This window comes from Ictidomys tridecemlineatus, chromosome 2, assembly GCF_052094955.1.
Source record: "Ictidomys tridecemlineatus isolate mIctTri1 chromosome 2, mIctTri1.hap1, whole genome shotgun sequence".
Taxonomy (NCBI): Eukaryota; Metazoa; Chordata; class Mammalia; order Rodentia; family Sciuridae; genus Ictidomys; species Ictidomys tridecemlineatus.
This window is the reverse complement of record NC_135478.1, coordinates 54,077,820-54,221,998: the sequence shown is the minus strand read 5'-3', so window position 1 is coordinate 54,221,998 and position 144,179 is coordinate 54,077,820. Positions and strand designations below refer to the sequence as shown.

At 40.4% G+C, this 144,179-nt stretch overlaps 4 protein-coding genes and 1 long non-coding RNA gene across 8 annotated transcripts in view; 3 read left to right on the top strand and 2 right to left on the bottom strand.

Moving 5' to 3' along the window:
- The window catches only part of LOC144375083 (uncharacterized), a 47,379-nt gene extending 17,773 nt beyond the window's left edge, over positions 1–29,606 (bottom strand). For all 3 annotated transcript variants that reach the window (XM_078038597.1, XM_078038598.1, XM_078038596.1), the window contains exon 1: positions 29,250–29,606. In XM_078038597.1, coding sequence (XP_077894723.1) covers positions 29,250–29,606 — 357 coding nt within the window. The remainder of the gene's footprint in view (positions 1–29,249) is intronic.
- LOC144375084 (uncharacterized) lies at positions 14,873–26,481 on the top strand. The gene is made up of 4 exons (XR_013434505.1): positions 14,873–15,451; positions 20,200–22,223; positions 22,864–22,955; positions 24,260–26,481. It is a non-coding gene; the product is annotated as an uncharacterized LOC144375084 (long non-coding RNA).
- Positions 29,482–46,818, top strand: Thoc7 (THO complex subunit 7). Of its 2 annotated transcripts, none has more exons than XM_078038595.1 (8): positions 29,482–29,623; positions 40,572–40,689; positions 41,397–41,524; positions 41,820–41,906; positions 43,872–43,929; positions 45,238–45,304; positions 45,415–45,484; positions 46,494–46,818. In XM_078038595.1, the coding sequence occupies exons 1-8, from the start codon at positions 29,605–29,607 to the stop codon at positions 46,559–46,561; spliced, it is 615 nt and encodes a 204-aa protein (XP_077894721.1). In that variant the 5' UTR covers positions 29,482–29,604; the 3' UTR covers positions 46,562–46,818. The 2 variants fall into 2 exon arrangements, with proteins under 2 accessions (XP_077894721.1, XP_040145532.1); XM_040289598.2 differs by lacking the exon at positions 29,482–29,623 and adding an exon at positions 32,076–32,160.
- A 128-nt stretch (positions 46,819–46,946) lies between these two features.
- On the bottom strand, positions 46,947–62,554 carry C2H3orf49 (chromosome 2 C3orf49 homolog). Its single transcript, XM_078038599.1, has 5 exons — positions 62,298–62,554; positions 57,217–57,539; positions 52,281–52,405; positions 48,488–48,577; positions 46,947–48,083 (listed from the first exon to the last, which is right to left on the bottom strand). The coding sequence occupies exons 1-5, from the start codon at positions 62,417–62,419 to the stop codon at positions 47,889–47,891; spliced, it is 855 nt and encodes a 284-aa protein (XP_077894725.1). The 5' UTR covers positions 62,420–62,554; the 3' UTR covers positions 46,947–47,888.
- Positions 62,555–72,192: 9,638 nt separating this feature from the next.
- Positions 72,193–132,052, top strand: LOC101964417 (cadherin-related family member 3). Its single transcript, XM_078038592.1, has 18 exons — positions 72,193–72,386; positions 77,818–77,989; positions 79,258–79,346; positions 97,235–97,329; positions 100,911–101,018; positions 102,088–102,284; positions 104,056–104,233; positions 105,859–106,021; positions 108,323–108,425; positions 112,652–112,750; positions 116,025–116,257; positions 121,812–121,983; positions 123,389–123,630; positions 125,109–125,308; positions 126,060–126,079; positions 126,182–126,246; positions 127,896–127,944; positions 131,566–132,052. The coding sequence occupies exons 1-18, from the start codon at positions 72,213–72,215 to the stop codon at positions 131,706–131,708; spliced, it is 2,502 nt and encodes an 833-aa protein (XP_077894718.1). The 5' UTR covers positions 72,193–72,212; the 3' UTR covers positions 131,709–132,052.
- Positions 132,053–144,179: the final 12,127 nt, after the last annotated feature.

Sequence of the window (144,179 nt, the reverse complement as noted above, 5' to 3'; positions counted from 1 at the left end):
CCCACAGGGAGCACTACCAAGGTGGTGACTCAATTCTATTTTCTAAATTAGAGCTGGGAAAAAAATTGGAAGCCTTGAAGGACGACCGCAGTCTCTTCCTTCTATATATGAAAGGTCTGAAAGCAAGAGAGGTTTCCCCAAGCTGATTAATTTACTCAATGTTGAGTATGTGCTCCCTGCCCAGTCCAGAGCCTGACACCAAGACCAGCAGGGTCATGCAGCTGAGCCACTTAGTGCCCAAGTGACATGTTTTCTTTCCACCTACAAGCTTAAAATAATCCTTTTTTTTTTTTTCTGGCTATTTTGCCTGGTGACCTTGGGGGGAAAATATGAATTTGTTCCTAATTTTCAAAACCCAGGAAGATTCACATAAAATTCCTAATTTCTAATCTCTCTTGGAAAGTCAAAAATCAGACCTCAGGGGACAGCTCTCTTGCAAGAGGTAACTGGGCTACCTCTTGTCATTTGTGTGTGCTTTCCACAGGAAAGTGATGACCTGGTGTCATCACTTATTTTCCTTCTGGGCCTGTCTCCTGTAGGCAGCCATGATTCTTTCTTTTCCTTTTTTTCCTTCCTTTCTTTTGGTACTGGGGATGAGCCACATTCCCACACCTTTGTTATTTTTCATTTTGAGGCAGGGTCTCACTGAGTTGCTTAGGGCCTTGCTAAATTGCTAAGGCTGGCTTCAAACTTGTGGCCCTCCTGCCTCAGCCTCCTCACTCAGTCTCTGGGATTACAGGTGTGCACCACCACACCCAGCCTGAGCCTATACTGCTTTTTTCTAAGTCTCTTCTCCCCAATGAAAAATTGCAACCAAAAATTCAAAAGCAGTTTATATGTAATCTGTAGGTATATTCTCCAGAAATATGCATTAACAGGGTGCCTAACTCCATTTCTTCTGACCCCACTTACAATTGCTTCCAACCCCGACAGGTTGGTTCTCTTGGGTGAAGCAAATTTAAGAATGAAACTCCACACTCTGTACAACTTGTCTTTTCAATGGAGCTACTGGGTATCCCTCTCTTTGAAGGCCAGCCAGTCATTCTGTACCTACGAAGCTACAGGGACAGCTCTGAGAGTCACCCCACTCAGTACTGAGTGTTTGAGACACCAATGCAGAGGGTGCCATGCCACTCATGAAGAAGGACCCCGGCAACTCAGGCCCTGGCTTCAGGGCCCATTTCAATTTCTGCAGCCAGTCCTAGGGCATTCCCAGCCCTGTGCAGCTCCTCACAATGGAGTCTTAACTTGTTTTTAGTCTCATTTTCTGATTCAACATCCCTACACAATACTCAATCCTTCTTCTCTTTCCAAAAGGGTTCAGCAAAGCAATGTGTGTTAGTGTTGGGGCCAAACTTCTCCCATCTCAAGCCCACTCAGTTCAAGACCTACCTCTCCAAGTTCCACTGAGGTTCACTGAGCTACCTCTCCATTTTGCTGAGTCAATCATTTTTTCCATAATTGTGACTCTACTGCACTATTTCACCAGTAGCCTAAAAGAGAACTAAAAGTATAATAAAAATTCCAGCAGATCTCCAATTTGTCACTTGCAAAGCCTTGGTCAAGTCGGACAATTAGAAGGTCAATTTATAAAAGTACATGACAATAATAATACTGATGGTCACTGGCATTCACTGACACTTACTATGTCTCCAGTATTAGCACTAAGCCCTTTACTTGCATCTTCTCACCTAACCCATCCACTGCCTGATGAAAAAAACTCCACTATACTCTTTTAGCAGGGAGCCCAGGCCTGCAAGCTGAGGCAGTTGCATACTGAAGTTGAGATTAAAACCATTCTCCATTTCCACACATGACAGCAATTCCTACCTGTCCCCTAACACCTGCTTTTCCAACTGCTTGCACTCCTTTCTTTCTACCTTCTAAGTAACTCAGATCGCAGCCTTCAGAGCCTGGCTCAGGGCTGGGGCTGGCTCAGTGGCGGAGCACTTACTTGCCTAGTATGCACAAGACCCTGGGTTTGATCCTGAGCACAACCACACCCAGCTCAAGGGGGAAAAAAAACAAAACACAAATCACTATAGGTGGGCTTCTCAGAGGCAGGATCAGCCACAGTTCATCCCTGTACCCCCAGGGCCTGCTGAATTGAGTAGGATTAGACTGAACAAGGCTCGGACAGGCACTCCTCCACTCAGGTTAATATACGCCTGGTCCATGATGGTCTTGCCTTGCTAAGGACATGCAATTAAGTTAGAGCAATAAGAAGCTGCTCTGGCATTTACCTAGTGCTTCCTTGCCAGACTCACCTACAGACCCTGGGAAAGAGGGGAAGAGGGATGAGAAGGGAAAGTCCAGGGCTCCCAGTGCTCTCCTGACAGACGGAAAGAGTCTAGGGCGTGAACTGCAGGGAGGCAGGCTTAGGCAATAGAAGTTCTCTCCCAGTATTTTGCCAAGGCAACATTAATCTCTTCCTATTTCTGGCCTGGGTTATAGAATTCTAAAATTCATAGAAAGGTCCTCAGTCAAGTCATTCTTTGCTAACTCTAACATAATCCTTTAGGAAAGAAGTTAAATAAACGAGGCACTAGCAAGCATTCTACTCTGAGACCATACTTATTAACACGACCAATAATAACAACTTTCACCCAGTGCTTACCCTGACCAGACCCTGAGTTAAGTTCTTTACATGCACAGTCTTGTTTAGCCATCACCACAGCCCTGTGTAGAACACTTGTAAGAAAATGGAGGTTGATGGCAGATAAATGGCTTGCCCTAGGTCACTATCAAATGGCTTACAGTAAAGGCAGTAGCTACTGGGGTAAAAGTGATTTTTATTAATAATGCATGCAGAAATTTTTACTTTTCCACCCTTGCTCTTTAAATATTCTTTCCAAAAGGCAGGCTGGGCAGCCTATAACAAAAGATCTAAAAGATCTTTAAAAGATGCAGGGCAAATCCTTTCTAAAAAGATCTAAAAGATCCAGGGCAAATCCTTCCTCTCCTAGTAAGCCATTTTAAATATTACTTGTGATAGAGTTTTCCAATATCCACATTCACCTATACCCACATTCTCTCTCCTCGAGCATACCATTTGACTAAATTTCCCAATAATCACTGCAATAAGGCTGGATGCGTGATCAAGTCCTAAAGTGTGAACTGAAGTGCTGGTGCTGCTTCAGGGCTAGCCCCGTAGCCTGGGCTGATCTTCAGTCTCTCATACCCTCTGCTGGTCAAATGCAGAGAGCTCCAAGCACCCAGGGGAAGGAGCCAGAGAATTTCACTCCTGAACAACTGAGGGAAACCAAGAGCCTCTTTGCCAACCCACACTGAGCTGTGACTGGAGCGAGAAACAAACACGTTTTGTTAAGTTGTTGAGGTTTCAGGTAGCTACAGTAGTAGGTCTACACTATATTATTATTATTGGTATTATTATTGTTATTATTACTGTTGTTACAATCTTCATTGCCAACAGCAATAGCTATCATGTATTGAAGGCGTGCCAACTATTAGGAAATATATTTAGCTTTATGTACTTTATCTCGTTCAGTTCTATGAGGTAGGATATTATCTGTATTTGACAGGAGACAAGAAATCCAGAGTCAGAGATCAAGAATTTTCTTTCCTCTAAACATATACAGCATTTGTAATCTAAAAGGTTTATTGTGTAATTAATGCAATACCCATTAAACATTTTGCATTGATGGGTTAGATAGTTTTCACTCCTATAATTGGATGATTTTTCATGAGTCAATAACTTATTTCATGCAGATAAAAAGCTAAGAGAAAGAGGGGTGGGTCTTACAACTGTATATTTCATACCACTACACACACTGCTCCATAAATATATATATATATATATATGATATATGTATATATTAGTTAAGAGATATAAATATGTTCTTTAAATTTTCTAATATATGTGCATACATATTACATGTATATATGGACACATATATACATAAATACTTGGGAAGCAAGAGGCCAGTCACTCTGACCAATAAAAATTTTTGTTGTTGTTGCTGTCTGAAAACTTGCTTTAAATCTTTGGGGGGAATCTATCACTTAATGAACACTATTAATGCAATTTTTCAATATTGTAATTACATTTGCACATGCACATAAATCCTCAGCCCAGTGTTGGCAAATAGTTGATGGTCAGTATGATCATTTCCTGACTACTTCTCAATAACTATTTCAAGTATAATGATGCTGCTTGAAGAAAACACAGGAGATCAAGAGAAAAATGTTGAGCCAGTAAATATATCATGATTTCAATGATAAGGAATAGTTTCCTGCCAGGTGTGTAATCCCAACCACCCAGGAGACTGAGGCAGAAGAATAGCAAGTTCCAGGCCAGCCTGGGCAATTTAGTGAGACCTTGTCTCAAAAAATAAAAAAAGGGTTGGGAGTATAGCTCAGTGGTAGAGTGTTTACCTAGCCTAACATGTAGGAAGCCTGGGTTTAATTTCTGGTATTGACACATATAGACACCCAAATAGTTTCCTAGCTGACAGAAAGACTAAATGTTGGAAGTCACAGCCATTGCCAGTTACAGAACTATCCCATTCATAAAAGTCTGACCTGACAACCTGCAAGAATGTGACTTCTGGACAAGGTGAAGACCAGAGCTTACACTTTCACCTTCACCACTTCTGAGCTGCAGTGGGGCCCCTGGGGACTCAACTTCTACCTGCTTAAGTTCTATCAGTCTGGCCACGTGGTATCATTGTTTGTAAGTGAACACTAATGTGCCATCCTACAGATCCCAGATTATCTTCTGTATTTAGTTAGATGACAGACTGACATGGAAGATCTGTTTCCTCTGAGGAAGTTTGTTCCTGGCTCTCGCCTAACCACGGAATTCATTTCCCACTTAAGACATTCCAAGAATTTTATTAACATGATGAAGACACTGGATTTCACGTGGTGACATTTCACGCTAATCACATAACTGCAATGCTATGACACAGTCTTTATATTATCCAATTAATGTAAGTATTTTAGTCGCTACTCATTTAAAAAATATGTTCCAAAAAGTCTCTCTCCTCTAAAGTTCTTTCAAAATGAAATGGCACAGAAATGTGATCATTTTTCATTTGGTATAATTAAAGTACACATTTGGGTGTTTTATTCCTGCCCATTGATCAATTGTAATATTTACTTTGTTAATGGGAAAGTCTTTTCCTGGGTAATTTTCCATTTAACTTTAGGATACCAACCTTAAGAGTAGAAATAAGGTTAATGCCATAATCAGCTATTTTGCTGGCACATCTGATTTTAGCAGCTGCTCAAATATGTTCATACAGAGTTTAGAACACCTAAGCTAGAAAAATACAGTTTGAAAATTAGTCAACCAAACTCTGGGTGACAATTTTTCAAAAACGAATATGTTTAAAGTGTTTATCATAAACATTCTTTTAAAAATAAAATTGTTTTTTAAAAAATATTTATTTTTTAGGTGTATATGGACACAACACAATGCCTTTATTTTTATGTGGTGCTGAGGATCCAACCCGGGTCCCACCCGTGCTAGGCGTGCACTCCACTGGGGAGCCACAATCCCCGCCCCCAAAATAGAATTCTTTTAAAATGGCTGAGTAAAGGGCTAGGGTTGTGGTTCAACGGAAGAGTGTTCGCCTAGCATGTGCAAGGCCCTGGGTTCGATCCTCAGCACCACATAAAATAAATAAACAAAATAAAGGTATTGTCTAACTACCACTAAAAAAATAAACATGTTTTAAAAATGCTGTGAAAAAAAGGCAATCTCCAATGGTCTCATTTATGTGACATTCCCCGAATGACAAAATTAAAAAGTTGAAGAATAGATTAGTGGATGCCAGGAGGCAGGGATTTGAGGGTAACAGAAATGAGCATAGCTATAAAAAGGTAACACAAGGAACATTTCTTTAGTGATGAAATAGTCTTTTTTTTTTTTTTTTTTTTTTTGGTATCAGGGATTAAACTCAGGGGCACTTGACCCCTGAGCCACATCCCCAGCCCTATTTTGTATTTTATTTTTCACAGAGTTGCTTAGCTGAGGCTGGCTTTGAACTCACGATCCTCCTGACTCAGCCTCCGGAGCCGCTAGGATTACAGGAGTGTACCACCCAGCCTGGCTTAGTTCTGTATCTTGATTGTGGTAGTGGCAACATGAAAATACCCAAGTGATAAAATGCCAGAAATACAAATACATTTTATACCAATGCCAATGTTCTGGTTTCAATACTGTATATAGTCAGATAAGAAAGGAGAAAATAAGTGAAGAGTAACCAGGACCTCTTGAACTATCTTTTGCAACTTTCTACCAATCTATAATTATCTCAAAATAAAAAGAGTACAAATAGCTAAGAGTATGTATACAGAATAATTCATTCAATCTGTAAGATTAAATAATAGCCAAGCCAACTTAAAACATTTTATCATCTGACTTTCCAATTGTTCCTGAATGAACTACAAATTATTTTGATAGAGGTAGGAAGTTTTAGAGTTGATTTGCTCTCAAGATGCTTACTCTTCCTGACAAGGTCAGTAACATGGAACATTCTAGCAGTCAATATCTGGATGTCTTACAAAGGAGCAGGGAGCATATAGTATGTGAAAAAATAAAGACATGAATTTAAAGACTTCTTACATCTTTAAAGTCTATAAGAAAGCATACTTTAAACATGAGTTAAAAAAACATATTTTGTGGTTTCTGTATGCTAATCAAGATGTCACTGGGCATATGATAATATGTAATTTGCAAAATACATTATTAGGCTTATGTGATTACCAAACAGTAGATTTTGTATACATACACATGGCAATAGTTTCTATAATTCAAGCATCTCTCTGGCTAAATTAATATAAATTGCTGTAGTATGTCAATAATAAATAAGAGACAAAAAGAATTACAGAAGCTGGTAGTTGCACATCTAACAAAGCCAGTTTAAGTTATTTTTACTAGGGTTTTAGACAGAGACCTTTTTGTCATGGATTGAAATGTAACATTCCGGGACTATATCACAAACATGATCCTCTGATTCCTGAATCTCACACCTAAGCGGGCTCAACACCGGTTCATTGCCACTGAATCTAAAGCGAGGTTGGCAGCACTTCCTAAATACCTTCCTGTTCGCTCCTCTCTACAGTGATGCAATTTGACCTACATTTGCAGTGCCCATTGAAACTTCATGGGAGGGGGAAGAGGAGAGTTTTTCATTTCTCCTATCCTCTGATTAACTAGGACAGCAAATGCCACTCAAGGGACTGCTACTGGGCAAAAAAGCAAAGGGGGAAAAAGTCATGCCAGTAGGAAATTCCACAGGAGGACATTTAGAAATCCTGCATTCTCTGATTCGGCAAACAAACTCTCACGGCTTTATAAGAAGACAGCAAGGAAGAATTGCCCCACTTTACACAATAATCAGCCCAGAACACCAACAGCTATTTTATTTACTTAGCAAGGTTCTTAGCAAGATGAAAATTAAACTTGAACTATAGACTCTTTTCCTTGTCATATTCTTTTTTAAAAATAAGCCTAATTTTAGGATCATTTTAAATTTATGAAGTTGCAAAGATTATATTGAGGGTTCTATAAACCCCATATCCAATTCCCCTATTATTAACTTATTATATAAGTATACAAACATTTGTCACAGCTAATCAACTATTGCTGACATGTAAATATTTTCCTCCAGCTTTGTTAAGGCTGAAGTGACAAATAAAAATTATATATATATTTATGGTTTAAACATAATGTTTTGATACTTGCATATATTTTGAAATGATTAAAATCAAGCTAATTAACATATCCATCGCCTCACATACTTTTGGTGAGATCATTTAAGATTTACTCTCTTGGCCAGGCGCAGTGGCACATGCCTGTAATCCTAGCAGCTTAGGAGGCTGAGAGAGAAAGATTGCAAGTTCAAAAGCCAACCTCAGCAACTCAGCAAGACCCTGTCTCTAAATAAAATACAAAAATTTTTAAAAAAGGGGCTAAGGATGTTGGGTGCAGTGGCACATACCTGTAATCCCAGCAGCTCGGGAGGCTGAGGCAGAAGGGTTGTGAGTTCAAAGCCAGCCTCAGCAATAGCGAGGCACTAAGCAACTCAGTGAGACCCTGTCTCTAAATAAAATACAAAATAGGGCTGGGGATGTGGCTCAGTGGTCGAGTGGCCCTGAGTTCAATCCCTGGTACAAAACAAAAACAAAAAAAAAAAAAGAATTTTTTCTCTTAGCAATTTTCAAATATATATAATTAATTATAGTCAGTATGCTAGGCAATAGATCCCCCAAACTCATTCATTCTCACTGAAACTTGTACTTTTAAGCCAACACCTCCCCAATTCCTCTTGTCCCTGGAACTGCCATGCCACTGTTTCTATTAGTTAATTTAGATTTCACATACAAATGGGACCATGCAGTATCTGTCTTCCTGTGCATAACTCATTTCATTTATCATAAAGTTCTCTGGGTTCATCCACATCATTATGACAGAATTTCCTACTTTTTAAAGACTATTATTCCACTGTATGCATATACCACATTTTCCCCAATTATTCATTGATTGATATTTAGGTTGATTCCCTAACTGGGCTGTTGTGAATAGTGCTGCAATGAACAGGGCAGTGCAGATGTCCCTGTGACGTATTGATTTCAGTTCCTTTGAGTATACATACACTCAGGAGGTATACTGATGACAGTATTTCTATATCTAATTTCTGGGGGAACTTCCATACCTTTTTTCGTAATGGTTGTACCAATTTACATTCCTACAAAAATGTAAAAGGGTTCCTTCCCTCTTCTGCTTATCCTCATCAACAGTTGTTATTTTTTGCCTTTTTGGTAACAGCCATTCTTACAGATGTGAAGTAATATTTCATTGTGGCTTTAATTTGCATTTCTCTGATGATTAATGACAGTAAGTTGTTTTTTTTTTTTTTAATATAGCTATCAGCCATTTGTATTGTCTATTCAGGCCCTTTCTGTTTTTTTTTTTTTTTTTTACTATTTTGTTGTTGTTTTCTTGAAATTGTGTTGAGTTCCTTATAAGCATTGATATTAATCCCTTACCAGATGTGTGGTTGGCAAATATTTTCTCCCATTCCATAGGATGGCTCTTCATTCTGTTGATTGTGTCTTTTGTTGTGGACAAGCTTTTCAGTTTGATGCAATCTCATTTATCAATATTTTTGCTTTTGGGATTATATTCAAAACATCACTGCCCAGACCAGTGCCAAAAAGCTGCCTCTTTCCACCTTATCCATACTATACTCTTTGGAAGGAAGTCCCTAAGCACCACTCACACTTAAGGGAATGGCAGTTATGTTCCCCTCCCTGAGGGGGATTTGCAGAAATCATTTGGAATTATTCTACATGAAAAATTTATCTATTCTTTCCCACTTGTTAGTTCACTTGATCATTCATTTATATTATATGGATTTGTGGTCATCTGTCTTACATCATTACTTTATTTTATATGTATTACATATTTATGTGTTTCTATTTATGTTAGTCTTTATTTTATACTATAAATGTACACTGTATATTTTATTTATATTTATTTTATATTTTGGGGTTATAATTGAATACTGCTTTTTAGTTGCTCATATGGTTCTAGCTTTGACCATAGTAAGTTTTTTCAATTAGCTCCTATGTCCCTTTGACATATTCCATCATTGTGTAGGGTATGGTGGGGGGACAAGGGGTTTTGTGTGTCATTAGCATTTTCTTGCCTTCTGGCACTGAAAACACCCTGGATTCATCTTCTGTAATCCCTGTCCCATTCATACAACCAAGTCTGTCTGTTACCTTTCATTGGAGAACAGTGCTTGGGCACTGGGTTTTTAATGTTTGACACTTTAAAATTCCAAATGAATCACTTCTATAGTAAATAATACAATTACCTTTAAGTATCTTAATTCTGTGGCATAATCTAATAAATCATGAAGAGAATGCCAGGTAATAAAGCTACCATCTGATTGGCTACCTTTCAGATTTAATCTGGCAAATAAATGCCATATGAAGCTCTCTTAGGGGGGAAAAAAACAGACTTTTTGTTTTCTTTTTCTTTCTTCTTCTTCTTCTTTTTTTTTTTTTAATTGAACCCAGAGATGTGTAACCACTGAGCCACAACCCCAGAGGTTTTTTTGTATTTTATTTATAGACAGGGTCTCACTGAGTTGCTTGGGGACTTGTAAGTTGCTGAGGCTGGCTTTGAACTTGCCATCCTCCTGCCTCAACCTTCCAAGCCACTGGGATTACAGGCCTGCACCAGTGTGCCCGGCCTTGTTTTTAGTTTTCTCCTGCTGGGGAAGAGAGAGGAAATCTCAAATTAAATGGTGCTGGCTTGCTATTCTAGGATATAAGGTAACCTTCTTTCACTGCCTATTACCATTAAATAGCATTATCTTTTTGTCAACACTTAATTACCTGAGGAAAATTTACCTATAGGAAAACCCAAATATTAGTCAGATCTTGCTTTGAAACACATACACCTTCCTATTTAGGTTTGCATACTTTAATGTCAAAAGTAGTTTTTATTGAGAATAAACTAATCAGTCAAATACGCAGACAAGAACCTGAAGCTTCTTAGCTAGTGGGGGCTTCTGCAGGTATCCAGAGATAACTAAATTGTGCAAATTGGAGTTATTACCATGCAACACACACTGAGTACTTCTTCACCTCAAACTCCAACCACTAGTCTATGTTAAATGGTCTATGCTAATAAAATGCTTAGTAACTTTAGATTTCTTTATTTTTTTATTTTTTTAAATAATGGAATAAAAGACTGAGAAGCCAGGATCTAATACTGCTTTTACGTATCTTTTTCTCACACCCAATCTGATTAAGATTTATATCTTCAACAAGTGTTTATTGAGCCTCTACTACGTATCTAGTGACACACTATCTCTGGTGCTTTCAATTAATCCACTAATTAGAAAACGATCAAGGGTTCAGTTCCCATTTTTCCCACGCAACAGAGCTGCTGAGGTTGATAGGAGATGAGTCAAGCCTTTACAATGTGGAGGGCACAAATAGTTTGGAGAAGCATATGGTTGAGAGCTCAGGTCTACAGCTGTCTGCTAATATCGTAGAAGAGACCATGACTTCCTTATCTGTAAAACAGATATGCTTGAACCTACTTCTCAGGGAGAACACATGGAAAGAACAGTCCTTGTGTACACAACATACTCACTTATGTTCACGTTATATATTTCACACGTAGGAAACACTAGCACTGTCCCACCAAGGTACTCTTTGCCTTCTTCACTGCCAGTTTTACTATCTTTATACACCCTAAAATCATGACCTTTAACAAAATGTTAGTTCCTAAGACCCAATTGTTTTCAATACATAAATAATACCTAGTCATTGGAGAGGCATGAGCCGGAATGACAGGTAATATTAACAACAGCAGCTAATCTTCCCTGAAAATTTATTTTGTAACCAGATATTGTGTAGATGTTGCCACTAATAAACCGACAAGGTAGATCTTTTATCATTCCTAATTTCCAGATGAGAAGCTATTGGGATAAGTGACTTTTACAAGGTTGCCATCCACTTGAGCTAGGCAACCTACTCCTACAGAAAAACAACAAATTATACTAAACAACACAATGTTGGCTTCTTTTCAAAGGCTGTCTCACTGGATGCTACAGTGGAAGGAAACCATCAGGTAAAATGTGTCCTTTGCTAGGGATACAAAACTATGAGATGGGTTTTGGACACTTCAGTCCCCAGAAATACTCTTGGGACTTCTTGCTTCAAAAATATTTTCAACATAAAAAATCTATCAGTTTCCTCACACCATTTCACAAAAGTAGTGACTCCCTGAGCCAGGCTGCAAGGCTTCTCACTCTCTGGCTCACAGCTTAAACTTCTTAGCCTTGAGTGGTGCTCCAACTGCAAGAGCGAGGTCATTTCTCAGCAAATTCATATGTTCTCTTGACTCAGAATATTTGCACCATAGGCTGCCTCTGGACCCAGCAAATTTCTTAGAGGTCACCTACCTCTTCAAGTAGGTGGAGTTAACCTCATATTCTGATTGCCTAAAACTCTTTAGAGTTCTCCATCCTGCATTCACATTCCTAGGCATCCATACCACCCTGCATTAAAGACCTCCTTCCTTATCAGTTTTAAACCCAGGACATTCACAAAAAGGCATGAGGAAAAGCAATCTGGTTTTGGATTTAAAAGATCAGAGTTTAAATCCTGTTTTCTACTTACGAGCTGTGTGACCTCAAGCCAGTTTTTTCACCTCTCTGATGAAGTTTAATTGAGAAGCTAATTCAAGTAAAGCATGGTGCCCAGCACACACTAAGCACTCAATAACTGGAAAGTTAGCATCATTATCCCTGTTCTACAGAACATAAATGGAGACTCCAAGAAGTGACCTACTAAAGGTCACAGAACTGGTGAGTGGTAAGGGTCAGGACTTGAAACCAGTTCTTTTTCTTTCCTCCTGCAATTCTCTATTGAGCATAATGCTTGCCACTGAGGAGACAGATGTCAAACAAAGACACATGAATCCTGCTCCCTTCCTGTTGACATTCTAGTAGGAAAGGCAGCCATCAACCCTTTAAATAAATTGAAAAGGTGCTTCGAAGGAGACAGGCAGGGTGCCTGAATACACATGGATTTTAGAGCAAGTAATAAGACCACTGGATTTTGTCTGGAAGGTCAAGGAAGGCTTTTGTGAAGCGATGGCATTTAAAGCAGGACCAGGAAGCAGAAGAGGTGCAACAAGCACTCCAGACAAAAGAAATCTCAAGAGAAAAGACTGGCAAGCCCAAAGACCTAAGAGCCCAGTGCATGGCTGAGGCTGAAGATGCAGGGCCAGACACCACACAGGATGCTGACAGTGCAGGGTGTCATCCATCTTCGTCCTGGGAGCAACGGAAGGCACCAAAAGCCTGGCTGCCTTTGATGACACAGCAGGGAGGGGCTGTGACCCCAACTCCCCAGGTCAGGGCCAGTAGGTATCTTGTTATCAGCTCCACTTCTAGGACATGGCAGCTGCAGACTTTTGATAATATTTGGGAGACATGTGAAAGAATCTCTGGGAAAGACAAATTAAACCACTCCCCCCTCATTTTAAATTCCACAGCTGATGATTTTATTAAAGTACCTATTATCCCTGATTATTAAGAGTTGGGTAAGGGCGTCTTTTCATTAATTTCTAGAGAACAGAGTAAATACCTTATTTATCTTTCCATCTCTCAAAGCCCAATACTAATCAAAGATATGGATTAAAAAAGACCCTCTTGGGCTGGGGATGTGGCTCAAGCGGTATCGAGATCGCCTGGCATATGCGGGGCGCTGGGTTCAATCCTCAGCACCACAAAAAATAAAGATGTTGTGTTCACCGAAAACTAAAAAATTAATATTAAAAAAATTTCTCTCTCTTTAAAAAAAAAAGAGATCCTCTTATGATAAGCTAAAAATCTCTTATATTTCCAAACTGGCCAAGTAAAAATCTTTTTGCAAGACCCTTCCACTTTAAATAGATGTGAAGAAATAATATGCAAAACCTTTCAACTAAAAAAATAGTTCCACTTCCTTTTGCACCTTAACCTTAATGATGAAACCCATTTCATCAATGTGTCATAAAAAAATCCAAGTGTAGGATAAATTAGGATAAATCACTTGTATAGTTAATATGCATTCTTTTTTGGGGAAAAAATGTTAGTTTGATTTTAACCAAGAACAAAATGGCCCAGTAGTTCTTTCAGTGATTTTCTAATTCTTCTGAGAACTATTCAGATTCTCTTTGACTATTTAATTATGCTGATGAAAGTAAGGTAACTATTTGGGTGACTTAAAAGGTAACTTATTAAAAGATGGAATTGAGAGGTCACATGCTTTAAGGTTTATTTTGGAATTTTGGGAGATAAGGATGTTGAATGATGAGAGAGAGATTATAATTATGTTCCTGGGATGTAATTTTGATTCCCTTTCTAGCTTCAGACTAATTCTCTACTGTTCTGGGTTCTGCTCTGTGCCCCAAGAGGCTGACCTCCGTGCACAATATTACTGGGTCACTTGCAGACACGTTTCCAGGTGAATCTGGTCAGTAGGAGGCAGTAAATACAATCTGAGGAGGAGGAAAGGAAGTCCGTGAGGGGAGTGCTGCCTTCCTTGTTTCCTCCCATCCTGGGCTGCTTGTTGGCAGAGGCTCCTCCAGTCCTAGAGCAGTTGTCTGACAGCCCCACCCCTCGGCTCCAGCTCTTCTCACTCAACCCCAGTAACACCACTTCTTATCTTTGCTCCTTTAAACCTAGCAATGATAATAATGGCTTCCCATTGCTGTTAGTTTCTGGGTGACAAACCCCATGTTGCCAGCACCTCTGCCCAACCCTGACAATAACAACTTCATCAAAGTCTCTTGAACCATCTGAGATAGACTGTTGCCTGCCAAACTTAAGAATTCTAAACAGACTTGTAAAGTCAGCAGTCTCCCCTCTTTGCAGGTGAGCAGTTACTACAATGGTTATTCATCTTCTAAAGCAATTCCTTTGCTCCAAGTGCTACAATTAAGCTCTAAATTTCTCAGGCAGAAATGACACCTTTTAAACTGGCCAGCGCAGAGAACACTGGCGGCACTCCTAAAAGCTGGCAGAATGGACGGACTGCCACAATTCTCCAGGCAGGAGTCTGTTACATGTCAAGAATAAAACGCTTACAAAGAGATGCCACTTCCTCCTACTCCTCCTGGGTTTCCTCTCACTAAGGACAAGGAATCAAAGCAAGCATTGTATTTTCACACCGAACACTGAGAAGTTGTATCGCAGCCTGGTGAAGCTGCCCTGTGGGCCACTTTGCTAGTTTCTCAGACCTGAGGATCTGCTTACCAACAGTGAAGGAAGACAGAAAGCAAGCCAACCATCTTGTATTACCAGCCACCTGGCCCACCAGCCTTCCTTCTATCTCCCTTTTAATCCCAGGGTAAATCTTCCTTCCACACTAGGCAAAAAATGAGCAGGATGAGAAAATTCTGCTCTTCAGAGCCTTGCCTGTCTCTTTAACAGTTCTGACCAGATTAGCACTTTTCTTTTCCACAGGAGAGGACAGGCATATGCTTATACCATAATCTGCTCTGAGCTCCTTCTCTGGATTTTTCTCTTACCAAGGCGTATGGATTTGAGGTTAGATGTTAATTGAAATCACCTGGGAGTCTCTAAACACTCTCTCTTGCTATCACTTGGAACAAGTAACCTGAATATTGGGACATCCCTTTGAACAAGAACTGACTTCCAGGGGGTTGATAAGAACTGATGAGGCTTATGTCTATGAGCTGCTCCAAGGACTCCAAATGTTTCCTTCTGCAACCAGCAGGCATTCAGAGCTGACAGAGTCGCTAGGATAAAGATGTAGGCAGATGCAGACCACAGTCTACAGAAAGGAGGCTCCACTCTGTGTCAGCCAAAGCTGGCCAAAGGGTCAGAAAGGTCTCTTCTTCCCATCCTGCTGGGGAAGCCAGTTCACGGACCAGAAGGCAAGTCCGGTAGGTAGTCCGGGGCAGTAGGATTAACAAAATTTGTTCACATTATATATAATTTCTGCCACTCCTTTTCCTTACTTTTAAGTTTTGTTTTTTTTTTTTAAGGATATTTTACTGAGGAACTCTGTAAACAGCTGGGTGGATATCAATCAATGTTAACAGTGGTGGTCTTCTCTGGCTAGTAGAAGTGTAACTTTTACGTCTCAGAATCTCTGAATTTTCTGTGAATACAGAGGATTTTTATAATCAGAAAAAAACGAAGCAAAAACCTCTATAAGCATTTAGGAATTTCAGTTTTCCACAAGAACCCAATTTATACAATTCTTGAGATCTCAAAATCCAATTTCCCTTTTTTACCATTTGTATATCTTAAGATTTTTTCCCCAGTAGCATCACCATGGCCACGGTTATTTAAGAAACCATTCAGGGGCTGGGAATGTGGCTCGGTAGTAAAACCCTTGCCTAGCATGCCTGAATTCCTTGGGTTCCATCCCCAGAACTACAATAAATAAATACATAAATAAGTTCACCAACTGGGAAGTTTTTAAAAAAAGAAAAAAAGAAGAAAGAAGAAAACCATTCAAAATGTGAAAAGTGAGAATGCTATATTGGCTATAAGGTCAATGTTTTCTGGTGTACCTTAATTGAGATAAATTTTTAAAAAATCTTCAAGGTCCAAGTTCACTATTTTTGCATTCTGAAGTACTCCTAAAACAAAAGAACCAGAATGCAAATGTTTCTTTTTGTAAGAGCATGAGGGATCAGATCTTATGCAGTTATACAGAGGAGAGAGCACAGAGAAAATAGGCTGGTGTTCCACTACGAATGCCAGCCAATAAGAACTTTCCAGTTTGACACCAGAGCTATGGGAAAGAAAGCGGATGGTTGCTGGCCATTAGCTAAAGGAGCAGGCACACCAAGAGACCTGCTTCCCACCAGGCTGCTGTTCACGATGACACCTGATTTCTCAATTTTGCACCATTTATACTACTGAAATGTCTTTTCTAGGAGCTAGCTTTTCTCATAATCTAGGGTAGCTGAACGTGTGCTATTTTCACTGTCTTGCAGTGTTGAGATATGTTAACAGGGAATCTTGGAAGCCATAAACATCTTTACTAGCTTTAGGAAGCTAGTAAATTTAAACAAGTGATTCTTTAAAGTATCCCAATGTAATGGCAAATGGTCTCTCTTCTAACTTCGATCTGCAAGTGCTTTATAGTTATAACTACCAGAGTAATAATAATCAACAGAGTGGGGAGCAGAGGGCACAGTGAATGGATCCTTAAATATCTCCTCTTGGAAGGGCGGTGAGCTAGGACACTGAAATGCCCTCGTGTTCAGTATACCAAAACGTAAAAAAAAAAAAAAAAAAAAAAACCACCAGTGAATAAAGTATAAAGAAACAAAAAGTATATATTTTTCACTGTAGGACTTTACAAGCATTCTTTTCAAGATTAAGTTCAAGGTTCAAGACATTTGCAAAAACCATGAGACCAAACTAAAAATGGAAGGGGGAAAAACAAAAGATAGGTTTTTGACAAGTTCTGAACTGAACATACCTAGAGGCTATATAATACAAATTAGAAAAAGATTATTTAAAAACTAGTGTTATGTGTTTGAATGAGGTGTCTCTGTTTATAAAAGACCTGGCCAAACAAGAGCCACCATACATACTACCATCACAGACAAGTTTATGGTTCAGATTACAATGAAATTTTGAAAGTATAGGGGAAAGGTGACCTAATACACAACCTTAATGTTAACAGAACAGTGTCTGGCGACCTTAATTAAACAAAAGTGTCAAGTATTCCTCTTAAGACCTCTTGTAGTAGTAGACCTCAATAGCAGAAAAAAGAAAACAGTGAGGATCGTTTAAAAGAAGATTCCAGGGGCCGGAGGACAAGTGACTACACCTTAAGGTGGTAATTACAACATGAGTAAGTAAAATCAGGCCAGACTGAAAGGCTCCAGGAGGTACTTCAAAACCAGCTTATAACCATGCAAGTGAGGGGGTAATCCAGCTCCTTGACTGGCTATCTGTAGGGATAAAAAGAAGCTGGGCCTCCCAGGCAAGAATAAACAAAAAGTCCATTACCAAGGTGACTACTAGATACCATCATTGCACACCTTACACACCACCACAAATGTTTATGTTCCCTCCAAATTCATTTGCTAAAATCCTAACCCCCAGGTGCTGACATTAGAAGACGGAATATTTTGGGAGGTCATTAGTCTATGAGGACTGACTCCTCAGGAATGGGATGCATGCTCTTCTTACACAGAATCTGCTAGACTCTTTAGCTTGAACTTCCCAGCCTCCAGAACTGTGGTGTGCAAACTATCCAATTTATGGTACAGGGCAGCCTGAATAGATTTAGACAATTGGGAACATTGTCCAAAGGAGGTCTGGCTTATCCATCTCAAATTCAGCTTAAAACCTTGAGAATCCAGAAAACAGGCTTCTGCCATAAATCAAAATTCTAGAACCACCTCAAGAAGGCATAGGAAATCAGAACACTGGAGTTCTACTGCCCACACTCCTGTGCTGCAGATGATCACTTACCCTTTCTAAACCATCCTCAGCTAAAAACCAGAGAAAACATCTGCTCTTTCCTGACTTTACAGAATTAGAGTATAAAACAAAACAGAAAAAAATTCATGAAAATGCTCTGGTTAAAATCACACTGCATGTGCATGGCATTTTACTATTTGAAATGTGGGTTTACCTTACTTTTATAAAAGCTATATAAATGTAGGTTTTCCCTTCAGGTGATGAGTTATACTCAAGTTTTTTTTTTTTTTTAATATTAGTAAGGTTACAATGAAGGCAGCTAGAAACCAGGAGAAGACAAACGCAAGGCAGTGTGGGGAAATTGAGTGCAGGGACCAATTATTACGTTTATCTCACTAGTTCCTAAAGGGTTGCTGTGCAATAATGGGTAAAAACATTAACTATCACTCTCTTACTAATAAATGGCTGAATCAGAAATCAAAGACTTAAAAAAAAATCAGTCTTCATTTAGTATGTACAAGGTCCTGTGTTTGATATTCAACACATGCCCCCCCACCCGAAGAAAAATAAGTGAATAAATAAAAATCAGGGAAATGTGTGTTTCAGAAAAGATAATTATGTAAAAAACAGATGCATTATCGGACTTAAAGTAGTAAGCACTAATAAAGCTGAAGTGAAAATATATGGTGGATAGCCACAAGAATGCTTCTCAAACTGGAGTTTAAGAATCTTGGAGGCATATGGAGTTGGAAGAAGGGTGAATCAAGGGTCATTGATTTTGGCAAATATTAAATGTGATAGATGATGCACAAAGCAACTCATTCACAGTGGTCCACAAAATGTTCAGCTAGCGGACATCTGTCTGTTGGTTTTACCTACTCTGCATCCATTCCTCTTGCTGGGGAGTAACTCCCTGGGGGTACCCATCTTAGTGAGGCAATAACCAAGGCAACTACCAGCATCCAGTCTAGGCCTGAAAGACATACTCTCAGTAGACTGGGAACTGCCTGAGAGCAGTTCTCCAACCTCCTGAGAAGATTCATCAAGTGCCAATACCTGGGTGCCCGAAGCCGCTCCATCTTAAGCCTAATTTTCAGCCAATTTTGGGAACTACACCACATCTGTACAGTAACCTCTCTTTTTGTTTAAAGTAGTCAAATTTCCAAAGACCTCTAGCTGATTAGCTTTTACTTTGATTCTAAAAAAATTCATTTTCTTAAAAAGGATAAAATTTAATTTGATGGGTAATTAAACTTAATTTTATGGTAAGACAAAGAGGTATAATATGTGGTCAAATATAAAACTTATGTCAAATATTGGACTGTTTTTTTCAAGATTCTAAAAGAAATACTTCCTCCTGACGGGTGCATATAGTGGCACATGTCTGCAACCCCTGAGACTTGAGAGGCTGAGGCAAGAGGATCTCAGGTTTGAGGCCAGCCTCAGTAACTTGGAGAGACTGTCTCCTAATTTAAAAAAAAAAAAAAAAAAAAAAAAAAGGAGGTTGGGGATGTGGCTCAGTGGTTAAGCACCCCTTTCAACTCTCAATACCAAAAAAGAAAAAAAGAAATACTTCCTCCCACTTCTCACTCACCTCTCTCCCATGTGAATTCCTTATTGGTGAGCTTAAGAAGCACTGGTATATGGATAAGCTGTCCTTAATTTATACGATTCCCCTAACTTGACAAAAGCTCTAGAGCAAGTTTTATAAGCTCTCTAAGGCCCACGGGATAATAGTACCTATCTCACAGAGCTCTCATCTCACCATATGACCAGAGAAGTATGTAGCATTTTTCCGTAAAGCAGAGTTTTTTTGTTTTTTTTTTTAACCAGATATTGAACCCAGAGGTGCTTAACCACTGAGCCACAACCCCAGCCTTTTTATATTTTATTTAAAGACAAGGCCTTGCTAAGTTGATAAAGCTAGCTTTGGACTTTCAATCCTCCTGCCTCAGCCTCCTGAGCTGCTGGGATTACAGGCATGAGCCACTGCACTAGTTTTGAAGTAGAGTTTAACAGTCATGGTAAAAAAAAAAAAAAAAGGAGTTTGGTTAACATTACAAAAGCAAGCAGGCAGTAGACTGTTCTCCAAACTGGCTATAATCCCCCATGCTCATACAGTCCTGTGCAGTTTCCATCAAAAGGTGGGATCTGCTTCCAATCCCTGGAATCTGTCTGGGCTTGTAACTTGCTTTGGTCACCAGACTTGGCTTTAAGACTTTTAATTCTTGTCCTCAAGAAGCCCTGCAACTCTCATCCTCTGGGAACATGGTGCCTCCAAGAAAGGAAGATTGGTCTAACTGCTGGAAGAGGAGACTAGGTGAAGCTCAAAGGTGACCCAGCTCCAGGCCTCTAGACCAATTAGCTCCAGTTCAAGTCTTCAGATGACAGAAGTCACATGAGTACCCTCAGGCCAGGCAATACCAGTGGAAGAACTGCCCTGCCTTAATTGTAAGCAAATAAAAATGGTGGTTTCGAGCCAAAAAGCTCAGGAGTAGATTACTTCTCAGTAATACATACTTGATAGACATGCTTCATGAATTATCATATTTCCATATTTTATATTCCATGCATTTCCTAAAATGTCCTATAACAAACTCTTCAGTCCTACTGTCTCAATCAAAAAGTAAATATATCACAGCCAGATATAGTTAGTTATTCTTCATGACTACGTCAATATTTCTAATTCCACATAACAGTGAATTATATTTCAAAAAAGAACTTGGGATTTAGGGATCTAAATCATAATCCAAAACTTAAATTATCCCAAAGTGAAAATTTACTAAAATTATCATAGTTAAACCACAAAAGAGGCAGGTGACGGATGAGTTGTAATTGAAGATATCAAGCTAAGAATAAAAAAAAGTAACAAAATTGCTATAATTTATTTAAAAACTAAAAATCAAAATAGTTTCCCTTCATTAGCAGTTTTTGTTCTGGTGTTTTTGCCCATATACTTTAATGACCAAAATCCCTGTCAAAGTCCACCACAGTCTGTCAAGAAGAAATGGTTTCTTTAGGTCACCATTCATTCAGGAAATACTTAAGCAACACCAATTCAATGCTAGTGAGTTGTCAGTCCCTGAATACTTTTTTGGGGTTTGAGGAGTGTTGTATAAACAGAAATGGGGGGGGGAATGACAAGGTGAAATTAAAGTACAAGCCTGTCTTGGTCAAGGTGCCTGCTCTTGTTAGAGTTCAGGTTTGGTGAATGGGGAGGGGGGTGAATCTGCCCTTATGAAGGTCTGCATCTGGAAGGGATGTTAGCATTTCAAACTATTATATTACAAACCAGTGTTATTGCCATCATCACTATTATTATTATTACTATGCTTATTACTGTACCCTTATCTCTTCCACCCTTTTGCCCCTTTCATTTGCTGCCACATGTCTAGTGCTCAGCTAAGCGCTTGCTTCATTTAATCTTCACAACAATTTAGTAAAGTATTGCCCCATTTTACAGATGAGGAAAGTGAGGCCCTACCTGGATCAAACTAACTCAGACGATAAACCGGAGACCTCCATACCACTTCCAAACAGAATTCTTTATGACTTTTTTTTAAAAAATTGTTTACACTTTTATAGGAACTTCAAGAGATGAAAATCATCTCACACTGTAAAAATGAGACAACGTGTGTTTTCATTTAATTTTTTTTTTGAAAATCCACTTAATTCTGTATGGATTTTTCTTTCCTGTTGGTAGAGTCTAGAAAACATTCTTGTTTATTAAATATAGAAAACACTTTTAAAGTTACATGAGGAAGTATATTTCATTTCTCATTGAATACAACATGAACCATGAAGGAAATTAAGCATCCCAGGGAGTGAGGGCTCATTTAGCAACAAATAAGAGGTGTTTTCAATTATGCCTATTTTTAAAATAGCTTTATCATTTTTTTTCCAATTATAAAAGAAGCACAAGCTAACTGGAAAAAAAATTTTCAAGAAAAGTAAAAAATTACATACAATTTTATTACCTAGAAATAAGTTCCCATTATTTGGTGTATCTCCTTTCAGGTCATTTTCTTTAGCTATTTATAAGGCTTTTGTCCATCTTAGAAAATGCCCACTATAATACTCTTCTTTGTTCTCTCTTTTATTTTTTATTTTTGAGATACTGGGGACTGAACCCAGCTACACTCCTTCCCTTTTATTATTTTGAGACAGGGTCTCTCTAAGTTGCCCAGGCTGGCCTCAAACTTGTGATCCTCCTGCCTCAGCCTCCAGAATCACTGGATTATAGGAGTATGCCAACACACTCAGGTATTCTCTTTTTTTCTAAACATCATCCAATACAATAAATATTAACCTGCATCATCCTTTTCATAGACTGCACAGTATTTCACTTGAAGACAGGCCACAATTGGCCTAATTAAGCCTTTATTAATAGGTATTTAGATTGCTTCATTATAAAAAACGAGGCAATGAGTAGTCTGGCATATACACCAATGCCCACTTGATCAACTGTTTTATTTCTTATATATAAACTCAACATTTTTTTTAATGACATAGGTTTTTTGTTGCTGTTGTTGATAGACCTTTATTTTATTTATTTATATGCATGCTGAGAATCGAACCCAGTACCTTACACATGCCAGGCAAGTGCGCTACCACTGAGCCCCAGCCCCAGCCCTAATGACATAGGATTTTTATTGCCCAAATTGTCATCTGGAAAAAAAAAAAAGTACCAAACTTAGCTTAAAAAAAATACTTAGGTGCTAAGAGCAATAACATATTTTGCAGCTCTAATATCTAGATAAAATAACAAAAAAAATTTAAATTGTATTTTATCTCTAAGTATCTAAACTATTAACTCATGCTTCTGATACTTCATTAGGTTTATGCTTGGAAAAAGAAAAAAAATCCTAAAGTACCCAATAACTTCTAGCGGTTTTATTTTCAGCATGATGACATTTTGAATAGTTGAAACTCCAAGAAGAACTCACTTGCTGCCCAAGAAGCCGATCGGTAGAGAATGCTGAAAGGGAGGAAGAGGCAAGTAAACAAGTCAACCCATCCCAGCAGTTGCCAGGTCTCCTAATGTGCACCCTACACAATGACCAGGAGGCAAGGGTCAAGGGAGCAAGGAAAAGCAAAACTAAAAGAAGTGGCCCTCGGAGCCTCCAGGTAGCCAGATGAAATTACACACAGACATATATATCCACATGCTCCGCACACACCAATCCTGCAGCTAATCTCCAGGGGATAGGACACAAGAGGAATCTTTGTGTGCTTTATTTAACCAAACACAGCAGCAGAAAGAGGATGGGGGAGGCCAGGAGGCAAGTCTCCTTCAGGTAAGAGTGTCCAGTTAGCAGCCTGAGGGGCCAGTATTGATGGCGTCCCCTTCAGGGCAAAGGATGATCACAGGAGCAGGAAGCACCAGACAGCTGGAAATGCACCCATTCCCTTCAAAACCATCATCCACGAGTGTCCCACCAGGGAGCTCTGTGGAAAACCAGGCAAGGCGAGAACATTTTTAGCAATAAATATAATTAACTGGTGACACACTCTAATACACACTAAGAAGGGAAGGCCACTCACTATGACTGATAACAACGTGCTGGAGTGAGAAGGAAGCATTACATCAGGCTGCCATACCTAAAGCACAGACTACATGAAGGGAAAAGTAGCAGGATGTGTGCGTTTATATGGGGGAACTGGAGGGGTGTGTTGCTTGGCGATGTCACAAATCCGTGGATCTAATATTCCTCTAGGCATGAAGTGAGCTAATGAGGGCCCACAGGCCAAATCAGTTATTGTCTACACAAGTCATGAACTAAGAATGTTTTTAAAATATTTTTAAATAATTGAAAATAAGAGGAAAAAAGTATTCTATGGCATTTTAAAAATGACAGGAAATTCAGATATCAGTGTCCATAAGTTATATTAGAGCCCAAGCACAGCCATTCACTGCTGGACATAGTGGCAGAGCTGAGTAGGTACACCAGACCTGGACGGCTGGAAAAGTTAGAAATACTTAATAGGTCCTTTACAGAAAATTTGCTGACCTTTGCTCTAGGCTATAAAATCCTATCGTTTTTAAATGGGTCATGGTTCCAAACCTGGGCAGGCTGGATGGTTTGGCCCTTGACTTGCCCACGATTTTGACATAACCAGTCACTGTCATCAGAAGATATCATCCATTGCTAAGAACAATGGACAGGTCTGATTGTCCGACAGGCTGGGGTACTTGCCTGTGGTAAGCAGGTGTGAAAGGATTTCTTGAGTTGAAGGTAGGATGGTTCCAGAATGCTTATGTGTGAATGAACCTGACTAAATGTTATCTCCTTTTAAAGATGAGATCAAAACTATCTTCAAAATGGCTACCACTTTCAGAGCACTTCCTAGGGTCCCAGGACTGAGTAAAGTTTTGTGCATTTATTATTCCATTTAATGATCACCTTCTTCAAACTCAGAGAAGCTTACTGGACCAAGTTGAAGAAAACCAGAGAACTTGTAAAAAGAAGAGTCAAATCCAGATTCCAGGCTAAAGTCCAAGTTCATAACCATCAGTCCAAATCAGCAGGCAGAAATGCTCATCAGGAACAGATGAGAGGAAGGGGGAAAGACCCCAGAAATAGAAGAAACAACTTTATTTTTAAGGCCATGAGCATTCTAAGTATTTTACTCATACAACTTACACCTTTTCAACATATAATGCCCTCTTTTAACATTTAAAGGAAAATATGATTCAGTTCTACAAGACGACTCCTTTTCCTGTTGAGAAAAATGGACACAGATACCCAGTCAGTCGTGTAGGTTTCTTAATGATGGCAGAATAAGCAGGGAACAGGGCACACACCTGTAATCTCAGGTACTCAGGAGGATCTCAAGTTCAAGGCCAACCTGGACAGCATCCTGAGATCCTTTCTCAAAACAGAATTTCAAAAAGGGCTGGGGATGTGGCTCAGTAGCAGAGCGCTTGCCTAGCATATGCAAAGCCTTGGGTTTGATCCCTGGTGTGTGTGTGTGTGTGTGTGTGTGTGTGTGTGTGTGTGTGTGTGTGTGTAAATAGAAATAAATTAAAAATAAGAAGAAATTAGGCAAAGTTATAGGTGTATCTTCCACCCACTTAGTCCATGAGGTACTGTAAGGATCCCCAAAAGGAGGGAATTATGAAGCATTTCTAGGGGTAACAGACTAGAAAATACATGTAAAGTTTTTTTAAAATTTATTTTTTCAATTGTACACAATACCTTTATTTTTATTTTTATGTGGTGCTGAGGATCGAACCCAGGGCCTCACACGTGCTAGGCAAGCACTCTACCACTGAGCCACAACTCCAACCCTTTTTTTTTTAAATAGCAATCAAACCCAGTGCCTCTCACAGGCTAAACAGAGTTCTACCACTGAGCTATATCCCAAGCCCTGAACTTCAATTTCTGAATTTAAATTACAAATACAGAGGAAATGTTCGAAGGACTCTTGCCCACAGAGAGAACTCTGGTGCTGGAGGGTGGCCACTGTTTGTTCCTGGGGAGCATGCATGTCTTCAGCTATGCCAAATGTACCTCCAAATGTCTTTAGCCTGGAGACCACTCAGTTCTACCACACTATTGAAAACCTGGTTTTAAAAAGTTTTATAGGTTAATAGCTACATTATTTGAAAATAATGTACACTAGCATACGATTATGCATGTTTACTACAATGTTTATGGCTACCTAAATCTGGCTTTTAAGTCCTTCCTTCCTCTAGGACAAAGGAGGGCTTTTAATTTTATACAAGAAGCTTCTAGGCAGTAGATTGAATTGGACAGAACTTTCCTATGCTCGTGTAAGACTACAGGACCAGGGAAACTCCACATAATATACAAATACAAGAATGAGAAGTTAGACTCCATGTATATATGATAAGTCAAAATGCACTCTACTGCCATGGATATCTAAAAAGAAAAAAAAATTAAATACACACACACACACACACACACACACACACAGACTTCTAGCCAGCCTCTGAACAACTCTGCTAGACAGCCGCTGTCCACATGAGTAACTAGAAGGTCAGGCAGGTTAAGTAGCCACAGTGCATGAGAGAACCTAGGCTTGAACCTAGGTCTGTTTTGACACAGAAACTCTTTTCCCATCGTGTTCCCTTCAAGGCACAAACACATTTTCCTGGAGTGACTGCTTGCCTCCTAGTCAGATTTCACATTTGCTGGGGAGAAATAAGAGCGTGAAGCTGTGAACCACTTACTCTAAGGGACGGCATAGGACTCGAGTCCCTGCTTATTCAATCTATCCTGAACTTTTAGATACAATGACTAGGTCGCAAGGCACCCAGGGCGAGCATGGCAGGCCAGCCTGCCCTTTGTGTATGTGCATGGCTCATCAACTGACAGGCAAGATCTGCTGTGGGAACAAAATGGAAGTGCTTCTGCAGCTCTGAGGCCCACGGGACGAGGCTGAAGACATATTTAAAGTACTGAGCTCAAAACTCTACTTTTGACAACTTTTTTCCTCCTGGACATGAATATTCTCACCCCCCATTTTATTTAATAAAAAGATGAATCTCTAACCACTCCTGGAGGTCCACAGAGCCCAGCATAACCTTTACTCTAAAAGCATACTTCAGAAATATCCACAAAGGCCCACATAATTTCATAGCCCTCAGATAAAGACCCAACATGAGCTCTCATATATTTTCAGAAGGAAAACTCAATTTTTTTTGAATGTTTGTTTGTTGTTTACTTTGCAGGACTGGGAGTTGAACCCAGGGCCTGCACACATGCTGGGCAAGCACTCTACCCCTGAGACCACAGGCCCCATTTTTTATCTATTTTCCTCAACTAGTCTCTAATATTCTCAAAGAAACCAGGAATCTAAAGACTTGTATAAATCACAAAATCTAAGGTTACAGAAGCTCAAAGTGCAAATCGGCTTTCTAACAGCTTAAAACTGTCTATTTCCAATTATGTTTCTACCTAAAGTTCTCTCTAAATTGGAAAGAACTGTCAATATGGCACAGGACTTGAGTCCATCCTACATTAACAATGACAAAATGGTTAGTATTTGAAAAAAAGGCCACTTCTAAAATTCAATAGGATATTCTCTTGCTACATATTATATGACAAAAAGAAAGTGAATTCTTTTTTTTCTTTTTGTACCAGGGATTGAACCCCAGGGTGCTTAATCACTGAGCCACATCCCCATTCCTTTTTATCTGTTTTTAAATTTTGAGACAGGTTCTCGCTAAGTTGCTCAAGGCCACACTAAATTGCTGAGGCTGACTTTTAACTTGTGATCCTCCTGTCTCAGCCTCCCAGGCCACTGGGAGTAAAATGAATTCTTAAATGTTCAACCCATAGATCTGTGTCAATGCAGTTGTGAGGTAAATTATGTGGCTGACAATGCAGATTTTGAAGAGTTCATGAAAGTTCAAACCACGTGTTGCCCACCACATGAGTCAAGAAGTTTCAGGAATGTTCATTTTCAGGTACACCTCAAACTTCAAAGTCTTTCAATCCCCTGTGGCCTTATTACTTTTATAAAACTTCTCATTAACAAAATTGTGAGTTTACCAAAAGAACTTATATGTTTGGTCAGGACTCCATCTATGAGTAACTGATAAAATGTTTCTTGGAAATTTAACAGTTACAAGGATCAGCAATACTTTCCTTTAAAAAATTAAAAGATTCTTTGAACTCACTAGATACTGTTTCAAAATCAATAAAATGATAAGATCAGGTGACAGGCAGCTTTTAAAAATATCTTTTCACTACTTGACAATTATTTTTCAAATAAGAAATACCCCCACCAAAATGCCTCTTGGTCGATAGACAACCAATTAATATGTTCAATATACTATTTGTACTACTTAAGATTTAAAGACATTCTTTGGTTAGTTTTCTCTATCCAAAACCAAGGAAATGAACAGGGTCTGAAACCCAAGGACCACTGGCCTGCCCCTTAGGCCAATATTTTTTCAAACTCAGGAGGAAGGGGAAGGAAAGTTATACACCGGTTAATTTTTGCCTTTGAACCAAAAAGCTAATTCTTGAGCTTTAATTTTTAATATATTTATTTATTTTTTACCAGGGATTGAGCCCAGGGGCACTTTACCACTGAGCCACATCCCCAGTCCTTTACAAGACTGGGTTCTCCCTAAATTGATGAGGCTGGCCTCAAACTTTCCATCCTCCTGCCTCAGCCTTCAGAGCAGTTGGGATTACAGGCATGTACCCCTACATCCAATTTGAGCATGAATTCTTAAGAATACTGCAAGGGTATTACTGAAGTTATGAGCTTCCCTTAATATGAATAAAAATTTACATATACCGATTTTTTTTGTAGAGGTTAACTACACTTCCTTAGCATACATTTGCATTTACAACTCTTCCTCTTTGAAAGAACTGGGGAAACCCTGGAGAAGGGACCCAACTTCAGTAAGAAAACTGAAACCATCAAATTCACCTTAGGCAAGTAACTGCTTTATACAGGATATGAAGATGCAAGAAGGTCATGAAAACTGGAAAAGAAGGACACGTCTCCATCAAATACCAAACCTGGGTTCAAAACTCTGCCAGGCTTCTGGTGCTAACTGCATAAATTCTGGTTGGAGGTCAAATCAACCGTTGTGGTGTCTGTTTCCTCAACTGGCACCTAAGTGGTGCCATTTATGAGAAAGTCATCGAAATCCAATCAAAGTGACTTTGGGGGCAGAGATGCCCTGGGATCTGCTCGGGGAAGGTCTCACTCCACGCATGGGCGACGCTTCTCCTGGAGCACCACCACCTCCCCCTCCGCTCCCAACTTCCCCTTACGACGGGGACGGTCACACAGACGGTTTCTGAAAACCAAAGACAAAATGAAACGAAAGCCCCCCAGTCCACACCCCCGACGGGACCCCGGCTCGGGGATGGGCAGGCCCGCGGGCACCGCGCTCGGGGCCGCCCCGCGAACTCCTCCAGGAGGTCGCCAAGTTTCTTTCGCCCTTTTTCCCGCACCCGCCGGAGCCCAGGCAGCCAGGGGGCGGACGCGGCGGCCGGAACCGCGCGACCTGGAACCCGGGGCCTTTTCCTCCTTGGCCGGCCGCTCCCGCCGCCCGCGCCCGCGCCCGCGCCCGAGACGCGCCCCGGCGCGCGCGGGCGCCAACTTTGCCGGGACCCGCGCCGCGGCCCGCGGCCCCACTCCAGGCGCCCCGCCGCGCCGCGCGCCCCACCCCCGGCTGCGCCCCCTCCCCAGCTGCGGCGGCCCGGGCGCGGCGGGGGCCGCGGCCACCTTTCCCGGAGGCCGCGGGGGCCCAGACCCCGCGCTCCCGCAGCCGCGGCGGCGCCCGGGAGAGCTCACCTGGCGGCTGGCGGCGGCCTCCGGGGCGGCCTCTGGGCGTGGGCCGGGCGGGGGCGGCAGGGGGGCGGCGGGGCCGGGGCTGCAGCCCGAGCCGCCGCCGCCGGCCGCCTGGCCTCGCCCCCTCACGCGCCGGCCGCGGCCGTCCCCCGGGAGTGCGGGGAGCGCGGGGCGCGCGGGTCCCGCGGCGGCGGCGGCGGCGGCGGCGGCGCAGCGCGACTCAGGCGTCGGAGCGGGCGGCCGCGGGCGCCGCCGCCTCCTCCTCCATGGCTGTTTACCCGGCTGCATTGTGGGAGTTTGACCTCCGCCGCCGCCAACCGCCGCTCCAGCCTGCGCCGCCGCCGCCGCCGCGCACGCCATGGGAGCCGTGACTGACGGTGAGGCCCGCCGCCGGCCCGCGCGGCCTGGCGCCGCTCCCGGGGTCCCGCCAGCCGCCCCGCCGCGTCCCCCAGTCCCCCGGCCGCCGCGCCCAGCCTCCGCTGCCCTCGGAGCCACGCCGACTCCCGGGCCGGCCTTCCCAGGGGCCGCGCGGGGCTCCGGGAGCGGGTGCTGGGCCGGCCGTCGGGCGCCGCGGGCACACGTGGGGTCCCGAGAGCTAGGAGCCGAGCGCGGGCGCGTGGTTCCGGGGGCCGTGGAGGGAGGTCCCGGGAGCGGCGCGGGCTAGGGAGCGTGGAGGCCGGGGTCCGGGGTGCCGCAGGGCCTGTGGGGTGGCTGCTTACAGGGACTGGGCAGGAGTTCCGGGACCTGGGGGTGGCTGCTCACAGGGGTGACACCTGGAGGGGTCCCTCAGACAATAGGCTGGATCGCCAGGAGGCCTTGGGATGTGGCTGGGGACAGGGGACTGCAGCCTGGGTCCCAGAGGAATGGCTGTGAATGAGTGGAGCGGCTGGAGGGCAATCGGAAGTGCACCTGGGAGGTTCACTCGTGTGCCACCCTTATAGGATGAGGCCACCAGGGCCATGGGGACAGTGTGTATGTGTATGTGTGGGAGAGAGAATGTGTGTGTTGGGGCGGGTGGTTTGTCAGCTGGAATGGATTGGGGAGGGCTGGTTTTGTGAGCATTTGTAAGTCTAGGGACTGATCAGTAAGGGGACATTTTGGGGAATGGTGAACAGGCATGATGGGCAACTGGAGGAAGAATCTGGAAGGCTTCCTGTTAGGAAGGGAGGTCCTGGGGCACCTAGGAAGGGAAAGGCTGTTGGTTTTGATGTTATTTGTGAAGAGGCTGCTTCTGGACCCTGGACGGAGAGGGTCCCAACATTAAGGAGCTAGGCAATGGGAAGAACCGGGATAGGCCAAATGTGGGGACCCATAAGAAGTAGTGTGTGTATGGGGGCGGGGGGGGGGCAGTTAAAAGCCAGGGACTTTCATGGGGAATTTATCTCTCTCTCACTCTCTCTCTCATTTTTTGTTTTTTGGTACCAGGAATTAAACCAGGGGTGCTTGACCACTTACTGAGCCACATCCCCAGCCGTTTTCAGTATTTTATTTAGAGACAAGAATCTCATTGAGACTTAGGGCCTTGCTAAGTTGCTGAGGCTTTGAACTCGCAGTCCTCCTGCCACAGCCTCCTGAACTGCTGGAATTATAAGTCTGCACTACCCCAGCTGGCTTCCAGTTTTGGTTATTCAGTAGATATTTATAATGCCTGGGCTAGCTAGGCCTTGCTGGGGTTTACAGCCTAGAACCAACAAGCAAGATCTTTTCCTCAGAGGTTACAGACTGGTGAGAAAGACACATTAAGTAATGAGTTGTAAGGGTTACCCATGTTACCACGAGGGAAGAGCAAACCTGGGAGCTTTTGGAATAGGTTGTACACTGAATTAATTACTCTAATCCCTTTTTCCCCCCTAAGGATAAATAGGTGTAGTTGGACTTGGTTTCCAGTTGGGAAACCACTTGTGCAAGAGCCCAAAATATTGGAAGGAGTAAAAAATGAGAAGTATTGGCTACAATTTAGAAAGTTGAGCCGAAGATTTTTAACTGTAATGGGAAGCCATTAAACATTTTTGATGTGGGTCATGTAATCAGATTTGCTTTTCTTATGTTGATTTATTTTGGGCTGTGGGCTAGAGATCAAGCCCAGGGTCTTGTGTGTGTTAGGCAAGCACTCTACCACCGAGCTACATCCCAGCCCCAGAATTGCATTTACACACACACACACACACACACATACATCACTGTACTGTGTGAAGCATGTTGAGGAAAAGTTGAGGTGCTAAGTAAATTCCCTGTCCCTTACTAACATGTATATTGTACTTACACTATGTATCAGGCACTGTTCTAATTATTGCCCCCCTTTACAGATGGAACTGGAACCCAAAGAGATTAAGTAGCTTGTCTGAAGTCTCACAGGTAGTAGGTTAGAAAGCCTGGGCCACAAACCAGGCAGACTGGTTCCAGAGTTCCTGCTCTACACTCTTAACGATGGTCCAAGTGAGAGGTAATGGGGCCTTGGACCAGGATGGGACTGACTAAGAGGGAATGTGGAGAAGTGGACAGGTTGGGAGGTATGAGGTAGGGTGCCAGGGCTTCAGTGCCTGAGTGAGCATGGAAGGGGAGAGTCAGGATGATCCCACATTGTGGCTGGAGTGACTCTGGGCCTACTAGGGCTACTTCTATTTTTATTGAGAAATAGCACTCCAAAGGAGAGGTATTTTGTAAATGAGAGATGGAAAGGAGATGAGTTCTGGTAAATGTACTTCAGTCAAGTGCCCCTACATCCTTTGAGACCATGAAAATCCCCACTCTGTCACTAATATAAAGTGTCTGACCTCAGGCAGGTTACTTAGCTTCTTTGAACCTCAGCTTTTTTCTCAGTAAATGAAGATGGTGAAATCCACCTCGGAGGGTTGTTTTGAAGGTGAAATGCAGTAAAAGCCTTTGCACTGAGTCCAGTACATAGTAATGTTCGGTAAATATTAAATATGAGTTGTTTACTAACCTCTGTTCTACTCTCCTATGATGAGATCTGTGCCCTCTCCATCTTTGAATCTGCTCATATTTCCCTTCCCTGACTTTTCTGCTCTTGGGGAGAAAAATGAGCTGAAATGAGTAATATTTGTGATTAGTCAACAAATAAGTGTTTCAGACCTTCTAAACACAACAGAGGAGGGAGGGCCCCAACTTCTGCTTGAGGGAGAGATGTAATAGCATGCCATCAAATAAGTAAATAAGATAATTTCTGAGAAGCATAATTAAGTTTTGAGAATGAATTTGATGGAATGATGATAAAGTAATGGGGGTGGAGCTGCCAACGATTAGGATAAAATACGTTGATCAAGTATGATGTCTCTGAAAGCTGACATTTAAAGTGAGATCTGAAAAGCATTGTCATTTTATATGGGGTGGGGGAGAATATTGGGAATTGAACCCATGGTTACTTAGTGGCTTAACCACTGAGCCACATCCCCAGCCCTTTTTATATTTTATTTAGAGAAGAGATCTCACTGAGTTGCTTAGGGCCTCTCTAAGTTGCTGAGGCTGGCTTTGAACTCACAATCCCCGCCCCCTCAGTCTTCTGAGCCACTGGGAGCATTGCCATTTTATAGATGAAAGAGTGGAAGTCCTGGAGAGTTACTGTCAAATTCCTTTATTCTCTCTCCCCTGATGTCACCATATCGTTTTGGCTAACTGAAAAATAGTTTGGATGTTGTCACTGTTAATTTAAAATATGTTAACAGTTTGTATCTTGGAGGTGTTAATTTAAAGAGTGTTAAACAGTGTTAGTACCCTGTTAAAAATCATTTTAAAAGCACTTTTTGCAGTACAGAGAACATTAGGTAGATCATTGATATGCCAGAGCAACAGATGGGAGACGAGAAGGGGAGTGGGGTCATCTCTACGTTCTATTTAATAGAGCTTGTTGGTTTTGACAACAGATTTTTTTTTTTAATCAGAAAGGTGTAATGCATGGATATATGCTTGTTAAAATTTGAAATAATGATTTTAATATGCCTATAAACAATATGACAGAATAACGGAACTGCACTATAACCGTATAATAATGTAATTCTGTATATTTTGTTATGAATGCAGAGGTGACACCAGTCACGTATAATAGAAAGATAATAGCACACTTTACAGAGTGTTTCAAGGATGAAGTATGATACCACATGTAAAAGCACTTTGAAGTTGAGTGACCATTTAGTAGCCAAGCCAAGACACTTTTCAGAGTGAAAGGAGACACACGAGATGTATGTTCACCAATAAGTGTGTGAACAGCTCTTAAGTATTTGCTGCTGCTGTTGGTGGGACAAAAATGGATTCCCTTTCTTTTTCCACCAGTGCCAGTAGATTTGTCCAGCTTATTCCATAATCCACTGTTCCAGCAAGAGGATAACTAATGTACTTCAACTATTTCATATTTCTTTAGCCCAAATAGATAAGCAAGTTTGGCACTCCATCCTTGAGATGCACCATATTCTAAGCTTTGAGACAGAAAAACAGAAGATCCCCACACTGTTTTTTTGCTTTTTTAAAAAAATTTTTTTAGACACTTTTGGCTTGAGAAATTTACTTTGGCATCAGCAATTTACTTAGATTGGTCCTAAGGATCTCAGGAGAGACCAGTATTTACGTGGAAGAATCAAACCATCTTATTTATTGTTCTTTCTGCCCATGTTTTATGTGTCTTTTTGACATTATTTGCCTTAAAAATTACTTTAATGATTTTTAAACTTTTTGAAGGGGGCCCAGAGTTACTTTGCCATAAGGAATCTTTAACAAACGAGCCACATATAATTCATCTTAATAACTCATGAGTGGTGCTGATCTAATGATGAATCTAACAGGAATCTGAACAAACATTGTTTTTGCATGGCCTTACCTCATCTTAATTTAATATCAATAAAATAATTTCCAAGCCGTCTTTATTGTTTTTACAGGATGGACCACAGCCCACCCAAATTACTAATGTAAGCAATCAGATTGCTTATGGAAGGCTTCATGTATGATAATTTATGAACTCAGTGTGTATGGCTTTAGATGTGTTCAGCATGGACCTAATTGTTAAAGCGTCATTAACAATAACAAGGGTGTCATTAAAAATCATAATGCTTATACCATTTATATAAGCATTTAAAAATTTTTCTCTAAATTTAAAAACTCTAAACTTAGAGATAATAGAAGCTGCTCTCCAATTGGGGCCACACCATTTTGTTTGATTTTGTTTCTGTTGGAGTTGTGTTCTGCGCTTTATATGTGTTATTCCAGTAATTTTTGTCTGCAGAGAGTTTTCTAGGCAGCAGCTATCTTAAAGTTTAAGCCAGAAATGCATAACCTTGGAATAAATTTGAGGCAGAAGCAAATTTGTGAGGAATCATAATTGGTGAAAATTGTGTATGCATAAATGTATGAAATGTATCTACATAGGTATATAGATATGTCTAGATATACCTTTGACATTTACTTTTGAACATCTTTAGGATGAAACAAGTTGAGGATTAAATTCAACATAAAGATAAGGATAATATATTTTTTTGCTTTTTTTCTAACATGGACTGGCTCTGTGTCTTTCCATACCATGAAGTCTGCAACCCTACAAAGAAGATAGTTTTACTCCCATTTTACAGATGAGGTTAAATGTTGGTCTGTGTGCACACACACAAAGTAGGCATTAGGTGAATAAGCAAACATTGGCTCCAGTTTTTGATTTGTAACCCAGGAGATTGTCTGTGAGAAGGTGTGCTCAGATTGAAGAGGGATCAGGCCCACGATAAGGAGGCCTGTGAGTGCCTAGACAGGGAATCCCCTCCCTGCCACAACTCATCTTCCACTTCCCTCTCAAGTCTCCCCCCAGCATTGGCATTGGCCCCTGCCTCTTCCTAACCAAGCCTCTGCTCATCCTAACCTGCCTCCCAGGACCTGTGATTCTAATCTCTCCTTTTAATTTAGGTCATGTTAGCTCCTAACAGCAAGCGCTTTGGCAGCTCCAGCCTTCCTGCTTCTGGACTTTTCCTGGTTTCAGTCTATTTTGTACACTGCTCTCAGCTTGATCCTTCTAGAAAGTTCTGCCCATGAATCTTTAGCAACTCCCAGTTACCTACCAGCAAAGCCTGGATTTAGTAATAGGGCATTTGTTAATATGCACTCTCAAAGTCCCATCCCACTGCCTATATGATGCTGGGTCCCACTATTTGACTTCTGTCATCTGTCCAGTCTTCCTGGTGTTCTAGTGCACTCAGGCCCCAGAGCCTGTCTCTCGCTCCCACACTGGAGCTCACAGCTTTCTCCTTACCCAGGGTGAAGGGAAAGGACTTGAACTTTCTTTTAATAACAACTAGCTAAGTGGAGTGGCTGGCGCATGCCTGTGATCCCAGTTGCTCGGGAGGCTGAGGTAGGAGGATAGAGAGTTCAAAGCCAGCCTCAGCAACTTAGTGAGGATGTAAGCAACTCAGTGAGATACTGTCTCTGTATAAAAGAGCTGGGGGTGTAGCTCAATGGTTGAGTGCCCCTGAGTTCAATTCCCAGGTCCAAGAAAAAGAAAACTAACATTTTGAATACTCTTCTGATTTAAAAACCAAACAAAAGGATATTTTCTCATTTCCAGTCTGTCTACCCCACTTACACTACCCGCTCTCTTGGTAACCCCTGTAATTAGTTTCTTGTCTGTCATTCCAGGTATCCAAACAAATGTAAGCTCATAAAAATATATATTCTCATCTCCCCTGATTTTTGTTTGAAAAACAATACTGTAATATTGTTCTCCACCTTTTATAACAAGGTATCTTAAATGATCTCTAGATCAATACATGGAGTACTTATTCTCTTTTCCTTATAGCTTCAGAGTACTCCCTCTTGTTCCTATGCTAAAATTTGTTTAATTTTCCCCTATTTATGTATATTTGGTTTGCTTTTAGTATTTGTTATTATAATGTTTCAGTGCATAATCCAGTGTCATATTGCTTAAGTACATCTGGGTTGTTGAGTCAAAGGCTCTATGTTCTTTGAAATTTTGATAGAATTGGTTGCCTTTCAGTTTTTTTGATTGATGATTTTTAAGTGTCAAAAGAGCAACTCAGCTGGGCATAATGGCGCACAGGGCTCCAGAGGGTGGGGCAGGAGGCTCTCAAGCTCAAAGCCAGCCTTAGCAATTTAGCGAGCCTTAGCAATTTAGCGAGACCCTGTCTCAAAATAAGAACTTAAAAGGGCTGGGAAGCACCCGTTAATTCAATCCTGGGTACCAAACAAAAAAAGCCACTTAGACTCAACCTCTTGATTTTCCCCAAGCCAAAGGGAACTTTACTCCTGATCTCTGCCAATGGCCTGTGGCACTGTGGCACTCATTTAACAATCCCCGCCTCCCTGTGTGTGTATTTCTATGTGTGCTGTTTCTCCAGTGAGAGTAAAAGGGCTCAGGTCTTTATTTCATATTCCCAAAATTTGCTGAGGTACCTGTGGATACATCTAATTGGTCAGATCTTCATGTCTTTTGAACAAGTAATCACCGCTGTGGAAACGAAAATAAGGTGGTTGCCTGCTAGCCCTTGATAGTGGCTGGTTGAAACAAAGCTCTTTAGAAAGCAGATGTCCTGTACAGGAAGCACAAATCTAATTTAAGAATATTTATTGAACATTTGAATGTATAAAACATGGTGTGAGAGGCTTAGGAGGAAACAGAAGGAATAGGACATAGTGCTGGCCCTCAATAACCTTTCTCCAAAGTAGGGAGGATGAGAGGAGCCTGGAGACTTGGCTAGTTTGGCCTGAACCGTGTTCTACATGTCTTTCAGGAAGACTTTTCTAACTGGTATATTACATTATATATAGAAAACTGCACAGGTCTTAAAATAGCTAGAAGGATCACAAAATGTGTTTCAACATTTTTAGATAGTTATCAAATTTGAAAAAATCAGGTCTTATGATAGATTCCCCTTCCTCATATGCTTTCTTCCTGTTCCCCAAATGCATTTACATTCAAAATCCACTGTCCTTAATATTAAGCATAAGGCCTAGGCATCTGGGTAGAAGATCTGTTTGGTGGGGAGGAAGGGACAACAGGATTGAAAAGAGCAAAAATAAGTAAGAGAAATTACTGAATAATTGCTTAAGTACATCTGGGGTTGTTGAGTCAAAGGCCATATGTTCTTTGAAATTTCGATAGAATTGGTAATAGCATCAATTCTGCCAGACTAGCTCACCTGTAGATATTTCCTTTTATTTATTTATTTTATTTATGTTTTTTTGTTGTTTTGGTACTGGGGATTGAACCCAGGGGTTCTTAACCACCAAAGCCACATCCCCAGCCCTTTTTAATATTTTATTTAGAGACAGGTTCTCACTGAGTTGCTTATGGCCTCAGCCATGCTGTCTTTGAACTCTTAATCCTCCTGTCTCAGCCTCCTGAGCCTCTGGGATTACAGGAATTCGCCACCACACCTGGCTCCTTTTAGTTTTGTTTCATTTAAAAAATTGAAACATTGATAGTTTTTTTAAAAATCATTTTGCATTTTAATCTCTTTGAGGACTTTTATTTTTCTGTTTCTTTAGATAACATTGTATGTGTTTTAAAACCAAAAGCATTAGTTCATGTTTTTAAAATATAAAACATCTGACAAATCTATAGCTTGAGCAGTCTTTCAAAGCCATGCTTGACAACCAAACCCAATTCTAAAAATATCTATCTCATGCTACCACAATATATTTTAAAACTGGAGTCCTCTGCCTTCCCAAGTTTTATCTCCGCTGCACCTGTGCTCAGAAATCCTCCTGCCTACACACAGGAACTATTGTTTAAAGATTTTGCTGTTGATTCATCATGTAGCCTCTCCAGGAATTATTTACACTTTAAAAATTCATTTTTTTAAAATGCATTTGGTTAAAAAGGAAACCAAAACCTCCCAAAATAAGCAAACAAAATCTTTGTACAATGGTATGTAAGGAATTACATTTTTTTTCATCTCTTAGATGTAGTCCCTCTCATCTGAAACAACCACTATTACCAAGGTTGTTTTGTTTTGTTTTGTTTTTGGTATCAGGTACTGAACCCAGGGGCACTTTACCCCCAGGCCACATCCCCAGCCCTTTTTATGTTTTATTTTGAGACAGCCTCTCCTAGATTGCTTAGGACCTCACTAAGTTGCTGAGGGTGATTTGAACTCACCATCCTGCAGCCTCAGCCTCCCAAGATGCTGGGATTACAGGCATATGCCACTGCACCTGGCTGACTATTACTAATTTTATGAATCCTTTCAAAGATATTTTCTGACTACACTCATGCCTGTGTGATGTACGTACACACACACACATACCCGGTCTCAGGCTCCTCCATTCTACACATAGCACAGCACGTTGTGCTTCTCCGCACGTTTTCATTTTACTTAACAAAAATAAGATTTCTTGGCATCAGTATAGACTCCAATCTTATTTTTTTGGCTGCATACTATTATATGAACATTTCATAATTAAACCAGTCTCTTCCTGGTGAATATATAGGTTTGCAATATTTCAACTACAGACAGCACTTCTACAAACAACCCTTTATACCTTCCTTGGTGGGTGTAGGTGCACATATTTTTAAAGCCTCAATTCCTAGAATTAAACTATGGAGTCAGAAAGGTGCATGCACTCTTCATCCATTGGCCTTGGAGAGTTTGACAGTGTGCACCCTCTGGTATATGTGAGTGCAGTTTCCCAATGCCTTTGCCAACCTTTTGAACGGTCAGGTTTTGGTCTTTGCCAGGCTGATGGGAAATGGCATTGTAGTGTGGATTCCCCTGGCCTTTTTTGTTATGATCCTGGTCCAAACACGAGCTCAGGCCAGGCAGGCAGGTTGGGACCCCACTTGTTATAGTCACTGGTGATCCATACTGCTTTTCTGTTTTTCTCTTTTCCTCAGGGCAAAATGAGACAGTTTTGTTAAAAAGAAAGAAAAATAAAAGAAATTCTCATGGGGAAACTTAAGATAACTGTATTCTACTTGTATTGTATCGGTTTACTCCCTTCCCCTGACCAACTTCTCTTTTCTTGTCCTAGTCCGCCACCCTTTCTTTTTAAATATTCTTTATCTCTTCTCACCACTGCCTTTCAGGACAAGGAGCCCCCCTTCCCATCAGGAATTGAACCCAGAGGCACTTGACCTCTGAGCCACATCCCCAAAAAACAGGGTCTCACTAAGTTGCTTAGGGCCTCTCTAAGTTGCTGAGGCTGGCTTTGAACCTGTGCTCCTCCTGCCTCAGCCTCCTGAGCCGCTGGGATTACAGTTTTGTACCATGACACCCAGCCAGACAGGTTCTTCTTTTTTTTTTTTTTTTTTTTTTCAAAAAAAAAGTTATCCAAGAATTTATTTTCTTGGTTGCTTATTTATTTATTTTTATTTTACCTGAAGATTTTTTCTCTTTGCCTGTGATACCTTGACACACAATAGAAAGTCACTTTCTTAAAAAAAAAAAATTTACACATATATACGTATTTGTAAGATACACATCATACAATTTATCCACTTAGCCATTTTTTATTCTTTTTAGATACATATAACAATAGAGTGTATTTTAACATATCATACATACATAGAGTATAGATTATTCTGATTAGGATCCCATTCTGTGGTTGTCCATGATGTGGGGTTTCACTGGTTGTGTATTCATATATGAGCACAGGAAAGTTCTGTCCCATTCATTCTACTGTCTTTCCCATTCCCATCTCCTCTCCCTTCCCTTCATTCCTCTTTGTCTAACCCAGTGAACTTCTGTTCTTCCCTCCTGCTTGTTGTGAGTCAGCAACTGCATATCAGAGATAACATTCTGCCTTTGGTTTTTATCATCGGCTTATTTCACTTAGTACAATAATCTCCAGATTCATCCATTTACTGGCAAATACCATAGTTTCATTCTTCTTTGTGGCTGAGTAATATTCCATTGTGTGTATGTACCACATTCTCTTTAACCATTCATCTATTGAAGGGCACCTAGATTGATTCAATACTTAGCTATTGTGAATTAAGCTGCTGCAAGCTTCATCACTGTAGTTGCTGATTTTCAGTCCTTTGGGTGTATACTAAAGAGTGGGATATTAGTTAGCCATTTTAAAGTATACAATTCAGTATCATTAAGCACATTGACATTTCATTTTTTAAAATATTTTTTAGTTGTCTGTAGACATTTATTTTATTTGCTTATTTGTATGTGGTGCTGAGGATCGAACCCAGTATCTCATACATGCTAGGCAAGCACTCTACCACTGAGCTACAACCCCAGCCCCAAGCACATTGACATTTCAATAATTATCTTTTCAATGAGCATCTGAGTAGTGATATTGGTTATTTGTCCTGAAAAGTCACAAGAGCCAAATGGTCATTTTAATTCACTTTGCCCTTCTCTCTTCCAGACGAAGTGATACGGAAGCGTCTCCTCATTGATGGAGATGGTGCTGGAGATGATCGAAGAATAAATTTGTTAGTGAAAAGTTTCATTAAGTGGTGCAACTCTGGATCCCAGGAGGAAGGGTATTCATTTCACTTGTCTCTATGCCAGTGTACTGATGTCATTTTAATAAGGTCCTGTTAGTGTTTTAAGTTTTCACTCACCGAATTGTCCACTTAAATCACTTCTTGTTTCATCAAAAGATTTGTTTTTTTCTTCTCTTTGGAGGCCTTATAAAACAATCATGTAGAAAGCAGGTAAAAGAAGAAATGAAGACTAAATTCAGGCTCGTTAACATGGTCACTTTTAGCAGATAAGTATTTAACAGGACAAGATAATCTAAATGAAACGTCTTTCCTTTGTTAATAAAGTTCCTGCAAGATATCTAGGTTTTTAACAAAATTCTTCTCATTTGGATTCACTTTCCACAGAATAAGTGTAACATAGATATAGAACGGAAGAACTATGAGAATAGAATTGTGAAAATAAGCAGACTTCTTAATCAAAATAATTTTTAAAAATGATTTAAACAATTCAGACAGATTTGCTTGAATTAAGCCTACACCGATAAAAACAATAGGCCCGTCTTACGTTTGTAACCATAGCTGTTTATAAAGGCAGATATACCACATTTGGAAAAAGAAAACATAAGGGATGGATATTCTAGATTTTTTTTAAAGAAAACATTTGTCTCAGAATGTGATATAACTTAATTAGCAAAGCTTTGCCTGCATTAAAGTAGTTTAATTTTAGCAATCCACAAACATCTTTTTCCTCTTTTTTCCATCAGATATAGCCAGTACCAACGTATGCTGAGTACACTATCTCAATGTGAATTTTCAATGGGCAAAACTTTGCTGGTGTATGACATGAATCTCAGAGAAATGGAAAATTATGAAAAAATTTACAAAGAAATAGGTAAAAATAATAAAGTTTCTGTCTATATTTTTATTCTTTATGATCTAAAGGAAAAATACCTACTAACAATATTCTTGGGTTAGTGATAAAAGTTACTTACAATATTAATAGAATGCATACAGTAAGTGGTATCTGCAAAAGTTTATAATGTGGTATGATGATTGAGGTTACAGCTACTTTTTTAATACTAGCATCTATTTAGTTAGCAATAGGACTTCAATTTAAAAACATTTTTTAAAATTGAAAATGGATGTGTTGTTATTAACTATCTTTTAAAAAATACCCTTTTGTATAGAATGTAGTATTGCTGGAGCTCATGAAAAAATTGCTGAGTGCAAAAAGCAGATTCTTCAAGCAAAACGAATACGAAAAAATCGCCAAGGTAAGGGTTTTGAGGGATTTCATGTGCAAATACTTTACTACTGACTGGTATTTTCATGCAGTTTTTAATGTGAGGTAAAATCAGCAGCCAGAATCGATTTAATTGACAAAGAGAATCAGGATGGGACTGGGGCTGGGGCTCAGTGGTAAAGCGCTTGCATAGCATGCATGAGGCACTGGGTTCGATCCTCAGCACCACATTGAAATAAAATAAAGATATTGTGTCCACCTAAAACTAAAAAATAAATTTAAAAAAAAAGAATTAGGAGAAACATTTAATTCTTAAAACCATAAATAGAAAATAGAAAAAAAAGGAATGATCTGCTGAAAAAAAGTTTTTACTGAGATGTATTGATTATCCAGGTATTTCTTCTGTCTTCAGACAATTTTGCCTGAATATTTTGTTTAATCAGCAAAAGTGATTTATGTAAGTACACTAGTTATAGGGTCGATTTGTTTGATGAGAGAGAGAGAGAATTTAAACACAGTTGGTTTTCATTAAGTATAAAGGAAGCAGATATATTCAGGCTGCCTAACTATATAACAAGAAAAAGTTAAAGCTTAGTTTTATTCTAATCTTTCTTTTTAACTGGAGTATACCCTTATCTAGTTCATATACTTTCAAATAATTTTTTGAGGGGGTACCAGGGGTTGAACTCAGGGGCACTCGGCCACTGAGTTCGATCCCTGGTCCCCCCCCCCTCCCCGCAAAAAAAAGTACAATCATAATTATGATAACATATATTAAAAACTGGAAGAAAATAGAAAATGTGAATAGTTATTTGGGGGGTGTGGGTTTTATTATCTAGGTTTTCTTTGTTTTTGTTTTGTGTTATACTGAATATCTATTATATTATAATGGAGGTTTTTTTAATTTAAAAAAATCATGCTTAGTAATATACTGAGTTCCAAAACAATAAACTTCACGTTTTAGAGAGCTAATGAAGATAAAGTTTTATCCTGACGTCTTTTTTTTTTTTTTTCTTTTAGTTCTGGGGATTGACTACAGGGTGCTTTACCACTGAGCTACGTCCCCATATCTTTTTATCTCTTCTTCTGGCCTCAAACTTGCAGTCCTCAGTGGTAGAGCACTTGCCTCAAACGTGTGAGGCACTGGGTTTGATCCTTGACACCACAAAAAATAAATAAATATAGTAAAGGTATTGTGTCCACCTACAACTAAAAAAAAAAACCTCCTGGCTCAGCCTCCAGAGCTGCTGGAATTAGATGCACGCACCACTAAGCCTGGCTTATTTCCCCTTTATAAAAGGTGGCTTTTGTATTCAGTTCAAAGTATGTATGCTGAAGTTTCAGTGGCCAATTTACAGCAAAATATAATAACATAATAATTAATATCAATGCCAGATTATTTAAAAATATATTGCAAAGGATTTTGATTGAATAGGAGACTTTTAAGTGAACCTCACTATTTACCATTTCATAGAAATGTTAATATAAGCAATAAAACTTAATCTTAGAGGTCTCAGTGAAGCAGCAACAATCATCTTAATTTTGAAGTATTTTAAAGTTTCTGAAGTTTTTACCTTTAGAATGGTGAGGAAATTAACAAATTAACAGTAAGATATGTTTTTCTCACTGATTCTCGCCCCTACCACCACCACCACACACTCTGGGCAAAGAGTAAGATCCTTTTCAGATTCAGTCCACTTGATCGATAATGACTTAAAAGTCATTAATGCTTATGCTGACTTCTTATATTCTGTACAGGACATGTTAGTGGAAAAACAGAATCTGGAGCCAAAATCCTTGTATTTAACACTTTTGATGTCACAGATGATTATCGTTGTGGTTCAATCAAGTGGCATGGCAATACTCCCATCCATCATTGTTTTCATTTCTTTATGTACTAGGAAAATGAGTAGGAGACATGTGTGATACTATGCGTTTTCTTTTGATATTTAAGGTTTTTAAAAGAAAACTTGGTAAATGTTTTTATGTCTTTCAGAATATGATGCTTTGGCAAAAGTGATCCAGCATCATCCAGATAGGCATGAGACATTAAAGTAAGTTTAGAGCTTTTCCTTGCAAAGGAACTAACCTACATAAACCTACATAAACATTCAAGCATACTCATCTATACATTCCATTTTTATAAAATAAATAACGTGTCAAAAGGAGAAATCAAGATTTTCAACATTATATATCCTAACACTGTTTGATTAGATCCTTTTCTTTTTCCAATCTTTCTATCTATAGGTCTAAAATGCATGTGATGTGTCTCAATGGGAAAATGGATAAATAGAATATATTCTATTCATGTAATAAAATACTAAACAGCATAAACTTAATAAACTAGATATATACTTTTTTTTTCTTTTTTCTCTTAGTACAAGGGATTGAACTCAGGGGCACTCTACCACTGAGCTACATCCCCAGCACTTTTTATTTTTAATTTTGAGACAGGGTCTCACTAAGTTACTGAGACTGACTTTGAACTTGTGATTCTCTGGCTTCAGCCTCCTGAGTCTCTGGGGTTACAGGTACACCACCAGGCCTAGCTAGACATATACTTTTACAACACAGATCCCCCAAAAAAATCAGTGAGGAAAATGACAGAGACATGAGTTTTAAATTATTTCTAATTTTCTACATACATATAGAAAATAACCATTTGTAAAAGTTAGAAAACACCAAGTATTATTTATTAATACCATATATTATCAGAAACACAGATACATGCATTAAAAAGGGATTGGAATGATGCAATGACTGTGTGAATGGAAAATAAAGGACAAAAGAAGACCTGAGGTAGGGGACTAGAGAAGAGGATGGGGAGGGAGGTGAAGTTCAAAGGGTATTTCAAGTTAATCAGCAGCAGGTTTTGTTTTTGATTTTTTTTTTTTAACTGAAGAAAAATCTTGAAGTTAGTATGATAAAAATGTACTATTTCTTGAGTTTGGTTATTCTATTATCTGAGTTTTTCAGTACTTAAAATCTTTATAAAAAATATACCTTTTTTGGGCTGGGGTTGTGGCTCAGCAGTACAGTGCTCGTCTAGCATGTGCAAGGCACTGGGTTCGATCCTCAGAGCCACATAAAATAAGTAAAATAAAGGCATTGTGTCCAACTACAACTAAAAAAAATTTTTTTAAATAAATAAAATTAAAAAATGAAAAATAAAAGTATAGCTTTAATGAAAATAGTGCACATTTAGTAGTTAAGAAGTTCTAAACTTTACAAGTCTCACATAATGGAGTATTTTAATTCTTTTTACATCTTAAAAATACTATTTAATACTTTAAATGTTTGATTAGAATTGTAAGTTCTATTTCCCAAAACAGCAAAAAATAGCACTGTTTTACTTTTTTCAGAGAATTAGAGGCTCTGGGAAAAGAGTTAGAGCATCTTTCACATATTAAAGAAAGCGTTGAAGATAAGGTATTTGCATATATATATTTTTTTTCCCCTTTGTTTTTTTATGGTGTATATGTGTGTCTGTGTGTGTTTATAGATCAATTTCAATAAATTTTTTCTTCTTGTTAATATAGCTGGAATTGAGACGGAAGCAGTTTCATGTTCTTCTTAGTACTATCCATGAACTTCAGCAAACATTGGAAAGTAAGTAGAAATTATCTCAAAATGAATGTTTATGAAGATTTTTCAGTGATTGAAAGGTGTGCCTTTTACAACTTGGAGAGAGAGAATACCTTCAATTTGTAAATAGAAGAATATCTGGATGACATTAGAAGACACTCGTTTGTTCTACTTTTTAAATATATGCAGAAGCATTTTAATTTTGTAGTAACTGGTTTAAATATATATCTAGTAGTTTAAATAGGAAAAATTCAAGGATGTTAGATAACAGAGTTTTTTATTGGTTTTCTATGGTTTATTACTGTAAAGTAATAAATCAGGCCCCAGGAAGGCAATGATAAGTAATTTGTGCATAAGAATGTTTGCACACCCAGGCCAGGTTTGGAGGCATTCACCTATAGTCCAGCAGCTTGGGAGACTGAGGCAGGAGGATCACAAGCTCAAAGCCAGCCTAGGCAACTTACTGAGGTCCTAAGCAACTCAGTGAAACCCTGTCTGTAAATAAAATACAAAGTAGGGCTGGGGATATGGCTCAAAACCCATTCCTGAGTTCAATCCCCAGAACCAAAAAAAAAACCTTTTGCATACCCAATGAATGGTAGGTACTTTGAGGGAAAATATATCTTTCCCTTAGATATATACTTTTAAAACTCAGATTCCCAAAAATAATGAGTGAAAAAAATGAAAGACATGTAATGAATTTTAAGTCATTTATAAGGAAGAGAAGACTTGCTATTGATTATAGCCAATTGGAAATTTCTGTTCACTTGATCTGATTGTCCCAAGGCCTATGTTTATTTTTTAAGTGAAATCTGTCATACAGATTTTAAATTTTGATTCAACTAATAACAACCACCAAACAGCATTTTTAAAATCAAACATTTATGTGAGACAGTTGCAGTTACAGACTGCCATTTTGCCATCTTTTCTTTAAAAGTATTGGCTAATAAAAGATAAAAATGTTTCACATGTGCATTAAGCATAAAATGTTGGCAAATTTGACTAAGGTTTTGTGTTTCTTTTTCAATTACAGATGATGAAAAGCTCTCAGAGGTAGAAGAAGCTCAAGAAACAAGCATGGAAGCAGATCCTAAGCCCTAGGCAGTCGAATCACTGTTCCCCCAAAATATTGAAAGAGCTACATAATCTTAGTATGTTTAGAATTTGTTGTGCTCTTGACATATTTGAAGTTTAGCCAGTGAAGTACTTTGCTATTAAATATTAATGTACATCTCATTTATATTTCTTCATACAAAGAAAAATGGCTCCAGTATATATGTTTTTATTGAAATGCATTTTTCATTCTTAATAAGTAGGAAACAGCATCCAAAAATGTTTAATAAAATATCTTTAAGTTACATGTTTGTGCCCATTAGTAACTGGTGACATTGACTGCCTTATAAAATAAGTGAAGACTGAGAAGGTGGCATTTATAGGGTGTATATATGGGACGATGAGTCAAATTCTGGAAATTATTACCACTTTAGAAAATGAAAATGAAGTCCATGAATAGGCTTCAGAAGGACCATGAACCTGTGAAATTACATGCACAGTGTTTATGGTGTATGTTTACTGTGGGAAGAGGTACTGTGATGTTAAGAATCACTGGTGTCAGAGGTAATTACAAGATCCAAAAGTAAATCCATAGGCATTGCTTTCTCTTTCACTCTCCCTCTCTCTAGTACTTAAAGAATATAGTTGTTAAATGTTTTAAGTTTTTTCTCTACTGTTTTGACCTTTAGAAGTCATTTTCAATCAAAAAATATATTTATAAAATGAAAAGTTATTTGAAGTAAATAGTTTAAGATGATCTTGCATAGAGGATTTTTTAATCGTAAAAATTGAACTAAGTCTGGATAGTTTGTAATTTTCTTAAGTATTACACATGCAGTTCTTGTTAAGTTCCATTCTCATCCATTTATTTTAGTTCAAAGACATGACATTTTCCATGAATCATACCTTCATTATGTTACGTTTTTATAATTTTAATAAGACTTTTTATATTTAAAAATGAAAAGTTTAAAATTAGCTCAGTAGTAGTCATATTAAGAGTGTCATAATACCTTTAAATGCTTCCTCTAATTTCATCTGGCATGTTTCAGGAGAAATTTCTTTGCAGAGTTGCTATACCCTGACAAAAGTTTCTTTTTCTCATCATTAGTGAGAATCATTAAGCAAAAATTTGTGCCTATGGACTCAGACATCAATTTTTCAAAAGCGATCCTTTAAAAAAAAAATTCTTGGAGAATGTTCTTTAAAATTCACCCCTATCTTTTAATTCACTAAAGAGATTTATTCAGGATTATGTACCAAAAAATAAAAGTTCCTACATAATTAGCTCTTTTATATTTATTTGTTTTTATTTTTTATTTATTTATTTATTTTAATTTGTTCTAGTTAGTTAGCTCTTATCTAGTCAGAAACAAAATCAGAAGCAGCAGGTACATGGGCAACACATATTTTTCAGTTTATACTTCCACATGGTTCTCTTGGATATCTTCTGGAACTTCTTAGAAGACTGAAGCATTTTATCTCCTAGAAGCTCACACTGTTGAAGCTCAGCATGTCTTTGGGCCAACAGTTTCATGGATTTATCCAACAATGTTTCTTTGAGGTCATCCGCCTGTGACAGATGAAACCACGTGTTGGAAACACTTGTCAAAACCAAAGAGATAGATGTCTGATGTTTTCAAGCCCCTAAGTGTTATTCTAATTCAAGACATAGCAAACAGAGCTTTAAAACATAACATTTACCCCCTGGTGGTAAAGATGATCTCTTTTCTTCTAAGAAGTCTACATGTATACCTTCATTTTAATGGAATTCACTTAATATTTATGGGGCACAGAGCACCATCGAGGTGCCCTTAGCAACCCTTTGGCCACTCTCAGAATGCCCCCTGCCCTGCTAACATTATTTCTTATTGCTAATTGTTAATTATATTCAAGCTGTCTGGGAGGGCTATGTGTTTAGTTAGGTTGGGTCCTCTGATGCTTCACACACAGAAAGTAAAAGCCTTTGTCCACTACCTGCATCTGAAGGTCTTCTATTGTCAGAATTTCACGTTTCTTTTTTTTAAGAGTTGGAAAGTGTAGTCTTTTCTTTGGTGAATATGGTACCTATTAGAAAAATGCAAAACAGATCAGATCAGAAAATACCAATGCTATTTCTATGATGATGCTTAAATAGGAATTCTCACCCTTTGGACACTGTTTCATAAAGTGAACATTGGCCACATAACAACATTGGGTTGGAGACCATATTCTTATTATTCTCCATGCCCCATGTATCTCCTTTGTGCCCAGAGCTTCCTTTGAAGAGATCTATAGGATGCAGAGAAATTAGATTGTCTGGCTTCGAAAGAATATACAGCGTCAGGGGAAAAAAGCAGGTCATTCGTATGGGAAAGAAGAAGAAATTGCCTCTGCAGCTGCTGAGCACAGTGAGAGTGTGGGGCTGTTGTGGACCAGTGCCCCAGAAAGCTCATTAGCACTGGATCCAGTTGTTAATTTGATCTCGTTTCTGCAGGTTTCCTTATTTTCAGGGCAGTCATGACACCAAACATAAAAAGAAAGCTCAGGGTGCTTTTTCACCCCATGCCTGACACCTTTCCCACTGTCCTTAGCTTGGTGGCTACAAGTAACCTTCCTGAGTGTTGCTGTTGGAAATTATTCCTAGGTCATGGCTTCTGGCTGATATGCCTTTTTTAGACTTACTGAGTTCCACTGCTTCCTTTGAACTTAATAATTAGCACAAGGATTATTGTGAAATCTATACAGAGTGGGATGTGGGATTATGTCAGGGTCCTAGCCTTTGCCTGACCAGGAGCTTACAATCTGCTGAACCGCGGCTGCCCTGCCAGCTTGCCCTGGCTCAAATGCCACTTGCAAGACCTTCCCTGATCACTAACCAAAGCAAGACCCTTCTGTTTTCTCTTCCAGAAAATCTTGTCCTTTTTCCTACTGAGCATCTACCCCACTCAGTAATTGCCAAGTTATTTCTGTGTGTTCATTGACTGCAACTCTTACTAAATCCAGTACCTAGGCAGGATTTGTAAACCAGGATCCATGGGTCTGTGTGCCCTGACACAGGTTGCCTGAAGGTGGATGCCTCTTTGCTGCCCCTACTGGTTACTCTGAGAATTGCTTTGTGTTTCCAAATCTCCCTGTTTCAAAAGAAAGTTGAAAAAAATCTAGATTTTTATTTGAAATAGTCTGATTTTCAAGCATGGATGATTGATTCAAATATAATTTTGAGAACATTGTGGGGGAAAACCAAAAATTTTTATAACCAGTTGCTAATCTCTGCTTTAATGTGTTTCAAGACATGAAATTCTTATTTTAATTAGAGCCAAATTTATCCATTTTTATCTTTAAGGTCAATGCTGTTGTGTACTAGGAACTCCTTGTCCTGAAATAATGAAGATACTTATATTATCCTCCAGAAGTTTTAAGATTTGTCTTTCCCACTTTAAACCAACAATAATTAATTTTTGTATGTGCTGTGAAGTAAGGATCCAATGTCATTCTTTTCCCATATGGATGGCCACTTGTCCAAGTGCCATCTATTCAAAACCTTGTCCATAACCCCACTGCTCTGCAATACTATGGCCCACAGTATTTCTCCTCTATTAGCCTGTGAGTGCCACAAAACTAAGACCATTGTCTGCATTAGCCCCCCAAACTAGAAATTGCCCAGAACATAGTAGGAGCACAATAGATATGAATTTTGCATGCAAGTGGCCAAATTCAAAGTTAATATGGGTTCACTCTGACAGCAATGTTCCAGAGTGCTGTTTGATAAAACTTGCTTTGAATCTGGGCATACTCTATCAGTGCTATTCCCAATACAAATGCTACTACCTACCTGTGGTTATAAACCACTTGAAATGGAGCTAGTGCAACTGAGGAACTGGATTTTTAATTTCAATTAATGTAAACAGTCACATGTGGCTATTGGCTACCATATTAAACCAAGAAATTAGTACAATTAATACATAGCATAGTTATTGTGACTGAGGGGCTAGAAGTGCAGCTCATTGGTAGAGTATGTGCTTAGCATGCTTGCAACCCTGAGTACTCTTAAAAAAAAAAGTGGCATGGGGACTCTAGAGCTAGGTTTGCTGTATTTTGAGGCATGAGATTCTTATTAAAGCTAGATTTATCCATTTTTATCTTTCCTTGGAAACTTGGCTTTCTACTCAACTGGGCAAATTACTTAACCTCTGAGAATCATCCCTAAAATAAGGACAGTTTTGCTACCTATCTTATAGGGATGTTGCAATAATTATTGGAGCTGATATTTTAAAAGCACTTAGAACAGGGCTTGGAACATAATGTCAGAATTTTTGCTTTTTTTGTTTTGTTTTTGAAGTACTGGGGATTGAACCCAGAGGCTCTCTGCCACTAAGCTACTCCTCAGTCTCCCCCCACCTTCCTTTTAAATTTTTGCTTTGAAATAGGGTCTCACTAAGTTGCTAAGTCTGGCTTTGAACTTGTGTTCCTCCTGCCAATCTCTTACATAGCTGGGATCACAGGCATATGCCACTGCGCTCATAGTAGCCAGCTGAGTAAGTGCTTAATATACATAAAACAATAATAGGTCAGGTTTCTATTTTTAAAAAATAGTCTGCTGGGTGTGATGGTATATGCCTGTAATCCCAGGAACTTGGGAGGCTGTGGCAGGATCATAAGTTCAAGACCAGCCTTAGCAACTTAAGGAGATCCTGTCAAAATAAAAAAACAACAAAGGTCTGAAAATGTAGCTTGGTGGTAGAACTCCTAAGTTCAATTCTAGTTACCAAAAAGAAAAAGAAAAAAAAAAATGGCTCATGAACTGGAGTCTCAGCTACTCAGGTACTCGGGAGGCTAAGGGAGAAGAATGGCTTGAGCTCAGGAGTTTAAGACCAGCCCGGGGGACCTTATTGCAGCAGTGCACTCCTGTAATCCAGGGGCTTGGGCGGCTGAAGCAGGAGTATCACAAGTTGAAAGCCAGCTTCAGCAAGTTAGCAAGGTCCTAAGCACCTTAACATAATCCTGTCTCTAAATAAACTGTATTTTAAAAAGGGATGGAGATGTAGCTCAGTGGTTAAGCCCCCTTGAGTTCAATTCCTGGTACCAAAGTGGTGGGGGGCAATAATCATCGGCAAGGGCAACATAATAAGACCCACCTGTTTAAAGAAAGAAAGGAAGGAAAATAAAAATCCAGTTTTTAAAATTATGACATTTAAAAAAATAATCTGGGTAACTAAAGTTTATACATACCATCTAGCATGGCACTGTTTATGCTGTACATGTGGCCATTTCAATTAATTCAATTGAATATCAATTAAAATGAAATGAAATGAAAAACTCAGTTCCTCAGTGGCCCTGGCCACATTTCAAAGTCTCAAAAGCCTCACATAGCGAATGGCTACTTGACTGGACATTGAAAGCTGTGTTGTCTCAGAACGTTGATTGGATGGACAGCACTGGTCTTGTGAATTCCTCTCCACACAGCACACAGAGAGAGGCCAAATGACTAACATACTAACTTGACATTGAACAGTTGAGCAAGTCAGCCTGAAGTTCCAAACTCCCCTGATGCCCAGACTATAGAAGGAGCTGAAGAGTTTGAGCTTGGAAGTAGAGGAATCAGACCTGGACGCCCCTGTCTCTGAGCCCTAAATTCTTGGAGAAAAGACACAAACAGCAGATTTAAAGGATTTACTATAGGGGACTATGGTAGGAGAGAACCTCCTTTTTTTTTTTTTTAAATCCATTAATGTTCTTATTTGCAGGTCTTTAGAGGCAAGTTTTTTGTTTTTTTTTTTAAGCATTTTACCTTTTGCATCCCTGAAGGAAGAGATGTTACAGATAAGCGCTTGGTGGTTCTCTTGGCCCGAAGGAGCGTATTTCCTTGGGTTATTTCCTCTGTCTCGGCTTCTACAACATCAAGTTGTATAGTTGCTTGGAAAAAGAAGAAAAAAGACCCATTGAAGAGCACAGGGATAAACCTATTCTTCCTATTTGAAATGATTCCGGAAAGAGAGCAATATACACTGCTGCCTTGATAGCTTTTTTCCTTTGGGATTAAAAGCAAAAAATGGATTTGGTTTTCCTCTACTGCACACATTTGCCTTATGTGATCATGAGCCTTGCAGGCATCATCCCAATCCTGACAAAGTGGATACCAGTCTCTCTCAGAGGCTTAGCTTCACACCTGCAATGCTTGCACTTTAACATTGCAGAATTAGAAGAAGCAACCTCTTGCAGAACCTTCTCTGATCCATCTAAAGTAAGACCCTTCTATCTTCTGAAAAAAAAAAGAAAAACAGTACCTGCTAAGTATCTACCATACTTTGAGTCACTAAGATCTCTCTGTGTTCATTGAATTATTATAATAGTAATCTTCAAGTAGTTTGAATATTTATTGTTGACTAGAGCAGAATTTAAATGTGTTTTCTAGAAATGTGGCCAGAACTTAGTCACTCACATACCATTTGAATGTTTTTTTCCCCACATCCGGGAGCCATGTGAACCCTGAATTTCATAATATTTTCTTTATAACAATTCAGTTCCTAACTCAATAAGTGTGTTTATAAAGGCAACTTTGTTTTTTCTTTTTTATGTTTTTATTAGTGTCTTCTTATTAAACATAATATTTGAGGTTCATTTTGACATAATCATATAAGTGTGGGATATAATTTACCAGACTCAGCAAGTCAAGGGTCAAATGTTTTCTTTCATATAAAGGCAACTTTAAAATGCTACCATAAATTGAAAACCAGTATCACAAATAGGCATTAAAATTTATGTGGTAAAAAACAAAATCATGTCATTTTCTGCAGAAGGCCCTGAACTTGAGGTTACTCTTCCTTTATTAAAAAAGTGGAGGGGGAGGTAAGAAATGACACTTTTCCTTGATTATGCTAAAAGGAGTAATGGTACTGGGAACAAGGAGTTTGCAATTTGCTGTGTTTCAGAGTCACTTCACACTGGGTGCAGCACCCAAAATCATCTTGTCTTGCTTAAGGTCCCTTGATAAGGACTTTTCTGGAAGCATCAGATTTCAATAAAGATACATTAACTACTTGACACTACCACCTACTTATTCTGCAAGGCCTCAACTCAGAAACTCTGACCAGGCCAGATGCAGTGGCACAAACCTTTAATCCCAGAGGCTCAGGAGGCTGAAGCAGGAGGATCATGAGTTCAAAGCCAGCCTCAGCATAACTGAGGCCCTAAGCAACTCAGTGAGACCCTGTCTCTAAATAAAATACAAAATAGGGCTGGGGATGGGGCTCAGTGGTCAAGTGCCCCTGAGTTCAATCCCCAGTACTCACCTCCGTGTAAAAAAGAAAGAAACTCTAACTAGAACTGATGACTCCAATCCAACCCATTGCTTCTAATCTTGGCAAATGTTGCTTCTACCTCCAGCAGGAAACTCTTCTATCTTCCCTGTTCTCCACGTCCACAAATGTCCAGAATGCTTGAATTACGGTCCACTATTCTTACTGTACTGGTCTTGCCCTCGTCTCGTACAGTCTCTACTCTGCAGCCACAGCTATCTTTTAAAAATATAAATCAGGTTAATAAATCCCCAGCTGGGTTCAATGGTTTCTGATCGTTGTTGGGAGAAAGTTAGAAATTTTTAATGTGGTCTACCACATCCTCACCACCTCCTCCAACCAGACCCTCCGGGTTCTCTCTGTTCCAATGCCCTCCACCTGCCACTGGCTTGTTGTTTTCATTTTGTGGTTATGTTTGATCCTCTCTTGATATTAAGGCTTGAACATGCTCTTCCTTCTTTTTGGAAAACTGCTGTCCCACTCTTTCCTTATCTAACTTTAGGCATCTTTCAGATCTCAGTTTTATCATCCTTTCTTTCTTCAGGGAGACCTTTCTGAAAGCCCCCTAAAACGAGAGCATCCATTTCCATAGCACCCTGGGCTTCCACTTTGCCTCAAATACAATTATATGCATAATGTTTAAGTCCCTCTATGTTATAACTCCATGAGGGCAGGGGCCATGTCTGTTCTTTTTGCTAATTGAGCCCTAATTCTGCGATCGGCGTAATAATAAGCACTTTTGCAGACATTTTATTAAGTAGGTAAGAAATATGTTCTGGCTGGGTGCAGTGGTACGCCCCTGTAATCCCAGCTGCTCAGGAGGCTGAGACAGGAGGATTACAAGCTCAAAGCCAGCCTTAGCAATTTAGCGGGGTCCTAAGCAACTTAGCAAAACCTGTCTCAAAATAAAAAAAAAACAAAACAATTTTTAAAAGCGCTGAAGATGTGGCTCAGTGGTTAACGCCCCCCTGGGTTCAATCTCTGCTACCTCCCGCAAAAAAAATTCTGGAGTTCAATAGAAAACTGTCTTTGGGCCACAGCAAACACAAGGTAATAATGTTTGAGCTGCATCCTAAAGGATGGGCATGTTTTCTGGAGAAATCTAGACTCTCCAGCTCTGGTCCCACCGATATATAGAAGTACATCCTCTTTGTTATTTTCGACAGAAATATACAGGTCAACCCCTGCCAGGTAATTGCTAGATGCTTGGATGCTTATATTAGCTACTATTTTTTCCAGAAGACAGAGTTTGTTTGAAAAGGCAATCAGTCAGCTGGAAGCCATCAATTTTTTGTTTGTTTGTTTCTTTGGGTCCTCCCATCCCTGGAAAATCCAGGTCTGCCGGCCAATCACTTATGAAATGTGACGTTACCGGGCTGCATATGTTCCCTGCTACTATGCCAAAAGGATTAAAAACACAGAAGATATTTCGGGCAATGAAATTATTGAATAGGAGACTGTAATCATGGACACATGACCCAAATGACATTATATATTTATCAAATCCCACAAAGCTGTACAACATAAAGAATGAACCCTAATGAAAGTTGTAAACTTTGATTGATAATAATGTATCAATATTGGCTCATCAATATGGCAAAGCTATCATACCAAGGCAAGATGTTAATAATAGGAGAAAATCTAGAAGTAGGGGAGAGAAAGAAGATTATACAGGAACTCTCTGCATTTTCTGCTCAATTTTTCTGTCAACCTAAAAATGATCTAAAATACAAAGACTATTGATTTAAAAAAAAAGTTACAAAGGAGAATGCAAACATTGGTGATACTATTAGTCGTAATTTTATAGAATTCCAAACAACAGCATTACTGTACTGCAAAAGAAAAAATAAAGATTTGGAAGTTAATAGTTCAAATATTGATCCTTCCACACAGTACATAAAAAGTAGATACAAAAAAAAAATCAAACCTCCTTTCTGACCCACCAATCACAAATTTTATTCATTTATTCTCCCTGTGCCCTCCACTGTTGGAAGTCAACATTTGAAAAGCTGTATCACCGTTTTCTCCAGAAATAAAATCCCATTTAGTTTTTTGTTGTTGCTGTTTTTTAGTAACAAAGATTGAACCTAGGGAAGCTTAGCCACTGAGCCCCATCCCCAGCCCTTTTTTATATTTTATTTAGAGACAGGGTCTCATTGAGTTGCTTAGGGCCTCAGCTAAGTTGCTGAGGCTGGCTTTGAACTCATGATTCTCCTGCCTCATCCTTCCAAGCTACTGGCATGACAGGCACACAATATAGTGCATGGCTCCACTTTAGTTTGATTTTCTAATATATATATGTACACATACACACATATGCATCTGTGTGCATATCTATTTAAATAGTGAGTTACTTTACTGACTAGACCAGTAACTAGTAGGACTTGGAAGAACCATAAAGTCAACCTAATCCAGTGCTTCTCCAAGCGTACACGAGTCAACTGGGGATCTTACCGGAAATGCAGCTTCTGACTCAATAGACCTGGGAGGAACCTGAGATTCTACATTTTAAACTAGCCCCTGGGAGTTGCCATACTTTGGATGGTGTGTTAGTCAGCATTCTACTTTCTATCACTGTAATGGAATACCTGAGATCATTGACTTTGTGAAGAGAAAAGGTTTGTTTTGGCTCACGGTTTTAGAGATTTTAGTCCATGATCACATAGACTCATGGCTTTTAGGCCTTTGGTAGGGATGCTGGATGGCAATGGGGGAAAGCACATGGTGGAACAAAACCAGGAAGCAAACGAGAAAGAGAAAGGGACAGAAGTCCCCAAATCCCCTTTCAGGGTACAACCCCAGTGACCAAGGACCTCCTAGTAGGCCCCACCTCCCAATAGCATGAACTTGTGGAAACAAGCCTGTAAACATGTCTTTGGGGACATTCAACATCTGTTATGGTTTGGATGTGAGGTGTCCCCCAAAAGCTCATGTGTGAGACAAAGTTTAAAGGTGAAATGTCTGGCTTCTGAGGGCCTTAATCTAATGGGTGAACTGATCACCCCTCTCCCCCCACAGTGGGATTAACTGAGCGGTGACTGGAGGCAGGTGGGGTGTGGCTGGAGGAGGTGGGCTCTGGGGGTGTGCCTTGGGGTTGATATTTTGTCCTAGTCAGGCAGAGCTCCGTCTCTCTGCTTCCTGGTGCCATGTTCCCAGCTACTGGCCTCTGCCACACACTTCTGCCACCATGCTCTGTCTTCTGAGGCCCTGAGGAATGGAGCCGGGCCATCTCTGGACCTAGACCTCTGAAACCGTTAGCACACAAACAAACTTTTCTTTCTGTAATTGTTCTTGTCGGGTCTTCTGGTCACAGCAACAAAAAGGCTGATTAAAACGGGATCCAAAGTATTGCAGGTAGCAAAAGGCTCCATCTTGTTCCCCTGTCTGTCTTGGGTGGGGCACGTGTGGATCAGTGGCCATGGTTATTACCATTCTGTGCGCGCTCTCCCACTCTTGGTTTGGTAAACAACTTGGTAGAAGTAAGCTCCCTGACAATCCTAGGAAGAAGGCCTTGTGCGTTGGGACCCAGGGCTTTCCCATGGAGAGTGGAGCCCTCTCTGCTGATGCTGGCTGGCTTGCCCCTGCCCTTGGGGGACAGCATCCTCCTAAACGAAGTCTTCATTCTCTTCGCCCATTTTGGTTTCTGATTTTGCTGGCTGGCACGAGATCCCGGGTCACTTTCACGGAAGGATTTCTCTCTGGGGAACAACAAATTTTGTTTTACGAAATGGGTAGACGCAGCTCTGTGCCATCTAAAGAGAATCAAAATAGCTCGCATCGAGGACACTGAGAAGTTTAAAATGAATAACTGAAGTTCATTAAAGGCAAAACTTCAAATGTAAACAAATGATGCAATTCCAAAAAAATGAAACTGAAGGAAAAGAATCAGATTACAGGAAATAATAATAATAATAATAATGATAATAATAATAATAATAATAATAATAATAATAATAAAAAGCCAAAGCAACAATTGGATGCTTCATCAATAAATGATAGTGAGTACAATTCAGCCGCTATTTCACCCGATCCTCATAGCACCATAGGAAGTGTGGTGCTGGGTTCAATCCCTGACACAAAAGAAAAAAATGAGTATATATGCACACATATATATATTCATATATATAAATATGTATTTTATATATAAAATATATATTTAAAAATAAATAGAAATGTACAAATATATATTATATTTTTGTGCTAGTGATTGAACCCAGGGGAGCTTAATCACATCCCCAGCCCCCCACTTTTTAATATATATTTCTTTTAGTTGTACACAATACCTTTGTTTTTATTTATTTATTTTTTGTGGTGCTGAGGATTGAACCCAGGGCCTCCCTAGGTTGCATGCACTAGGAAAGTGCTCTACCACTGAGCCACAACCCCAGCCCCACAGCCCTTTTTTATATTTTATTTAGACACAGGGTCTTGCTGAGTAGCTTAGTACCTCGAAAAGTAGTTAAGGTTGGCCTTGAACTTGCCATCCTCCTTCCTCAGCCTCCTAAACTACTGGGATCACGGGCATGCACCACCATACTTGGCGTACATTATATTATTATCTTCATTTTATTAATGAGTAAGCTAAGGCATAAAGAGGCTGAATTCACTGACCAAGGGTAGAATGCAGATGTTAAGCCAGGACTGTGACTGTAAGAATCTATTAGCTCATATTCACAAATTGAAATCCTATTTCAATGGTGCTATGACATGGAGTTTGCTGGATTTAGAGGCTAATATGATGAAAGATGAGAGTTTACTAGCAGAGTCAATAAAGAACATGGTCTCTAAGACCCTTCCCACACTGCAGTACACTAGAACACTCATTTAGGTAAAATGCTTTCAACTCATGTTTCCAAAATTCCAAATACTTCTGTACTATCTTCATGATTTGGGCATATTTTAGTGATGAACATAGACAACTCTTCCTGAGAGTTCTCTAATTCATCTTTTAAGCCCTTGTAGGGTATTGCATAATGTCATTCTTACACCAACATCCCCATTTTACACAAGAAGAAAATTAAAGCTTGGGAATATTACGTAATTTACGCTGGGATGATCCTCAGGACCATGCTGTTAACCTCTATGCAAGCGTCAGTATCAGCCAGACCCTGATACAATTATTTGCCTAATATTTTTTCAATTAACTGGTTTGGGTCAGCTTCATCCAAAACAATACTATTATCGAAATCTGAGGTTTTTGTTTTAATTAACCTTTTTATTTTGAGTCAACTGTAGATTCACATACAGTTATAAGAAATAATACTGGCCAGGCACAGTGGTGCACACCTGTCATCCCAGTGGTTCAGGAGGCTGAGGCAGGAGGATCGTGAGTTCAAAGACAGCCTCAGCAACTTAGCAAGGTCCTAAGCAACTCAGAGAGACCCTACTGGAAAATCCTGCATCCTCTTCACTCAATTTTCCCAAACAGTAACATCTTACAAAACTGTGCTACATGATCATGATTGGAATGCTGACGTTAATGCCATCAAGACACAGAAGGTTTCATGGGAGCTAGAATCCCTCCTCTCACAGCCACACCCACTAACCTCTTGCCCTCACCTTCTCCTTCACCCTGGCAACCAGTAAGATGTAATTTTTGCATAATTTTCAACCTTTTAAGAATGTTATACAAACAGGATCATATGAATATAACCTGCTTTTTTTTTTTTTTTTCCCTGTTCTGGGCATGAAACCCAGGGCTTCTTGAATGCCAGGAGAGGGCTCTACCATTCAGCTACACCCTGAGAAACTGAGATGTATCACAGTTCATTTAACCATCACTCAGTGAAGAACATTTACATCGTTCGTGGCTCTTATGAATAAAGCTGCTATACATGTCTGCGTATGGGCTTTTGTGTGCATAAATATTCATCTCTCTGGTAAAACCCCAATCACAATCTATTATGATTATCATAACTGTGGTACAATGTGTTATACTATGATCATGATATATTATATTATGTTACATATATGATATATAATATAATATATTTCTGATACGGGTTAAAATAAATTAGTAGCCATTAAAAATGTTCTCCATGTACTACCTACAATATCTCAGGTACCACCGGTAGTATATGTCCTACGCTTCAGCAAAGCACTGTCCTAAACTGAGCCTAGATCTTTCAGCATCTGGCGGACACACTCATCCATGGGAAGCAGTTCAGAGAGTGCACACAAAGGAGTTTCAACAATCTTGGTCTCACTAGGAACACAATTCCTAATTGTGTGCCCTTTTATTTATGTGTTATTTAACTTCTCTAAACTTTGGTTTTCTCTTTTGAAAAATGGGTGTACTATTCTCCGACATGTGAGGAAAAAAAAAAAAAAAGGAAATCATTTTCTGAGAGTAGTGACACACACCTGTAATCCTGGCTACCTGGGAGGTTGAGTCAGGAGGACGGCAAGCCAAGCGTGAGTCAAACCCTCAGCAACTTAGGGAGACCTTATCTCAAAATGAAAAAATAAAATGGGCCCGGGATGGGGTGTAGCTCTGTGAGAAGGTGCTCAGTACCAAAAAAAAAAAAAAGAAAGAAAGGGTAGAGGGAAGAAGAATTTATGTACTTGACATCTAATAAATTATTCAATAAATGGCAGCCTTTATTAGCATGTAGATGGGATCAGTGTGGTGAGAATGTAAAAGGCCAAGAGAGAGCCCAGAGACGGTGACCTCATGGGCTAGCAGCTTCTTTCTGGGAGCGTGGACAGAGCTCTGCAGATTGGACACACACAACTTCAGAGTGGTGTTAGTCCTTACAGTGGTGCAGAGGAATGAAAATAATTTTTTCTGGTAGATGACAATACAGTGTTCCTAGGAGGGAGCATCGTTTTCTAATTTGCCCAAAGATAATGTATGGCTAGGATTAATCTCCCACGGGCCCCCTCTAAGACTCTGAGTAGTTTAAAAAAATTTAAATTGATACTGCCATCAATATGAACATACACACTACTCCACTCACGCAAAACAAGACAAATACCATTTCAGGAGATTCAGGAAGGCTCTGGAAAGAAGGCCACGTCTAATTAGACTCTGAATCTCTAAAATTGTGTCTCCCATCTCTGAGGTATTTATAATTAACAAAGATGATTTGCTTCAGGACCTAGAGATAGAACCCCTGTACTTTCTGCTGTGCAAAGAATTCTTCCCTTTAAATTTTTTTTTTTTTTTTTTGGTGCTGGGGACTGAACCCAGGGGTGCTTAACCACTGAGCCCCATCCCCAGTCTTTTTTTTTTTTTTTTGTATTTTATTTAGAGAGACAGGGTCTCACTGAGTTGCTTAGGGCCTCGCTAAGCTGCTGAGGCTGGCTTTGAACTTGAGATCTTCCTGCCTCAGTCTCCCAATTGTTGGTATTATAGGTAGGCACCAACACACCCAGACCCCTTTTAAGTTTTTAAATATTTTTGTTGGCAATTCACCTATTTGGTTGTATTGCTTCCTCCTTATATGAGAGATATAACAAGGACTTTGCTTTCTTTGCTTGTATTCATCAGTAACCTGGATTGAGCTTCTCAGCCTTCATTTTGCCACTCTCTCTCTCTTATTGAAAGTGCAATATTTCATTTTGTCCATGGAAGTTTGGAACTTTGATCTTTGATGTTCAAGGCTCATAAAAAAAACATCTCACATATATATCTCTGAGCTGCAGCTCACGAGTCTGCTCAGCAGCTTAAGAAACTAGAAAATAAAATCACCACACTGATTTTCAAAATTAAAAGGTATTATGTTTGGAATATTTTATGCCTGTCTTCATGGTTTTGTCATTGTTGAGAAATGTCAGGTCTAAGACTGTTTTGATGTTTCATTAAAGAGTATGTACTGGTGAAATCGGATCAGTCAAATTTGCTGGGACAAGGAATAGGAGGCATTGATTGTGAATTTATTCTGAAGGATGCACTAATGAATTTTCAAAATACTATTATTTGCTGGGATATGACAAGACTTTAATTCTGATGCTGAAAATATCAACTTAGCATAAGTACTTCCTTTCATCTCTGAATAGGACACTTTAAAACATCAAATTCAAGTGGAGAGTCAAGGTTTCCGAGTTAAAACTTTCTGATCATGAAATGAGGCTTTCCTAATAGAACTAAGCTTCCTGAGCTAATGCAGTACCTCCTTCTCCTTAGGCCATATCAAATCTTCATTTTTTTCTTTTTCTTTCTTTTTTTGTGGGTGGGTACCAGGGATTGAATTCAGGGCCACTGGACCACTGAGCCCCATCCCCAGCCCTATTTTGTATTTTATTTAGAGACAGGGTCTCCTTGAGTTGCTTAGCACCTTGCTAAGTAGCTGAGGCTGGCTTTGAACTCACAATCCTCCTGCCTTAGCCTCCCGAGCTATTGGGATTACAGGTGTGTGCTACCACGCCTGGCCCCAAATCTGCATTTCTAAATGCAGTGTTGAAATAGAGATAGTATCATGTCTAATAATCACAGTGAGTTTTTTTTTTTTTAATGAAAAAATCCCAAAACTCTGCCTTGATGGAAACAATCAGTCTGCATGACTTACCTTTTAAACCCCTTCCTTTCGAATGTGCCATCTTTCTTTCTGGGTTGCTGGAATCTTTGGTACTGGCCAAGTTTTCTATAGGCAAATTTAAGGTCTGGAAAATACAGCTGAAGACTATCCATTGCTGCTGGTAGCTGTTTTGGATTTCTTCAGCTCTGGAGCTCCACGGCTTCCAAACAAAACCGTCAAGTTCTGGGGTGTTTGGGGCAAGGTATGGAGGAAAAGTTTGGAATCTTTTCCTTATTCCCTCCCAGATGTTAGAGATGGTGGGTTACTGGGCCTGGCCCTGTTTATAAGGGCAGAGGGTTCATCAGTGATGCGTTTGGCAGAACTGTGGGAAATTCCCAGTGGCTTAGAGGAATCTGAAACTCAGTAGAGAGAAAGTGAAAGAGACAGAGACACAATATCAGGAGGGGAAATTGAGGAAGTCTAACACCCATTGTTTCCCTTCTCTCCCTGGGATCCATTGTTCTTGTTTCTCCCTGGGGGTTGGTATTTTCCATATCCTTCAGTATCCTTCATAGATTCTTGAACAAGACAAATGGAGAAACAGTGTTCTGATTATCCAATCACCACCCCCCCCTTTTTTTTTCTGCCAGGGATAGAACCCAGGGGTGTTTAACTACTGAGACACATCCTCAGCCCTATTTTTGTATTTTTATTTAGAGACAGAGTCTTGCAAAGTTGCTGAGGCTGGCTTTTTTTTTTTTTTTTTTGAGCTAAAAGCACAAAGGAATTCCTTTATTTCTTGTTAAGCTCAAGATAAGTGACAAAATCAACAAAAACAGTAAGTAGATGGGAGTATGGAGATAGAACAATAGACTTTTGAAGAAAGGAAAAGAAATAAATTATTTCTTAAAATTTTAATATGAGAGGAAATAGATGAAAATTCACTACTACATTGAACCTTTTTATCATGGAATTCTAGAAGGCTGACAAAATGACCTCAATCAAGAATATTAAAAGCTGCAACAAAATGGTGTCTTTTGGGATTAGAAGTACTTCTTTGATATTCTTGTGTAGGTAGCATTAAAGAACTCAGAAGATTTTTCTTCTGATCACTTACTGATATTATAAATGTTCTTTATAATAGAAAAGTATTGACAACTTATTTTTGAAGCTGTTGGAGTAGAGAAACTCAGTACTCACAGATACTGGGTACATAGGAAATAGTAATGTTTTCCTGAAACCAATATTTATCAGTTTTCTTATTTAAGAGAACTGTATTTTGATAAATTGCATGCCTACCATTGTATTGTTAGCTATCAGAACAAATGTTAATTTATAATTCAGCTTTTATTTTTATTATAGACTTGTGCCTTATGAAGTTTTGAGGTGCATTTGTAAGCCAAATTTGTACCCTCAATACTTTGTTGTAAATCACAATTATATCCTCACTAAATTAGAATTTGGACATGAACTCGTGATCCTCCTGCCTCAACCTCCCTAGCTGCTGGGATGACAGGGATGTGCACTGCTCCAGCCAACAACTTTTAGTTCCATTGACAATTAAAAAAAAATCACATGCTAATGTGATAATGATATTCCTTTGTCATGCTTGAATTTCAAAGGAAAAGAATACCAAGGATCTGTTAACCCAGGTGGACCTGTTAGATCTCTCAACATGAGCCCTCTCTGCCCAGTGGGACACACATAGGACACTTGTTTTTTGGATATCTTGGGACACACCATAAAGGCTATTTCATTACATCTTCGAATTTTGTCATTTTTCTGTGGGGTGTACCACGAATTGAACCCAGGGACACTGAACTACTGAGCCCCATCCTCAGCCCTTTTTTGTATTTTATTTAGAGACAAGGTCTCACTGAGTTGCTTAGGGTCTCACTAAGTTGCTGAGGCTGGCTTTGACCTCCCGATCCTCCTGCCTCAGCCTCCTGAGCAGCTGGGATTACAGGCATGCACCACCGTGCCTCCAGCTAGCTGTCTTTTAAAGCACATGGCTAAAAAACTTGACTGCCTGCCTACCTGCCCCATTATTCCTGTATTTATTTTATGAAGAGCAAATTCTTCCTAGGTGGACACTTTACCACAAGGTGGCAGCAGACACTAGGACTTAATTCCCGTTACTCAGTCGCTGGAGTTGTTCAGTCTGACCTAATTGGATGTTGAAGAAGGCAAACACTTCTAGGAAGATGTTGGGAGACAGAAGAAGAAGAACTTTGACTTCTGTGCTTGTATTTATCAGTAAACTGCAGCATGCTTCTTTAACTTTCACGTTCCCAGTAATTATCCGGGGATCTTGTTAAAAATGTGGATTCAGGCACAGCCTGTTTGAGATGGGATCCAAGAATCGAGGATGCTGATAATGCAGGCCCACGGACCACACTTTGAGTAGTGAGGGTCTCATATGTTTCTATACTGGGAGAAAGAATTGTAAAAAGATCATGGGGCTGGGGATGTAGACCTGTGATAGAGCACATGCTTAGCAGGATTTAATCCCAACATAAAAAAAAAAAGTAAAAAATGAAGCATATTATATTGAGGAATTTAGAAGGTGGGGCTTGGGATTTCTAGCTGGGTTCTTGTTCTAGCCTAGCTGTATGACCTTGGTCCCTTTGCTTAACCTGTCTGCTTATTTTATCATCCTTAAAGTTGCCAAAGTAATAAAAGTGAAGTTAGAGCTTTATAGTGAGATTCAAGTAAAATAGAAATTCTGCTTTTGCAAGAAGTAAAACCTGGGTTTTAGGATGTCCAGGAGAGTGGGAGTAGAGGATCTTCTGTCCCACATTTTGAGGCACAGGAAAACAACATACCTGATTTTGTCTTTGGCCTTGTGTTCCCATGTGGTCTTTTCCCCCTCATCTGTTAGGATCCTCGGGTGTTTGAATGAATGAATACACGAAAGGGCATTTTTCTCTAATACATGCCAGTATTTTTTACATAATTTTTGGTACTGCTGTCTTAATTCTGTTGTAGTCAGTCAAATATCTGGATGACTATGATTGATTTTGTTAGGAAGAGAGCTATTTTTTATTTGTGTGTCCATGTGAACATCTGTGTGTGCACAAGCCTATATGTATGCATGTGCAATAGGCTGAAATATTTGCAGCTGTGCCTTCTGAGTTGCTCAGGTTGGCCTTGAATTTGCAATCCTCATATCTCCTCCTCCCAAGTTGCTGGGATCACAGGTATGAATCTCTTTTTTAAATTTTATTTTGAGACAGGGTCTTGCTAAATTGCTTAAGGACTTGCTAAATTGCTCAGAGACTCGCTAAATTGCTGAGGCTGGTCTCAAACTTCCCATCCTCTTCCCTCAGCCTCCCAAGTAGTTAGGATTACAGGCATACGCCACCACACCCAGACTTGAACTTCACATTTATAATCTTGTACATATAAAAATGTGATCTGCAGGCCATAGTGTTACCCCCGGTTATAGGTAACGAGTTCTGCTTCCCCACATGTTGAAGTTTGAACATTGGAGAAGCACGCCGAGGCAAGCATATAAAGTAGGGTTTATTTAAAAAGGGGGTCACATAGACTTCTCCAGGGAGGGAGAAGGGGGCCACAGCTGGGATCCTGGTATCCCAAGAAGCAGGAATTCTGCCCTTTTTATGTGTCCTAGGCTTCCTTTGTTCTGCCCCCTTCCCCTTATCTCCTTCCTGCTTTTGTGACCAGACCCAGGACTAGGCCCAGGAATGCTGGCGGGAGGGCCCAAAGGTGGGCATCAGGTGGGCTGAAGGGGGTAGGGCAAGATGTAGCAGCCAAGGACATATTAATTAACAACTTTATAGCTCCCTGTAGGGAGGGGCAATTCCTAGAACAGGTTACCTTAGCAATAGGTTGGAGCAGGGGCAGGTTCTTGATAAGGGTGGAGGAAGGGCTCTGAAGGAATTCACATTTCCATCCCTCTGGAAATGTCCAACTTCCTGACTCACTCAGAATTGGCCTCCTTGATCCAACCTGACTGGATTTACCTATCTCTACTGACTGCCTGTGTAATTCTGGCTTCAACAGTGAATTTCTGCATCACCAATTTGCTGCCCCTGAGGTGTTTTTATGCTAACTCTCCATGCATTCAAATCTTTCCCATCAGTAGTTCTAAAACTCCTACTCCTCTCACTCCCAAATTTTAAATTAAAGTTACTAACTAGCATGCAATTTGACTCTTGGCCAATTATTAGGTTTGTTTTTGCACCTTATCTCTAATCTGATTGCATATTAACCTTGCCTAGCAACTTGTAAATCCTCTGCAAACTTGGTAAACTGAGATTCTTGGTCTTGATTCCCAGCCTGGGTGTGATAAACATCTAGCAGGGCAGGATCATGCTTGTTGGTGACCAGGAGTCTTTTTATTCAACAGATTCCATTTGAAAAAGAATGAACTTAGGGAGCTGATCATTTCCTGCAGAATCCCCCTTGAATTCTCCACACCCCAGATGAGGACTTGCTGGTGTGTGTGTGTGTGTGTGTGTGTGTGTGTGTGTGTGTGTGTTGTGGGGTGGGGGGGGCACTTTGCACTTGGAGAAGGTAAACTGGAGCTCTTTTACCTGGCTAAAGCAACTCTCCTGGCTGAAGCTTTGGTTTTTTTTTTTTTTTTTTTTTTTTTTTTTTGAGGGAAGGTGTCATTTTACAGATTTCTCAGCGAGAACTGTGTCATGGGGAAGTAAGTGCGGGGTGCCTAGCGACAGACAGGATGTTTCTCCAGAGACGTGCCTCACCAAGAGAGTGACCTGGCTGGAAATTCACAGTCCAGGAGCAGTGTCTCTGCAGAGGCGAGAGGCTTTCAAGCAAATCATGCATTTTTTTCATTTGTTTTTGTTGGTGGCAGCCCCAGGTTAGTATTCCTAACTTTGGACTCATCTTGTAGAACTTTGAAATAATTATTTGGTAGTCTGCCATGTGGTTGGTTTCCTCAGGTGCTCCGTGGCTGTTCCTCACTGGAAAGGTCTACATTTCAATCAAAATGTTTTCTCGCCAGGTGCGGTGGTGCCCATCTGTCATCCCAGCTGCTCAGGAGGCTTGGGAGGAGGCAGGAGGATCGGGAGTTCAAAGCCAGCCTCAGCAACTTAGTGAGGCCCTAAGCAACTCAATGAGACCCTGTCTCTAAATAAAAAATAAAAAAGGGCTGGGGATGGGGCTCCATCATTAAGTGCCTTTGGGTCCAATCCCGAGTGTCCCCTCCAGCCCCGAAAAAATGCTTTCTTAGATGCAGTTGTTATAAACGAGAATTGGGACAAGATCTTTGGAAAGCAATTTGTCATTCCAACAGCATCCGAAAGCTGCAGATGTAGAGCCAGTATTCCAGGAAGGCCATACTTCAGAACCCATGGCCACATTAGGATATGCCTATAGGTTTACTTGTAATAGCAAAAATTAGAGGCCACGTACATGGCCATCGGTAGAGGATGCCATAAATGGTCCTGCCTCCATACTGTGGATGTCAGAGCCACGAGAAGCAGGAGGCAGCCTGGGGGCTCTGAAGGACAGGTAAAAAGGTAATCGGTGGTGTACTGTGGAGAGAAGAAAGTTCTAAAACTACAACACAGGAAAATCCTTCTGGGAAAAAAAATAGGTCTATTCACATGCAAATAGGCACAGAAAATTCCAGAAGAATATATACCAAAAAATTGACAGCAATTATTTTTGGAGTTGAATGTAGAAATAAATGTGAGGGCAGCAGAGATGGGGAGAAATGTGTGGAGATTTAAATTTTCTTTTACGTTATATACTTTAGTATTTGGTTAAAAATAGCATGAATTATATTTTTAATTAACAAAACATACCCCCAAGTTTAAAAATAAATCATTTAAATTTTTAATGCCTTACGTAAAAACATTAAGTGATTTTTTTTCCTCAGGGTTGCAAAAATTTATTTCATAAAATAAACCAGCTGATGGATTGCTTTAGAATTAGTTACTTCTAGAAGAGGATAAAAGCTAAATATCATCGTTACCAACAAAACATCAAGTAAAATATGTCTATGATTCTAAGAACAAATGATGGGTATTGCAAATCTGAAAGGGAAAAATAACTGTGATAATTTCCACTTCTTGATTAATAATGATTAGATTTTGTATTTCTAATAGAAATAAATGATAATATCTGCACAACTCCAATCAACTCTATAACAATGTTGTCTGAAATGATAACCACTAAGAGCTTGAATGTGGCCACTCTGACTTAAGACGTGCTGTAAATATAAAATATATTCTATTATTTAGGTGATTTTTACATGAAAAAAAAATATAAACTATCTTACATTTTAACATGTTAATTACATTGAAATAATATTTTATGTACATCAGTTCAAATAAAATGTTAAAATTATTTTTACCTGCCCTTTAAAAACTTAAAAAAATGTGGTTACTAGAAAATTTAAAGTTAAAGTTATATATTAAGACAGGGCTTGTCTATAGTTTCGGGTATTTTGTGGGTGATGTAATTTTTTTTTTTTGTACCTGGAATTGAATCCAGGGGTGCTCAACCACTGAACCACATCCCCAGCCCTTTTTAATTTTTTATTTAGAGACAGGATCTCGCTAAGTTGCTTAGGGCCTGCCTAAGTTGCTGAGGCTGGCTTTGAACTTGTGATTCTCTTCCTCAGCCTCCCTAGCTGGTGGATTACAGATGTGTGTCACCAAGCCCACCTCTAGGCCCTATCTTTAACTTTGCCTTTTCCAAATGAGTTTTGAGAAACTAGCCTGAGTGTATCTTCACTGAAATCTTTGCTGTAAGAACAAGACGCAGCTGAAATTAAGGGGAGCAGAGAAAACACACATATACACACATACACACACACACACACACACACACACACACACACAGGAGACAGAAAGAAAGGGAGAAAAATAGAATCAAAGTAGGCCAGCTCAATAGGGTGCATAATGACTTTTTGTCTCTAAATGCATTGTGACTTTGAGCACTGAGTAATTTCCCAACACCGCAGAGTTAGACACAAGTTGTATGAAATAATGTCATTTTGGAAACTATTTTTACCCACCTTTCATGCACTGTATCTAATAAAACATATAATAAACTTCAGTAACAAGAAAGCTTACATTTTCTATGACAGTGACTGGCAAATCTTTATTAAAAATAATGGCCAATAATCCCAATCTCTTAAATAGTGGTGATCACCTCACACCAGTTTCAACCAAAGTGGCTTCTTTTGAAGTCACAGTTGATTTCTGGCTTCTTCTTCTTTGTTTGATTGTTTATTTTTAACAGCTTTATTAAGGTACAATGACCGACAAAGAACAGAATGTATTTAATGTGTAGAATCTGATAAGTTTGGATGTTTGCAAACACCCATAACACCATCACCGTAATCAAAATCACAGGCATACCGAAAATCTCCCCAAATCTCCCCTGTGTCACTTTTGGGTGCGTGCATAGTAAGAACCTTAATTTAAGACCTATCCTCTTAGCAAATTCTGAAGCACAAGATGATGTACTGTTAATCCTCCCCCACTCCCCCAGTATTGGGGATTGAAACCAGGGCCTCACACATGTCAGGCAAGGGCTCTTCCACTGAGCCATACCCCTGAATTCTAGTTTCTGAGAGGATGAGCTGCTTGCCCAAGTGGTCCTGTGGCCAGGAAGAAGCTGACTTCAGACAGGAGTCGAGGTCTGTGGATCCAAAAGGCCATTCCTGAGGTGGTTCCTTTCCTTCATCCCAGGGCCACTGCTGTTGGTTGTCTGAGGACCTTCTCAATTTTGACATTTTGAGGATATTTGCTTTTTCCCATTTTTTTTCTACCCCAAAGAAATTTACTCTGAATCATGAAGCCATCTGAATCATTTAAGAGCATGCGATTGGGATCCAGCCAGTTTGGGGTTCAAATTCTGGCTCTACTGCTGATTAGCTATATAACAGAAAGTCACTACCTACCTACCTTCCTGCCTGCCTTCCTATCTGTCTGTCTTTCTTTCTTTCCTTCCTTCCTTCCTTCCTTCCTTCCTTCCTTCCTTCCTTCCTTCCTTCCTTCCTTCCTTCCTTTCTTTTCTTTTTGCCTGTTGTATGCTTTTAAAAAATGTTTGTTCTTTTTAGATATATATGACAGTAGAATGTAATTTGACCTATCATACATAACTTTCCATTCTTGTGGTACATGATGTGGAGTTTCATCTAGGAACATAGGAAAGTTCTGTCCCATTTATTCTTCTGTCTTTCCTATTCCCATCCCCCCTTCCCTTCATTCCCCTTTGTCTCATCCAATGAACTTCTATTCTTCCCCCATGCTACAGTGTGTTAGGGTCCATATATCAGAGAGAACATTCAGCCTTTTGGTTTTTGAGATTGGCTTATTTCACTTAGCATGATAGTATCAAGTTCCATCCATTTACCTCCAAATACTATAATTTCATGCTTCTTTATGGCTGAGTAATGTTTCATTGTGTATATATATCACATTTTCTTTATCCATTCATCTGTTGAAGGGCACCTAGATTGGCTCCATAGCTTAGTTATTGTAAATTGAGCTGCTATAAATATTGATGTGGCTGCATCATTATAATATGCACCTGGAGCGGAATAACTGGGTCAAATGGTGGTTCCATTCCAAGTTTTCTGAGGAATCTCCATACTGCTTTCCAGAGTGATTGCACCCATTTGCAGCTCCACCAGCAATGTATCAGTGAATCTTTCCCCACATATCCTCGCCAAACTTATTGTTCCTGGTGAGATGGAGGTCACTGTATTTCTGTTCCTCAGTTTTCTCATGTGCAAAATGGAACCGATAATAGCAGCCCCACTCCAGGGGTAATGTGAGGATTAAATGAAAAAAATTCCATGTGAAAGAATGACCTATAAACAGTCATTACTGTTATTTTATCATTTATTCAACAAATATGTGGTAAGTACTGTTATTCAATTAAAGTTTATGGTTCCCTGGAATGCACCCAAGTGGAAGGTTATTATGCTGGGAACCATCACTAGGGGGTGATACGGGAACCCCAGGAAGGAGTATCCAAGCCAACTGGGACAGGCCACAGAAGGTTTTCTTCCTTTCTTTCTTTGTACCAGAGTGCTGAGCCACTGAGCCCCATCCCCAGCCCTTTTTTTGAATTTTATTTAGAGAAAGGATCTCACTGAGTTTCTTAGGGCCTTGCTAAGTTGCCGAGGCTGGCTCTGAATTCTCGATCCTCCTGCCTCAACCTCTCAAGTCGTTGGAATTGCAAGTGTGTGGCATCGTGCCCAGCTCAGGAAAGGTTTTCTGAAAGAAGTGATATCCAAGGGGCAACTGAGGGATGGATAGAACATTGGAAAACAAAAAGTGCATTATAAACAAGGGTGTTGTCACCCTCTGGCTCAGAGGATGATTGGTCATCTTATAATAAGGTTATTTTCTCTGTCCAGGGCAAAGGTCAGGAAGCTTTCTGGTCATTCGTAAAGATCTGGGCTTTCTGAGCTTAAGGCTTCTCAAATGTGATATAAATGCATAGCATCCACTGGGACCCTCTGTGTTGCCCCTGTGTTCCTTGAGGAACAAGAAAAGGGATGCGGAGGTGGGGATGCGGCTCAGTGGAACAGAGCTTGCCTTGGCATGCATGAGGCACTGGATATGATCCTCAGCACCACATAAAAATAAGTAAATAAAATAAAGATGTTATGTCCATCTACAACTAAAAAAAATATTAAAAAAAAGAAAAGAAGGGATGTGAACACAAAGTTCAAATTGCTTGCCATGCCATCAATAAAATAATCCTCTGTCTTCTGCTGCTGTCCATAAACTTGAGGAGTTAGCTTACAAGAAGAAGTTCCCAGATCCTTAATGACCTCGCCAAGCCAACTCAACTGATTTTTAGGACGTCTAATAAAAAAGGAACTAGTGGTTCTCGTCCTTATTTTGTTGGTTTCAAAACATGAAGCAGATTGGGAAGTTTTGCAGAAATTCTTTTGTAATTAGTCAAATTTTATGTTTCCTCTCAGATGTTCTAGCTCTTCCCAAATTCATGATTGAGTATCTCAGCCCTCTTCTGGAAAATGCTTCTGAGCACACCCGGGTTGCTGTGGTCACCGTGTCTGTCTCACCTCACACTTCTCTGGTTGGAGGCCCTGTGATTATTAATGCAAATCCTGTGGTCCATCCATTCATGCTGTCTCAGAGATCCACACACATGTGGGATGTAAGTATGTAGGTGAGCAGTATGATCACCTGGTATCCCAAGGGCTTTCAAATGAAAACTGTCATCCTCTGCCTTCTCGCTCCCTATTGTATGTTATTAACTTAGCACCCTCTCATTGGGACCCTATACTGTGTTGGATACTCTTAAAATTCATGGGAGGGCTGGGCTTGGTGGCACACTCCTGTCATCCCAGTGGCTTGGGTGGCTGAGGCAGGAGGATCGTGAGTTCAAAGCCAGCCTCAGCAAAAGCGAGGTGCTAAGCAACTCAGTGAGACCCTGTCTCTAAAAAAAAAAAAAAAAATAGGGCCGGGGATGTGGCTTAGTGGTTGAGTGCTCCTGGGTTCAATCCCCAGTACAATTAAAAAAAAATCCATGGGAAGATCATGATCCATTTATTTTACAGACATTTTGCTCTGATCAGATGCAGGCCTTGTGATATTTACTGGTTTAGAGGGATGTATATTAATCAAGGGAACATGCATACAAGCATAGCATTGTAAATGTGTCCAAAAGCCATGAAATCCAGGCCCACAGTTCCGTGAGAGCACCTAGAGGGGACCTTTGACCTGGTCCGGATTCCTGAGAAAGAGCTACGAGAAAAGTCATCTGCAGAATGGGAAGGAATTAAGTAGATGAAGAAGGAGAGAAGCATTCCAGGGAGAGGCCACAGCACATGTCAAGGCATGGTGGAACAAAGGGGCGGGATAAGGAGAAGAGACTGAAATCCATGTGACAGGAACTGAAGCAGAAAAGATGACAGATGAGACAGCAAAAGAGGTGAGGGGCAAAGCCTACATGGGCTGTGGGCTTAGATAAACCATCTAGGTACGATCAAGCTATTTACCCAGTGGGGCAGTGTTCAGGCAGGTTTACTGCTTATTATAAGAGCTTCGGGTTCCTTAAGATCAGGGTCCCTCAAATATGGTGCAACCCACTGTATGCACAGCATTCTCCTGGTCCCTGTGCACTGCCCCTGTGGAACCTGAGGGCAAGAGAACCATCATGAACATGGAGGTCACATTGCTTGTGAGCTGTAAGTAATAAAGTCCTTATAAGCAACATGTGGTTTAGGGGTGCCACCTGGTTTGGTTCCAGGCTGCAGCTGAGTTCAGGTTTTTCTTTGTGCCTCTCATGCTCCTTGGGACATTGGTTAGCAGAAGCCTATCCCTCTTTAGGCAAAAGGAGGAGAACAAAAGAACAATCTCAAACTCTAACGTATATTTCAAGACCCAAGTCTCCTCCAATCTCATTGGCTAAAGCAAGTCACATGTCCAAGGTAGTGGGGGGTGGAGAAATATGCTCTATTTTCAGTAGAAGGAACTGCAAAGGCAATTCCTTTAGTAGAAGGAACACTGCAAAGGACCTGAGTATAGGAAAGGGTAAATCATCAGAGACATTAAATCCTCCCACATCTAAGAAACCACTGGAGAGTCCTACAGAAAAAAGAAACAATTTGCTTCTATCTTAGAAGGCTCACTCTAGCTGTTGTGAGGAAAACAGATTAAAAGGGGCAAGGGAGGTCTGTTATGAGGCTCTTGAATAACTTTGCCAAACCTTTTTATCCTTAGATTTTTTAAAATTTGCTTCTAACTTTCAGTTTGGTGTACAATGTATCTCATATTGTTTTTTCAGAGGATATTTGTTACAAGTCTAAACAGCAGCAAAAGGTTATCAGAGAGTTGAGTGCTCCTCCTCTTCCTCCTGCTCAACACTTTCTTCTTCTACCTCTTCTTCTCCTTCTCCTCTGCCATCTCCTCCCCCCTCCTCCTCCTCTTCCTCCTGTGTGTGTGTGTGTGTGTGTGTGTGTGTGTGTGTGTGTGAGAGAGAGAGAGAGAGAGAGAGAGAGAGAGAGAGAGAGAGAGAAAGAGAATGAGTGCACCATCAGTATTCTAAGCACAGATTTTGGATCCTGACAAACCCCCTTTTCAATCATAGCTACTACAATTAGTAACAACATGCCTTGGGTAAATTACTTGACTTTCTGTGCTTTTTATTTTCCTTATAATAAGGTGTTAACAATAATACCACCTCACTCGGGGACTGATGGAAAATTTCCATGAGATAATATATGCAAAGTATCATCTTACTGCTTGGTCCATGATAAGCAGTTAACACAACAATAGTTGCTGCTATAGCAGATACATTTCCATCTAATCTAAGTAGCCATATTATAGACAGTCAAAAAATAATAATATAAGGAAGATGTCGGGGTTGGCGAGGTGGCTCAGTTGTAGAATGCTTGCCTAGCATGTGTGAGGCACTGGGTTTGATTCTCAGCACTGCATAGAGATAAGTGAATAATAACAAGGTCCACTGACAGTTTTTTTTTTTTTAAAAAGACAATAAAGAAAAATGTGGCCACAGTATCAGAGCTATTTAATAGACCAGCTCTAGATAGCTTTAGAAGCAGTTTGATTATGAAATGTTTTTTGTAGCCCAGAAATATTCCTGCAGATAAAGGCTACATGAAATGGATTGATATCTAAGTCTATAATATTACAGTAAAAAAGGGAGAATATACTGTTCTATTTGGGGTTTAGCATATCATTATCCTTCGTTGGACTTTCTACCTTGACACATGGGGGCTTGTTTGTTTTGCAAAAGACTGGTTGAGCTTAGCCAGGCCACTGGCCAAGCATTCAACAAAACACCTCGTCAAACAAGTCTCTTGGAGAAACAATAGCAAACAATAAACACATGAACTGATGATATGGATCCATCCATGGGAATGAGACATGGTATGCTCTAGTTATGTTACCTTCAGATTCCTACCTGTCATTGTTCAAAAGGGGCTGCCTAGGCAGGGTGGAGAAATGAATCCAAGTCACCTTTTTTTTTAAAAAAAAAAAATATTGATTTATTTTTAGTTATAGTTGGACACAATACCTTTGTTGCACTCATTTATTTTTATGTGGTGCTGAGGATTGAACCCAGGGCCCCGCAGGTGCTAGGAGAGTGTTCTACTATTGAGCCACAACCCCAGCCCCCCCCCCCAAGTCACCTTTTCTATGCACACTTCGTGTTCTCTGGATGGAAGGCATCCACCAGAGGGGAACTTAAACCATCTTCCTATTGTCTTTCAGTGCAAGTGCAATTAATGAGAATTTTGGTTGACTTAAAAAATATTCATCGAGAGCTGATATTTGTTGAGCCTGGTACTCAAGATGGACACAGTTGCTGTCCCTTTGGGGACTCCAAGAGAGGGCAAATCATGTGAAAATGGCAGCAGGAGCATTTTTGGATCAGGAGCTCTTTAAGGACAAAATTGTGCTTAATTGAGGCTGGAAAACCCTATAGATCCTAAAACCAGGTTATGATATTAAGTGAACTTATCAGGAATCATTAGCGTGTGGAGAACAGAAAAAAAGCTCTAGTGTCAGGAAGCCTTGGCTGTAAGCCCCAGCTCAGTTACTAGGAGTGGTGTTACTGTAGGCAAAATTTCTTACTCCTGGGCTTTAGTTCTTCCTCAGCAGCTTGGGGGATGCTAGAGCATTTATTCGCTCCATGGGAAAACCCTGAGACTTGAAGAGATCCTGTCCAGCCTGGGGCATCTGCTCCGTAGAGAATGGTACCCGATGCCAGGTATTGCTGACTTTGATGGAACTGCAACAACACCCCTGTGTGTTCCTGTCTGTGGCAGTTCTGGCCGACAGGAGGGTGTTGGGAACAGATGGGCAGGGGTCAGGCCCACACTCTGTCTCCAAGCGCAGCATGAATTTCCCAGCTAGGTTATATAACCTGAGCTTCAGTTTCAGCTTCTGTGAAGCGGGATGACATTAGGACCTCCCTCTCAGGTTTGCTTTGATGATTAACAGAGGCAAAGAAGAAAGTAATCCTGGACTTGGAGAGTGTAATCAACAAATGCTAGCTCTGCTGGCTGAAGGTTGGCTGGGTGACATTATGATCCTTTTGTTCTCAGAACCACAGTCAGCCATGTGGGTAGCCTTGCCCTGCGGATGGGCTTTGGTATCAGAGTGGCATTTGTGCCCTGCCTGTTCCTTGCTGGATGATCTTTCAGAGTCTGTATTTCATATTTGATTATCAAATGGACATATTAACATGTCAATCACACTGTTTTTTTTAATAGGGTGGAATGATGTAATTTTTATTAAATGTTTGCATTTAACACATAGTAAGTGCTCCATACATGTAAACTCTTAGCATTTGCTTAGAATGCATTATCATCACAGAAAAAGGGTTCTTGATTTAATAAAGGGTGTCCAAAGATGAGTGTCCAACCCCTTCCACTGAGTATTGGTACTCAATAAAAATCTTTGTTTTCCACTATTTCACTATTTCCACTAATTCTAAAAAAGAAATATTTTAGAAACAGTATTCCCAAAACTCTTGGTATCATGGCAGACATGAAAATGACATTAGTGATCTCATATAAAGGTTAAAGAAAACCAAGTCAGAGAGCTGAAGGACCATCGCCAGAGTCGTGGAGTTATTTCACACCAGAGGTGGCACTGGAATCCAGTTCTGTGCACGCTCCACCTCGGGCCAGGGGGTGGGGGGGTCTCAGGTCAATAGGCCAGTTCAAGAGTCAGTGTGGAAACCATGAAGGGACCTAGAACAGGACATAAAGGTGAGTGAACAAGGGAGGGACACGAGGGACTCTGACTCTGCCATGTGAGGTCCTAGCCATTTTAGATTCATGAAGAGCATGAGTGTGAAGTCAGAGGGAGGCCAAAGTCATTGTACTTCTACCTGTGAAAACCTGGCCACGCTGCAGAGCCTCCCCAAGTCTCCAATTTCTGCACCTAAACCTAATACCTACTTTGCAAGGATAGCTTGAGATATCAGGATAATCCTTGACCAAATTCAAGTCTGAGAAGGTGGGAAAGAAGGAGGAGAAATCATTTGACATGATATGAGTGAGCTTCAAGATTTTTTTTTTATTTGTATGAGGATTAAACTCACAGGAACTTAAGTACTGAGCCATACCTCCAGTTTTTTGTGTTTTTTTTTTGGTGTGTTTTTTATTTAGAAACAGGGTCTCACTGAGTTGCTTAGGGCCTTGCTAATTTGCTGAGGCTGGCTTTCAACTTGAGATCCTCCTGCTTCAGCCTCCCAAGCCACTGGGATTACAGGGGTACGCCAGTGTATCCAGCTTAAGTTCAAGATTTTTATGCCTTTTTAAAAATGTTAATTTAAACCTGGGCATGGAGGGGCATAAGCTATTTGGAAGGCTAAAGTGGGAGGATCACTTGTCCCTTAGATTTTAAGGCCAGCTAGTGAGAGACCATCTCAGAAATGAAAAACAAAGGCAAAAACAAAAACCTAACAAAACCCATAAAACAAAACAAAACAACAAAATGCTGACCAATATTGGAGATTGAAGATCTAACATATTCCCTATATGTCCTAATGAAGCCAATTGTTTGCTCCATGATTCTGCATTTATTTACTTATTTTTTTTTAAACTTAGTTATTCACCACTGGAGTACCCAAGCTGGATTTTGAGAGTGTGATGCTTTATTCCCTGATAATCTATGCCAAAGACAGCCGAGGGGCAACAGCATCCCAGACCATGTTAATCCAGATAGTAGATGTGAATGAGCCGCCCACCTTCACCGGATCTCTTGCCCCTGGAAACCAAGGTACTGAGGGTATCTCCTTGGAGGAAGAGGGCTCCTGTGGATGTAGCTATAGGCTCAGGGTCCTGGGTGCTCTTATGGACTATAAGACTGATCGGGACAACACTGACAACAGGAGTGATCCATGGGTTACATGAAAGGGTATACTCACTTATTCACTGATTATAATGATACATTGATTTGTGTGGTTACAGTGCACCAAAATTATTCTCTCATTTGTGTGATGATTTAATTAGGAGTGTGTCTATTAAACTGGAAGCTTTGTGAGGTCAGCGACCCTGTCTTTCTTGCTGTGATTGCTACCACTTATACATCTTTGTTTTAGTCAGTTTTTTGCTGCTGTAACTAAAAACCTGACAAGAACAATTTTAGGGGAGGAAAAGTTTATTTGGGGCTCAAGGTTTCAGAGGTCTTAGTCCATAGACAGCAGGCTCCACTCCTCGGGGCTCAAGGGGAGGCAGGACATCATGGAGGAAGAGTGTGGTGGAGGGAAGCAGCTCACATGGTGATCAGGAAGCAGAGAGAGACTCCACTCTCCAGAGACAAATAGAGACCCCAAAGCCACGCCCCCAATGGCCCCTCCTCCAGCCACACCCACCTGCCTCTAGTTACTGCCTCCCCCACCCCTGGTACCAGCCCCTCGTACTGGGATTGAACTTAGAAGCACTTAACCACTGAGCCACATCTGCAGCCCCTTATTTTTATTTATACATATTTAAAAATATTTTTTAGTTATGCATGGACACACTATCTTTATTTTGTTTATTCATTTTAATGTGGTGCTGAGGATCTAACCCAGTGCTTCACATGTGCTGGGCAAGTGCTCTCCCACTGAGCCACAACCCTAGCCCTCCTTTATTTATTAATTTATTTTTTATATTTTATTTAGACACAGGGTTTCACTGAGTTGCTTAGGGCCTCGCCATTGCTGAGCCTGGCTTTGAACTCATGATCCTCCTGCCTCAGCCTCCTAAGCCACTGAGATTATAGGCATGTGCCACTGTGCCCCGCTTAAATTTTTAAATCTTTTTCCTCTAGCCTGAAACATAGTAGATATTAAATAAATAGTGCCTATCATCATCATTACCATCATCATCATCATCATAACTATTGGCTTAATTAGAGACACTCTATGAAAACATTTGTGCTGAGCAAGTATAATACTCTTATTTTTATCTAAAATACAGAATTGGATGAGGGCTTTTTTTGGGGGGGGTGGGGATAGCGTGGTGTGAAACTCCTTCAATCATCTCTTGTACCTTTTCTGGCAGTTACTGAGATTTATATCTTAGAAGACACTGCCCCGGGCACCATCATTTACCGAGCAACAGCCAAGGACCCAGAGGATACTGCTTTGGAGGTAATTTATGTTTTAGAACAAAGAATATCAACGTCTTGTGGTTTTCTGCGTGGTTGCATGCAAATACAAAGCCACGGAGACCATCCAATCACTTATACCCACTGCTCAGGTCCCAAACATACCTTAGAACCTTTTAGGTGACTGTGACTGAGGTCTGGGATGTCTGGGCAATTGCCTACCCTCTGCGTTCCTTCTTGTGCAGGAAGGTCCAGCCTCATCCTTAGGTAACAGAAGATGCCCGGCTGTTTTCATTCTGTTCTTGGGATTTTTGGCTGCATGCACTGTAGAGAAATAACGTGCCCCACCCCTTATTTTTCTGGCAGAATTTATGTGTGACTCTAGGAAAAGAACTCTATCTAGCTCTTGTCCTCCCACTTTATAATGCCCCAGAGAGGGAAGAAACCATGGACTTAGTGCTAAGAAACTGGGGTTTAAGTCCTCACTTAACTAATGCAAATCACCCCACACTTCTGCTTTGTTTCTACTGTAAATTTGGGGAAATGAAACCAGCTGGTATCTCTTCTCTTGTATGGCTTTTCTCCTCTGGTCAAACACAATGAATGTGAAAGTAGTTTTCCAAATGTAAACCGTCTTGCCAATGGCGGGGCTGATAGTGCTGTCTTAGCTTCTGATGCCATATGACATTGTACGGCGTTATTAAACTACAGTGGTTTTAGCCAATGGATTTATAGGCAAGAATAATACATTTTTAATGTTGTCTTGTGTGCCCAAACGGGCTAAAAAACCGAGAGACTTGTTCATGTTGAGGCCATCTGCTCAGTATTTGCAGGTCATGTTACTAGATCTTTGTTTAAGACTCACAGAATTTTCTTTTAGATGTAGCTGGCCACTAATATTTGGGGCACGGTCCACACGGTTTTTAAGATCATTGAATACACTTGAATAATGAGGCAAAGGAACCGTGTCATGGTTGTCACACTCCCCCGCATGCATTTGTCTTCTCCTCCTCCCAACAGTGTACGGTCACATCCAGGATTGGACTGGAAAGGTCACAGCTTCCTTTACAACACGCAATTAAACCATCTAATCATGCGTATTGCTCCAAATCAACATGTTCCAGATTATAGTATTAAAATCTAGCACTGAGCAGCTCCAGCTACCCAGGAATCAAATATCATATTGAAATTGCTTCTTGGGTGTTCTCCATGGTAGCTCGCCCACAGTGTTAACATTTAGGATGGAAAACGCATGGCAGTCCAATAGGGGTTAGCTGTGACTCCAACATGCAATCACCATGACTTACCAGACAATTAGTGCAAGTCATTCGCTTCGAATGACAGACCCCCAAATGCTTGCTCACACAGATTAAATGCTTCTGGATCTTAGCCCTATACTTTTCTCAGAAGACAATCGGTTCCTGGGCCATATTTGGAAGGACTGTGCCATGTTCTTTGTGAATTTTACCAAACATGGAATGACATTTCCATCGTGACATAGGCCCTGGAAACTTTACACTTTGACACACTCCTACACACATCCTCTGACACAATAGACTAGACCAGATGTGCTATTCAAGTACTCTGGCGACTGGATAACCACATTCATTTGTCAGGCCAACTCAGAGGAAAATTGGTTCTCATGTGGGCAAGACCTTGCCACCCACCATCTTGGAGCCTGATATGGGATGATGATCAACAATAACATTAATAAGCCTTAAGTATATATCACGTGACAGGTGCTTAATTTGTTTCATGGAGTCCTCATATTAATTTTTAAGTAAATGCTGTTGTCTGCTTTGTTACCTAATGGATCAATGAACTAAAATTTATAGACTAGGAACATTCATCTAAACAGCAAATAGTTGAGTTGAGATTCAAATCCATGTCCCGTCTTTTTCCAAATCTTGGTGTTTCCTAAAATACCAGCAGTTCCCAAAGTGTGTTTCACAAAACACAAGTTTCTTCAGGTGCTCCATCAAAATGAAAGATCTTGTGACAGCGTGATTTGGGGAAAGGATGTCTATATATCTCCCCTGAATTCACAATACGTAGTATTTTAAATGCTTTCTGTAATTGTCTAGTGAGACTGTTTGTTAGATGGGGATTGTTTCAATTGTTTGTCTGTAGCACTTCAAAATGTATCATCTCATAACATTTCATGGAAGGCTTAACTGGCAGTTGAGTACAAAGGTTGCACTAGATCCCACCGAAAAAATGATAAAATGTGACCTCTTGGCTGCTTATTAATGATGGAAATGGAAAGCCATGTGAAGGGCGTTGCCCATGGAATGAATGTTACTAGAAGAAGGCTGGATTTTATCCATATTCAGATCCACATGTATTTTAGGAGTAGGGCTCTTCATGCTGTACTGCCACTGTTTTGGCCAGCTTTTTCGCTGCTGTGACTAAAAGACCCAACCAGAACAACTGTAGAGGAGAAAGAGTTTATTTGGGGGCTCAGGGTTTCAGAGGTCTCGGTCCATAGACAGCAGGCTCCATCCCTCAGGGCTCGAGGGGAGGCAGGACATCATGGAGGAAGAGTGTGGTGGAGGGAAGCAGCTCACATGGTGATCAGGAAGCAGAGAGAGACTCCACTCTCCAGAGACAAACAGAGACCCCAAAGCCACGCCCCCAATGCCCCCTCCTCCAGCCACCACCCAGTTAATCCCATCAGGGGTCCATTCACTGGTTGGGTTAGGGCTCTCACCACCCAGTCATGTCTCCTCTGGACCTTCTTGCATCGTCTCACATATGAGCCTTTGGGGGGCCACCTCACAGCCACACCATAACAACCATTGTTACTCCACATTTTAAGGATTCCTGATACCATGGTGCAGGCGGTGCTCTGAGATAGAAAATGTGGCACCTCTCATCCTTACAACAAAGAAAAGTTGAACAAACAAAATCAACAACCTTTCTTGAACTTACCAGGTCAAAATTCTCCCCTGAGATCTGGAGAGACAGATGAATCCAGAGTATCACAGCCACGCTCTGCTTAGCTGGAGCAGAAGCAGGTGGAGCCCGGGAGACCTTACATGGTAGTCTGGAATTATCAGAATAAACAGAGGCTAAGTGGAGAGTAGAATGACAGCTAGGAACTCCGTGGGCCACAGTGTTGGAGGTGGCGGGTGGGGGCGGGGGCACGCTTGCATGGGTTTCACCACTGGGAACTCTACCAGGTTCTCATGGTGAACATAATACAAGAAAGATCTTGGCAGAGGGAAGAGAAGAGAATCACTGTGAAATAAAACTAAAGCCTTCTTCATGGCAAAGCACTATTCTCCCAGATGAGAGAAGGGAGACTTTGAGCCTTATCTCATCCGGGATATACACATATTTTTACAGATGAGTGTATTTATATATGCCCGTGTATGCACATGCACATGCACATGTATGTGTACCTCTAGACAAATTCAAGCTTTACAAAACCAAACACAAAGAGAAAATCTTGAATAAAGACAAAGGGCAAATAAACCACCAAACCTAGAGAGAGATAAGGATAATAATTACAGCAGACTTCTCATTAGAAACCAGGGAAGTGAAAAGAGTGGAATAAAATATTGGAAGGAAGAGAGAGAGAGAAAAAAAAAAAACAACCAGCAAGAATTCTCATAAAATTAAAAAAGAATTCTATATCTAGTGAAATTATACCAAGTCATCAAGTTGCACACCTCTTTATGCTATTTTAATTGTCAAATATGACTTAATTTTTTTTTGGTGGCGGGTACTGGGAATTGAACTCAGGGGCGCTCAACCAATGAGCCCCATCCCTAGTCCTAATTTGTATTTTATTTAGAGAAAAGGTCTCACTGAGTTGCTTAGGGCCTCATTATTGCTGGAGCTGGCTTTGAACTCAAGATCCTCCTGCCTCAGCCTCCCGAGCCGCTGGGATTACAGGCATGAGCCACCACTGTGCCTGGATTTTTTTTTTGTTGTTGTTGTTGTTTGTTTGTTTGTTTCTTAATGGTGAAATAAATTTATTCCTTAAAAGATATCTTTCAAAGTAAGATATTGTGCCTTCGAGAGTCTACAGAAACAGCATTTTATGAAAATAGGCTCAGCATTTTTTTGGACAAGCATTTGCAGTGGGGCAGTCGGGGAGGGGCAAGAGCAGGTGGAGAGTAGGAAGGGAGAGATTAGAAGGTGTCAGGGGATATTTCCACAAAACAGGATTTCATGTCTGCAATTCAAGGTAGAATAGCTGATTCAAAGTACTCCCCAAATTAGTGACACATTTCCGAACATAGATCTTCGAACATATGCTGGCGTTCAATTAACAGACACTTATTTTCTTTAAGGCATCAGATATTAGGATGTAATCTACCAAATCTACATCCTAATAACTTACTGGAGAGATTTAAAAAGTTTCAAATAAGGAACAATTTCTGAAAGTTTCATGGTAGTTTGTGAAGGAGAAAAACAAATGTGCCACTCAATGATAAATATAAACCTACATCTATGGATTCATTATCTTTCCCTCCTTAGTAAAATAAGGGTACCAAGTCAGGGTAGGCCACCGATAAACATGTGGAAATAAACATTATCTTCCCATCAGTCAAGTGTGTTGACTGAAGGCTGACAATGAACAGCTTTTTATGGGAAAGTGATATTTGGAATTTCTAAGGGGCATAATTAGCGGCGGAATCATCAAAAGGCTCAACAATTATTCTGCAGCCGAGCTTATAATTATGGGTCTGAGGATTTTAATTATATACTCCTATTTTATAACTCAGCTGTAAAACAAACATAAAAGGAAAGAAAAAAGATGAGTCTATGGCATTAGAAACCAGAATATGTAAATTTCTGCTTTACAATTTGAGGTGGTAATTCTGCTTTTGATGGATTGTTTAAAGTGCAATCATTTTGGAAAAAAAAAAAGGCCTCTATCCTTTCCTTTGAATAGCCTCTAGTCTTCCATTTTTATGTTTCACAGGTGTGAAGAAACATACATCAAATAGGCAGAATGCATCCAGCGTTGGAAATATTAGGTCCTGTCGTTCCAGTACATATTTTGTAGGCAAAATTAATAAATAGGAGTCTATTTCTTCTATGAGCCATAATTACTCTGAGAATGTATTAGGACTCGGGGTTGCAAAGAAGAGAAAACATACAATTTCTTTACATGTATATATTGTACAATGCTTAAATTGATCTCCTTAAACATTTGTCTATAAAAACTTTCAAAATTATTATTATCATTATTATTATTATTTTTGGTACCAGGGATTGAACCCATGGGTGCTTAATCACTGAGCCACATCCCTAGACTATTTTTGTATTTTATTTAGAGATTCAAAGTACCCCACTGAATTGCTTAGGGCCTCACTAAGTTGCTGAGGCTGGCATTGAACTTGTGATCCTCTTGCCTCAGCCTCCCAAGCCGCTGGGATTATAGGCATGTATCACCACGACTGGCTCAAATTGCATAGCCCATTAGTGTTATCTACAGTTACCCTACTATGCAACAGTACACTAGAACTTCTTGCTCCTAGCTTACTATCCATCACTTCTAGCTTATTATCCATCAAAATTCCCATCCCTCCCACTACTGCTGTTCCTGGCCTCCAGTAACCCCAATTCTATTCTGAACTTCTTCTTAGAAGATCAGTTTTTAAAAATTCTTCCTATAAATAACATCACTGGGTACTTGTCTTGCTCGGTCTGACTTATGAAACTTCACAATCTCCAGTTTCATCTGTATTACTGCAAATGACAGGATAGCATTTTTTTTTATGGCCGAATAGTATTCCTTGTGTAGATGTGCCACATTTACTTTATCAGTTGGTGGACATTTAGGTTGATTCCAATGCTCTTCACTGTTGTGAATAGATGCTGCAGTAAACATAACTGTGTAGATATCTCTTCAACATACTAATTTTATTTCTTCAGATTATACCCCAAGGTTGGATTGCTGGATCATATGGTCATTCTCTTTTTAACTTTCTTGAGAAAACTCCATACTGTTTTCCACAATATACATACCAATGCCCATAAACAGTGTGTAAGAGTTCTCTTTTCTCCACAAGTTACCTTTAGACTTTTTGATAAAGCTGAGGTGATATCTCATTTTGGTTTTGATTTAGATTTCCCTGATGATTAGTGATGTGGAACATTTTCTAAAAATTTACCTGTTGGTCATTTCTATCTTTTTGTTCTAGAATTTGTATTTAGATTTATTGACCCGGCCTCCTTTTTTGGTACCAGGGATTGAATGCAGGGACACTTAACCACACTGAGCCCCATCCCCAGCCTTACTTTGCATTTTATTTAGAGACAGGGTCTCACTGAGTTGCTTAGTGCTTTACTATTGCTGAGACTGGATTTGAACTCCCAATCCTCCTGCCTCAGCCTCCTGAGCTGCTGGGATGACAGGCATGCACTACCATGTCCATCTTCTTTATAGAAATATGTATTCAAATTCTTTATCCATTGAAAAACTTTTGGGAGAGAACAGTTTTTACCCTTTTAAGGTACTGCAAAGATATCAATATGTCTGCAAAGCAAAGAATGAGCAGAAGTTACAAAGTTGCTATTGGAGATACATAAATGTTGAAAAAGACTTTGCATTTAAAAAAATTTTTTTATATGTTCTTAGACCTTCATTTTATTCATTTATTTATATGTGGTGCTGAGAATCGAACCTAGTGCCTCACACATGCCAGGCAAGCCCTCTACCACTGAGCCACCACCCCAGCTCCTGCCTTTTGTTTAGATTGATGTGGGATTCCCTTGGAAGTCTTTGGATAGGGGAATACATGCTCTTATTTACATAAAAGCTCAAGTTACCTTCTGTTTAGAGAAAATGGACTATAAAAAGTCAAAAGTGCAAGCAGGAGAACTGTTTAGAGGTGACAGCAATAAATAATCAAGGTGAGAGATGATGGTGTGAGAGATGATGGCACCTCGGTCTAGGAGGTGGCAATTGGGATGGGGAGGAATCATTGATTTTTATTTATTTCCCCAAATATTTTATTATTAAGCATTTCCAATGTACAGAAAAGTCGAAAGAGTTGACCAATGGAGTGATCACCCACACACCCACCAGTAGCCTCCGGTGACTATTTTACCGTATCTGTAGGATTTCCCAGCTGTCCATTCTTGTATTGATTTCCAGTCCCTTCTATTCTATTGAAGTCGTTCATAGTAAGTTGCTTTTTTTTGGCGGGGAGGGGTTTGACTGCGGATTGACTCCAGGTTCAGGGTTCACTGATCCAGTGAGCTACACCCCCCTGCCCTGTGAGTTGCCAACAAAGCTCTCCTTCATTCCTAAACACGTCAGCGGTTTGCCTACATTTCCAAGGCAATGTTGACAGATCCGCAGACAAATTGGACGTGGAGTGTCAGGGAGAGGGAGGCGGCAAGACAGCTTCTTGGATTTAGGCCTGAGCCACTCATGGAAGAAGAATGGGGTTTGGGAAGAGCAGCCAGTGAACTGTTTGGGGCAAGTTGAGACTAAGAAGCCCATTAGGTATCCAGCAGGAGTAGCAACGAGATTAAAAACCAACCAACCAACCAACCAACCTGGAGTTGAGCGTAGACTCAGGAGCAGGAATATTAATGTGGGGTTATCAGCTTGCAAATGGGATCTACAGACCAAGACATGAAATGCCCAGGGAAGAAGTGTGGATCCAGACAAGGCTCAGGGATGAAGTGTGGGGGTGTCCCAACACTGACAGGTGAGGAGAAGGCTTGAGAAAATGAGGCTGACCAGGACTAGTCAGGTCAAAGGAGAATTAGGAAAGTAGAATATTGACCAGAAGTCCACAAAGAAATGCATTTCCGATTCTCTCCCATTCTGTAGGCTCTCTCTTCATGTCATTGATTGTTTCCTTTGCTGTGAAGAAGCCTTTTAGTTGGATTCTATTCCATTCATTGATTCTTGATCTTAACTTCTTGTGCTTTAGGAGTCTTGTTAAGGAAGTCAGTTCCTAAGCCGACATGATGGAGATCTGGGCTGACTTTTTCCTCTGTTAGGGGCAGGGTCTCTGTTCTAGTGTTTAAGTGTTGATCCACTTTGAGTTGAGTTTTGTGCAGGGTGAGAGGATGTGGGGAAAAGGTACACTCAGACGTCGCTGGTGGGTCTGCAAATTGGCACAACCGCTATGGAAAGCAGTATGGAGATTCCTCAGAAAACTGGGAATGGAACCACCATTTGACCCACCTATCCCACTCCTTGGTCTATACCCAGAGGACTTAAAATCAGCATACTACAGGAATGCAGCCATGTCAGTGTTTATAGAAGCTGAATTCGCAACAGCTAAGCTATGGAACCAACCTAGGTGCCCTTCAACAGATGAATGGATAAAGAAATTGTGGTATATATATACACCATGGAATATTACTCAGCCTTAAAGAAGAATGAAATTATAGCTTGTTCCAGTAAAAGGGATGGAACTGTAAAATATCATGCTAAGAGAAATAAGCCAATCCCAGTGACCCAAAGGCCAAATGTTTTCTCTGATATGTGGATGCTAATTCACAATAAGGTAGGGGGCTCTAGGGAAGAACAGAGGTACTTTGGATTAGACCGAGGGGAGTGAAGGGAGGGGAGGGGTGTTGGGAAAGGAAGGATAGTGGATGAATGGGACATTATTACCCTATGAGCACATATGGTTACACCACTGGTTTGATTCTACGTCATGTACAACCAGAAGAATGAGAAGTCATACTGCATCTATGTAGGATGTGTCAAAATGCATTCTACTGTCCTGTATAACTAACTAGAACAAAATTTTAAACAAAGAATTAAAAAAAAGTATTTCAGGAAGGAGGGGTTGATCTAGCACTGTTGAGCTGTCCAGGTAGCTGAGAACGGAGACGCCCGATCATTGAATGTGGCGATATGTGAATTGCTAGAACTCAGGAAAGTGTGTGGCGCCCAGCAGGGGCCCTGGGAAGGAGTGGATGGAGAGCTTTGGTGTCCTTGGGAAGTGAGTTCGCACAGTGGAGTCAGGAGACAGAAAGTTTGGTTGGAGAGGCATCAAGGGACTGTGAGATGGGGTGAATAGGCGTAGTGGGCAGGGACAATTTTCAAAGAATTTTCCTGAAAAGCAGAGCAAAGAAATTGGACAGTACCTGGAGGAGAATGTAGATCTGAGTGAAATTTTCACTTTGGAAAGATGAGAAATATCATAACATGTTTTATGCCGAAGGGGACACTCCAGCTGAAAGAAGAAAATGAATAATGCAACTGAGACTGGTGGTCATGGCCATTGTGATGCCCTGGAGTGGGCAGTGGGTGGTGGCATCAGGGATATGAGTGGAGGCTGGATGTGGTGGCTCACACTTGTAATCCTAGGGGCTGGGGAGGCTGAGGCAGGAGGATCAAGAGTTCAAAGCCAGCCTCAGCAACTTACTGAGGCCCTGAGCAACTCAGCGAGACCCTGTCTGTAAATAAAATCTAAAATAGGGCTGGGGATGGGGCTCAGTGGTTGAGTGCCCCTGAGTTTAATCTCTGGTACCCTTAAAAATGTAAAAAATAAAAATAAAAAAGAATATGCGTAGAGAACTGGGCTTTATCTGCAGTTTATAAAATGGGAGGAAGACACTGTCTAAGGGGACATGGGCAAAGAGGTTGGAAATAACAGTGACTTTTTTTTTTTTTTTTTGCCAAACTAAGAATTATTTATTGGGTACTTATTAGTGCCAAATAATGTTCTAAGCAGCAGGGCTTTAGGAGTGAATGAAACAGAAAAAAATCCCTGTCCTCATGGAACTTATTGTCCAGAAGCAAAAAAGATTGATTATGCAGATCACAGTGGTACAGGCCTAGAATCCAACTCGGGAGGCTGAGGCAGGACGATCGTGAGTTCAAAGCCACCTGCAGCAACTTAGCAAGGACCTAAGCAACTCAGTGAGACCCTGTCTCTAAATAAAATATAAAAAAGGCTGGGGATGGGGCTCAGGGGCTAAGCACCTCTAGGTTCTATCCCTGGTACCAAAAAACAAAATAAGCCAACAACAACAACAACAATAAACCACAGCTGGGCTCAGTGTTCAGAGGGAGAACGTGCGTTTGTGTGTGTGTGTAGGGGGTACATCGTCCAAGGAGTTGCTACCCAGGAACCCATAATTTAAGACTACTCAGGGAAAGAAAATGAATATTTGGCAATGATTAACCTGTGCAAAGTCAACAGCCACCAAAACAAACGAGTGTTTTGACATTCACATGACATCACCTCACCTGGGTTTTGCCTGCCTACACAACTCTTTGCTCACACTTATGAAAAGGAAAAATGTTTGCATCTAGTAAAAACATTCTTTCAGCTGCTGAATGCAGTTAGCACAGCAATGACGTGCTTTTACCTAATTGAGTTGTGGTCTGATGGACATTTCAATGCTCTTACAAAATTGTATTATGTGTTTTTGTGTTTTTCCTTCACATAACCAGGCAGTGGGCCCTGGTCTTCATCATAGCAGACTATCTTGGGTGGGTGTGGTGGTGCACGCCTGTAATCCTAGCATCTCAGGAGGCTGAGGCAGGAGGATCATGAGTTCAAAGCCAGCCTCAGCAATGGTGAGGCCCTAAGCAACTCAGTGAGACCCTGTCTCTAAATAAAATACAAAATAGGGCTGGGGATGGGGCTCAGTGGTCAAGTCCCTGGGTTCAATCCCTGGTACCAAACAAACAAACAAAGAAGTGTTTGCAGAATCATTGGAAGGATTCATTTCATTTCTGAGTTGTACCTAGTGTCCTGGTCTTTGACTGGAACCCCACTTCAAAAGAGAAAGAATGTGTGTATGTTGGGGGGAGTTTAAGTCATGCACTATAAAATTTCTTGAAAAATTCTAGAATGTGATGAATCATTTAGTTTAGTCATAGGCTTGCCAAATGAATTTGAGCATGGAGGTACTAATCTGAGTTATTCAAACTAAGAAACAATTTTAGATATGTAATTGGGCAAAAGGGTTTTTTAAAAAAGCTTTAATTATCTAGGAAATGTCTTCACTTCTCCACACAAAAGGCAGAGGATCAGAGAAAACTACAATGTTGCTCTTAATACATATATTTTGGGGGCAGTGTTTCTTTATAATTGCAAAGCTTGCAACACTCTCCACAAGAGGGCATGCGAGTTTGTAACATTTCATAGCCAGTAGTCACCCCATTGCTATGTCATCTTGCAAAGGGCAATGTACACTGAGCATTCAGTGTACATTATTACTAGTTTTGCTTTACAAATTACAAGTGTATACATTCTGATGATGCTTGCTTTTCTTTCTTTCTTTTTTCTTTTTATTTTTTGGGACTGGAGATCGAACCCACAGGCACTTAACCACTGAGTCACATCCCCAGGACTTTATGTATATTTTTTTATTTTGAAGCAGAGTCTCGAAGAGTTGCTTAGGGTCTCATTAAATTGATGAGGCTGGCCTCTAAGTTGGCAATCCTCCTACTTCAACCTCCTGAGTGGCTGGGATTACAGGTGTGTGCCACTACGCTGGCTTCTGATGGTATTTTCTAAATGTTAAGGCTACTGTCTTATAGAAATAAATATGCCCGGGCGTGATTATTGAAGGGATGTGTATAAAGAAGTCAATAATTTCAGCCCATTCACACAAATCCAATGAACAAAGATTGGTCTGTTCAAAGCCACCACTTTGTCGAAGACCCAACAAGGAAAAGACAGAACAAAAATATTTTGTTGTTTATGTTGGAAAAGAATTTTTTTGCAAGACTAAAAAAGGAATTATAATAAAATATTATTTTTTTAGGAGGATTTGTTTCATTAAAGTATTCCTGAAAACATTTGTTGGGACAATGGGAAAATAGCAAGGTAATTCATGCTAAATGTTCCCACAGTTCTTTACCTTGAATGCAACAATAGAATCAAATGGAATTTTTTTTTAACAAACATAGATGCCAAAGCCCCTTAGACCAATTAAAACAGGATTTCTGGAGGAGGCTCAGGTGGCTGTATCTTTAAAAGCTCCCTGAACATTTTAATAGGATCTTGAACACCTTTCCTGACAGTCCTGAATGCCTTCTCACTTGCTGGAAGCAGGCATCACTAATTGAATATGGCACTTCTCCACCCTGAGATCACCTTTTTTTTTTTTTTTCTGCTTACAATGCATTGGGTAGCCCTAACCAATCAATTCAGAGTTGAAAAGAAGCCCAGTTTCTATCAGTTTATTAAAGCATATGGGGCAAAATTAAATGTTACATCTAAGGTAATTGATTTCTAAACGTAGGGACCAACTCTGCTTTCTAGCATGATTCAACCAAATATTTATTTCAGCTTCTGTGACAAAGGAAGTTTTAGCTGGGTGTGGTGGCTCACGCCTGTAATCCCACAAATCCTGGAGGCTGAGGTAGGAGGATCAAAAGGTGAAGGCCAGCCTCAGCAATTTAGCTGGGTTCTGTCTCAAAATGAAAAATAAACAGGGCTGGGGCTGGGGCTGGAGCTGGGGCTAGGGTTATAGCTCAGTGGTAGAGTGCCCCTGGGGTTCAATTCCTAGCAACCCCCTTCCAGAGAAAAACCAACCTCCCCCCCCCCGCCCCCCAAAATGACAAAAACATACGCAGTGGTACTTTTTCCCACATCCTGTTGGATCCCATTTCACCATTTTCTTCCTGTTGGGCATGTGGCTCTCACCACCCCCACTGTGCTTTTACTTTATTCAGCCATGAGAACATTTCTGTGTGTTTCTTACAGGCTGAAAGGGCAAGAGGTACCTGAGAAGTTACATCTCTTTCCCTTTCCTTGATTGACAGCTCTGGGGCTTAGCATAGACTCCTGAAACCGTCTCCCTGGGACTCTGAGATCATCGCATTTTTGCTTGATTTCCTCCCTTTCTCCGTCTTCACCAATTTTCTGGAAGCTTTTACTAAATCACCTGCACATACATTTTCATCTCAGGGGCTGTTTCTGGGGAAACCCTTAAGACACATGTCCAAAACTAAGGTGGCTGAAGCAAACTGCTGAATTGCACATCATATACCAGCTCGAGGGCTGGTATATTAACTCGATATTGGGATAATGTATTAGAATCATAAAGAAGTTTGCTTTAAGAAGATCGAGGACTCTTAGCGGTCCTGTGGAAGTGTGTAAGTGGAAAACTATTTCTATGGCTTATAAAGTGAATGTAAGAGAGTGCTCTTATACTTTGGAGGAAAGTAACAAGATGTTATGAGAAACCTCAACAACTTTCAAGGTCATGCACAAGATCCTTGGTAACTTCTGTCTTAGCAAATGCTCAGGGTAAAGTGCTAGTACTTTCTGCATAGCCCTAGGATGAACATGCAAGTCTATTCTACAATAATTACTGTGTCTGGAGTTTTATCTGTTTTATAGTTTGAAGCTCTCTTCTTAAATGATACATCTCTCAAATGTGGTGTATATATCACTCAGCCATTAAGAAGGATGAAATAATGGCATTTGCCGGTAAATGGATGGAACTGGAGACTATCATGCCAAGTGAAATAAGCCAGTCCCAATAAACCAAAGGCTAAATGTTCTCTCTGATATGCAGATGCTAACACACAGTAAGGGGCGGAGAGAATAGAAGTGCATTGGATTAGACAATGGTAATTAATGGAAAGGAGGGGGATGGGAATAGGAAAGACAGTGGAATGAATGGGACAGAACTTTCCTGTGTTCATTTATGAATACCCAACCAATGTAACTCCACATCATGTAACACCTCAAGAATGGGATCCTAGTTGGAATAAGTTATACTCCACGTATGTATAATATGTCAAAATACATTCTACTGTCTGGGGGGTGGTGGCACATGCCTGTAATTCCAGTGGCTTGGGAGGCTGAGGCAGGAGGATCGAGAGAGTTCAGAGCCAGCCTCAGCAACTTAGTGAGGTGCTAAGCAACTCAGTGAGACCCTGTCTCTAAATAAAATATAAAATTTATGGCTGGGGATGTGGCTCAGTTGTCAAGTGTCCCTGGGTTCAATGCCCAGTACCAAAAATAAAACAAAACAAAACAGAAAACACTACTGACGTGTATCTAAAAAGAACAAATAATAATAATAATAATAATAAAAAAAAAGAAAAAAAAACCCTGCTCCTCTCCAATAAAAGGTTTTGTAGCAGATCAGCTATCATTAGTCAATCTTTTTGCTTTAAAATGAACACAACATATTTGGCTGTTTGAAAACAAGTTGGTCCGGATCACACTCTGTACTAGTGCTTCCTAAGAAAGCCATTTCTTCCCTGGGTCAAACCAAGGTAGACATGGAACAGCACAGCTTGCAATTAGCCAGCTTAGGAGAGGACTCGAGCTTTGACCCTCTTTGGAATCCTGGTAGAGCTCTCGGTTCCTCTGTTTCTTTATTTATAATACAGTTATCGTTAGGTTCTGCCTTAAATGAGGTAATGCAAGTAAAGTACTAGGCACGAAGCACTCAGTAATTATTAGCTAATATTAATATTATTTTGTGATAGTAAACACTCCTAATATTTCTCCTACCTTTTTCTTTTTTATTTTCTTTTGTATCAGGGATTAAAACCCAGGAGCACTTAACCACTGAGCCACATCCCCACATTTTTTAAAAATTTGATTTAATTAGTTACACATGACAGTAGAATGCATTTATGTACTTTGATATATCATACATAGATGGGATATAATTTCTCATTTTCCCAAGGGTGCATGTTGCAGAATCACATTTTTAATATTTTATTTAGAGACAGGGCCTCACTAAGTTGCCAAGGGGGGCTTTGAACTCATGATCCTCTGGCTGGGATTAGAGGCATGTGCCACTGTGCCTGGCTCTCCTGTCCTTCTCACTATGCTTTCTCTTTTTGTTTCCTGGTTCATCCTCCTCTGCTGGGCCTTGTGATATTCAGTTTTCTCAGGGCTCCATTTCAGACTACCTGGTCTTTCCCTTCCCTCTTTCTCCCCTCAGTTCCCTCTCTTCCTCTGTAAACAGTAACACTGAGCTGCTCCATAATTATGTTTTCACCCATGTAGATTCTTTAGTCTCCACCTGCAACATTTAAAAAGTAGGTTCAATTGTAATGTTTTAAAAAAATAGCCATGTGCTGTGGTGCACGCCTGTAATCCCAGGGGCTTGGGAAACTGAGGCAGGAGGATTGTGAGTTCAAGGCCAGCCTCAGCAATTTTTTTTTCAGCCTCAGCAATTTAATGAGACCCTAAACAACATAGTGAAACCCTGACTCTAAATAAATAAACAATAAATAAACAGAATTGGGGATGTGACTCTGTGGTTAAGTGCTCCTGGGTTCAATCCTTGATACCAATAAATAAATAAAGTCATAACATTTTTTAAAAAATTAAAAAAAAATAGACATCTTTCTTTTCTCCCAGGAAGACTAGATCTGTATTCTTGAGCCATTTCTTCAATGTTTGCAAGCCTTGGTTTCCTCTTTTGAAATGTAGGGCTAAGAGGAGTACCAATCTCAGCATCATTTCACGAGTTAAGTGAGATAGCTAGGGGCAGTGGTACACGCCTGTACTCCCAGTGGCTCAGGAGGCCGAGACAGAAGGATCACAAGTTCAAAGCCAGCCTCAGCAACTTAGCAAAGCCCTAAGCAACTCAGCGAGTCCCTGTCTGTAAATAAAATATAAAAAGGTAACCCCCTGGGTTCAATCCCTGGTACAAAAAAAAAAAAAAATGGTTGAGTGAGATAATTCAAGAAAAATGCACACAATCAGAACAACCGGTCCCCATCACAGATATTATTGTTTTTATTTTAATGGTGCAGAGAGCCCTGAAGAATTCATCCATTGTTTCTAAGTCCCTGCTCTCAAAGGAGACTTGAGTTGTTGAGGCCTGAACTCTCTTTACTCTGTTTGGCCTGAAGGGCTGGTTCTGATATTTCCAATCCTTGAGCTACTGTGAGAGCAACTAGTCCCGAACAAGCCTTTCAGAGAAGAGAATAAAGTGGATTCTGAAGACAAGTCCTTCCAGAAGGACTGACGTCTCCCTGCCTCTCCAACTCCTCATTTGTTCTTACGCCTCAGGACCTGGGAGTAGTGTTGTCACTGTTATTTATTTTTTTGGGAGTGGGGTAGGGTGGGGTACCAGGATTGAACTCAGGGCACTCGACCCCTGAGCCACATCTCCAGCCCTATTTTGTATTTTATTTAGAGACAGGGTCTCACTGAGTTGCTCAGGGCCTCGCTAAGTTGCTGAGGCTGGCTTTGAACTTGCCATCCTCCTGCCTCAGCCTCCCCAGCCACTGGCATTATAGGCGTGGGCCACTGCGCCTGACACCACTGTTATTTTGATGGCTGAAATTGTTCTTTTCTAGTTGATGGTGTCATTACTGAGAAAATGAGGAACAACAAAACAAAACAAACGCCGTGACAATGAATCTTCAGTTGCCTGGCCCCAGAGAGTTAATTTCTCATCCTGTGAGCTGCTTTCCTGTTCGGGACATCTTTCATTTAGGTGGCTTTCCCACTGATGGCCCTGGCTGCCTAGCAACCGCCATCTCCAAACCTCTCCTGCTTCTCCGAAGGAGTTTGTTCATATCAGTGCCATCCATTTTTTTTTCTTTTTTAAATTTAAAGAATACTTCATTTTGTGCCAAATCAAACCTCATAACGTGTAGTTCGCAGGGTGCATTGTTTCAAACAGTTGTTCACCACAGTGTAACGCTGAAATTAACTTTGGAATTCTGAATTTTGACTTGTTGCAAATATAAAAGCGGATGTCTTTTAAAAAAATCATATATATTTTTATAGAACCAGACCTTGGGCTTGTGAGCACTCCCGGGGTAATTTAACTACCAATCATCCCCGTCTTTCCTCCATGAGGCAGACACCATTATTCCTGTGTTTGCCCCTAAAAGTAAATATGTGATAGATTTGCCGGCAGTTCCTGAATACTGATATTCTACATTGTTCTACAGAAACAGCAGAGATCAATTCCATCTTATTTATAGGGGTAGAAAGAGAAGGTGTAAATTAAATTAATCAGAACACGATGATTCATGACAAAATCAATAAATTTAAAGGTCACTAATTTCTTCAAATGATTTTTTTTTTTGGGTACTTACTTTGCAATCCTCCTGGGTTTAATCTTCTCTATTAAATTATCTCTGGGTATATACAATGATGAAGTCAGTAGCACTGGTATAATTAACTTCCGATATTAATCCTCTCATGGATTTTTTTTTTTTTTTACCCTGGCTTTTTGTAATCGTTTGATTCTCACCTGCATTAGAAACCCTGACCTTATCTTTCCTCTTTGGCAAGAGCTTTCCCTTACAAATGCAATACAGGGAGCAGAAAAGCAATAGACGAAGTTTCGGGAACCTCAGCTCTCAGGCTGGGGCTAAACTTCTTGAATCTTCTAAGCCTCAGCGTTCCTATCTGTGAGATGGGATAATCTCAGTACCTGTGACATAGAGTTATGAGAGTCAAAAGACGATGCATTGGAAGAACCTGATAGAATCACTGAAAGGTAGTATGAATGAAAAGTGCCTTGATAAGACATTGTACCGCCACGTACAGTCAGGGGAACAGATGTTCCAGTATTTCATTTCTTTTTCTTTCTATACATCTTGATCCCTAACACAAAAAAATGTCCATCCTCACCACTAATAAACTAACGCATTTATCCCTGTTCTCAGGGGAGAGTCAGCATGCTTTTCTAAATGCAACTCATTTTTCTTTTTATTTATTTATTTATTTGGTACCAGGTATTGAACCCAGGGGTGCTTTTAACCACTGAGTCACATCTTTTTACATCTTATTTAGAGACAGGGTCCTCCTCCTCCCCATCCCTTCTCCTCTTCCTTTCTCCTTCCTCCTCTCCTCTTCTTCCTCCTCTTCCTCTTCCCCCTCCTTCATCATAGTGAGCATTTACTGAGCATCCATCCCATATAGAGCCGGCTGCAAGTGAGCAGCTGAGGCCGGGTACTTGGTGGCATGAGGAATCTCTCCAGGGAATCAGCTATATCGCTCCAATATTTTTCTTTCTCTTTATTGTCCAATAAAACAGTACTTCATTTCCCCAGAGGGTTCTGGCTTCACAATCGACAGCATCGGGACCATTTCTACAGCATCGGGCTTTGACTTTGAGAGTGAAACCAGAAGGTAAAGAGTGCTCCTGGGTTTTCACTGGTAATGTGGGTCCTTTGGTTCCTATTTCTCTATTGTGAAATATTTCTCCCCATCCAGTCTTAATGTACTCCCCAAAATAAAGGTGCCTTGGAGATGTCTTAAAATGAAATCAGAACCGGCACACTCCTGCAATCCCAGCGGTTCAGGAGGCTGAGGCAGGAGAATAGCAAGTTCAAAGCTAGCCTCAGTGAATTGTTGAGGCCCTAAGCAACTTAGCAAGACCCTTTCTCTCAATAAAATATAAAAAAGGGCCGGGGATGCAGCTCAGTGGCTAAGTGCCCCTGGGTTCAATCCCTGGTACCAAAAAAAGAAAAAAATGAAATCAGAGGTGGCACAGGCCTATGATTCCAACTATTTGAGAGGCTTAGGCAAGAGGTGAGTTCTAGGTCAGCCTGGGCCACTTTGCAAGACCCTGTCTCAAAATGCAATAACAAGGGTTGGGAATGTAGCATGTGGTAGAGCACTTGCCTAGCATGTGCAAGTCCCTGGGTTCAATCGCCAGTACCACCATAAAAAAAAAAAAATCAGTATACCGAACTACAATTGCACCATTGTAATACAGGTGCTGGACTTGGCAACTGGCCTCTGTCTGCTTTGCCCATATTTCTTCAGAGTGAAACATCAACATTATTTCAGTGGTGATGTTTCAAACTGTGGTGGAAGTGGGAGGGAACCTCTCTCTGGATACCTGGATTGCAGAATTCATTCATGGTGTGATCAACATATTCGGAAACTTAAGTCATGGACATCTTCTCTTGTATCCTCCATGTCTGCCAAGGGGTAGGCACTGGTTCAAGTTATTATTTTTATTTTTACAATGACTATTTTTATTTCTACAATGATTTTTATGACCACCTTTTTAGTTATACATTTTGCATCAAAGTGCATCACAGGAAAAGGAAATGAAACTTTCAGGCATTCCAATCAAATTGCTCCTGAATCTCACAAGAGATTGTTCCCCATTAAGAAAGCTGAGAAAGAAATATATCCTGAGTTAGCATCGTTAGGAGCAAAGTCACAGCAGAAACTAGGTGCCCACACACATATGGATGATCTCCCAGTAAAAAAGGTTCAGAATATGGAAGTGACATATGTGCTTTTGCCAATCCCACAATGTCAGCAGAGAAGTATGCCTGAATTTGAATTATCTTCATACAGTGAGAAATCAGCCTTGATCCCAAAGTCTACCCCATGTCCAATAATTCTTTGAATTATCGGACACACACACACACACACACACACACACACACACACACACACACACACATTCTTTTGGTACTGGGGATTGAATCCAGGGGCACTGGACCACTGAGCCCCATCCCCAGCCCTTTATTATGTTTTATTTAGAGACAAGGTCTCATTGAGTTGCTTAGGGCCTTGCTAAGTTGCTGAAGCTGGCTTTGAACTACTTGTGATCCTCCTGCCTCAGCCTCCCTAGCTGCTGATTTACAGGTATGTGCCACCATGCCCAGTGAATTATCTCATCTTATAAACAGCTCTAGGGGTAATAAATAATGTCCTTTATAGTTTCTTTTTTCTTTTCTTTTTGGCCTGGTATAATTCATGGAAAAAAATGATTATGTACATTCAAGATATTTACGAATCTTAAGATTTGGTATCAAATAAAAGTCAAAGTCATTAAAGGGAGTTTATGAAACAAACTTTTTTCTTGATACATAAATATGAAAGCTTTTTTGAAAAAAAAAATTTTAGTGTCTTTGAAATCAGAGACTCTGACACTGGAAAATTGAAGTTCTGATTGCAGAATTGGATAAACAGCTGTTTGGCTAAAGCTTGTGAGGCATCCTCACCAGACTTCCATACACAGAGATCACAGAATTCTGCAATTTCCTTCTTATCCTCAAAGGTTCTGGGCCACTGAGCTGACCTTTAAGTGGGAATAAATAAAATTTTGGGCGTCTCATTGATTTTTGTCAATTCTTTAAATCCTGATGGAAGAATTAGGGCGCCTCCTTATCTTTATCCTCCCTTGTAGCTAACTCTCCAGCATCTGGGAGACCAAATGGAACTCTAGCTCCTTAGTGGTAGGAATCTCGCCCAGTTCTTATTGCTCCTATTCTCAAAGTTCTGATTTCCCAGAAGAATTATTGTTAAAATGTCCTTACTTTTTTTTTTTTTTTTTTTTTTTTGTACCAGGGGTGCTTAATCACTGAGCAACATCTTCAGTCCTTTTTTTTAAAAATTTTTTTATTTTTTTTATTGTTGGTGTTCAAAACATTACATAGTTCTTGACATCATATTTCACACTTTGATTCAAGTGGGTTATGAACTCCCATTTTTACCCCATATACAGATTGCAGAATCACATCAGTTACACTTCCATTGATTCCTTTTTTATATTTTATTTAGAGACAGGGTCTCACTGAGCTGCTTAGGACCTTGTTAAGTTGCTAAGGCTGCTTCTGAACTCGAGAAAACCTTCTGCCTCAGCCTCCTGAGCCGTGGGGATTACAGGCCTGTACCACCAGACCCAGCTAAAATGTCTTTAACTCTTAAAAGCGGATCCGTTTGGTGGGTTTTGCCAAGAGTTGCCTCAAATCTATCAACTTCTTGTAGGAAAAATTAGGAAGAGGAAACAGAGAACTGTTTTTTAATTTTTAAAATTAAATTGTTTGTTTTTTACTATAAACAGAAGAACAACTAGCCATTTTGATTTCAAATATGAGTAGATTTCAGATTAATACAGATTCCGCCCCCCGCCCCCCCCCCAGAAGGTAACTAACTCTAACCAACTCTCTCCATTAGCCCAGAACCTGAGGAATTTCCTGGGATGTGGGACTTTTGTTGGTAAATCCTGGATGGTGCAGGGCAAATTGGGAGACTAAATCATGAGAGATCAGTCTATGGATATGAGGAAATAATAATTTTCCTTATTTCACTACTCCTATTTCTCAAACCTGTATGCATCTCTACCTAAAATCTATTATTTATCTTATCATCCTAATATCTCCCAGTTATTAAATTGTTTTAAAATGTTCATAACATCTTCTCCTTGCCTCTGTCAGTTTCCCATATTAAAAAAACAACATTTGAAGCAACAATAGCCAATAGCCATATGCTAAGTAATTCCAATTTTTTTTTTTTTTTTTACTATGGCTCAAGCCTGTAATCCCAGTAGCTCAAGAGGCTAAGGCAGGGGGATTAAGAGTTCAAAACCAGCCCTTAGCAACTTAGCAAGGCCCGAAGTGACTTCATGAGACCCTGCTCAAAAGAAACAATTGAAAAAAAAGTGGGTAGGGATTACCTGGGGATGTGGCTCGGTGGTAAAGCAACCTCTGGGTTCACCAATTCCTGGTTTTCCCCTGCCAAAATTTTCTAAATTTACATCTGCTCCTTTAACCGATTTGACTAGTTTGTTTCTTAACAAAAGCATGAGCCATTTCCAATCACTAAAATAAATGGTTTGACCAACATTTTAACTAGATAAAATCAATTGTTACAGCCAGTCCGTTAAACACAGTAGGTTCTATTTCTGAGAAAGCCTGTTTGTTACTATAAAATCTCAGCTGTGTTTCTTGTGACTGTGCCTTTAGTTTTTCACTCGTTATTAAAGTGGTTGATGCTGGAGGACTCTCTACCACTGGAAATCTAAAGATTTTCCTCATCAATGTTAACAATAAGGACCCCAGTCTTACCTGCAGGTAAGGAAATAAAATGTAAAACATAATACTTCAGTTTGGCCTTGAAAATTGAATTTGATTATGTCGTTTTTCTCTTCTGTGTTCTTTCTTCTTCTATTTTGTTATTTATTTATTTATTTATTTTTTGGAGAGAAGAAAAACAAGCAAGTAAAATGTAGACAGCCACTTAAGATATAGATGCCAAGGAGAATTCTTAAAAATTGAGAGCAAAATAGTTTTAAAGGTTTAAATGTAATTGCAACAGAACAAGATGTTTTTGGCAGTATGTTCTGACGGCTGGCTTATCTATCACTACCCTCAAGGGAGATTCTGGTTAATATTATAAACCAGAGAGTTTATAAAACTATGTTGAAGGGCAGCAATTCTATGAAGCTTTTACTACAGAAGAAATGGTAAGTTTAAGGTGATGCATATGGTAGTTAACCTGATTTTTTTCATTACACAATGAATATATGAATCAAAACAGCAGCATTTGCCAGGTACTGTGGCATATGCCTGTAGTCCCAGTGGTTTGGGAGGCTGAGGCAGGAGGATTGCAAGTTCAAAGCCAGCCTCAGCAGCTTAGAGATGCTCTATGCAACTTAGTAAGAACTTTTCTCTAAATAAAATGTAAAAAAAGGGGTGGGGATATGGCTCAGAGATTAAGCACCCCTGGGTTCATTCAAGCAAGCAAACAAGCAACAATCTCCCCCCCAACAATGATAAATGGCAACCTCTAGAGCAAAACAGGCACGGGGGTCAAGTCCTGTCTCAGCCATCTTAATATTTACTTCTGAAAGCTGTTTAATTTCTTAAATTCTGTTTCTACATCCATAAGATGGAGACATACTTCCTAGGGCTGCTGTGAGAAATAAAAATGAGGTAACTCATGAAACGTGCTTAGAATTTTGTTTAAACTATAGGTAAGGGCTCAATAAATAAGTCAGCTATCAATGTCATGAACATTCTTTCCATTTCTATCTCTACTATCTGTAATCCCCTACTCCTTTAGCTTTGTAAGTTATAGAAAAGACAACAAGCAAACGCCACTCTATTCATCTTTTCTTTTTTTTTTTTTTTAAAAAAAAAGTTTATTCAGTATTGAAAATGCTGTCTTGAGGGTTACTTCTATAAAATCAACTCTGCACAATAAAGCCAATATCACACTGAATGAAGAAATCCCAATTGGGAAAACAATTGGAGCATGCCAGGCAACTGATGAAGATAACTTGGGAGATTTAACCTTTGAACTAGATCCACAGAATGTTTACTTTGCAATTGATAAAGGTGGGTTGACAACTGTTCTCAGCAAATTCTGTCGTATCATATACAATTGCAATCACCTGTTTTTATGCATATCTTCCCCACAGATTGTTTCTTGAGGGTACAGATGATTGCCAGAGCCCCAATATGAAGCATGCAGTATATGCTTCATACACGTCTGTTGAATAATTCTCTGCAAGACGTATTTCTTGGTTCGCTTATGAGATAACACGTGGCTCTTCATTGCTGCCACAAAAGGGCAGCCTTTGACCTTCACTTGACTTATTCTTCTAGCTTCCAGCTCATCTTCTGAGATTTAATTAAATTTTCCGGGCTTCCAGGTCAATTTTTTTTTTTTTTTTAGGAAGACTCTGATTGGACTTCCTACACCTGGTCATTCACGCGTCATCCAATCAGTTCTCTCTGCTCCAAGGTCAATTTGTGTATGTGTGTGAGGGAGAATCTGATTGGACTTCCTAGAGTAGCGTCACTTGCGTCTCATCCAATCAGCAGTGGATGAGCCCAGGGGGGCGGGTCAGATTGCAAGGTATCTCTGGCTGCTTCTAGGGCTGAGAAGAAAGGTGGTCATCATTAGCTTGGAGGCTGGCTTTGCCACTGTGGCAGGTGACATCATCGTCCCATTCATATCTCCTTAGGTTGTAACATTTTAGTACACCAAGCCTGGCTTCCAATTGCCGATATCTAGATTTCTTTGCCTGAGGGATTATTTGGGTTCTGACAGCTGCTCCCCCAAGTCCCTCCCACAGTAGGTTGAAAGTAATGGAGAAATTCTACCCCTTGGGAGCTCCCAGCCAACGAATGGGAAGGGCGTACAAACATTCCAGCTCTTTGCCTTGGCATGGTCCAATTTCGACTGTGTGTTCTGCACTGGCTCCCAGAGGTCCCCAGTGATATTAAGCTCTATTTGCTTACAGTGGTAATTTGCTTAATAATGCACATTTTAGTGGGAGTTTGTCTTCCCTGTGTCACTTCCCCCATGCCGCGTTGCCCTGGGTCACCTCCCAAATGAAGGACCTGCCCTCCAATCCTCATCTCAGATTCTGCTTTTGGTAGAGCCCCAACCGAGAGCCACCATCCCCTCTCACCAGCATTTCTGTGCGGATCTCTTAACTGGGTTTCTGTTCTCACTTTGAATGCCTGCAGGAATCTCCCTAGAAGAGCTAGAATGATTTTTTTCCTAGAAGTCAAATTGAGTTATTTTCCTTCCCTGTAGATGTTACCTTTGCCCTTGGGTGGCAATTGGGACATCCTATGTCACCATGGAGGTCCTACTTCCTCTGGTCCTTGTCTATTTCTCCATCCTCATCCTGATCCTTGCGACTGAGTGATCTAGTACTCTACAAGCTAACAACTAGACTGCTGCCTTGTCCCTAGTGTTTTTCAAGACCTGTCCATAGGAGTTTAAGGAGTCCTAATCCAGTACTTTTATCCATTTACGATATTCTCTCCTCCAGCAATAATCTCCTCCTATTTGCTACCATTTCTTGATCCTACACATGCTTCACATCCTAAAACAAGGGGCTTTTCTTCCAGGGACTCTTCTCTGTTCCCTGAAGCCAAAACCAGTTTTGTTTTTGCTACAAGTGAACTAATACGAACTGCACATTTTGGCATCAATAATTAAACACTGTGCCTGCGCTTCGAATCAGCTTCTTAGTTCTAACGAATGGGGCAGAATCCGCACTTTATCTTCTCCGTAGCTACATATGTAATAAAGTAATTTTGAAAATGACATCCTGGGCCAGTTGGAGCAAGATGTGCTGTGTCGTTGCAGAGCGCGGGACTGTGGTTACTGCCACCCGTCTGGATGTGGAGAGAGCTGGGTTTGCAAGAGTTCAGTCCTTCTCCATTAAGGCTTGTGATGGTGACCAGAGATGTGCAGCAATTCCAGTGACGACCTATGTTCGTGGCATTAATGACAACGCACCTTTCTGTGATCGATATCTGATTAGGTGGGCTAAGATGGGGTTGCGGGGTGGACAGGGGCAAGAATTCAGAGTGGTTTAAGGCAGTGCCGTGTTTATTGGCCTACCTAGATGCGGTTTTTCATGAAGTTGACTCTTATCCAGCATTATGTCATGGTCCTCAAAAAATGACCTGTTGGTCTGTTCATGACTGAAAGCTGGGTTTCCAAAATCTGACAGTTAGCAAATGATACAGGCTAGAGATTTAGAGTCATAGCCCTGAGCTTGGAATTCTGGTACTATGGCTATTAACTGTGTGATCTTGGTAATTTACCTAAGTCCTTAATCTCCAGTTTTTTTTTTTAAACTGGTAATTAAACTCAAGGTATTCAGCCACTGAGCCACATTCCAAGCCTTTTTTGAATATATACATTATTTTTTTTAGAGAGAGACAAGGAAGGTCTCACTGAGTTGTTTACTGCCTCACTGTTGCTGAGGCTGGCTTTGAACTTGTGATCTTCCCGCCTCAGCCTCCTGAACCACTGAGACAGTTTTTCTTTTTAAAATGACATTACTTACTCTATCAGGGGCATACCTGTAATCCCAGCAACTTGGGAGGCTGAGGCAGGAGGATCACAACTTTGAGGCCAGCCTCAGCAAGTTAGTGAGATCCTATCTCAAAATAAAAAAATAAAAAGGGCTGGGGGACATAGTACAGTGAGTGGTAGGGCACCACTGGGTTCAATACCTAGTATTTCTTTTCTTTTTTTGGAGAGAGAATTTTTAAATATTTATTTTTTAGTTTTTGGTGGACACAGCATCTTTATTTGTATGTGGTACTGAGGATCGAACCCAGTGCCACTCGCATGCCAGGCGAGAGCATTACCACTTGAGCCACATCCCCAGCCCAATCCCCAGTATTTCTGAAAAAAAAATTAAAAAAATTTAGCCTACCTTATGGGGTTCAATGGGGGCCCCAAGTATTCTAACTTGTCAATAGGGATGATCACACCTACTTCATGGCATAGTTATAAGGATCAAATTTGATCTGTGCTTGGAATTTGTTTAGTACAAGACTAGGCACACTCAAAAATGAAATCTTTTCTTTCTTCTCTTCATCTCCTTCTCCTTCCTCCAGGAGGATCATAGTTGACTAACTAAACACCTACCCAGAGTCCTGGAGGTGACAGGATGAGTATTTGTCACGTTCATTTGCTATAAGGATGTTCTACCTAGTCGGGTAGAACGTAATCATACATAAGAAAACAACAGTCACACACACACACACACACACACACACACAGAACAAGACAACTGAGTCCTGGGTGCTGTGTTTTAGTTGTCAAGAGGAAAGACTTGTGGGTAATCAGGGAACAGGGAAGATTGTCAAAGGATGACTAGAATTTAGGGAGAGGAAGCTTTTGGGGAAGCGAGATCCCCGTGCAAGCCTCGATGAACTGCCCATCCCAAGCAAGGGCCCACTGGGGTGAAGAAAGGAACAGTCCCCCCAAAGCAGGAAGTCTCACCAAAGTCACTGCTCTGTCTGCTCCAGGATAAAGGGGAACATCTGCACCAAGGCATCCCCCTCCCACACTAGCAGATATGGGAAAGCATTACCTTTCTGAAGAATGTCCATCTAAAATGATTTTTTTTCTTCCTAAACAATAAAACAGGTACACAGGCCATGAGGTGATTGCGAAAGACACCGTGGTTGCAAAACTCTCGTGTCATGACCTCGATGAGCCTCCTAATGCAATCCATTACGCTCCAAGTGCAGGCCCAGTCGGTTCTGGACAACTCTTTGAGCAAGTGCCAAAGGCTGAACATTCCATCCGGGTAAGTCCCAGCTACTGTGGCTCCAGGGAGCTTTCCCCAGGAGGTGAGAGGCCTGTGTGGTCACAGTTGGAAAGGAGTGGGAAGAGGAGCAGAGGGGAATTCTCAGCTCCTCTGCTGTCTTGCTGGAAGGCATTTGGATGAATCCTTCGTTATCTTGCTGCTTGTCTGCCCTCATTTTCTCTTTGTTTATAATGAGCACAAAATAATTTACTTCCTATTTAGCTGGGGAAATCAGAAGCTGAAAAGACACCCTGATTTCCTTGGAGAGAATTCTGAGTGACTCCATGCGTGGTGAAGGCTTATTCTGCTGGCTTTGGGAGTGGTTGATGGGTCCCGCCTCTATCTACCCTCTGGAGATGCTAAACTTTCCATTGCCAGAGTATGAACATGTGGTTTTTTTTTTTTTAAATTTCTCAGCATGTCATTCTGCCTTAGAAGATTAGAAGAAATCCCTAGAAGAAATCCCTTAGCTAACTTCAAAATTCCAGAGGTCTTTATTTCAAAGTGCCAATTTGGTTCCTTATCCCAAATATCACCAACCTCCTTTCCTGCCCTTAGCCAGAAAATATAGCTGAGAAAGTCATTGATGACTTTTTTCTTTCTTTGGCTCTTATCCCACATTTCCTTGATGAAGTCCACAAGGTACAAGCTGAGTGTTTCCATATATTATGTATTTTGGAAGTTTAGGCCGGAACCAAGAGGATTCTTGAGTTCTTTATTTTTTAAAAATAATTAACTTTGAATGAAGATGGAAGTTTTGTAAATATGATTTTTTTGGGGGGTGGTGGTACCAGGGATTGAACTCAGGGGCACTTGACCACTGAGCCACATCCCCAGCCTTATTTTGTATTTTATTTAGAGACAGGGTCTCACTGAGTTGCTTAGCACCTCACTTTTGCTGAGGCTGGCTTTGAACTGGGATGACAGGCAAGATTTGGGCCTTTGCATACATTTCCTTTTTATCTGAATAACTACCTCCATTCATCACTTATCTCTAATTAAACTCTATGTTTGAATAATTATCTTTAGGTATTAAATGTCACTTATTCCTAAGAGCTTTCGTTTACCACCTTAACTGGCTTAGTTCTCTCTGCTAAAGATTCACATGATAGGTTGTACATCTCTTAATAGACTTTGTTGTAACTGTCTGTTTGGTTGTTGCTCTTATTAGAGGGCAGGATATGTACATTTATAAGGGGTTCATATTTATTTACTTGTTTTAAATTTTTTATTTGTTTGTTTTTTTTTTTTTTTTAGTTATATGTGGCAGTAGAGTGCATTTTGACATATCATACATACATGGAGTCTAACTTCCCACTCTTGTGGTTGGACATGATGTGGAGTTTCCCTGTGTTCATATATGAGCCTAGGAAAGTTCTGTCCCATTCACTCCACTGTCTCTTCTATTCCCATCCCCCTCCCTTCCTTTCATTTCCCTTTGTCTAATCCAGTGACCTTCCATTCTCCATCCCTCCCCCGACATTGTGGGTTAGCATCTGCATGCTAGAGAACATTTGGCCTTTAGATTTTTGGGACTGGTTTATTTCACTTAGAATTATAGTTCCAGCTCCATTCTTTTACAGGCAAATGACATAATTTCATTATTCTTTATGGCTGAGTATATTAACTTCTTTTTTTTTCTTTTTTGATACTGGGGATTGAACTCAGGGGCACAGAGCACTGAGCCACATCCCCAGCCCTGTTCTGTATTTTATTTAGAGACAGGGTCTCACTGAGTTGTTTTGTGCCTTGTTTTTGCTGAGTCTGGCTTTGAACTCAAAATCCTCTTGACTCAGCCTCCCAAGCTACTGGGATTATAAATGTGTGCTACCATGCCGGCTCATCTTATTTACTTCTATATCCCTAGTACCTCTGATTGTAATTGGCATCTAATTACTACCCAATAAATATCTTTTGAAATACAATGCAATTTACCATTAATAGAAATAAATTATGTTTTTATAATATTTTATTACTTCCAAAGCCTGTTCAAAATATTTTTTCTTCTTAAACATTTTTTCCTAAGGTAAAATGAAGACCGGATATGATCCTGATTTTTGTTTTGTTTTGTTTTGTTTTACTCTGCCAGAATGTTTTCTCAAAAGTCAGCTTCTCTGGATGAAAATCCAAGATGTCCCTTTGTTCCACCAAAACCTTGATTTTTCTGTGTCGGCCTCGGCCAGTCTTGGGTGTCATCCCTAGGAAATGAAAATAACCATACACTTGTCTTTTTTTCTATTACTTAGAACATGTGCATTAAAAAAATTGGTCCTTTTAGCTGGAATAATGTTGTTCTCTAAGGTTGCCCAAGATTTGGATTATGAGAACCCAGAGGTGGTTGCCGCAGGACATATCTATGAGATGATGATTTCAGTATTTGATGACCTGCGTCCGTCCCACACAGGTAATCTTGATAAACTTTTCAAGGAGCAATAAGTTCCTATTCTTTAGCCTCTTCACTTTAGATTTTGAAATGTAAAGATTTGTCATATTTGGGATACTTTTGTTAGGCAAAAGAGGAAGGGGAACATTAGACTTCTGTTGGATGTTTGCATTAGATCTGGGAGGTCTTTCTTTACCCTTTAGCAGCACTTAAAGGATGCGCAGTTCTTAAATAAAGCTCTGGCTAGAGACCCTTGAAGCTAGAAGGGGCAGTGGAGGTACAAACCCAACTGATGCTTAATGCTTGAATGACTTCATGTGTATTATTGCCAATCACCTCTTAATTAGAAAGAGTCAGGTATCAGTCAACAAATAGTGGTGCTCACCTGTAATACCAGTGGCTCAGGAGCCTGAGATGGGAGGATCGTGAGTTCAAAGCCAGCCTCAGCAACTTAGTGAGGCACTAAGCAACTCAGTGAGACCCTGTTTCTAAATAAAATATAAAAAAGGGCTGGGGATGTGGCTCAGTGGTCAAGTATCCCTCAGTTCAATCCCCAGTACCAAAAAAAAAAAAATAGCAAAACAAAACAAAACAAACCCAACCATCAAAAAACATAATCAAAATATATAGATGATTAGAATATTTCAAACAATATCTTATTGAAATTATTTTAGATGATCCAGGTAGAGCCATTAGTCATGAGTCACATGCCAAGTCCCACAGCTCATCTCCTACATGAAAGTGCCCTGTGGCTACCTCTCTCTGCCATTTAGTTTTCTTGTGATTACACCACCATTTTGGGCCAGCCTGAGGTGGGATGAATCTTTGGTGTATTGAGACTAAGTTCACCTAGACTCTATGATTATAAAACCCTTGGTTGGCATTTTGGAGGATTTAATAGTCATCATTTATAAATTGCAAACCAGTGTTTAATACATATTTTAATTGCACGCTGTGGAGTACTTAGCGAGTGGAGTACTTAGTACTTAGAGAGGAGTACTTAGCGAGTTGGGGAGGCCAGTCCACTGCCTCTCACCTGCTTCTCTTTGCTTATTGTTGAACTCATGAGCACACACATCAAGTTCCCCTCAAAGGGCCATTTACATGTTCAACCTCATATTACCAGTCTAGGAGTGAATTTATTGGCTACAAAGATATTTATGAAAATAGAGATTCTCGAAATTTTCGGTTATATCTTTCATTAATGTGAAGGATGCCTTGTCCTTGTACCTGGAAAGTGTGGTAGCAAGCAACCCATCAGGTGGTTGGCATTAAGGATGTCCAAGAGGTGGATATTTTGGTGGCAAGCGCAGGTTTAGCAGTAGATTGTCAATGGTTGGTAGGGAGAGTCTAGATTGTGGGGGACATTTACTTGGGTGTCCTGTCTTGTGACAACTTTGAGTCATTGGTGGTGGTTGCCTGGATGGTTGGCTTGAGAAGGAAAGAGTGCTGTGTCTTTTATGGACCTAGAAGTGTGGAATGTATTCCAAGGGCACTTAATGCTGAATGGCCGTGGATACACCTAGGAACCCTTTCAATCCATCTTGACTCACTGGTAGAGTATTTTAGTGGGGTCGAATTTGAAAAGGTGATTTGTAGACCTAAATTACCCAGCTATGGAGAAGTGACGTGCAGCAGTCAGGGACCTAAGCATGACAGCGTGCCCAGAGTTTTTCTCACGTGGACACTCTGATCCCCACAGTAGAGTCTTAGGCCACAGTTTATTACGTAGCCCAATTGCTCTCTCAGGATGGATGCTTTTTCTTGTAGCTACTCATTCTTTTTTTGTTTGTTCTTTTTTTAAAATTTATTCTTAAGTTTTAGGTGGCCCCAATATCCTTATTTTACATTTATATGGTGCTGAGATCAAACCCAGTGCCTCGTGCATGTTAGGCAAGGCTCTACCACTGAGCCACAAACCCAGTCCCTGTTTCTTTGTTCTTTTTAGATATCCATGTCAGTAGAGTACCTTTTCACATATCATACATACCCAGAGGATAACATATTCTGATTAGGATCCCATTCTTGTGATTGTACGTGCTGTGGAGTTTCCCTGTGGTGTGTTCATACATGGACGTAGGAAACTTAACGTTCAGTTCATTCTACTGTCTTTCCGATTCCCACCACTCTTGCCTTCACTCATCTATGTCTAGTCCAGAGTACTTTGCTACTACTCATTCTTATGGTCAAACTAAAAAGAATTTGCCACTCTCACCAGACTTGAGCCTTTTCCCAATCTGGAAAAGGAAAATAAATCTCTCCCAGTAACAAATCCACATCCCCTCTGGTCCTCACACCCCAAAACATTCACAGCAACTGCTCATAAAGAGAGCTTGGAACACCACACACATGCTTCAGTCTGTTTTTATGGGCCATCTAATTAGCACAAATGTTGAGTCTTTATGGTTGCAGGAAAATCATAGGATAGCAGATCTGTAAATGGTACCTGCTCTTGCAACATGGAAATTGGATTTATTGAAGGAAATATAGAGACTTTAACCTAAATCACCTGTAATTATGTTATTTATAGAACAACACTCTGAGCTTTCTTGGGAGTCACGGACATCTTTGAGATTGTGATGAAAGCTGTAGCTTCTATCCCTTGAAAAAAAGCATGTAATAAGATATACCAAAGTATCTGGGATGTACCAAAATTTAATCTAGGATCCATAGAACTTTTGCAACAGGAAACCTGTGGCATTCTTTATTTCCTGATGCAAAAGTTCTATGGGTCCCAGATTATATTTTCTTGTTTGCCACATATGACGTGGACTTTCAGGAGAAGATGTATATCAGCATTTTTCAAAACATAAATACTACAAGATAAACTACTAAGAGAGAAGTCCATGGTCAAAGAGTTTGTGGAGCTATGTGTACCTGGGGATTCAAAATTTATAAGGGTGTATTGGAACTTTGAAAAAGTCTTGCCATAAAGAAATCTTTTTATTCAATTTAAGATTTTGTATTTGAGACATTAACATCTCAGAGAAGATATTTTGGGAGATATTGGCAGACACATCTTGATCTAATAACCACTCATTTGCTTATTAACCACTGGCTACAGACTTAATTTTGTGAATCTGAGTTTCTTACCTGTGATATTAAGACAATAATCCCAATGTCAAGTCAGTGACCTTGCATGGTAAATGTTAATTATTTTCTTACTTTTATTAAAAAGTTTCCCCTAGCTGGGCAGGGTGGTGCATGCCTGTAAAGTCAGCTGCTTGGGAGGCTGAGGCAGAGGATTGCAAGTTCAAAGCCAGCCTTAGCAATTTTGTGAGGTCCAAAGCAACCATCTCAATACAAAAAAATACAGAGCTGGACAATTCACAATAGATAAATTGTGGAACCAACCTAGATGCCTTTCAGTAGATGAATAGATAAAGAAAATGTGGTATATATACACGGTGGAATATTACTCAGCATTAAAAACCACGGCATTTGCCAGTAAATGGATGGAGTTGGAGAATATTATGCTGAGTAAAGTAAGCCAATCACAATAAACCAAGTGCTGAATGTTTTCTCTGGTAAGTGGATGCTGATCCATAATGTGGATGTGGGGCGGGGAACATGGGAGGAATGGAGGAACTTTAGATAGGGCAAAGGGGAGGGAGGGGGAGGGAAGGAGTGGGCGTGGAAAGACGATGGAATGAGATGGACATCATTACCCCAAGTACATATATGTGTACTATGCATTCTGAAATTGAAAAGCATTCTGCTGTCATATATAACAAATTAAAATAAATAAATAAAATTTAAAAAGCACATACTACTCCATTAATATGTAAAATAAGTGTACTTTTATGTATAAGTTAGAAAATAAATAAAAATAAAGAGATGGGGATGTGGCTCTGTAGTAGAGTGCCACTGGGTTCAATCCCTGGTACCCCCCCCAAATTATATACATATATTATATAATATTATATAATTATATTATATACATATTATATAATTATGCACTTGTATATGATATATATGGATACACACACATATCTATTATATAAAATAGAATATGAAATGTAGTGCATTATATGTTTTTGACAAAATTGCTTTGGCTAGCACTAGAATTCTCTAGAGAGCACAGTCTGGGAACAGGGATCATTTGTAAGCAAAGAGACTCTTGTTGTAGTTTCAGAATCCTCTGCTAATCCTGCATCTTGGGGCCCGTTTTTGCTGGTTTGTAGAATAAAACGGTGACGACGTTATCCACAACAAAGCATTTATCCGTTCACTGTTCGATTTCACAGTCACTGTAACAATCATCGTGGAGATCACTCCTGCCAATGACTTCAGCCCCGTGTTTGAAGCTGCACACTATTCATTCTCCGTTCTGGAAACGTCAGGAGGTAAGAGTTCCCTTGCTTCTATCATGTACAAGCATCCATCAGGAAACATCATCAGATCTCAAGGGAATGATTGATAGAATCAGAGCATGGAAATTTCCAGAATGCAAGCAGATGAGAGAGCATCTTCAGAGAGCAAGTGAATTTTCAATGTATCATCCTGATGATTTCCCCAAAGACTCCCATGAGATCAGATCTAGGGATAAACCTACAGTATTAACTTTATTTCACTCCACTTCTCTTTTGCCTCAAAACTAGGACCAGGTCTAAAGAAGTAGGGGCAATGCAGTAATTTCTGATGCAATTTAAAAGTCTTCTGAGAGTTGAGCTCCAAGACTTTAGATCTGGAGTTAAGACCATGGTTAGGGATCTAGCTCAGTTGTAAGTTAGATATGAATGAGGACATATTTGTTAGCCTAGACCAGGGAGCATTAGATTGGGAAAGGGCAGCAGAAGTGACATCGACACTTTCTGACATCTAAGAGAGGAATGTATCCTCAGCACCTCTGGAGGGTGCATCCTCCAGGCTTGATTTCAGTACTTCAAGGATGGAACTAGTTGTGTACTGGAATCAAATCACATGGGAGTCCAATAGGATTGAACTCAAATCTGTATCTGCTACCACTAGTTAAATGACCTTTGACAAGTCACATAATCTCTACATACCTTTGAGAATTCTACGTAAGATGAAGATTACAATAATTATCTCAAGGAGCTGAGGACTAATAATTGTATGTATGCTAACTACAGGAAACATACTAAAATATCCATGTTATCATTGCCAATAACAATAATACCAGTAACATTTACTGAATGGAGTGTCTACGATGTACAATGTGCTAAAATATTTTTCTTGCTTAAAAATAATTTCTTGCCAGGTATGGTGGTGCACACCTGTCATCCCAGCTACTAGGGAGGCTGAGGCAGGAGGATCATGAGTTAAAAGCCAGCCTCAGCAACTTAGTGAGGCCCTAAGCAACTCAGTGAGACCCTGCCTCTAAGTAAAATACAAAATAGGGCTGAGGAGGTGGCTCAGTAGTCAAGTGCCTCTGATTCAATTCCCAGTACCCCTGCACCCCCCCCCACCAAGAAATTCCTTCACCTTTCCCACTAGAGTACCTAAACTGAATGAAATTAGCATCGTGTTGATTTTCCAAGGAGCTATTTATCAGAGGATCATCAGAACTGAGTGGTGATTTGCTCTGAGGAGTAAATTGCAAATTTAAAACCACTTTGAACACAGACTGTACTCAGAATATCAAACATTTAGCCTATAGATCTTGAAGACATTTTAAAAATTCATTAAGGTGGGAGTCTTTTCTCACACTGAATTTATTAGCATTGGGGACCTAGATGTGTCTTGAGATATATATGAAGTTTTTTCCCCTTAATAAAATTACGGGAATCAGCAACATTTAAAGTAAAAAAAAAAAAAAAAAAAAAGAAAAACGTTCTGATGGTATGTGATAAATTGAAAGAAAACTTCTGGAGGGGAGTTGGCATAGGCAAAAATAAATTTTTTTATCAGTAATGATTTAGAAGAAAACACATGAAAATTAAATCACTCCGGGTTGTGAGTCACAAGGGAAAACTTATTTCATTTCCAGCAGTTTTTGATGAGGAAGTTTGGCAGAGTGACAAGGTTTCACAATTACTCTATTTTAAAATTCAGCTAAAGATGCTCAAGATAACTTTCCATTTTTATTGAAAGGTTAATTTTACACCTCCGGAAGAATAAGCTTCTCATTATACTTCACCAGGTATTAATGTGAAAATGGCTCCAACGTTAGCCAGGACTATACAATAGAGATGGCCATTTCACCTGTGCCCTCTTCTGTGTGGTCTTGAGTCAGTGGTGACTCCTTCCTCTTAATGATGGTCATTTCCAACAAGCAACAGGTTGGATTGTTTATACTCTGGAATTGCCATATAAGACATTCTTTTTCATGAATGTGTTTTCTCTGTTCTTGGTGTCTTGCGTGGTCAATTCTTGCTTAAATTATGCACATTGTCAAAGACTCACAAATCTTGGCAAAAGGAGGCCATCAGAGAAAGAAATCCATGAGCTCCAAGATGGTAGAGACAGCTCATGAAATGGTTTCTTCATCACAATTTTTTATTCTTTTTTTTTTTTTTTTTTGGTACTGAGGATTGAACCCAGGGGCACTGAACCACTGAGCCACATCCACAGCCCTTTTTTTTCTATTTTATTTAGAGACAGGGTCTAACGTTCTTTATTCTTGATTATTAGCAGCCCAAATGTCCTACGTTTCTATCCGTGGGCTAGCCAAACACTGTTCAGAGGTATTTCACTAACTGGAGAATGCAAAGTATCTGCTCTGGAGTTTATGATTTAAATGGAAAGTGATTGGAGGTAAACCCTGTCTAACTGTAATCTATTACCACCAGTGTGCTCTACAATAAACTCCACAAAAATGAGAGCAATACAGCAATAAGCCCATGTTCTGGGACTTGCTCAAAATTGTGAGAGTTGGCTTTGTCTGTCCTGGCTTTGTCTGGGAGTGACTGGGATCATGGATTCCTCCCTTGTCTTTCAACCAGCAAGCCTGAGCATGCTCTCAAAGTAAAAGAACAGGTGCAGTCACCACCAGAGTAACTTTCACGTGGACCAAGTTACAGTCCTGAAGGGAGGATTATGTGGCAACCGTAAAATGGAGATAGTAGTAGTATATATATTGTCAAGCTGTTGAGAAGATTCAAGGAGAGAATGTGTATGAATCATTATCTAATTATTTAGTATACTACTGTGTACCAGGCACTACCTTGAGGGTTTTATTTAACTCATTCATTCCTCACGACAAGTCTGTATGAAAGAAACTGTTGTTATTCCTAATTTGAAAATGAAGAATATGAAGTCCAGAGAGGTTATAGAAGTAGCCAATGAATTATACTCCCAAGGGACAGGGCTGAGATTTGGAACCTCTGATTTCTGGTTTAAGAGCCTACTCTGTGAACCAGTATCTGATGCTAATCTTGGCATAATACTAAGATTAACTAAGCTTAGTAGTATTATGCTATTTTTTAAACTCAGATCATTTGACTTATGCCACATGATTTAGAGTGGCCACAGACTCTCTCTAAACGTGCCTCCTATCACGTAGAGGTGGAGTCTTCAAACACATTTCACATCCAATGAAACTATCTCCATGGACAGTTTCACATTGAGAAACTATCCATGGAGATCAATGGCAGGTTCAACTTTTGAGGGTAAGGCCTGTGCCTAAGAAGAATAAACCCTCTGCAACATTCTTGGCAGCCTTCCACAAAGTTGGAAGAGTGACCGCCATTGATGAAGACTACCCACCCAACTGTCTGACCTACAAGATATCCAAGGGAGACATCCAGGTGGTCCAGAGATTTTGGATTCACCCTCTCTCTGGAATGATCGAACTCACCACACAGCCGGACTATGAGTCTGTGAAGCAATATAACCTCACCGTGGAAGCCGTGGACTGCGACACAGCTCATCCTCGCACAGGAGTGACCACAGTAAGTAGAGAGATGATTATGTTCTCATTTGTTCCAGTGGGAATGGTCCAATCAGAATAGCCACCGGGAATGGAGAAGCTTACAAATGTCTCCCACTTCTCGAAGGTTCTAGAACCTTTGCATTTGTCTTATTTATTTATTTATTTATATTTTTAATAGCATTATAATTAAACATGGTTATTTGGGTTCATTTTGACAAAATGACACATGCAAGGAATTTGATTTCAATCCCCCTCCTCCCTGACCTTTCTCTTTCCTCCTCCCCCCTCCTCTTTTCTATTGATCTTCCTTTCACTCCTTTATTTATTTATTTCTGGTTATTATTTCCTGAATATATGAACAGGTGAAATTCTTCTGGTACATTTGTATATGTAGGCGACAAGCGATTGTTCATTTCATTCCGTATTTCTACCCCTTTCCCCTCCTCCCTCCCTCCTCCTTGTTCTCCTCCTCCTCTACCAATCTCTCCTAAATCTTTATGATATCCAAGCTCCTTTCCTGCCACCTTCTTTCCCTCATTTTTCTCTAGCTTCTACATATGAGAGAAATCATTCAGCTCTTGGTTTCTGAGTCTGGCTTATTTCACGTAGTAGCATGATTTTCTCCATTGCCATCCATTTATCAGTAAATGCCCTGATTTCATTCTTCTTTAGATGGCTGAGTCCATCTCCATTGTGCAGATATGCCACAATTTCTTGACCCATTCATTTGTTGATGGGCATCTGGGTTGATTCCACAATTTGACTATTGGGAATCGTGCTGCTATAAACATTGAAATAGGTGTATCACTGTGATAGGCTGAGTTTAGTTAGTTCTTTTGGGTATATACTGAGGAGTGGGATAGCTGGGTTGGATGGTGGTTCCATTCCTAGTGTTTGGAGGAGTCTCCACAGTGCTTTCCAGAATGGTTGTACTAATTTACACTCCCACCAGCAATATATGAATGGACGTTTTCCCCACATCCTCTCTCGCATTTATTATCGTTGGTGTTTTTGATCATTGCCATTCTGATGGGGGCGAGATGAAATCTTAGTGTAGTTTTGATTTGCCTTTCTCTGATTGCTAGAGAGGCTGAACATTTTTTTCATGTATTTGCTGGCCATTTGTATTTCCTCTTTTGAGAAGTTTCTATTTAGTTCTTTGACCCATTTGTTCATTTTTCTTTTCCTAGCACTGAGTTTTTTGAGTTCTTTGTATATTCTGGATATGAATCCCCCTTCAGAAGAATAACTGGAAGGATTTCCCCCCCCTTTCTGTAGGTTCTCTCTTCACTCTCTTGATTCCTTTGATATTGTGCATGTTGTGATTGAAGTCAGAGACTTGGTTGAGAATGAAGGACATACTGACTCCTGTCCTTCTCACTGGATCAGTGAACTGATAATTATAGCAAATATGCCTTGAGCACTTAGCATGGCCAGTTCCTGTTCTAAGAGTAGGTCATCTCCATCTCCATATACAGATCTACTTAATCCTCATCCTGAATGTGTGAGGCAGGCAATATTACGATCATTTCCACCCGACAGACGAGGAAACCAAGGCACAGAGTTCAGGAAACATCCCTGAGGATACTCACAAAGTTTCTAGAACCACACTCAACCCAGGCTGCTTCTTAGTGAGGGTGATGTTGACAATGACAGTGGTTAATCCTGGTGCATTCCCTTGGCCTCGGAGTGAGGGAAGGTGTGGGCCTCTAAATTACTGTAGCAACATTAAAGGACTCTTGGAAGACACCAGGAGTGAGTGCTGCTAAATTTACTGTGTGGTGTGTGTTATTAATCACTACAAGGTTTTGTCACTGGAGAAGAGACAGAGTACGATGAAGGAATTATGAGAGCCTTGTGTGGCCTGGTGAGTCACTGTACCTTTCCACCCCCCACTGTACAGAGGCCTCCGGATTTCTGTTTTTGTGGTTATTGGGTTTATGTGTGTCATGGTGAGGAAAACACCAGATCTATTCACGTCAACAATTAGAGTGACTTTTGCAGGGACTGAGTTACAGTCACGAATCTGGAATTATGTGGCTTAGTCGTGTCGGGATGATACCTAGGAGAGTGAACTGCCTGTGGCAGTTTTTCCAGTAGACATTTATGAACTCCCCAAATAGTATAGAATGACACCACCGGCAATTATCATTCACTTATTACACACGAGCAGAAGGGAAAGCAGATCGAATAAAAAAATTTCAAGTGGCTCTGTTCTGATAAAAAGAATTTATGTTCTGCCTAAATGCAAAGCAGGGACATGTTCATTCCCTCTTCCTTTTAATGAATATTTATTGGGTGTTTACTCTACAAACAATAACTTGGTTTACAAAGAAGCCTCGGGTAACCTGAATGCCTATGGGGAGCTTAAAATTTTAATACGTGAAAAGTTAAAGAGCCCGTAGCAAATGCCAAGCCGATGATACAGAGGAGTTCAGGAAAGGGAGACTGGTCTGTAGTTTCCAAAGTTGGGGGATCTATCCTCACCACCACCACCATTGTCCCATCCACTTTTTATTAAGAGTCTAATAAACACCAAGTATTATGATATGCCCTTGATCATTTCATTTATTCCTCAATCCCATTCCATGAGGGTGATTTCTGATACTCTTTATTCACAGATGGATAAATTTTGTTCCCAAGGTGTGGAAGTTAAGTAATGTATCCAAGGGAACTCGGTTGAAAGAGGTAGGATTAAGTCTGGGCCCTTCATCACTATCAGGTACTCTGAATTCTCCAAGAAAGCCACCAATTCTAACCTCTCCACTTTCAAAATGTCTCGAATCCTCCTACCTCCCACCCCTCTACTGCTAAAATTCTGGTGTGTTAGCAGTAGGTTGCATCACTGTGACCAAAATACCGGACAAGAACAACTCAGAGGAGGAAACGTTTAATTTGGCTCATGGGATCAGAGGTTCTCAGTCCACAGATGGCCAACGCCATGGCTCTGGGCCCAAGCTGAGGCAGAACATCATGGCGGACAGGAAGCAGAGAGAAAGAGAGAGGAGATGGTACCCTGGAGGAGAGATGCTCAGCTCGTGGTGGGGCCCAGAAGCAGAGGGGCGGGGGGAAGGGCCACAGGGAAGATGCACCCTTCCAGGACACATCCCCAGTGAAGACCTACTTCAGTTCCCATCCCATCAGGTCAGTCTCTTCAAGGTAGGAAGAAGGGATTGGGTTATAGCTCTCTCAATCAAATAGTATTATTTGACCTATGATAAGCCCTGCGTTAACAGGAGGTTTTGGGAATACCTCACATCCAAACTATGACACCTGGTTATGTCACCATCATCCTGACCTGGTCTAGTGTAGCAGGCTCAACACGTGAGTCCCCCAGTTCTTTGTGTGACCTTCCGTTCTACTCTGAGTACAGTAACCATAGGGATCCATTTAAAAGACAAATCACCTCTTTCTCAAACCTCTCCATTGGTTCCCCATTGCACTTAGCAAGGCCCTAACTTCATTTGCAAGATCTGTGGGGTTGTACGATCTAGGTTCTAGCTACCTCTTTTTTGGGGGATACCGGGGGATACTGGGGATTAAACTTGACCCCTGAGCCACCTCCCCAGCCCTATTTTGTGACAGGGTCTCACTGAGTTGCTTAGCGCCTGGCTTTTGCTGAGGCTGGCTTTAAACTCTCTATCCTCCTGCCTCAGCCTCCTGAGTTGCTGGGATTACAGATATTCAGCACTGTACCTGGTTCTGGCTGCCTCTTCATCTTCAGCTCTAGTTATGGTTTGGATGTGAGGTGTCCCCCAGAAGCTCACATGTGAGATGGTGCAAGGAAGGTTCAGAGGAGACATGACTGGGTTGTGAGAGCCTTAACCCAACCAGTGAGTGAACCCTGATGGGATTAACTGGGTGGTGGCTGGAGGAGGTGGGTGTGGCTGGTGGAGGGGGCATTGGGGGCGTGGCTTTGGGGTCTCTATTTGTCTCTGGAGAGTGGAGTCTCTCTGCTTCCTGATCACCATGTGAGCTGCTTCCCTCCACCACACTCTTCCTCCATGATGTCCTGCCTCCCCTTGAGCCCTGAGGAATGGAGCCTGCTGTCTATGGACGGAGACCTCTGAAACTGGGAGCTCCCAGATAAACTTTTCCTCTTCTACAATTGTTCTGGTCGGGGTCTTTTAGTTGCAACAGTGAAAAAAGCTAACTAAAACCAGCTCCTAGCTCTCTCCTTCTTACTTACTCCAGTCCAGCCATGTGAACGTCTTGATGTTTCTCAAACACACTAAGACTGTAAAGCATATCCTTCATGGCTCACATGATCACTTTAATATCTCTGCCCCAATGAAACCTGTAGGTAAAGGCCTTTTACATTGTGTGTAATGGTGGAAATTTGAAGCAATCCATGTGCTCATCGTTAGGGGAATGAATAAGTAATAGATACATACTGGGGAGTACTAAGAATCAAGAAGAAATAGCAAACTAGTTCTGGAAATGGCAGTATAGAAAGAACAGACAGGGCATTGTGTGGGAAAAATAGGAACAGAAAAGATTTGTTGGGGCTGGGGCTGTAGCTCAGTGGTAGAGCGCTTGTCTAGCACACGCGAGGCACTGGGTTTGATCCTCAGCACCACAGAAAAATAAATAAATAAATAAAATAAAGGTATTGTGTTCATCTACAACTGAAAATATTTAAAAATGTATTTGTAATGTGATATCTATGATGACCCAGGTTTCAATCAAGAGTTCTGTTCCAAGTCCAAGTCCAGTGTCATTTTTATTATATCACAGAAATATCCCTAAAATCCATTTACTTATAATATCTCACATTAAATAAGATACACAGGTATTCAGTCTATAGAAGCAACATTAAAGAATGAGTGACTCCCTAAGAATTTAGCTGCGTGGTTAAAACATTACAGAAAACATTTTTGAAAAGATAAAACTTGCAAATGTAGGCACACCCGGGATTCTTCTGCGAATGTTACTGAGAAAGTTATGAGTCATCTGAGAGGTGGGCAGGTAACCTTTCTAGGTTGACTAGCATTCATTCGATCACTGACATTTTAAAATCCTTGATATTTTGATCTTTTCCTAGGTAAGTTAGTTTCCTGGTGTATAGTGTTTTAATTAAGCAAAGATTGATAGCATCTTCTGATTAAGGTCAGAGCATATTTGAAGTGATCGTATTGTTACCAATAAAATAAACCAGGCTTCAAGGAAGAGTGAAGAGGAGGCTCTTCATTAAGAAAGATGTTTGCCATTAAGCATAGCTATTTAAAGCATTCAAGGGATTGCAACTTTTCAAGGCACTGTTCTTTAGCTTTCCTTTTGTCATCATTTACATAATTTGCGAGCCTTCTGAAGGCTCCTCTAATGAGCCCACATCTCTCCCTAATGGCTACACTGAATGTCACAGTTGACCCAGGAAATAATAAAACTCTGACTAGTTGATTGACAGCCAGAATCCAAATCTGCAGGAGCATTTCTGCAAACTCAAAATTCTAGACTTTTTCATTTAATAATACCAAATGATCTGTCTCTACCCAGATGCTTATTTCTGATTTTGTGCACAAACAGTCACACGATGTGGATGTGATGTTTCTTCTCTCTCCATCGCCTGACAGGTCACGGTTGACATCGAAGATGAGAATGATGAAGCACCTGTCTGCACACCCTATCTCTATAAGGCCGTCATTTTTGACAACGTTGTTGCTGGGACAAACGTCAATGGCTTCAAACTGAGCTGTCACGACAGAGATTCACAAGATTTCGAAATGCGCTTTGAGATAGCTTCTGGTGGATGATTTAATTATTTCTTTTAATCATGTGCATTTGTCAAATTGACATTAGTTATATTGTGTAAGCATGATACATAACCCTAGAAATGACTAAGTTTATACTTATAGCATTAAGTTTCCTCAAGGACTCACTTTCACTTCTACATATCTAACTTATTTCTTCCTGTAATGGGAGTATTAGTGAGTTCATGGATACTTTGACCACACAGTACTTTGCATGGGAAAGGCTAAGGGTTGCACTAGGAGCTAAGTCCGCTGTCCATGGTGCTGACTGTGAAGAGCAGTCACCTTCCCTTTGAAGATACAAGTCCATTAGGATAGATGTTTGGGGATATATAATTGCTGGATTTGCACAGATCTAAATCAACTTTAGTCACTATCTTATCTTCTGTGGAAGACATCTGCTGAAACCAAGGATATATCAGGCATTGTGCTGGAAAATGGGTACATAGAATATCCAAGACAGATAAGGATCTATATTTATGTCACTCATTTCTTATTAAACTAGTAGTAACTGCAACAATTATAAAATTATGAACTACAGTAAGTCCTATAAAAAAAGTTACTTGGGCTGGAAATGGTGGCTCATGCCTGTCATCTCAGTGGCTTGGGAGGCTGAGCTAGGAGGATCTCGAGTTCAAAGCCAGCCTCAGCAACAGCAAGGTGCTAAGCAACTCAGTGAGACCCTGTCTCTAAATAAAATGCAAAATAGGGCTGGGGATGTGGCTGAGTGGTTGAGTGCTCCTGAGTTCAATCCCCAGTACCAAAAAAAAAAAAAGTTACTTGTTACTGTGAACCATCATAAAAAAGAGACCAATTTAAAGCACAGAGGCCACATCTGCCTCATTTGTCTAAAAGAACAGGAGCCCTGGAGATCAGTAAACACATTGCCAATTAATTAAGAGGACTACTTTGATATCTATTCCCCTTGCTTCATAACTTAATAAGCTCCATGAAGAAAGGGACCATGTGCATCTTGTTTATAAAAAAAAAGTCCCCAAGGCCATAGGGAAGACTTCAACTTAGGGGAATCTATAGATACTCTGTGGTTTGACTGGTTCATTTGATACTGACCTAGATAGACATATAAATGAAATAGCTCTGAGTAGAAGATTAAGGAAGAGGAATAAGGTAGGTGGGATTGCTAGACATTAGCGTGAGCTTTGCTAGCCATGTGTGGACATCAGACTTATGATCTTAACCTGAAAATGTATTCTCTAACCAACTACGTTTATTGCTTATTTTTATCTCAGTTTTATTAAAAGCCATGTATAGATTTGGGAATTCAGGATACAATGGAAATTTATTTTAACCCTTATGGGGTTAAAATACTAATTTAAAATTGCTTGAGGAGATCAATGTATCTTAATATGATTCTGATTTTTCAATTATCCCTTTTAAAGGAAATGAGAACCATCACTTTGGGTTTGATCCAATTCGAGGTTCAAATACTCCAAAATTGATCGTGAAGAATCCTTTTAAGTTTGAGTCTGGAGCTGAACCGCGGCGGCAATACCATCTTGTGGTGCACGTAATTGATGACAATCTGAAATACGGCAAATCCAGCAAGCCCAGGACAGGCACTGCTATTATAGATATTTATGTGACAAGAGCCAGTACGCCACCTCCCCCAACAAGTTCTGAAGTAAAGAGTTATAGAATTTGAGTCTCTGTGCAGAAAATACTGTACTGTAAATTCCAGTTTTATTTAGGAAGGTTAGAAGTCTGATCCGGGCAACACCTTCCCCCAAATGCCTTTCCACTTGAAAGCTCTGCCCCCATCCAACCACCCGGGCCACATTTTACAGTGTGCACCTGTTCATATAAACGATACGGGTGGAAAAGAATTTGTGATAATGGCATATGGTATACCTCATATGGTACATAGAGGACCCCTAAGCAGCTAATTGTGTCTGAATTATCTGAAAGTTCTGCCTACCAGAAAAGCCCGATATTCAGTGAATTTCAATGAATTTTATCAATTTAAATTCTCAGCAAATAGGCACCTTAAATGATTATTCTGTAGCAGCCATGCTATGCACGGTCATGGTCATGGGCACCTACAGAGTGCCAGGACAGTACCACATGGCTTATATTCATCTGCTCATCACATCTTCAATCCAACCCTGTGAAGCTTAGCAGACCCTCTAGTATCTTATCATTTAAAAAATAGATATGCAGTGTTTTTGTAGAATTCCAGAATGGCTTCTGAGACACCCAAGGTGAAGTCTATTCTGTTGAGCAGTGTAGGGTATATTTTATTGTCTTCTATCCTCTGAAATAGAAGCAAAAAAAAAAGGTGGTAAATTTTTTCACCAGAATATAGGATTTTCCAGATATACTGGCCTTTGAACTGCATAAAAGGGTTAACTATATGTGGAGCAGATAATGGGGGCATGTAAACCTAAAAGGACCTCAGATACCATCTAGTTCAGCCCCCTTTTATGGATGGGAAGACTGAAGGCAAAAAGAGAAATAGTTTGTTTAGGATCACAGAATGGTCACTGAAGGCAGCTCAAGTCTTTAAAATTTTTTTATTTGTTCTTTTTAGTTATACAAGACAGTAGAGTACATTTTGACGTATCTACATACATGGAGTCTAACTTCCCGTTCTTGTGGTTGGACATGATGAGGAGTTTCCCTGGTCGTGTGTTCCTATATGAACATGGGAAAGTTCTGTCCCATTCACTCCACTGTCTTTCCCATTCCCATCCCTCTCCCTTCCCTTCATTCCCCTTTGTCTCACCCAATGAACTTCTACCCCACTCCCATTGTGTATTAGCATCCACGTATCCGAGAGAACATTCCGCCTCTAGTTTTTTGGGACTGACTTATTTAACTTACCATGATAGCCTCCAGTTCCACCCACTTACCAGCAAATGCCATAATTTCATTCTTCTTTATGGCTGAGCAATTCAAGTCTTTATATTCTTAATTGGGTGACTTCTTTATGTTGTAGTATTTCTCAGTATCACCTGTGGAGTGTAAAAATAAGTATGCCTGAGTCAATACCCCACTGTCTGTGTGCAATTACGGCTCTGTGCGGATGCTACTGTGTGTGTGAACAGATGCTCTCTGAAAACACCAACTAATGCTCTGTTTGCTTTGAAATAATTTTCCCAGCAAAGAAAAGGTCTGACCATTGTGTACACAGCTATCAACACATACAAATCCAAGGACTGGTACATTCCTTTCATCTTCACTCTGATGGCTATTTTCTTTGCTGGATTGGTTTCCTGGGTGTGTTTTCTGCTTTGGAGATATGGAAACATTATGGAGTGCTGTCACTTAATGACCAAAGAAGTCTCCAAGTCCAGATCCAAGTATGTGATTTTTTTCTTTCTAACTTTTTGATATGAAGAGTTAAAAATCAATTGAAGTTCGGTGATCTCCAATCTGAGGGCTCTGTCTAATTTTGCTTTTGTGGGGCACAGAGGAAAGCATTTGGGATACAAAACCCTTTTCACCGATGATCCCAAACCCACTCCATCCCAGAAACAGTTGGGGACCTCTCTTTTTAGTAACAACAAATTATTGAATTATATCATAGAACATTTGCAACAGATTTTCGGTGGGAAGATGTTTTAAACAAATACATTTAGAAATAAACAACTCTCCCTTATTATTTTTTTGCAAGTACTTTGATGGACAGCTGCTTGACCATTGCTGGGAGTGAGCCTAGGATGGGTAATCCATGCAGGTATCCTCTCTGAGCATCTGTGTGTCTTTCCATCTGTCTGACGCTGGACAGAAAAATCCAAAAAATGTATAGAATGAAGCTGCTTTTATCATTATCCAAAAAGAGTTCCTCAGGGTACAAAATATCATAGCTTCAAAATTAGAGTTGGAGCTGAATTTTCATTAACTAAATAGAATTTATTGATGGTGTATTAAGTGTGTAGTGGTAGTTGATGCAGACCATTTTATTATTCCTCATAGAATATTTCATTTTTTTCCTGGGAATATAGGATGATGTAATAATAGTCATGTGTTGACTATTGAATGAAATCGATTTTTTTCACCATGTGTTAGCATAATGAAGCTGATATTTTGTCAAATTTTCTTTCTCTATAGACGAATGAAGTATATTGCAGGTAAGATATAGATTGCTCATTGTTACACAATTATCCTTAAATGTGTGACTTTTAACGTGCCTCTCACCAGATACCTGTTTTTATTTATTTGTTTTGGAACAGGGGATAGTATTCAGAAAGAAAAGGTCATTACAGGAAGCAGAAGTAAAAAATTAGAAGTGTTAACAGTAAGTGCATTTTTGTGATCCCTCTATGGTTAAAAAAAAAAATGCTACATTTTCCTCACAGTTGTTGTGCAAACGGAGGTTCCATATAGACATATGGTAAATTGACACAAGCATCAGAGAAAGGAAATAACATAATTTCAATTTATCTGTTTCTGCAGCCAGAACAACTCTAGATAATGGAAATCCTGCACCTTTCATCATTAGTTAAAAATAAAAGCAATATTTGAAAATAAATTATATATGTGATAGAGCTGAATAAGTTCTTCAACCTTTGAGTTTTTAAGCAGATGGGAAATCTGTGCCCTAGAGCACACAAATCATTTTCAAAATGGCTGAGTCGTATTCATTGAATAATTCACATAACCAAGTGTAGCAGGGTAAGACTGGTTCTAGGAAAAATAAATGTAGGCTAGAAAAGAAGGGCATTTTTAGTTTTCACCTCTAATTTTTCTCTCCACTGGCCTTTATGGACCTTTTTACCTGAATCTTTACTGACCGTGACATTGTCTCGTGAGCTTTTTCTCACTCAGGGCTTCTTTCCCCTGTCTCTTCCCTTAGGAAATGGATGCCACCTCACCATCTGTATTAGTTTGCTAAGAGCTGCTGTAACAAAATACCAGACTGGGTGGCTTAAACAACAGAACTTTATTTCTCATGGTTCCCAATGCTAGAAGTCCATGATCAAGGTGTTGGGCAGGTTTGGTACTTCTGAGTCCTTTCTCCTCGGCTTGCTGAGAGCTGCCTTCTGGCTGAGTCCTCACATGTCTGTGAGGATGGTCTTTGCTTTTAGTGTCCTGATCTCCTCTTTTTATAAAAACCTTTTCTGTATTGGATTAAGCTCTGCCTCCAGGACCTCATTTTACTCTTTAAACGCACTATCTCCAAATGGAGTGATGTCCGTAGGTACTAGGGGTTAGAATGTCAATGTATGAATTTGGGGGAGTGGCACAGGGTAACCTGTAATACCTCTCATCAAGATGAAATTTCATATTAAAAAAAAACAGAAACTGAAAAGAACTCATGAAAATGGAAGGGAAATCAGTAGAAGAGAGAAAAGGGACCAGGGGGAGGAACAAGAGAAGAGAAAATACTAGAAAATGATATTGGCTAAATTATATTGTTATATTGTGTGCTTGTATAAATATGTGTCAACAAATCCCACCTTTATGTACAACTATTATGCATCAATAAAAAATGTGGGCAGTAAGCCCAGCGTGGTGGTGCACACCTATCACCTCAGCAGCTCGGGAGGCTGAGGAAGGAGGATTGTGAGTTCAAAGCCAGCCTCAGCAACAGCAAGGCACTGAGCAACTCAATGAGACCCTGTCTCTAAATAAAATACAAAATAAGGGATGGGGCTCAGTGGTTAAGCGCCCCTGAGTTCAATCCCTGATACCCCCGGCTCAAAAAATGTGGTAAATTAAAAAAAAAAAAAAAAGACCAGAGTTAACAGGGGTCATAAACTGATGTGGGGGATGGGATTGGGAGGAGACAGGCACACCCAGAAGTTTTGGTCCCTAGGCTGAGCACTCTATAGATTAGAAAGATGAGGTAATTTATAAGAAGTCATCTGCTCAAAGAATTCAACACATATCAAGACTAATTTTATCAACCCAACTTTATTGCTAACAATCTGTGCTTTTTCAAAGGAAACCATTGTGTACGAGACCATGTTTGATGGAGAAGCCATTGATCCAGGTATGGTGCTTAATTATCTTTTGAGTGAAGCCCAATTTTACCTGTTTGGATATTAAACTATATGGAATAAATTGCTCGTTATTATGCTTTGTAAAATGAGACTCTGTCCTAATGTCATCCCCTTTGGGGCCAGTCAGGGATCAGATAAAGCAGTTAAATCATGGGAGGCAACTGATGTTTGGGGGATGTCACCATTACTCAGTTCCACTCCTCAAGGACGTGGGAGGAATAGGAAGGAAGTTGTTGGAGGGTCTGTAAAAGCCTTGGAGGTGGAGAAGTTAGAAGGTGAGGGTTTCAGTGTGGACAGTCAACAATGCTCCGAATGAACTTGGGGCAAAGCATTTAACCTTCCTGCATCTCACTTTTCCCAGCTGAAAAACCTATGTTGTCTGCTTCATGGTGGTGATTGTGCAGTTTAAGCATAACTGTACTAACTTGTAAAAAATCACTGTGCAAAATGTCACTTAACATGGGGCATTAGTCACGAAAGTCTCCTTGGTACTACAACAGCTTGTGATACTTAATGAATTCCTGACAGCTTTGGATATCTTGGCATGAAATTATTGATGCTTTATTACTAACTTCTAGGTTCTCCCTAAAGAAAGTCACTCCTTTTAAACATATTTTATTAAATTAAAAACACACTAGTCGTATTCAAATCTGATTTATATTAAATATGCTCCTATGGGCTTTAATTTCCAAGAATCAATTAAAAGTATCTGTGAACATTTACTGAGTGATTACTATGCCAGAATGGCAGGTCCTACTTAATCCTCCCAACAATGAGATTGTCTTTATTTCTACTTTCCTGTGATGGAAACACCATTATTGTACCCATGTCATGGACTTTTTTTTTTTTTTTTTTGTACCAGGGATTGAACCCAGAGGTGATTAACCACTGAGCCACATCCCCAGCCCTTTTTTATATTTTATTTAGAGACAAGGTCTCTCTGAGTCGCTTAAGGCCTTGCAAAATTGCCAAGGCTGGCCTTGAACTCGTGATCCTCCAGCCTCAGTCTCCTGAGCCACTGGGATTATATTACCATTATTTTTTAAAATGAGTGAACTGGGAGAGACAAGGTCAATAGCCCAGAATCATCATTTAATAAGAAAAAACAGTCACCACGAGAAGCCAGGCAGTCTGACACAGGAACCCTCATCCTTAGTACTATTCATGACCTTTCTTACCCACGAACAGCCTGATAAAAAGCAGTGCACCACCAAACACTATGTTCTGGTTCTTCCATTTAAAAAAAAAAATGGCGTCCATGAATCTGTACAGGCAACAGCTACTGCAGTCCCTGACCAGCACTTGGCCAGTGCCCAGCAGTTTTCATCTTCTCATACTGGAGGACTGGTTACCATGTGTTTGGACTCCTGCATTTGGCTTATTTTGAACCTGGATGTTTGATCCTCAGCAATTTATTTTCAAGTTCTGAGATGAAGTATGGAATGATGGACAAGGTTTTTTTTCTGTGTGTGTGTGTGTGTGTGATAACGGATTCTTTTCTTTTTGGAGGAAGGGGATTTTCAGTGAAGTGCATTGTCCACCCCAGCATGGTGGCCCTGCCAGAAGAATCACCTTTTCAATGAATGGACTTTTTTCTTTTAAATATTTTTAGTTATAGTTGGACATGATATCTTTTATTTTTATCAAATGTTCTGTGGGACTTAGAAAGTGATGCATGAGGTACTATTTTGTTCTTGGAACCCCCTAAAAGTAAAATAGGACATGGCCCCCTAATCTATGCGGTCAGCATTTAGAGCTCTTGTTTTAGTCAGCTTTTTTGCTTCTGTGACTAAAGGACCTGACAAAAACAATTTTAGAAGAGAAAAAGTTTATCTGGGGGCTCTGGGTTTCAGAGGTCTCAGTCCATAGACAGCAGGCTCCATCCCTCGGGGCTGGAGGGGAGGCAGGACATCATGGAGGAAGAGTGTGGTGGAGGGAAGCAGCTCACATGGTGATCAGGAAGCAGAGAGAGACTCCACTCTCCAGAGACAAATAGAGACCTTAAAGCCACGCCCCCAATGCCCCCTCCTCCAGCCACCCCCACCTCCTCCAGCCACCACCCAGTTAATCCCATCAGGGGTCCATTCACTGGTTGGGTTAAGGCTCTCACCACCCAGTCATGTCTCCTCTGGACCTTCCTGCACTGTCTCACACGTGAGCTTTTGGGGGACACCTCACATCCAACCCTAACAGCTCTGCAGCCAGACTGCCTGGGTTCAATCCAGTCTGCTAGTGGTGGCAATGGCAAGCGGCTCAGCATCTCCGTGCCTCAATTTCCTCATTTCTAAAGTGTTTCTAATAATATATAAAATACTCCATAGGGATGTTGGGTGGATTTGGCATGTAGTAAGCAACATAGTCGTCCACTATTATTACTGTTACTGAGTTGATTTGTTAATTACATCTTGGTCACACAAAACAGCTGACTTCTACTCCATCAGGCTCTGCCTTGCGTCTTTTTCTCTTGTATATTACTCTCATTTCAGTATTATTTCTATGAACATGGTTGATAAAACCTTAGAACAATTAGAGCAAACATTTTTTTGTGTGGGGGGACATGCTTTTTTAAAAACTTTTGTTTTTAAAATAATTACAGACTCACAAAAATTTTCCAAAGATACTACAGAGTTACTCTATATGTACCCCTCTGTCACCAAGCTTATCTTAAAGGTCATTTTTTTTAATAGTGCCCAAACCAGAAAATTGGCATTGGTGCCATACAATGTAATAGACTGCAGACTACTCAGATTTCATCAGTCTTTTTTTTTTTTAATGTACTTTTTATTTTTGGTGCTAGGGATTGAACTGAGGGGTGCTTTGCCACTCAGTTATATCCTTAGTCCTTTTTATTTATTTTTAATTTTTAAATTTTTTTGATTTTTAATTTTTGGTACTGAGGATTGAATTCAGGGGCACACAACCACTGAGACAAATCCCCAGCCCTTTACTTTTGTATTTTATTTAGAGACAGGATCTCATTGAGTTGCTTAGGGCCTTGCTGAGTTGCTGAGGCTGGCCTCAAACTTGCAATCCTCCTGCCTCAACCTCCTGAGCTGCTGGGATTACAGGCATGTGCCATCTTGCCTGGCTTTTACATGTACTTAAAATATATATATATATGTGGGCTGGGGTTGTGGCTTAGTGGTAGAGTGCTTGCCTCTCATGTGTGGGACACTGGTTTCCATCCTCAGCACCACATAAATAAATAAAATAAAGATATTGTGTCCATCTACAACTGTACATTTAAAATATATATATATATATATATATATATATATATGTACACACACACACACACACACACACACACACATATATATATATATATATATAAAATATAGTTCTATGACATTGAATCACATGTAAAGATTTATATAACTGCCATCACAGCCAAGATGCAGAATGGTTCCGTCCCACAAGAGAATTTTCCAGATGTCACTGTCTGTGAAGTCACACCATACCTCATTTTGTTTCCAAAGACGTGAGAAGAGAAACTTGTCACTGTGTCAGCTGTGTAGCAAATGCTCAATAAATGTTTGGTGCAATGCATAAATGTTTTGCAGGTTGGTTGTGGTTTACCATCCCTGTGTTTCGGTCTTTCCTTCTCACAGTGTCTGGGAATGTGTACAAATACAACAGCAGAACAGGTGCAAGAAAGTGGAAGAAGGAGGAGGCCTTGACGGATGTGTATTCCCTCCCGGACGCCTACCCTTCTGAGCAATCTACCTCCGTTCAAATTCCTCTGCAAGGATAGCATTTTTGTGCGTGCGACTGACGTGGACAATTTTTACTTGGCTTTCTAAAATTCAGTGGTAGATGGGAGGCCAGCCATTTGTTCGTGTTGATAGCTTCCTGTCATCTTGCAGGTCAGTGTCTTGGAGAGGAAATCAGATGGTTGAACTTTGACCTCTTGATGTGTTTTGTTGAAAACCAGAGACTGAATTGGCCCGTGTTCTTTGTTTCTCTTTGCCCAGTTTAACATGCTTCTTTAGATCAGAGATTTTTGTTTTGCCCACAACTTTAAACCCAACACATACTTGGCCGAGTCAGGGTGGACTCCATGCTTATTTGCTGAATAAATTAATTTGAATATGTGAATACAGACCTCTGGCTTTTAATTCAGAATGCTTATGCCACCATGACCCACAAAACAGAAATAGGAATCAGCTTTAGAAATTCTTGGTTTCTGGTAGTTATAAAAAATGCAGAGTTGTTTTTTTTTTTTAGTATTTTTTAAAAGCACAATTGATCTTGCTTTTAATTTTCTTTTTATAGTTTTGTGGAGAATGATCACCTGAAAACTTTACTTATTCATGACTTGCCAAGGAAAAGTCAGAATCAGTTTTTTTGAGAGCTATGCACTTAGGCAAATAACTTTCAAAATACATATGGCCTCTCCATCTCCCTCCTGGTCTATCAGAAGAAATGCGACAGAAGAACGAGGGCTGTTGAAAGGCTGAAGTAGGGATGTTCATGGGAGAGGCCAAATCCATATTCTAAAGGAAAATCCATAATGTGAATCTGTAATCACAAATGAAGTTTAGCCTGGGATAGTATTTTTAAAAATTAATCTCATTCACTATATGCAGATAAATACACTATGAGCAATTAATTCATATTCAAATCAGAATATATCTATCAGCTTGGAAGACTCATTGTTTGGATATGAAGTGTCCCCCCAAACCTCCTGTTGATGCAGGAATATTCAGAGGTCAAATGATTAGATTGTGTGAACTGTAGCCTAGTTGATCCTAATTTGAATGACTGACTGTGTGGTAACTGTAGGCAGGTGGGGACAATGGTTGGAGGAGGTGGGTCACTAGGGGTAGGTCCTGGAAGGGTTCTTCTTCCTGCTGCCCCTCCCTTCCTGACCCCACCATGAGCTGAGCAATGGAGTCAGCCGTCTATGGACTGAGATCTCTGAAACTATTAGCCCCAAATAAACTTTGCCTCCTCTAAGTTGTACTTGTCAGGTATTTTGGTTACAGTGATGAAAAAACCAGGTGAAACAATGTCCCCCAAATATCTTCCCGTCTATCTCCCTTGGCATAGGTGCACACAGATAATTCCTTTTCAGCCCAGGGACACCTGATCTCCCATCAAAGGGAAAAAGCTGAAAAGAAGCAGGCTCATTTTTTATTTACATCTTCCTGGAGTGGGTGGATCCTCAGAGGCATTATGTGGAGGACATCAGTGGATCTGAAGGCCGGGCTTTGGACAAGTCACGTATTCTCTCCGAGTTTCTTCTTCTAGTCCCATTTTTCTTGGTTTTATTGTGAGAAACGGCATAAAACAATGGAGATTCAACACTTGGAGGTATACTTCCTAACCTGCAAGCCTTACTTAAAGCTTAAAATGGGTTTAGCTTCAATAGATCAAAATTGGTGGCTGAGAGAGCCATGGCTTGGGACACAGGAACACAGAAGGGGGTCACTTCATGGTTGGAGGTGATGCTAAGTTTCCATTGGCTGGTAATGAGCTGCACAGAGTCGTGCAAAGGACTTACTGCCTTCTTCCAGATGGTGCGGCAATTCCCCACCGGGGGAGAGGCCCAAGGCTGTCTGGGAAAGCATTCTCCTCTCTCCAGCAAGGCTCTCTCTGGATCAATTATGATTTGATGGATATAGATGTGTGAGGCTCCATCTGCCACCACCTGAGCTTTTAAGGAAACAGTTTTTTAAAAAAGGAAGTGCTCACTAACTTTTCAAAGTCTGGATCAGATCAATTTGTGTTGGAACTGCCTGTGTGGAAACCAGAAACAAAATATTCTTCAGTTGCTGTTTTCGGCACAAACACGAGTGTGTGTGAACCTGCTTGGTTGTTGGGGATCTCAGTCTCAGACCTGCCAAAAGAGGACGTCTGAGCTGGAGACGGCACTGGGGGCGTTGTTTGGGAGGGAAGGGAAGAGGGCTTGCCCTTGACAGCAAGGTTCTGGAACAGAACCTCTCTCTCTGTGTCATGATCAGTTTGCCTTCGACTCCCGAGGCTCCTCTCTATTGTATCAATAGACTCTAATTTAATAATAATGATTGCATTCAAATTACCACAAACTTGGTGTCTTGAAACAACAGACATTGGTTCTTCCCATCCTGGAAGCTGGAATACTGAGATCCAGCTGTTGGCTGGCTGTAGGGCCTCTGGAGGCTCCAGGGGAGGATGTGTTCCTGTGCCTATTGGATCAGTATCCTGTGGATGCTGCTTTCCTGGACTTGTGGCTAAAGTCCTCTGTTCTCTCCCTCCACCAGCTCAGCACTTGCCCCTTCATGTGTCTGTCAAATTTCCTTCTGCTTTAGTCGTTTTTTGTTGATGGTTTAATTTCTTTTCTTCTTCTTCTTCTTCTTCTTCTTCTTCTTCTTCTTCTTCTTCTTCTTCTTCTTCTTCTTCTTCTTCTTCCTCTTCCTCTTCCTCTTCCTCTTCCTCTTCCTCCTCCTCCTCCTCCTCCTCCTCCTCTTCTTCTTCTTCTTCTTCTTCTTCTTCTTCTTCTTCTTCTTCTTCTTTTTTTTTTTTTTGGTACCAGGGATTGAACCCAGGGGCGCTCAACCACTGAGCCACCTCCCCAGTCACTTTTTTGCATTTGATTTAGAGACAAGGTCTCATTGTGTTGCTCAGGGTCTCACAAAGCTGCTGAGGCTGGCTTTGAACTTATGATCCTCCTGCCTCAGCCTCCCGAGCTGCTGGGATAACAGATGTGAGACACTGCCTGAAGGTTTAATTTTTATTTGATCTGTTTTGCTTAGACTTGCCTTTGGATTAAGGTCTACCTAGATAACCAGCGTGATCTCCTAATCTCACTGCCCTTAATTGATCATACCTATGAGGATTCTTTTTCCACAAAAGATCTTGTTCATAAGTTCTGAGAATTAGGAAACGGATATGTCTTTTTCAGGGTCACCATTCATCCCACCACAGTGATATTCCAAAGTGTGTAATAGATCGGTGCAAGCTTTCTGATAGACAGTGTGGCTATTTTAGTTTCATGGAGTGTCTGTCTACTCTGTGGCAGGAATTTGAGGAGGCTTTTAATCAATAAAAATACAAGTGTCTTTGACTTGGCAATTTTGTTCCTTGGAGTTTCTACAAGATCTGCAGGATTTACTTAGATGGTTCCTCACCTTAGAGAGATGGTGACCCTTCATTGGCTAATGTCCTACTCTCTGCAGTGGAGGGAAGCTTGAGAGAACCTCATCTTCCAGAGTCAGAGCTGCCCTTTCATAACCATACCCTAGGGATCTCATGTGCTGGTTCTTGGGTTCTCTTCTGGTTCAGAGGGGAGAAAATTCTGGCAGACTGATTGAGATGCATTTCCCCTATGATAGGTCCTGTGTTGATCCTGGGTCTCCTTGCACGTCTTCAGATGGGGGGTTTATTAGCTAGCAGGCAACTCTTTTGCTTTTTGGAATAACATCATGATTAGATTTATTTTATTGAAGCAAGAGAAAATCAAATCGACATTGTGAAGGATGTGCTGAAGAATTAAAAACCATGATGTTTCTCCTTCTTAAGAAGACTCCCTGGACCAAGCAGTTTTACTAGCTGATAAAAAAGCTATTGCAGACCAAGACACATGCATAATGGCTTCTGTATTGTTATCTAATATTTCATCTAACTCCAGCATTGAGCTCCTTCATCTATAATAAATGACTTACTTTCAGCTGGAAAAGGCAAAATGATCCCTTTCGGATTGAAATTACCTGGAAATGTAATTAACGGCATCTCATTTTGGGAGCTCATCATCTGAAGTCTCTGTGGATGTCTTTAAATAGGAAAAAATTGGCAGTTTTATTGTGTTCTTGATATATTGCAAATAGAGCTCCTGGTCTACGCGGCTGTGGGACTGGTCCAGAAACCCCATTGGACATAAGACAAATTTAGTTTGCGTTTATTGTAGCCAACAATAAAATTGGGTTTAAACAGTTCTTTATTTAACACTTGGAAACATTTTTTTTTTTTGATACCAGGGATTGAACCCAGGGGTGCTTAACCACTGAGCCACATCCCCAGCCCTTTTTATGTTTTATTTTGAGACAGGGTCTCGCTGAGTTGATTAGGGCCTTGCTAAATTGCTGAGGCTGGCTTTGAACCTGTGATCCTTCTGCCTGGGCCTCCTGAGTCGCTGGGATTACAGACCTGCATCACTGTACCTGAGTTTAGGGAAGAATTGAGGATAAAGACCACCCACTGAGCTCTTTAGCTCTCTCATCTTTTTAATTTTTAAAAGTCAGTACGGAGGTCTCTAATCAATTTATCTAGAGTGATTAGTAAACTGCTTTACCCACAGTATTTGAAAAGGGTCATTAATTATATTTGTTATAGTCCTAACCACAGTTACTAATACTGCTGCTGTTGTGACCTGCGTGAGCTTTCTAGCCCCTCCTTCAATACCCTGGATGCGCAAATGCCTCTCTTCCATCATGTTCATGCCCTCTTCCTCTCACAGATTTGGATTGTTTTAATCTCACCCACAGAAATACTGTGAATATGCCATTGAGCCTTCTTCTTCCCAGGGTTGCAAAAATCAAAGCCAAGGAAGGGTTAATGGAGAAAGTCAAGTGGATTCCCAAAAGTTTGTCATTATAGTACTGGGCTCTTCTAGCTAGAACCGTTAGAGATGAATCATGAACTTGTGGCACAAGATGGGATTAACTGGGTACAAGCCAAAGCAGCAGCTAAGAAACATCCATCTGCTAGATTCACGGATGAACTCGTCCCCTACACATGGTTCATTTTTCTCTGTCTTGTTCCAACATCAAGCTCCGTGCTTGCCACCTACTGGGTCCTTAAAAGTGAATGTGGACTAATCAAAAGAAAGGTGAGTAGTTTATCATCAAAAACATTTTCATTTAAAAAATATGGTTAGTTGTAGGTGGACACAATACCTTTATTTTATTTATTTTATTTTTATGTGGTACTGAGTCTAGAATCTGGTGCCTCCCACATGCAACACAAGTGCTTTACGACTGAGCTCCATCCCCAACCCTGTTTTGTATTTTATTTAGAGACAGGGTCTCACTAAGTTGCTTAGGCCTCGCTAAGTTGCTGAGGCTGGCTTTGAACTCATGATCCTCCTACCTCAGCCTCCTAAACTGCTGGGATTACAGGCATGCACCACCATACCCAGCTTGCTTTCATTTTTTTTTTTTCTAGTTGTAAACGACACAATACTTTTATTTTACTTATTTATTTTTATGTAGTGCTGAGGATCAAACCCAATGCCTCACACATACTAGGCAAGCACTCTGCCACTGAGCTACAACCCCGACCCCTTGCTTTCATTTTTTAAAAAAAATATATTTAGTTGCATATGGACACAATACATTTATTTATTTATTTTTATGTGGTGCTGAGGATTGAACCCAGTGCCTCACACTTGCTAGCCAGGCTCTCTACCGTTGAGCCACAACTCCAGCCCCTTGCTTTCAATTTTAATGCAGCCCAATAGATAGTTAACTAGTTGATAGGAAGGTTCCATTCCTTATTGACTCACATGCTTTTCAGTTTTCTTCCAGATCTGTGGTGTTGCATGGATAGTTCTCACCTACTGGCCTCTTTTTCTAATGTGGGGCTGCTGAATACCTGGCAGAGGCGCTGATGCTCTGCACATGTTCCCCAGCAGACATTGCAGGTGGACTGTAGCATGACTTTTTGCTATGTATGGATGTAACTGTGAGATTAACTATGGAAATGAGCAGCACAGATTTCCTGTTAGCAGATGGTCCAGATGCTGGTAACTTGGAGGTGAGCCCCAGGTCAACTGGACCCCTGAGTAAAAGCTGTGCCTTTCCTAGGGTAGCCTTCATTTAGCCAGGTGGGCGACTAGGAAAGAGGTCATAAATTCTAAACCACTATTGGATAGCTCTGGGGGAAATACTGGCTCCAGAGCTCTCCTAGCTCCCCTCCCTGCTGGCTGAGGTTTTGTCTGCCTTGCATTGTATTTTTTCATTTCTCCTCTGTTCAGTCTTGCTTCTTCTCCTTTTTTTTGGGGGGGGGGTACTTGGCCACGGAGCCCCATCCCCAGTCCTACTTTGTATTTTATTTAGAGGCAAGGTGTCACTGAGTTGCTTAGTGTCTTGCTGAGTTGCTGAGGCTGACTTGAATTTACAATCCTCCTGCCTCAGCCTCCTGAGCTGCTGGGATTACAGGCGTGCACCAACATGCCCAGCTCCCTTTTTAAAAATATGTTGATCCCTAATAATTGTGTTGTACTTCAAACTTTATGTCCAGGTGCTGTTTCCAGAGAACCTAATCTGGAAGTCACTAACACCAGATTGGAGCTGGCATGCAGAATTAAGCTCACTTGCCATCCTATTCTAAAGCAAGCGTGCACTGATTGGTGGTATGATCAAGATGCCCAGATTATTCAAAGATTTCCTTTAGTCTTACTGACCATGGACAATCCAGCCATGTATCAGTGATATGGCTCATTTCAGCAAAAAAAAAGCATGCTTTTTCTTTTTGATACCAAGGATTGAACCCAGGGGTGCTTAACCACTGAGCCACATCCACAGCCCTTTTTGAGTATTTTTAAATTTAGAGACAGCGTTTCACTGACTGGCTTAGGGCCTCACTAAATTGCTTGGGGCTGGCTTTCAACTCTTGATCCTTCTGCATCAGCCTCCCAAGCCACTGGGATTACAGGTGTGCATCACCACTCGAACCAGCATGTTCCTTAAAGCATCCAAACAGTTTCCTTCATAGCTCTAGATGGGGTTTCTCAACATTTTAGGGGGGACAATTCTTTGTGGCCATGGCTGTCCTGTGCATCATGGGATGCTTTTCGAGCATCCCTGGGCCCTATCTAACCCTTGCTTGCAGGAACTTCCTTTCACCAATTGTGCTCCCAAATGTCTCCAGACCTTGTTAAATGTCTCCCAGAGGAGTGGGGCGAACTCCACGTGGTTAAGAACAACTGGTTGAAAGTTCTTCCCAGGGAGGCGTCTTCCAGGTAGGGAAATGAAACTTGGCATATTTTGAAACATTCCTTTCTTATGGGCCAAGATCCCTGATCTGAACTTTTTTACCCAGAAGGGAACAATAGGTCCTTGAATTAATCATCACCTGGATAAAAGAAAGGTTGATTTCCCTTTTAACATCTTCTTTGACAGCCAAACCAATTCCCCTGTCTCCTAGTTAATAGGGTTGAATTGGTAATAAGACGGCTGGAAGCTGCCCCACATTTCAGGACTGGCTTTGGTCTCCCATACCTGCATCTTTCAGGGGCCTCTGGTGGGCAGGCAGGCGGGCTGCAGGTGGGTGGGAATTGCTGTGGACTGGGGGAGGCTGAGTCCCTCTTGGGGTCACCCCAGGAGCTGGTTTTCTATCCTTATGACTGATCTGAGCTGGAAAGAGTACCAGTTGTTTACTTAAAAGCGACAGAAGTAATCGATTTCATGGGAACTTCTGAAAACAATTACCACTTAAAACCTGTTGGAACATTTGGGATCACGTGGGATGCACATGTCTACACGGATCGATTTACTTCAAATATTCATTTGCTACCTTTTCTAGATGTAATGCATAGCCACCGGAGAGCTCTCAAAATTGTAGATCAGCCAAGATTGGAGAAATTAAAAATGATTCATAATTCTACTACCTAATGAGAGGTATAATTACTATTTTAAAAATTAATTTTCTGAATCTTTTTTTCCCTGTAACATATACATGAAATAGGCATTTTGTCCCCAAAATAGGATCATATCAGATATGATTTTGCAACCTTCTTTGTTCTACTTGTTCATTTAGGCTGAGCTTGTCTTTTTTTTTGTATGGCTATGTCTTTCTTTTAATTTCAGTGATTGCTATTTCTTCGTTTACAATGAAACCTGCTGAGGGGGAGACATTTTATTTATGAGCAATGGTCTGATCTTTGGAGGCAATAAAGAAAGGCTAGGAACAGGAGAGGGGCTGACCATGTTCCCAGACTTGCCTACTTCACGCCCCCTGCCATAATCCTGGAGATAGAGGGTTTAGTCTGATTAGCTTTGCAGCTTCTTTCTGGAGAAATCAAAAGCTGAATCCTGAAGGAAATCTCCACTGATCATATAATAACTGTACCAGAGCTTTGAAATAATATTTGCAGCGATTGGCATGCAGCCTGTTAATGCCGCTTACACTGTGCCCATCAATCTAGAGGATTTACAAGGTAATGGGAAGAAAACTTTTCCCACAAAACCAAACTTTTTCTATCTATCAAGGTAAAGCCCTTAATAAAAAATGCTTCGAGCTGAACTTTGAAAGCACGTTTGCCTTGAGAGTAGCAGATTGACCTGAGAGATGCTTACAAAGAGATTCTGAAAGGCTCTCGGGCAATATGGCTCCTTCTGGGATTTGGTAGTTTTGGGGGAAGGCAGTTTACCATTCATTATTCCTGTGACTTTGGGCCAATCCCTTCCTCTCTTTGTACTTTCATTTCTTCCTCAGTACACATATTCTTTTAAGGAAACACAAACCAAGCCTGGCGTGGTGGTGCAGGCCTATAATCCCAATGGCTAAGGAGGCTGAGGCAGGAGGATGGAAAATTCAAAGTCAGCTTCAGCAACAGTGAGGCGATGAGCCACTCAGTGAGACCCTATCTCTAAATAAAATATAAAATAGGGCTGGGATGGGGCTCAGGGGTGGAGTGCCCCTGAGTTCAATCCCTGGTACCGCCCCCGTCCCCCTTCCCCCAAAGAAAGAAAAGAAGAAACACAAACCAACACTTATTTGGCTTCTTTTCTGAGCCAGGCACAGTATGGTGCAGTAGGCAGAGCAGGGAGACCAATGAACCTTTTGTCCCCAAGCAGTTTACTGCCTATGGCTGGGCTGCCAAGAGCCATGAGGCTGGGGAGCACGTGAAATGGGCGGATCCACATTGCATTGTGCTCTGAATCTGTACTACACACTGGGTTTTGAAGACTTAGTAAGAAAAAGTATAAAATGCGCCTTTACTTTTTTTTTATATTGGTGACATGTTGAAATGGTGATATTTTTGATATTTTGTTAAGTAAAATATACTATGAAGATGAACTTCTGCTTTGTTTGACAAAATGGGGCTGCAAGAACCTGTACAATTACCATGTCCAATTCCAGCTCTGATTCATATAGTTCTTTTTCTTTTTGTCCTGGGAATTCAACCCAGGGACACTTAACCACTGAGCCCCATCCCCAGACCCTTTTTATATTTTATTTAGAGACAGGGTCTCATTGAGTTGCTTAGGGCCTCAAGAAGTTGCTGAGGCTGGCTTTGAACTTGCGATCCTCCTGCCTCAGCTGGCTTTGAACTTGCAATCCTCCTGCCCAAGCTGCTAGGATTGCAGGTGTGTACCACCGCGCCCAGCTGATGATTCACATAGTTCTAAAGGGCAGTGCCAATTGATGGGGAAGACAGACTAAGCATATGCTGTGGACTTAGGAATGTGTGTTCAGTATACAGTGTACCATGAAGGAATCAGCAGGAGACTTATCTGAGAAAGAGGGAGTCAGGTAAAGAGTCAGGAAGTGAGGTGGATGCTGGAGGATTGGCTTATTTCATCTACTGTGATAGTCTCCAGTTCCATCCATTTACCAGCAAATACCATAATTTTGTTCTTTTTATGGCTGAGTAAATGTTCCATTGTGTATGTGTACCACATTTTCTTCATCTATTAAAGGGCACCTAAGTTGGTTTCATAGCTTAGCTATTGTGAATTGAGCTACTGTAAACATGGATGTGTCTGTGTCACTGTAGTATGCTGATTTTAAGTCCTTTGGGTTAATGCTGAGGAGTGGGATAGCTAGGTCAAATGGTGGGTCCATTCCAAGTTTTCTGAGGAATCCCCATACTGTTTTCCATATTGGCTGCACCAATTTGCAGTCCACCAGCAATGTATGAGTGTGCCTCTCTTCCCTCATCCTCGCCAACATTTATTATTATTTGTATCTTGATAATTGGCATGCTGACTGGACTGAGATAAAATCTCATTGTAGCTTTAATTTGCATTTATCTAATTAGAGATATGGTACATGTTTTCACATATTTGTTGGCCATTCGTATTTCTTTTTCTGTGCAGTACCTATTCATTCCTTTGCCCGTTTATTGATTTGGTTATTTGTTTTGTTGTTGTTAATTTTTTTTGAGGAAGCAAATGAAATCAGAGAGCAATTATGGAATCCCAGGAGCCAGAATTTGGTGACCAACATAACAGAAGGGATAAAAAGATATGATTATTCAGGTGATTCTGTTCTAAAATACTGGATGTGTGGGTCATGTATTTTTAGGATAGCTCCTTCCAAAGTCAAGGGGGTATCCTTCCTTCCTTCCTTTCTTTCTATTCTTTTTTTTCTTTCTTTCTTTTTTTTTTAATTGTACTGGGGATTGAATGCAGAGGTGCTTATCCACTGAGCCTCATCCCCAGCCCTATTTTGTATTTTATTTAGAGACAGGGTCTCACTGAGTTGCTTAGGGCCTTGCTAAGTGGCTGAGGCTGGCTTTGAACTCACCATCCCCCTGCCTCATCCTCCAGAGCTGCTGGGATTACAGGCATGTGCCCATCAAGGGGGTATCATTTCTGACCTTAAGAGCTGACCACTTAATGGCAGAGAAAGGTGCATGCAAATCTCCCTGCATAATATAAGGGAGTGAAATTTTAACAATTGGCCAGGAGAAATCTTTTTCTGAGAAGCAGGATTTGAGCTGGTTTGGGAGAATGAGCAGGATTTCATGAGTGGAGAGGACAGGACAGGATGTTCTAAATAATAAAAAATAACTACCATGAGACATTTGCTGTTATATTCCAGACCTCCTGTAGGTGTTCTGCAAACATAATTCATCTCGAAGCAAAAGTTAGGCGGGCATGATTACCTGCCTTTGACAGCACACATTAAAGTTTGGGGGTTAAGGAACTTGCCATAAATTTTCACAGAATCCTGTTATTCAAGGATGGAGAAAGAATTCAAGTCTAGCTTGTTCTGATTCCTGCGATTCATAAACAATAACAATGGGGCAATAACACTTGAAGACCATGTATGGGTATTTTCCCACATATTTCTTGAGTTTTAAGAGGCATCAGAGCACTGATATTGATTGATTGTTTATCCTGTGTCAGTCAGTGCAACTGTGGACCTCCCCGAAGGAGCAGCATCTGCCCCGGATGTGAGCACAGCTATTATGGGCAGACCTACAGGGTTCAAGTGCAGGCTCTGTTACTAGAGCTCTCTGCACTCAGTGACCTCATCTGTAAAATCAGGAGGGGAATGCAAAAATAATTTCTTTTTGTTCATGAAAAAGAGTTGATTTTTGTAATGATGGCTGTTTAAAAAAACCCACAATTTTATTTAATTCCCACCATGACTCTAGTTTGTCCACTCTTCAAATGAGTTAAATATGTTCCATAAGGTTACATGGAATCCTGGCAGGCCGAGGATTCAAATTGGGTTCTTTTTTTTTTTTTTTTTTTTGGTACTGGGAATTGAACCCAGGGGTGCTTAACCACTGAGCCACGTCCCCAGCTGTAATTATATTTTATTTAGAGACAGGGTCTCGCTAAATTGCTGAGGCCTCCCTAAGTTGCTGAGGCTGGCTTTGAACTCTCTGTCCTCCTGCCTCAGCCTCCGGAGCCACTGGGATCACAGGTGTGTGCCATGGTGCCCAGCTAAACCAGGTTCTTTCTAATTCATTTGTCCAGAAACTTCTTCCATTTGGGTTGGAGCAATAACAATATATTCCAGGTCTTTTTCCTGTATGCTAATTTCCGTGCCTTACATCAGAATGTTCACAAATGAATCAAAGTGGCGCTTCCCATTTTTCTTCTTCTTGTCTTACCTTCCAGGCAAAAATGATAAGTGGTGCTTTTGCAAAGCCTGACCTCCCACTGAAAGCCTTCCAAACCTTAATTAATTCCTTTTTTTTCCCCTTTTCCATTTTTTTCTTTTTTCCTGACATTGACACATGGAGTATAACTATTATCTGGGAAAAACTCTCATGGAGCAAAGTAGGGAAAATTTGAGGTTGGAAAGAAGACTTGGAAGAATTCCAGTATTTGCTTAAGCCCAGTCATTGCTTAGCTGAGTTTCAGCAGAGACCAATTAAAAAAAAAAAAAAAAAGACAGTTAAGACCAAGACCAGTTAAAGAAAGGAAGACCTCATTCTGGAGCCAATTATGACCCTAATCTTCTGCCCCCCAAATGAGACAGGTTGTCATGGAGAGGGGCAAGACTAGCGAATTATAAAGATGTTTGTTCATGTGCAGTTTGAGGTCTGCTCTATAGATCT

Coding starts and splice junctions, on each gene's coding strand:
- Thoc7 (XM_078038595.1), top strand. Junction 40,690..41,396: donor TCTGGATCCCAGGAGGAAGG/GTATTCATTTCA, acceptor TTTTTCCATCAG/ATATAGCCAGTACCAACGTA. Junction 43,930..45,237: donor GATAGGCATGAGACATTAAA/GTAAGTTTAGAG, acceptor TACTTTTTTCAG/AGAATTAGAGGCTCTGGGAA.
- C2H3orf49 (XM_078038599.1), bottom strand. CDS start 62,419: ATGGATAGTCTTCAGCTGTATTTTCCAGACCTTAAATTTGCCTATAGA. Junction 52,406..57,216: donor GGGAGAGCGCGCACAGAATG/GTAATAACCATG, acceptor TCTTTTTCCAAG/CAACTATACAACTTGATGTT. Junction 48,084..48,487: donor TAGAAGACCTTCAGATGCAG/GTAGTGGACAAA, acceptor CATCTGTCACAG/GCGGATGACCTCAAAGAAAC.
- LOC101964417 (XM_078038592.1), top strand. CDS start 72,213: ATGATTGAGTATCTCAGCCCTCTTCTGGAAAATGCTTCTGAGCACACC. Junction 112,751..116,024: donor CGTTCTGGAAACGTCAGGAG/GTAAGAGTTCCC, acceptor CATTCTTGGCAG/CCTTCCACAAAGTTGGAAGA. Junction 127,945..131,565: donor TGGAGAAGCCATTGATCCAG/GTATGGTGCTTA, acceptor TCCTTCTCACAG/TGTCTGGGAATGTGTACAAA.